Genomic DNA, 144,179 nt, shown 5'->3' with positions numbered 1-144,179 from the left:
GGAGCCGCCGAGAAGACTGAGACGAGGAGCCGCCGAGAAGACGGAGACGAGGAGCCGCCGAGAAGACGGAGACGAGGAGCCGCCGAGAAGACGGAGACGAGGAGCCGCCGAGAAGACTGAGACGAGGAGCCGCCGAGAAGATGGAGACGAGGAGCCGCCGAGAAGACTGAGACGAGGAGCCGCCGAGAAGATGGAGCTGGTGTCTCCTCAGGAATAATAAGCGGCCCGGAGCAGAAGAAGAGAAGTAGAAGATTCCAGAAAAGGAGATCAGGAAGATACAACACAAAAACCAAATGAAGGAGAAAGGAGGGGGCTCAGTGCGGAGGACGAGGGGGCTCAGTGCGGAGGACGAGGGGGCTCAGTGCGGAGGACGAGGGGGCTCAGTGCGGAGGACGAGGGGGCTCAGTGCGGAGGACGAGGGGGCTCAGTGCGGAGGACGAGGGGGCTCAGTGCGGAGGACGAGGGGGCTCAGTGCGGAGGACGAGGGGGCTCAGTGCGGAGGACGAGGGGGCTCAGTGCGGAGGACGAGGGGGCTCAGTGCGGAGGACGAGGGGGCTCAGTGCGGAGGACGAGGGGGCTCAGTGCGGAGGACGAGGGGGCTCAGTGCGGAGGACGAGGGGGCTCAGTGCGGAGGACGAGGGGGCTCAATGCGGAGGACGAGGGGGCTCAGTGCGGAGGACGAGGGGGCTCAGTGCGGAGGATGATGGGAGTAGTAACTCACCTTTTGAGAGCACCTGACCCACTACATAGTAGAAAGGCAGACGATGATGGAGTAGTAGTAACTTCCTAGGGGGGAGAACTAAGATGATGGGAGTAGGAGTAATAGTGCATGTGGCGGATAGTACCTCACCTCCCGGCGCACTATAGGTAATAGTAATTCAGAGAATGATGAGGGAGTAGTAGCAGCACGGGGGGGGGGGGGGGGGCTTGACTTACCTCCTGGGAGCACCAGGCACATTGCGGGTGGAGGAGCAGACAGTCCTGACACGAAGTGACGCTGCGACTGCTGCAAACACTCACACCTGAGGAGAGAGCAAAATGTTAGGAGGAAACTACAGGACTGGGGGTGACCCGAACCCCAAACCCCCTGACCACCACCACAGACACGTCCACTGTAAACTATCCGCTGGACATTATAAGGCCCAACTAGTCCAATATAATCACCGCTATAATGGTCAGCAGAAGAGATGCAAACTGCAGCCCCCACAGGACCGGAGATTATAACACCCAGGACAATATACAGGGGGTGACACCCGGCTATTATATCCAGTACAGGGGATGACACCCGGCTATTATATCCAGTACAGGGGATGACACCCGGCTATTATATCCAGTACAGGGATGGCACCCGGCTATTATATCCAGTACAGGGGGTGACACCCGGCTATTATATCCAGTACAGGAGGTGACACCCGGCTATAATATCCAGTACAGGGATGGCACCCGGCTATTATATCCAGTACAGGGATGGCACCCGGCTATTATATCCAGTACAGGGGGTGACACCCGGCTATTATATCCAGTACAGGGGGTGACACCCGGCTATAATATCCAGTACAGGGGGTGACACCCGGCTATAATATCCAGTACAGGGGGTGACACCACACCCAACTATAATATCCAGTACAGGGGTGACACCCGGCTATAATATCCAGTACAGGGGGTGACACCCAACTATAATATCCAGTACAGGGGGTGACACCCGGCTATAATATCCAGTACAGGGGGTGACACCCGGCTATAATATCCAGTACAGGGGGTGACACCCGGCTATAATATCCAGTACAGGGGGTGACACCCGGCTATAATATCCAGTACAGGGGGTGACACCCGGCTATAATATCCAGTACAGGGGGTGACACCCGGCTATAATATCCAGTACAGGGATGGCACCCGGCTATAATATCCAGTACAGGGATGGCACCCGGCTATAATATCCAGTACAGGGGGTGACACCCGGCTATAATATCCAGTACAGGGGGTGACACCCGGCTATAATATCCAGTACAGGGGGTGACACCCGGCTATAATATCCAGTACAGGAGGTGACACCCGGCTATAATATCCAGTACAGGGGATGACACCCGGCTATAATATCCAGTACAGGAGGTGACACCCGGCTATAATATCCAGTACAGGGGATGACACCCGGCTATAATATCCAGTACAGGGGATGACACCCGGCTATAATATCCAGTACAGGAGGTGACACCCGGCTATAATATCCAGTACAGGAGGTGACACCCGGCTATAATATCCAGTACAGGAGGTGACACCCGGCTATAATATCCAGTACAGGAGGTGACACCCGGCTATAATATCCAGTACAGGAGGTGACACCCGGCTATAATATCCAGTACAGGGGATGACACCCGGCTATAATATCCAGCACAGGAGGTGACACCCGGCTATAATATCCAGTACAGGGGATGACACCCGGCTATAATATCCAGTACAGGGGGTGACGCCCGGCTATAATATCCAGTACAGGGGGTGACGCCCGGCTATAATATCCAGTACAGGGGGTGACACCCGGCTATAATATCCAGTACAGGGGGTGACACCCGGCTATAATATCCAGTACAGGGATGGCACCCGGCTATAATATCCAGTACAGGGATGGCACCCGGCTATAATATCCAGTACAGGGATGGCACCCGGCTATAATATCCAGTAGATGGCACCCGGCTATAATATCCAGTACAGGGATGACACCCGGCTATAATATCCAGTAAATGGCACCCGGCTATAATATCCAGTACAGGGATGGCACCCGGCTATAATATCCAGTAGATGGCACCCGGCTATAATATCCAGTAGATGGCACCCGGCTATAATATCCAGTAGATGGCACCCGGCTATAATATCCAGTAGATGGCACCCGGCTATAATATCCAGTACAGGGGGTGACACCCGGCTATAATATCCAGTACAGGGGGTGACACCCGGCTATAATATCCAGTACAGGGATGGCACCCGGCTATAATATCCAGTAGATGGCACCCGGCTATAATATCCAGTACAGGGATGGCACCCGGCTATAATATCCAGTAGATGGCACCCGGCTATAATATCCAGTACAGGGATGACACCCGGCTATAATATCCAGTAAATGGCACCCGGCTATAATATCCAGTACAGGGATGGCACCCGGCTATAATATCCAGTAGATGGCACCCGGCTATAATATCCAGTAGATGGCACCCGGCTATAATATCCAGTAGATGGCACCCGGCTATAATATCCAGTAGATGGCACCCGGCTATAATATCCAGTAGATGGCACCCGGCTATAATATCCAGTACAGGGGGTGACACCCGGCTATAATATCCAGAAGATCCAAACATAGGAGCAGCACTGTGTCAATAGCCAGAAACGGTTGGTGCTAGCTTCAAAGTATCAAGGAGTGACGAGCTCCTCATGCATATATCCAAGAAAAAGAGACTGGAAGCAGCACTCAGCAAAAAAATGCTTCCATGGAGGAAGTGAAACGTTGCTGTGTTGGGTGAATAAATTCACATTTTTTTGCTGAGTGCTGCTTCCAGTCTCTTTTTCTCGGCTATAATATCCAGTACAGGGATGGCACCCGGCTATAATATCCAGTAGATGGCACCCGGCTATAATATCCAGTACAGGGATGGCACCCGGCTATAATATCCAGTAGATGGCACCCGGCTATAATATCCAGTACAGGGATGGCACCCGGCTATAATATCCAGTAGATGGCACCCGGCTATTATCACTATATTACAGGTCCTGGCAATTATAAGTCTCCGCAGCTCCATCCTTTATAACGTTATTCTCTCACAGACTGAACTCATCTGAACTCCCGGAGAACTTCTCCCCCCGCCCCGGGGCCCCTCAGCCTCTCACCCACGGGTGTATACGGGGCGCAGCAGAGCAGCAGGGCGCAGAGCAGCAGTATCCGGGTCATGGTGTCTTCCACACGTTGCTCACAGGCCGCGACTCCCCCGGGACAAGGACATAAGAACCGGAGACTCAGAGTCCGCCGCCCGGGCCGCCAGTGGGAGCGCTGGAGCCGAGAGCCCGCCCACCAGAGACAAACCACGCCCACTCATTCGGGAGATACTCCTCCTCCTCCTGAGACACGCCTCTTTAGCTTTTTCGGCTTGGAGGACCACCACGTACTGGCTGAACTGTTAACCCCCTGCTGCCCGGCCATAGCTGAAGAATTTCCGGAAGCTGCTCCACTTGCTAGAGTCGTCAGTCACCGGGAGATGTGAACCGCCGTCATCCTGCAGCGGAGGGATCGCTTATTATCATCACGTCTCTCTGTTTACACACCAGGATCATCTGCCGACCAAATATTGTACTTTTTTTAAACGATGCGACCAGCCGATGAACTAATTGGCGGGTGTAATAGGACCTTAAGATCTTCGCTTGCGGCCAATGAATAGAAATACAATTTAGCAGTTTAGATCATATTGTAACCCCCTCCTGCTGACACAGCTAATGGTTTGTTACAATGTATCAGCGCAGGTAAGATCCATCCTTTGGGGATCCAGGACAGAAGAGAGATTTGTGCTGCTGCTGTATTTAGCTCCCAGAGAATTGTCTACACTGATACATTGTAGCAAACCCTCAGCTTAGTTGGAAGGGATTGTCGGAGATTACATTTCATTGTTTTGATTTTAATTGTTCCAGTGATCGCTGTAAACCTGACAAGACCTGGACGTGTAATATCCCATCATGCCCCAGGACAGAGCTCAGGTGTCATCTTACTCTGGGAGGAGCTTTCTCCTGGGCTCAACCAGCCTGTATATCATGTGTGAGAGGTTGTCACAGCCCCACCCCCTGTTACTGACATCACTGATATATAATTACACTGTGATCAGACATGAGATCCACACATCTTATATACAGTAACAGCTATTCATCTATTACTACTGACAACCAGCCTGTATATCATGTGTGAGAGGTTGTCACAGCCCCGCCCCCTGTTACTGACATCACTGGTATAATATAATTACATTGTGATCAGACATGAGATCCACACATCTTATATACAGTAACAGCTATTCATCTATTACTACTGACAACCAGCCTGTATATCCTGTGTGAGAGGTTGTCACAGCCCCGCCCCCTGTTACTGACATCACTGATATATAATATAATTACACTGTGATCAGACATGAGATCCACACATCTTATATACAGTAACAGCTATTCATCTATTACTACTGACAACCAGCCTGTATATCATGTGTGAGAGGTTGTCACAGCTCCGCCCCCTGTTACTGACATCACTGATATATAATATAATTACATTGTGATCAGACATGAGATCCACACATCTTATATACAGTGACAGCTATTCATCTATTACTACTGACAACCAGCCTGTATATTATGTGTGAGAAGTTGTCACAGCCCCGCCCCCTGTTACTGACATCACTGATATATAATATAATTACATTGTGAACAGACATGAGATCCACACATCTTATATACAGTAACAGCTATTCATCTATTACTACTGACAACCAGCCTGTATATCATGTGTGAGAGGTTGTCACAGCCCCACCCCCTGTTACTGACATCACTGGTATAATATAATGACATTGTGAACAGACATGAGATCCACACATCTTATATACAGTCACAGCTATTCATCTATTACTACTGACAACCAGCCTGTATATCATGTGTGAGAGGTTGTCACAGCTCCGCCCCCTGTTACTGACATCACTGATATATAAAATATAATTACATGTGATCAGACATGAGATCCACACATCTTATATACAGTAACAGCTATTCATCTATTACTACTGACAACCAGCCTGTATATCATGTGTGAGAGGTTGTCACAGCTCCGCCCCCTGTTACTGACATCACTGATATATAATATAATTACATGTGATCAGACATGAGATCCACACATCTTATATACAGTAACAGCTATTCATCTATTACTACTGACAACCAGCCTGTATATCATCTGTGAGAGGTTGTCACAGCCCCGCCCCCTGTTACTGACATCACTGATATATAATATAATTACACTGTGATCAGACATGAGATCCACACATCTTATATACAGTAACAGCTATTCATCTATTACTACTGACAACCAGCCTGTATATCATGTGTGAGAGGTTGTCACAGCCCCGCCCCCTGTTACTGACATCACTGATATATAATATAATTACATGTGATCAGACATGAGATCCACACATCTTATATACAGTAACAGCTATTCATCTATTACTACTGACAACCAGCCTGTATATCATGTGTGAGAGGTTGTCACAGCTCCGCCCCCTGTTACTGACATCACTGATATATAATATAATTACACTGTGATCAGACATGAGATCCACACATCTTATATACAGTCACAGCTATTCATCTATTACCACTGACAACCAGCCTGTATATCATGTGTGAGAGGTTGTCACAGCCCCGCCCTCTGTTACTGACATCACTGATATATAATATAATTACACTGTGATCAGACATGAGATCCACACATCTTATATACAGTAACAGCTATTCATCTATTACTACTGACAACCAGCCTGTATATCATGTGTGAGAGGTTGTCACAGCCCCGCCCCCTGTTACTGACATCACTGATATATAATATAATTACACTGTGATCAGACATGAGATCCACACATCTTATATACAGTAACAGCTATTCATCTATTACTACTGACAACCAGCCTGTATACCATGTGTGAGAGGTTGTCACAGCTCCGCCCCCTGTTACTGACATCACTGATATATAATATAATTACATTGTGATCAGACATGAGATCCACACATCTTATATACAGTAACAGCTATTCATCTATTACTACTGACAACCAGCCTGTATACCATGTGTGAGAGGTTGTCACAGCTCCGCCCCCTGTTACTGACATCACTGATATATAATATAATTACACTGTGATCAGACATGAGATCCACACATCTTATATACAGTAACAGCTATTCATCTATTACTACTGACAACCAGCCTGTATATCATGTGTGAGAGGTTGTCACAGCCCCGCCCCCTGTTACTGACATCACTGATATATAATATAATTACATTGTGATCAGACATGAGATCCACACATCTTATATACAGTGACAGCTATTCATCTATTACTACTGACAACCAGCCTGTATACCATGTGTGAGAGGTTGTCACAGCTCCGCCCCCTGTTACTGACATCACTGATATATAATATAATTACACTGTGATCAGACATGAGATCCACACATCTTATATACAGTAACAGCTATTCATCTATTACTACTGACAACCAGCCTGTATAATCATGTGTGAGAGGTTGTCACAGCCCCGCCCCCTGTTACTGACATCACTGATATATAATATAATTACACTGTGATCAGACATGAGATCCACACATCTTATATACAGTGACAGCTATTCATCTATTACTACTGACAACCAGCCTGTATATTATGTGTGAGAGGTTGTCACAGCTCCGCCCCCTGTTACTGACATCACTGATATATAATATAATGACATTGTGATCAGACATGAGATCCACACATCTTATATACAGTCACAGCTATTCATCTATTACTACTGACAACCAGCCTGTATATCATGTGTGAGAGGTTGTCACAGCTCCACCCCCTGTTACTGACATCACTGATATATAATATAATTACATGTGATCAGACATGAGATCCTCACATCTTAATATATACAGTCACAGCTATTCATCTATTACTACTGACAACCAGCCTGTATATCATGTGTGAGAGGTTGTCACAGCCCCGCCCCCTGTTACTGACATCACTGATATATAATATAATTACATGTGATCAGACATGAGATCCTCACATCTTAATATATACAGTCACAGCTATTCATCTATTACTACTGACAACCAGCCTGTATATCATGTGTGAGAGGTTGTCACAGCCCCGCCCCCTGTTACTGACATCACTGATATATAATATAATTACACTGTAATCAGACATGAGATCCACACATCTTATATACAGTGACAGCTATTCATCTATTACTACTGACCACAAGCCTGTATATCATGTGTGAGAGGTTGTCACAGCCCCGCCTCCTGTTACTGACATCACTGATATATAATATAATTACACTGTGATCAGACATGAGATCCACACATCTTATATACAGTAACAGCTATTCATCTATTACTACTGACAACCAGCCTGTATATCATGTGTGAGAGGTTGTCACAGCCCCGCCTCCTGTTACTGACATCACTGATATATAATATAATTACACTGTGATCAGACATGAGATCCACAGGATCTTATATACAGTAACAGCTATTCATCTATTACTACTGACAACCAGCCTGTATATCATGTGTGAGAGGTTGTCACAGCCCCGCCTCCTGTTACTGACATCACTGATATATAATATAATTACACTGTGATCAGACATGAGATCCACACATCTTATATACAGTAACAGCTATTCATCTATTACTACTGACAACCAGCCTGTATATCATGTGTGAGAGGTTGTCACAGCCCCGCCCCCTGTTACTGACATCACTGATATATAATATAATTACACTGTGATCAGACATGAGATCCACACATCTTATATACAGTCACAGCTATTCATCTATTACTACTGACAACCAGCCTGTATATCATGTGTGAGAGGTTGTCACAGCCCCGCCCCCTGTTACTGACATCACTGATATATAATTACACTGTGATCAGACATGAGATCCACACATCTTATATACAGTAACAGCTATTCATCTATTACTACTGACAACCAGCCTGTATATCATGTGTGAGAGGTTGTCACAGCCCCGCCCCCTGTTACTGACATCACTGATATATAATATAATTACATTGTGATCAGACATGAGATCCACACATCTTATATACAGTAACAGCTATTCATCTATTACTACTGACAACCAGCCTGTATATCATGTGTGAGAGGTTGTCACAGCCCCGCCCCCTGTTACTGACATCACTGATATATAATTACACTGTGATCAGACATGAGATCCACACATCTTATATACAGTAACAGCTATTCATCTATTACTACTGACAACCAGCCTGTATATCATGTGTGAGAGGTTGTCACAGCCCCGCCCCCTGTTACATCACTGATATATAATATAATTACACTGTGATCAGACATGAGATCCACACATCTTATATACAGTGACAGCTATTCATCTATTACTACTGACAACCAGCCTGTATATTATGTGTGAGAGGTTGTCACAGCTCCGCCCCCTGTTACTGACATCACTGATATATAATATAATTACATTGTGATCAGACATGAGATCCACACATCTTATATACAGTAACAGCTATTCATCTATTACTACTGACAACCAGCCTGTATATCATGTGTGAGAGGTTGTCACAGCTCCGCCCCCTGTTACTGACATCACTGATATATAATATAATGACATGTGATGAGACATGAGATCCACACATCTTATATACAGTAACAGCTATTACTCTATTACTACTGACAACCGGCCTGTATATCATGTGTGAGAGGTTGTCACAGCCCCGCCCCCTGTTACTGACATCACTGATATATAATTACACTGTGATCAGACATGAGATCCACACATCTTATATACAGTAACAGCTATTCATCTATTACTACTGACAACCAGCCTGTATATCATGTGTGAGAGGTTGTCACAGCCCCGCCCCCTGTTACTGACATCACTGATATATAATATAATTACATTGTGATCAGACATGAGATCCACACATCTTATATACAGTCACAGCTATTCATCTATTACTACTGACAACCAGCCTGTATATCATGTGTGAGAGGTTGTCACAGCTCCGCCCCCTGTTACTGACATCACTGATATATAATATAATTACACTGTGATCGGACATGAGATCCACACATCTTATATACAGTCACAGCTATTCATCTATTACTACTGACAACCAGCCTGTATATCATCTGTGAGAGGTTGTCACAGCCCCGCCCCCTGTTACTGACATCACTGATATATAATATAATTACACTGTGATCAGACATGAGATCCACACATCTTATATATAGTAACAGCTATTCATCTATTACTACTGACAACCAGCCTGTATAATCATGTGTGAGAGGTTGTCACAGCCCCGCCCCCTGTTACTGACATCACTGATATATAATATAATGACATTGTGATCAGACATGAGATCCACACATCTTATATACAGTCACAGCTATTCATCTATTACTACTGACAACCAGCTTGTATATCATGTGTGAGAGGTTGTCACAGCCCCGCCTCCTGTTACTGACATCACTGATATATAATATAATTACACTGTGATCAGACATGAGATCCACACATCTTATATACAGTAACAGCTATTCATCTATTACTACTGACAACCAGCCTGTATAATCATGTGTGAGAGGTTGTCACAGCCCCGCCCCCTGTTACTGACATCACTGATATATAATATAATTACACTGTGATCAGACATGAGATCCACACATCTTATATACAGTGACAGCTATTCATCTATTACTACTGACAACCAGCCTGTATATTATGTGTGAGAGGTTGTCACAGCTCCGCCCCCTGTTACTGACATCACTGATATATAATATAATGAGATTGTGATCAGACATGAGATCCACACATCTTATATACAGTCACAGCTATTCATCTATTACTACTGACAACCAGCCTGTATATCATGTGTGAGAGGTTGTCACAGCTCCACCCCCTGTTACTGACATCACTGATATATAATATAATTACATGTGATCAGACATGAGATCCTCACATCTTATATAGAGTCACAGCTATTCATCTATTACTACTGACAACCAGCCTGTATATCATGTGTGAGAGGTTGTCACAGCCCCGCCCCCTGTTACTGACATCACTGATATATAATATAATTACACTGTGATCAGACATGAGATCCACACATCTTATATACAGTGACAGCTATTTATCTATTACTACTGACAACCAGCCTGTATATTATGTGTGAGAGGTTGTCACAGCTCCGCCCCCTGTTACTGACATCACTGATATATAATATAATGACATTGTGATCAGACATGAGATCCACACATCTTATATACAGTAACATCTATTCATCTATTACTACTGACAACCAGCCTGTATATCATGTGTGAGAGGTTGTCACAGCCCCGCCCCCTGTTACTGACATCACTGATATATAATATAATTACATTGTGATCAGACATGAGATCCTCACATCTTATATACAGTCACAGCTATTCATCTATTACTACTGACAACCAGCCTGTATATCATGTGTGAGAGGTTGTCACAGCCCCGCCCCCTGTTACTGACATCACTGATATATAATATAATTACATTGTGATCAGACATGAGATCCACACATCTTATATACAGTAACAGCTATTCATCTATTACTACTGACAACCAGCCTGTATATCATGTGTGAGAGGTTGTCACAGCTCCGCCCCCTGTTACTGACATCACTGATATATAATATAATTACATGTGATCAGACATGAGATCCACACATCTTATATACAGTAACAGCTATTACTCTATTACTACTGACAACCGGCCTATATATCATGTGTGAGAGGTTGTCACAGCCCCGCCCCCTGTTACTGACATCACTGATATATAATTACACTGTGATCAGACATGAGATCCACACATAACAGCTATTCATCTATTACTACTGACAACCAGCCTGTATATCATGTGTGAGAGGTTGTCACAGCCCCGCCCCCTGTTACATCACTGATATATAATATAATTACACTGTGATCAGACATGAGATCCACACATCTTATATACAGTAACAGCTATTCATCTATTACTACTGACAACCAGCCTGTATATCATGTGTGAGAGGTTGTCACAGCCCCGCCCCCTGTTACTGACATCACTGATATATAATATAATTACATGTGATCAGACATGAGATCCACACATCTTATATACAGTCACAGCTATTCATCTATTACTACTGACAACCAGCCTGTATATCATGTGTGAGAGGTTGTCACAGCCCCGCCCCCTGTTACTGACATCACTGATATATAATATAATTACATTGTGATCAGACATGAGATCCACACATCTTATATACAGTAACAGCTATTCATCTATTACTACTGACAACCAGCCTGTATAATCATGTGTGAGAGGTTGTCACAGCCCCGCCCCCTGTTACTGACATCACTGATATATAATATAATTACACTGTGATCAGACATGAGATCCACACATCTTATATACAGTGACAGCTATTCATCTATTACTACTGACAACCAGCCTGTATATTATGTGTGAGAGGTTGTCACAGCTCCGCCCCCTGTTACTGACATCACTGATATATAATATAATGACATTGTGATCAGACATGAGATCCACACATCTTATATACAGTCACAGCTATTCATCTATTACTACTGACAACCAGCCTGTATATCATGTGTGAGAGGTTGTCACAGCTCCACCCCCTGTTACTGACATCACTGATATATAATATAATTACATGTGATCAGACATGAGATCCTCACATCTTATATACAGTCACAGCTATTCATCTATTACTACTGACAACCAGCCTGTATATCATGTGTGAGAGGTTGTCACAGCCCCGCCCCCTGTTACTGACATCACTGATATATAATATAATTACACTGTGATCAGACATGAGATCCACACATCTTATATACAGTGACAGCTATTCATCTATTACTACTGACAACCAGCCTGTATATTATGTGTGAGAGGTTGTCACAGCTCCGCCCCCTGTTACTGACATCACTGATATATAATATAATGACATTGTGATCAGACATGAGATCCTCACATCTTATATACAGTCACAGCTATTCATCTATTACTACTGACAACCAGCCTGTATATCATGTGTGAGAGGTTGTCACAGCCCCGCCCCCTGTTACTGACATCACTGATATATAATTACACTGTGATCAGACATGAGATCCACACATCTTATATACAGTAACAGCTATTCATCTATTACTACTGACAACCAGCCTGTATATCATGTGTGAGAGGTTGTCACAGCCCCGCCCCCTGTTACTGACATCACTGATATATAATATAATTACATTGTGATCAGACATGAGATCCACACATCTTATATACAGTAACAGCTATTCATCTATTACTACTGACAACCAGCCTGTATATCATGTGTGAGAGGTTGTCACAGCCCCGCCCCCTGTTACTGACATCACTGATATATAATTACACTGTGATCAGACATGAGATCCACACATCTTATATACAGTAACAGCTATTCATCTATTACTACTGACAACCAGCCTGTATATCATGTGTGAGAGGTTGTCACAGCCCCGCCCCCTGTTACATCACTGATATATAATATAATTACACTGTGATCAGACATGAGATCCACACATCTTATATACAGTGACAGCTATTCATCTATTACTACTGACAACCAGCCTGTATATTATGTGTGAGAGGTTGTCACAGCTCCGCCCCCTGTTACTGACATCACTGATATATAATATAATTACATTGTGATCAGACATGAGATCCACACATCTTATATACAGTAACAGCTATTCATCTATTACTACTGACAACCAGCCTGTATATCATGTGTGAGAGGTTGTCACAGCTCCGCCCCCTGTTACTGACATCACTGATATATAATATAATGACATGTGATGAGACATGAGATCCACACATCTTATATACAGTAACAGCTATTACTCTATTACTACTGACAACCGGCCTGTATATCATGTGTGAGAGGTTGTCACAGCCCCGCCCCCTGTTACTGACATCACTGATATATAATTACACTGTGATCAGACATGAGATCCACACATCTTATATACAGTAACAGCTATTCATCTATTACTACTGACAACCAGCCTGTATATCATGTGTGAGAGGTTGTCACAGCCCCGCCCCCTGTTACTGACATCACTGATATATAATATAATTACATTGTGATCAGACATGAGATCCACACATCTTATATACAGTCACAGCTATTCATCTATTACTACTGACAACCAGCCTGTATATCATGTGTGAGAGGTTGTCACAGCTCCGCCCCCTGTTACTGACATCACTGATATATAATATAATTACACTGTGATCGGACATGAGATCCACACATCTTATATACAGTCACAGCTATTCATCTATTACTACTGACAACCAGCCTGTATATCATCTGTGAGAGGTTGTCACAGCCCCGCCCCCTGTTACTGACATCACTGATATATAATATAATTACACTGTGATCAGACATGAGATCCACACATCTTATATATAGTAACAGCTATTCATCTATTACTACTGACAACCAGCTTGTATATCATGTGTGAGAGGTTGTCACAGCCCCGCCTCCTGTTACTGACATCACTGATATATAATATAATTACACTGTGATCAGACATGAGATCCACACATCTTATATACAGTAACAGCTATTCATCTATTACTACTGACAACCAGCCTGTATAATCATGTGTGAGAGGTTGTCACAGCCCCGCCCCCTGTTACTGACATCACTGATATATAATATAATTACACTGTGATCAGACATGAGATCCACACATCTTATATACAGTGACAGCTATTCATCTATTACTACTGACAACCAGCCTGTATATTATGTGTGAGAGGTTGTCACAGCTCCGCCCCCTGTTACTGACATCACTGATATATAATATAATGAGATTGTGATCAGACATGAGATCCACACATCTTATATACAGTCACAGCTATTCATCTATTACTACTGACAACCAGCCTGTATATCATGTGTGAGAGGTTGTCACAGCTCCACCCCCTGTTACTGACATCACTGATATATAATATAATTACATGTGATCAGACATGAGATCCTCACATCTTATATAGAGTCACAGCTATTCATCTATTACTACTGACAACCAGCCTGTATATCATGTGTGAGAGGTTGTCACAGCCCCGCCCCCTGTTACTGACATCACTGATATATAATATAATTACACTGTGATCAGACATGAGATCCACACATCTTATATACAGTGACAGCTATTTATCTATTACTACTGACAACCAGCCTGTATATTATGTGTGAGAGGTTGTCACAGCTCCGCCCCCTGTTACTGACATCACTGATATATAATATAATGACATTGTGATCAGACATGAGATCCACACATCTTATATACAGTAACATCTATTCATCTATTACTACTGACAACCAGCCTGTATATCATGTGTGAGAGGTTGTCACAGCCCCGCCCCCTGTTACTGACATCACTGATATATAATATAATTACATTGTGATCAGACATGAGATCCTCACATCTTATATACAGTCACAGCTATTCATCTATTACTACTGACAACCAGCCTGTATATCATGTGTGAGAGGTTGTCACAGCCCCGCCCCCTGTTACTGACATCACTGATATATAATTACACTGTGATTAGACATGAGATCCACACATCTTATATACAGTAACAGCTATTCATCTATTACTACTGACAACCAGCCTGTATATCATGTGTGAGAGGTTGTCACAGCCCCGCCCCCTGTTACTGACATCACTGATATATAATATAATTACATTGTGATCAGACATGAGATCCACACATCTTATATACAGTAACAGCTATTCATCTATTACTACTGACAACCAGCCTGTATATCATGTGTGAGAGGTTGTCACAGCTCCGCCCCCTGTTACTGACATCACTGATATATAATATAATTACATGTGATCAGACATGAGATCCACACATCTTATATACAGTAACAGCTATTACTCTATTACTACTGACAACCGGCCTGTATATCATGTGTGAGAGGTTGTCACAGCCCCGCCCCCTGTTACTGACATCACTGATATATAATTACACTGTGATCAGACATGAGATCCACACATAACAGCTATTCATCTATTACTACTGACAACCAGCCTGTATATCATGTGTGAGAGGTTGTCACAGCCCCGCCCCCTGTTACATCACTGATATATAATATAATTACACTGTGATCAGACATGAGATCCACACATCTTATATACAGTAACAGCTATTCATCTATTACTACTGACAACCAGCCTGTATATCATGTGTGAGAGGTTGTCACAGCCCCGCCCCCTGTTACTGACATCACTGATATATAATATAATTACATGTGATCAGACATGAGATCCACACATCTTATATACAGTCACAGCTATTCATCTATTACTACTGACAACCAGCCTGTATATCATGTGTGAGAGGTTGTCACAGCCCCGCCCCCTGTTACTGACATCACTGATATATAATATAATTACATTGTGATCAGACATGAGATCCACACATCTTATATACAGTAACAGCTATTCATCTATTACTACTGACAACCAGCCTGTATAATCATGTGTGAGAGGTTGTCACAGCCCCGCCCCCTGTTACTGACATCACTGATATATAATATAATTACACTGTGATCAGACATGAGATCCACACATCTTATATACAGTGACAGCTATTCATCTATTACTACTGACAACCAGCCTGTATATTATGTGTGAGAGGTTGTCACAGCTCCGCCCCCTGTTACTGACATCACTGATATATAATATAATGACATTGTGATCAGACATGAGATCCACACATCTTATATACAGTCACAGCTATTCATCTATTACTACTGACAACCAGCCTGTATATCATGTGTGAGAGGTTGTCACAGCTCCACCCCCTGTTACTGACATCACTGATATATAATATAATTACATGTGATCAGACATGAGATCCTCACATCTTATATACAGTCACAGCTATTCATCTATTACTACTGACAACCAGCCTGTATATCATGTGTGAGAGGTTGTCACAGCCCCGCCCCCTGTTACTGACATCACTGATATATAATATAATTACACTGTGATCAGACATGAGATCCACACATCTTATATACAGTGACAGCTATTCATCTATTACTACTGACAACCAGCCTGTATATTATGTGTGAGAGGTTGTCACAGCTCCGCCCCCTGTTACTGACATCACTGATATATAATATAATGACATTGTGATCAGACATGAGATCCTCACATCTTATATACAGTCACAGCTATTCATCTATTACTACTGACAACCAGCCTGTATATCATGTGTGAGAGGTTGTCACAGCCCCGCCCCCTGTTACTGACATCACTGATATATAATTACACTGTGATCAGACATGAGATCCACACATCTTATATACAGTAACAGCTATTCATCTATTACTACTGACAACCAGCCTGTATATCATGTGTGAGAGGTTGTCACAGCCCCGCCCCCTGTTACTGACATCACTGATATATAATATAATTACATTGTGATCAGACATGAGATCCACACATCTTATATACAGTAACAGCTATTCATCTATTACTACTGACAACCAGCCTGTATATCATGTGTGAGAGGTTGTCACAGCCCCGCCCCCTGTTACTGACATCACTGATATATAATTACACTGTGATCAGACATGAGATCCACACATCTTATATACAGTAACAGCTATTCATCTATTACTACTGACAACCAGCCTGTATATCATGTGTGAGAGGTTGTCACAGCCCCGCCCCCTGTTACATCACTGATATATAATATAATTACACTGTGATCAGACATGAGATCCACACATCTTATATACAGTGACAGCTATTCATCTATTACTACTGACAACCAGCCTGTATATTATGTGTGAGAGGTTGTCACAGCTCCGCCCCCTGTTACTGACATCACTGATATATAATATAATTACATTGTGATCAGACATGAGATCCACACATCTTATATACAGTAACAGCTATTCATCTATTACTACTGACAACCAGCCTGTATATCATGTGTGAGAGGTTGTCACAGCTCCGCCCCCTGTTACTGACATCACTGATATATAATATAATGACATGTGATGAGACATGAGATCCACACATCTTATATACAGTAACAGCTATTCATCTATCACCACTGACAACCAGCCTGTATATCATGTGTGAGAGGTTGTCACAGCCCCGCCCCCTGTTACTGACATCACTGATATATAATATAATTACATTGTGATCAGACATGAGATCCACACATCTTATATACAGTAACAGCTATTCATCTATTACTACTGACAACCAGCCTGTATATCATGTGTGAGAGGTTGTCACAGCTCCGCCCCCTGTTACTGACATCACTGATATATAATATAATTACATGTGATCAGACATGAGATCCACACATCTTATATACAGTAACAGCTATTACTCTATTACTACTGACAACCGGCCTGTATATCATGTGTGAGAGGTTGTCACAGCCCCGCCCCCTGTTACTGACATCACTGATATATAATTACACTGTGATCAGACATGAGATCCACACATCTTATATACAGTAACAGCTATTCATCTATTACTACTGACAACCAGCCTGTATATCATGTGTGAGAGGTTGTCACAGCCCCGCCCCCTGTTACTGACATCACTGATATATAATATAATTACATTGTGATCAGACATGAGATCCACACATCTTATATACAGTCACAGCTATTCATCTATTACTACTGACAACCAGCCTGTATATCATGTGTGAGAGGTTGTCACAGCTCCGCCCCCTGTTACTGACATCACTGATATATAATATAATTACACTGTGATCGGACATGAGATCCACACATCTTATATACAGTCACAGCTATTCATCTATTACTACTGACAACCAGCCTGTATATCATCTGTGAGAGGTTGTCACAGCCCCGCCCCCTGTTACTGACATCACTGATATATAATATAATTACACTGTGATCAGACATGAGATCCACACATCTTATATATAGTAACAGCTATTCATCTATTACTACTGACAACCAGCTTGTATATCATGTGTGAGAGGTTGTCACAGCCCCGCCTCCTGTTACTGACATCACTGATATATAATATAATTACACTGTGATCAGACATGAGATCCACACATCTTATATACAGTAACAGCTATTCATCTATTACTACTGACAACCAGCCTGTATAATCATGTGTGAGAGGTTGTCACAGCCCCGCCCCCTGTTACTGACATCACTGATATATAATATAATTACACTGTGATCAGACATGAGATCCACACATCTTATATACAGTGACAGCTATTCATCTATTACTACTGACAACCAGCCTGTATATTATGTGTGAGAGGTTGTCACAGCTCCGCCCCCTGTTACTGACATCACTGATATATAATATAATGACATTGTGATCAGACATGAGATCCACACATCTTATATACAGTCACAGCTATTCATCTATTACTACTGACAACCAGCCTGTATATCATGTGTGAGAGGTTGTCACAGCCCCGCCCCCTGTTACTGACATCACTGATATATAATATAATTACATGTGATCAGACATGAGATCCTCACATCTTATATAGAGTCACAGCTATTCATCTATTACTACTGACAACCAGCCTGTATATCATGTGTGAGAGGTTGTCACAGCCCCGCCCCCTGTTACTGACATCACTGATATATAATATAATTACACTGTGATCAGACATGAGATCCACACATCTTATATACAGTGACAGCTATTCATCTATTACTACTGACAACCAGCCTGTATATTATGTGTGAGAGGTTGTCACAGCTCCGCCCCCTGTTACTGACATCACTGATATATAATATAATGACATTGTGATCAGACATGAGATCCTCACATCTTATATACAGTCACAGCTATTCATCTATTACTACTGACAACCAGCCTGTATATCATGTGTGAGAGGTTGTCACAGCTCCGCCCCCGGTTACTGACATCACCTCATCGATATATGTCGCCTATTGGACGGCTGGTCCCTATTCCTTGCAGTCACGTGTAGGGATAAACAGACGCTGACACAATGTTACAATTTATTTTTATATAATAACAAACAAGAAACATCCGTTTTATAAGTTGGACAGGAAGCTGCGCAGCTGATATTACACACGTGCTGTTGTCCTCTGTTATCAGCCATTATTCTTAGTCAGACAGAAAGTTAACCTGTTCATCATAGAAAGAATTTCCTCCAATCACAGGAATATTATCAGTATTTTCGCAGGTTGTCGCCGCATCCTCATCCCGCCCGCCATCGTCCTTTAACCCTATAAGTCCCAGTGTTGTGTCTTCACGATCATCTTAAAATAAATTACAGAGCAATAAAAAAAAAAAAAAAAAGAAAAAAAGTGCTTCTAGTTCTAGTAAAACGCGTTCTGCGGGTGAAGTCCGGGCGTCCCGCGAGGGCAGTGACGGCGCCAGCGTCGGTCGGGGGAGGGGTCATTGCCGGTCACGCCTCATTATCATTTCTTCTCATTGTACCCGCCAATAAGCTCAGAGCGTTCAGAATACAGAATAACACCGGCTCAACGGCGCCACCCGGGGGCGGCTCGCTAATAACTCCGGTCTTTTCTGGCCATTTCATACCATGGATTCTGCAAGGGAAAAAGACAACGTTCATTCAGCTCCACCTCAATGTCTAGAGGGGGACACAGGAGGGGGTCTGGGGGGAGACAGGAGGGGGTCTGGGGGGAGACAGGAGGGGGTCTGTGGGAGAGAGGAGGGGGGTCTGGGGGGAGACAGGAGGGGGGTCTGTGGGGGGAGACAGGAGGGGGTCTGGGGGGGGAGACAGGAGGGGGTCTGGGGGGGGAGACAGGAGGGGGTCTGGGGGGAGACAGGAGGGGGTCTTGGGGGAGACAGGAGGGGGTCTGTGGGGGGAGACAGGAGGGGGTCTGTGGGGGGAGACAGGAGGGGGTCTGTGGGGGGAGACAGGAGGGGGTCTGTGGGGGACAGGAGGGGGTCTGTGGGGGGAGACAGGAGGGGATCTCGGGGGGGACACAGGAGGGGGTCTGGGGGGGGAGAAGACAGGAGGGGGTCTGGGGGGGAGAAGACAGGAGGGGGTCTGGGGGGAGACAGGAGGGGGTCTGGGGGGAGACAGGAGGGGGTCTGGGGGGAGAGGAGGGGGTCTGGGGGGAGACAGGAGGGGGTCTGGGGGGGAGAGGAGGGGGGTCTGGGGGGAGACAGGAGGGGGGTCTGGGGGGAGACAGGAGGGGGTCTGTGGGGAGACAGGAGGGGGTCTGGGGGGAGACAGGAGGGGGTCTGTGGGGGGAGACAGGAGGGGGTCTGTGGGGGGAGACAGGAGGGGGTCTGTGGGGAGACAGGAGGGGGTCTGGGGGGAGACAGGAGGGGGTCTGTGGGGAGAGACAGGAGGGGGTCTGTGGGGGGAGACAGGAGGGGGTCTGTGGGGGACAGGAGGGGGTCTGTTTGGGGAGACAGGATGGGGTCTGTGGGGGGAGACAGGATGGGGTCTGTGGGGGGACACAGGAGGGGGTCTGTGGGGGGACACAGGAGGGGGTCTGTGGGGGGACACAGGAGGGGGTCTGTGGGGGGACACAGGAGGGGGTCTGTGGGGGGACACAGGAGGGGATCTTGGGGGGGACACAGGAGGGGGTCTCGGGGGGGACACAGGAGGGGGTCTCGGGGGGGACACAGGAGGGGGTCTGGGGGGGAGAAGACAGGAGGGGGTCTGGGGGGGGAGAAGACAGGAGGGGGTCTGGGGGGAGACAGGAGGGGGGTCTGGGGGGAGACAGGAGGGGGGTCTGGGGGGAGACAGGAGGGGGGTCTGGGGGGAGACAGGAGGGGGTCTGTGGGGGGAGACAGGAGGGGGTCTGTGGGGAGACAGGAGGGGGTCTGTGGGGAGACAGGAGGGGGTCTGGGGGGGAGACAGGAGGGGGTCTGGGGGGAGACAGGAGGGGGTCTGGGGGGAGACAGGAGGGGGTCTGTGGGGGGAGACAGGAGGGGGTCTGTGGGGGGAGACAGGAGGGGGTCTGTGGGGGGAGACAGGAGGGGGTCTGGGGGGGGAGACAGGAGGGGGTCTGGGGGGACACAGGAGGGGGTCTGTGGGGGGAGAAGACAGGAGGGGGTCTGTGGGGGGAGACAGGACAGGAGGGGCTCTGGGGGGGAGACAGGACAGGAGGGGCTCTGGGGGGGAGACAGGACAGGAGGGGCTCTGGGGGGGAGACACGACAGGAGGGGGTCCAGGAGGGGTCTGTGGGGGACAGGAGGGGCTCTGGGGGGAGACAGGAGGGGCTCTGGGGGGGAGACAGGAGGGGCTCTGGGGGGGAGACAGGAGGGGCTCTGGGGGGGAGACAGGAGGGGCTCTGGGGGGGAGACAGGAGGGGCTCTGGGGGGGACAGGAGGGGCTCTGGGGGGGGAGACAGGAGGGGCTCTGGGGGGGAGACAGGAGGGGCTCTGGGGGGGGAGACAGGAGGGGCTCTGGGGGGAGACAGAAGGGGCTCTGGGGGGAGACAGGAGGGGCTCTGGGGGGAGACGAGGGATCCGCTCATTCTCCGCCGCGCCGGACGCACCTCATCGTAGTCCCGTTTGGGAAAGTTGCGGGTAAACTCCTCGTTCCCCTCGTATACACTGGCGGCCTTGTTCACCTCACCCGGGTCGGACTTTGCTTGAACTTTGGGGAAAAGTCGCCCGGGGGCGGGGCTGTTTTCTGCCGGCGTCTTCTCGTCTTTCTCGATCAGCGTCGTCCGGTCGCCATGTTTCTTTCCTTTCTTGGAGCTGCCAGGAAATTATTCAGTCAGAAATATAGAAATCCAACCGTAAACAGGACGGCGGCGTCGACCGCCAGCGGGGGAGGGGAGCGGCAGCGGTCACATGACTATGTAAATAAATCCCGCTATAACGAGTGTTGTACATTATACAGGACGTGGGTGGGGGTCATGCCGGAGAACCCCTCACCTACAGTCTGCGCCCAATATCTCGTCCTCGCAGGTCTGAGGGGGCAGGGCTGATAAACATCGGAATACCTGGAGCGGTCACGAAGGTCTCACCTGATGGAAACGCCGATCACCGCACCCAGCAGAACGAGCACGGCCGCGCCCAGCACTGCGCCAACGATCACCAGGATCAGCAGATAATCTGGAGGAAGAAAGAAGGCGGACAAGAGCGCAATGATGGGGGAGAAGTACAGGGAAAGTGTTCTCTACTGGTCACCCCCAAACATATGACATCCACAGTGCCCCCATAACAGAGACATCCACAGTGTTCCCCATAACAGAGACAGCCACAGTGTCCCCATAACAGAGACATCCACAGTGTTCCCCATAACAGAGACAGCCACAGTGTCCCCATAACAGAGACATCCACAGTGTCCCCATAACAGAGACATCCACAGTGTCCCCATAACAGAGACATCCACAGTGCCCCCATAACAGACAGCCACAGTGCCCCCATAACAGAGACAGCCACAGTGCCCCCATAACAGAGACATCCACAGTGTCCCCATAACAGAGACATCCACAGTGCCCCCATAAGAGACAGCCACAGTGCCCCCATAACAGAGACAGCCACAGTGCCCCCATAACAGAGACAGCCACAGTGCCCCCATAACAGAGACATCCACTGTGCCCCCATAACAGAGACATCCACTGTGCCCCCATAACAGAGACATCCACTGTGCCCCCATAACAGAGAAAGCCAGTTTCCCCATAACAGAGAAAGCCACAGTGTCCCCCATAACAGAGACATCCACAGTGCCCCCATAACAGAGACATCCATAGTGCCCCCATAACAGAGACATCCACAGTGCCCCCATAACAGAGACATCCACAGTGCTCCCCCATAACAGAGACATCCACAGTGCTCCCCCATAACAGAGACATCCACAGTGCTCCCCCATAACAGAGACATCCACAGTGCTCCCCCATAACAGAGACATCCACAGTGCTCCCCCATAACAGAGACATCCACAGTGCTCCCCCATAACAGAGACATCCACAGTGCTCCCCCATAACAGAGACATCCACAGTGCTCCCCCATAACAGAGACATCCACAGTGCTCCCCATAACAGAGACAGCCACAGTGCCCCCATAACAGAGACATCCACAGTGCTCCCCCATAACAGAGACATCCAGAGTGCTCCCATAACAGAGACATCCACAGTGCCCCCATAACAGAGACATCCACAGTGCTCCCCCATAACAGAGACATCCACAGTACTCCCCCATAACAGAGACATCCACAGTGCTCCCCCATAACAGAGACATCCACAGTGCTCCCCCATAACAGAGACATCCACAGTGCCCCCATAACAGAGACATCCACAGTGCTCCCCATAACAGAGACAGCCACAGTGTCCCCCATAACAGAGACATCCACAGTGCCCCCATAACAGAGACATCCACAGTGCCCCCATAACAGAGACAGCCACAGTGTCCCCCATAACAGAGACATCCACAGTGCCCCCATAACAGAGACATCCACAGTGCTCCCCCATAACAGAGACAGAATGCTGTCATATCGTTGCCCCCCCCCCCCAGGTGTCTGTTGGTTGCCCCTTGGCCAGTATTAGTCCCCGGCAGATACTCACTGTCCTCACATTCCCCTCCCGAGTATCCGAACTCACATCTGCAAGAAAATCAGCCGGAGAAACATCAATGAGCTGTTGTGTTACTTTGTTGCATTGCGTCACGTTGTTGCATTGTGTTGCATTGTGTTACTTTGCGTCAGGACTCACTTGTCACATTTGCCCCGTTGCTCTTGTACCCCGGGAGGCCGGTGCATTGTGATACGTTGTTGCATTGTGTTACTTTGTGTTACGGTGTTGCATTGTGTTACGTTGTTGCATTGTGTTACGTTGTTGCATTGTGTTACGTTGTGTTACGTTGTTGCATTGTGTTACGGTGTTGCATTGTGTTACGTTGTTGCATTGTGTTACGTTGTTGCATTGTGTTACGGTGTTGCATTGTGTTACGTTGTTGCATTGTGTTACGTTGTTGCGTATGTCAGGACTCACTTGTCACATTTGCCCCCGTTGCTCTTGTTTCCCCCGGGAGGCAGGTGCATTGTGTTACGTTGTTGCATTGTGTTACTTTGTGTTACGTTGTTGCATTGTGTTACTTTGTGTTACAGTGTTATTGTGTTACGTTGTTGCATTGTGTTACTTTGTGTTACGTTGTTGCATTGTGTTACTTTGTGTTACAGTGTTATTGTGTTACGTTGTTGCATTGTGTTACGTTGTTGCATTGTGTTACTTTGTTGCATTGTGTTACTTTGTTGCATTGTGTAACTTTGTGTTGCGTTGTGTAACTTTGTGTTACGTTGTGTAACTTTGTGTTACGTTGTTGCATTATTTTACTTCGTGTTACGGTGTTGCATTGTGTTACGTTGTTGCATTGTGTTGCTTTGTGTTGTGTATGTCAGGACTCACTTGTCACATTTGCCCCCGTTGCTCTTGTACCCCGGGAGGCTGGTGCATTGTGTTACTTTGTTGCATTGTGTTACTTTGTGTTACTTTATTGCATTGTGTTACTTTGTTGCATTGTGTTACGTTGTTGCATTGTGTTACGTTGTTGCATTGTGTTACTTTGTTGCATTGTGTTACTTTGTTGCATTGTGTTACTTTGTTGCATTGTGTTACTTTGTTGCATTGTGTTACTTTGCTGCATTGTGTTACTTTGTGTTGCATTGTGTTATTTTCTGTTACGTTGTTGCATTGTTTTACTTTGTGTTACGGTGTTGCATTGTGTTACGGTGTTGCATTGTGTTACTTTGTGTTACGGTGTTGCATTGTGTTACTTTGTGTCACGTTGTTGCATTGTGTTTCGTTGTTGCATTGTGTTACTTTGTGTTATGTTGTTGCATTGTGTTACTTTGTGTTACGTTGTTGCATTGTGTTACGTTGTTGCATTGTTTTACTTTGTGTTACGGTGTTGCATTGTGTTACGTTGTTGCATTGTGTTACTTTGTGTTACGGTGTTGCTTTGTGTTACGTTGTTGCATTGTGTTATGGTGTTGCATTGTGTTACGGTGTTGCATTGTTTTACTTTGTGTTACGGTGTTGCATTGTGTTACGTTGTTGCATTGTGTTACTTTGTGTCACGTTGTTGCATTGTGTTTCGTTGTTGCATTGTGTTGCTTTGTGTTGTGTATTTCAGGACTCACGTGTCACATTTGTCCCCGTTGCTCTTGTACCCCGGGAGGCAGGTGCATTGTGTTACGTTGTTGCATTGTGTTACTTTGTGTTACGGTGTTGCTTTGTGTTGGGTATGTCAGGACTCACGTGTCACATTTGTCCCCGTTGCTCTTGTACCCCGGGAGGCAGGTGCATTGTGTTACGTTGTTGCATTGTGTTACTTTGTGTTACGGTGTTGCATTGTGTTGTGTATGTCAGGACTCACGTGTCACATTTGTCCCCGTTGCTCTTGTACCCCGGGAGGCAGGTGCATTGTGTTACGTTGTTGCATTGTGTTACTTTGTGTTACGGTGTTGCATTGTGTTGTGTATGTCAGGACTCACGTGTCACATTTGTCCCCGTTGCTCTTGTACCCCGGGAGGCAGGTGCATTGTGTTACTTTGTGTTACGGTGTTACTTTGTGTCACGTTGTTGCATTGTGTTTCGTTGTTGCATTGTGTTGCTTTGTGTTGGGTATGTCAGGACTCACGTGTCACATTTGTCCCCGTTGCTCTTGTACCCCGGCAGGCAGGTGCATTGTGTTACTTTGTTGCATTGTGTTACTTTGTTGCATTGTGTTACTTTGTGTTTCGTTGTTGCATTGTGTTACTTTGTGTTGCGTTGTTGCATTGTGTTACGTTGTTGCATTGTGTTACTTTGTGTTACGTTGTTGCATTGTGTTACATTGTGTTACGTTGTTGCATTGTGTTACGTTGTTGCATTGTGTTACGTTGTTGCATTGTGTTACTTTGTGTTACGGTGTTGCTTTGTGTTACATTGTGTTACGTTGTTGCATTGTGTTACGTTGTTGCATTGTGTTACGTTGTGTTACGTTGTTGCATTGTGTTACTTTGTGTTACGGTGTTGCATTGTGTTACTTTGTGTTACGGTGTTGCATTGTGTTGGGTATGTCAGGACTCACGTGTCACATTTGTCCCCGTTGCTCTTGTACCCCGGCAGGCAGGTGCATTGTGTTACTTTGTGTTACGTTGTTGCATTGTGTTACGGTGTTGCACTGTGTTACTTTGTGTTACGTATGTCAGGACTCACGTGTCACATTTGTCCCCGTTGCTCTTGTACCCCGGCAGGCAGGTGCATTGTGTTACTTTGTGTTACGTTGTTGCATTGTGTTACGGTGTTGCACTGTGTTACTTTGTGTTACGTATGTCAGGACTCACGTGTCACATTTGTCCCCGTTGCTCTTGTACCCCGGCAGGCAGGTGCATTGCGGTCCAGCCTTTGACTCCAGTTTGCAGTAATGCCCGTCAGTCGGGGAACATTCGGGGCCACAAACTGAAAGACAGAACAAGAATTCACTGACGATCCCGGACGTGTCACCACATGAGCCCCCGCCCTGGGCATGAGGTCTCCGGGGTCCAGCTCATGACGGACACGACAGCTGGCACAGGGGCGGCCACCCAGCTTTCCTGAGCTCTGAATGGCATAACCTGGCAGATTTTCCTGAAGTCCAGGAACGCTGGGTGACAACCGCGGCAGGAGCTGTAATGGCGGCCACATTGGTAGTCACCCAGCGTGGGGCGAGTCAGGGGCAGGTGGGGCGAGTCAGCGGCAGGTGGGGCGAGTCAGGGGCAGGTGGGGCGAGTCAGGGGCAGGTGGGGCGAGTCAGGGGCAGGTGGGGCGAGTCAGGGGCAGGTGGGGCGAGTCAGGGGCAGGTGGGGCGAGTCAGGGGCAGGTGGGGTCTCACCTCCGCAGGTGGTCACGACGTGTTGTGCTGGCGAGGGATATTTCCCCTCCTTACAGGAGCACGTGGCCCCCTGCTCGTCCGGCGTCGCTACGCATTGCGTGGTTTCTGCGTCGCAGTAGAATCCATCACAGATGTTTTTACCTGCCGGAGATGACGGTTACTACACAATCTGCAAGCGGCGAACATTTCTGTCACGCACAATGTAACGAGTAATCCCTTATACTCCAGTCACATCCAGAGCTGCAGTCACTGTTCTACTGTTATCCAGTCACATCCAGAGCTGCAGTCACTGTTCTGTTACATTATGCGTTATACTCCAGTCACATCCAGAGCTGCAGTCACTGTTCTACTGTTACATCATGCCGTATACTCCAGTCACATCCAGAGCTGCAGTTACTGTTCTGTTACATCATGCCATATACTCCAGTCACATCCAGAGCTGCAGTCACTGTTCTGCTGTTACATCATGCCTTATACTCCAGTCACATCCAGAGCTGCAGTCACAATTCTGCTATCACTTCAAGTCTTTATACTACAATCACATCCAGAGCTGCAGTTACAGTTCTGTAACTATGTCATGTCTTATACTCCAGTCACATCCACAGCTTAGCAGAACGCCCATAATGCACTGTGAGCGATGTAACGTTTGTTCCACCTCATATGTACAGTGCCTGGCGGTAAGACTACACCTCCCACAATGCACTACAGCAGAGTATGCTCTGTATAGATTCCAAACCAGTATAGGCAGCAGCAGGTGGGGGTGCGAGGTCTCGTAACCGAAGAACTAACGGGAAAGAAAAGCATAATAATTGTGAATGCAGCTCTGGATGTTACTGCAGTATAAGGAATAATGTAGCTCAGACACAGACCCTCAAAAAATTAGCAGGAAAGAAGCAGATATTACTGGAGTCATGATAGAACAATAGACGTGTAAATACAGCTCTGGATGTGACTGGAGTAGAGGGAGATGTTCTGGGGGGGAGGAGGGGTCTTATGGCCGCCTGCGCTGTATACGGGACACTCACTTTTATATTCTCCCGGTATTCCTGCGTTGTCCTTTATCGCTTTGGTTACATCTTCTGCGCTCGTCGCCCCCGGGGTGAATAAATGTTCCACTTTGGCGGTAATGACCCCGGGGCTTCGTCCGCTTCTTGTTTGAGATTTGGAAGGAGTTAAACTAAAAGAAAAATACAAAAGTATAAATAAGTGATGGGGTGTCGGGGGAAGGGTATCTGAGAGGGGGCAATGCCAGGGGTGCTGGGTGTCAGGGGGCAATGCCAGGGGGGCTGGGTGTCAGGGGGCAATGCCAGGGGGGCTGGGTGTCAGGGGGCAATGCCAGGGGTGCTGGGTGTCAGGGGGCTATGCCAGGGGTGCTGGGTGTCAGGGGGCAATGCCAGGGGTGCTGGGTGTCAGGGGGCAATGCCAGGGGTGCTGGGTGTCAGGGGGCAATGCCAGGGGTGCTGGGTGTCAGGGGGCAATGCCAGGGCAGCAAACTGAATATATGCTCCAAGGGAAGGAAAGTCTAGATACAACAGGTGTCGGGAGGAGGGTATCAGGGCAGGAGTCCAGGGTTGTCAGGTATCTGGGGGCAGTGGTCTGGGGGGGATGGTTATCCACACGCTCAACGTCCACGCTGCGCCCTCACCGTCCACGCTGCGCCCTCACCGTCCACGCTGCGCCCTCACCGTCCACGCTCCGCCCTCACCGTCCACGCTCCGCCCTCACCGTCCACGCTCCGCCCTCACCGTCCACGCTCCGCCCTCACCGTCCACGCTCCGCCCTCACCGTCCACGCTCCGCCCTCACCGTCCACGCTCCGCCCTCACCGTCCACACAGCACTCACCTCATTAGCACTATGTTAGTGCCCACATACCCGGGGAGACCGGACAGCGACACCTCAGACTGCGGAGAGAAGAGCGCGTCCCGTTACTCGTCAGTGAGGATTTATTATTCTGATGTCACTAACAATCGTCAATGTCCCATATTATTCCAACCTGAAGCCCCCCCATCCCCAAAGGGGCATTATTACTGTGTGGGGGCTAAAAGGTGGCGCTAGTACTGTGCCGTGCACTATTACCGTCTGGCGCACAATATCAGGCATCGTCAGTTTTGGGGCGCCATCTATCCGGCTCCGTCTGTGTGGCGGTTTTTATCTCTGAAGTACAGTTTCGGGGGGCTCTGTGACAGCAGGTGCAGAAATAGACGGGGCAGAAACAACCACAGAATTGGGGGTAGCAGCGGGATGGGAAGTTTGTGTAGAGGTGGGAAATAGGTGGGGGGCTGCCGGAAAGCAAAGAGCCAAGATATCTGGGTAGTAAATCTGCAGACGAGTTGTGGTGGGGACAAGTCATCATGGCGGTCTGAGCCAAAAGGAAAAAGTGAACGACTCCCGTAAGTCAACGGATATAACTGCACTGTAATCACTTATAACGTCTGCAGAGCGCCGGTGCAGGACCGGCATCTAACACCATATGGTCACTGGGTGGCGGCAATACTGGTCTCTGTACGGGGGTATTATTCAGTAACAGTATGGAGGTATTATTCAGTAACAGTATGGGGTATTATTCAATAACAGTATGGAGGTATTATTCAGTAACAGTGTGGAGGTATTATTCAGTAACAGTATGGGGGTATTATTCAGTAACAGTATGGGGGCATTATTCAGTAACAGTATGGGGGTATTATTCAGTCACTATGTGGTTATGGTGTGGTGGTATTATTCAGTAACAGTATGGGGGTATTATTCAGTAACAGTATGGGGGTATTATTCAGTAATAGTATGGGGGTATTATTCAGTAACAGTATGGAGGTATTATTCAGTAATAGTATGGGGGTATTATTCAGTCACTATGTGGTTATGGTGTGGAGGTATTATTCAGTAACAGTATGGGGGTATTATTCAGTAACAGTATGGGGGTATTATTCAGTAACAGTATGGTGGTATTATTCAGTAACAGTATGGAGGTATTATTCAGTAACAGTATGGAGGTATTATTCAGTAACAGTATGGTGGTATTATTCAGTAACAGTATGGAGGTATTATTCAGTAACAGTATGGGGGTATTATTCAGTGACAGTATGGGGGTATTATTCAGTAACAGTATGGGGTATTATTCGGTAACAGTATGGTGGTATTATTCAGTAACAGTATGGGGGTATTATTCAGTAACAGTATGGGGTATTATTCAGTAACAGTATGGGGTATTATTCAGTAACAGTATGGGGGTATTATTCAGTAACAGTATGGGGTATTATTCAGTAACAGTATGGGGTATTATTCAGTAACAGTATGGGGTATTATTCAGTAACAGTATGGGGTATTATTCAGTAACAGTATGGGGGTATTATTCAGTAACAGTATGGGGGTATTATTCAGTAACAGTATGGGGGTATTATTCAGTAACAGTATGGGGGTATTATTCAGTAACAGTATGGGGGTATTATTCAGTACAGTATGGGGGTATTATTCAGTAACAGTATGGGGGTATTATTCAGTAACAGTATGGGGGCATTATTCAGTCACTATGTGGTTATGGTGTGGCGGTATTATTCAGTAACAGTATGGGGGTATTATTCAGTCACTATGTGGTTATGGTGTGGAGGTATTATTCAGTAACAGTATGGGGGTATTATTCAGTAACAGTAGGGGGGTATTATTCAGTAACAGTAGGGGGGTATTATTCAGTAACAGTAGGGGGGTATTATTCAGTAACAGTATGGGGTATTATTCAGTAACAGTATGGGGGTATTATTCAGTAACAGTATGGAGGTATTATTCAGTAACAGTATGGAGGTATTAATCAGTAACAGTATGGTGGTATTATTCAGTAACAGTATGGAGGTATTATTCAGTAACAGTATGGTGGTATTATTCAGTAACAGTATGGGGGTATTATTCAGTAACAGTATGGGGTATTATTCAGTAACAGTATGGGGTATTATTCAGTAACAGTATGGGGTATTATTCAGTAACAGTATGGTGGTATTATTCAGTAACAGTATGGGGGTATTATTCAGTAACAGTATGGGGTATTATTCAGTAACAGTATGGGGTATTATTCAGTAACAGTATGGGGGTATTATTCAGTCACTATGTGGTTATGGTGTGGGGATATTATTCAGTAACAGTATGGGGTATTATTCAGTAACAGTATGGGGTATTATTCAGTAACAGTATGGGGTATTATTCAGTAACAGTATGGGGTATTATTCAGTAACAGTATGGGGTATTATTCAGTAACAGTATGGGGTATTATTCAGTAACAGTATGGGGGTATTATTCAGTAACAGTATGGGGGTATTATTCAGTAACAGTATGGTGGTATTATTCAGTAACAGTATGGGGGTATTATTCAGTAACAGTATGGGGGTATTATTCAGTAACAGTATGGGGATATTATTCAGTCACTATGTGGTTATGGTGTGGCGGTATTATTCAGTAACAGTATGGGGGTATTATTCAGTCACTATGTGGTTATGGTGTGGAGGTATTATTCAGTAACAGTATGGGGGTATTATTCAGTAACAGTAGGGGGGTATTATTCAGTAACAGTATGGGGTATTATTCAGTAACAGTATGGGGTATTATTCAGTAACAGTATGGGGGTATTATTCAGTAACAGTATGGGGGTATTATTCAGTAACAGTATGGGGGTATTATTCAGTAACAGTATGGGGGTATTATTCAGTACAGTATGGAGGTATTATTCAGTAACAGTATGGGGGTATTATTCAGTCACTGTGGTTATGGTGTGGTGATATTATTCAGTAACAGTATGGGGGTATTATTCAGTAACAGTAGGGGGGCATTATTCAGTAACAGTATGGGGGTATTATTCAGTAACAGTAGGGGGGTATTATTCAGTAACAGTAGGGGGGTATTATTCAGTAACAGTAGGGGGGTATTATTCAGTAACAGTAGGGGGGTATTATTCAGTAACAGTAGGGGGGTATTATTCAGTAACAGTAGGGGGGTATTATTCAGTAACAGTAGGGGGGTATTATTCAGTAACAGTAGGGGGGTATTATTCAGTAACAGTAGGGGGGTATTATTCAGTAACAGTAGGGGGGTATTATTCAGTAACAGTATGGGGTATTATTCAGTAACAGTATGGGGTATTATTCAGTAACAGTATGGGGTAATATTCAGTAACAGTATGGGGGTATTATTCAGTAACAGTATGGGGGTATTATTCAGTAACAGTATGGGGGTATTATTCAGTAACAGTATGGGGGTATTATTCAGTAACAGTATGGGGGTATTATTCAGTAACAGTATGGGGGTATTATTCAGTAACAGTATGGGGGTATTATTCAGTAACAGTATGGGGGTATTATTCAGTAACAGTATGGGGTATTATTCAGTCACTATGTGGTTATGGTGTGCTGATATTATTCAGTAACAGTATGGGGGTATTATTCAGTCACTATGTGGTTATGGTGTGGGGGTATTATTCAGTAACAGTATGGGGGTATTATTCAGTAACAGTAGGGGGTATTATTCAGTAACAGTATGGGGGTATTATTCAGTAACAGTATAGGGGTATTATTCAATAACAGTATGGGGGTATTATTCAGTAACAGTATGGGGGTATTATTCAGTAACAGTATAGGGGTATTATTCAATAACAGTATGGGGTATTATTCAGTAACAGTATGGGGTATTATTCAGTAACAGTATGGGGTATTATTCAGTAACAGTATGGGGGTATTATTCAGTAACAGTATGGGGTATTATTCAGTAACAGTATGGGGTATTATTCAGTAACAGTATGGGGGTATTATTCAGTAACAGTATAGGGGTATTATTCAATAACAGTATGGAGGTATTATTCAGTAACAGTATGGTGGTATTATTCAATAACAGTATGGAGGTATTATTCAGTAACAGTATGGGGGTATTATTCAGTAACAGTATACGGGTATTATTCAATAACAGTATGGGGGTATTATTCAATAACAGTATGGGGGTATTATTCAGTAACAGTATGGGGTATTATTCAGTAACAGTATGGGGTATTATTCAGTAACAGTATGGGGGTATTATTCAGTAACAGTATGGAGGTATTATTCAATAACAGTATGGAGGTATTATTCAGTAACACTATGGGGGTATTATTCAGTAACACTATGGGGGTATTATTCAATAACAGTATGGGGGTATTATTCAGTAACAGTATGGGGTATTATTCAGTAACAGTATGGGGGCATTATTCAGTAACAGTATGGGGGCATTATTCAGTAACAGTATGGGGGTATTATTCAGTAACAGTATGGGGTATTATTCAGTAACAGTATGGGGGTATTATTCAATAACAGTATGGGGTATTATTCAGTAACAGTATGGGGGCATTATTCAGTAACAGTATGGGGGCATTATTCAGTAACAGTATGGGGGCATTATTCAGTAACAGTATGGTGGTATTATTCAGTAACAGTATGGGGGTATTATTCAGTAACAGTATGGGGGTATTATTCAGTAACAGTATGGAGGTATTATTCAGTAACAGTATGGTGGTATTATTCAATAACAGTATGGAGGTATTATTCAGTAACAGTATGGGGGTATTATTCAGTAACAGTATAGGGGTATTATTCAATAACAGTATGGGGGTATTATTCAATAACAGTATGGGGGTATTATTCAGTAACAGTATGGGGGTATTATTCAGTAACAGTATGGGGTATTATTCAGTAACAGTATGGGGGTATTATTCAGTAACAGTATGGAGGTATTATTCAATAACAGTATGGAGGTATTATTCAGTAACAGTATGGAGGTATTATTCAGTAACAGTATGGGGGTATTATTCAGTAACACTATGGGGGTATTATTCAATAACAGTATGGGGGTATTATTCAGTAACAGTATGGGGTATTATTCAGTAACAGTATGGGGGCATTATTCAGTAACAGTATGGGGGCATTATTCAGTAACAGTATGGGGGTATTATTCAGTAACAGTATGGGGTATTATTCAGTAACAGTATGGGGGTATTATTCAATAACAGTATGGGGGTATTATTCAGTAACAGTATGGGGTATTATTCAGTAACAGTATGGGGGCATTATTCAGTAACAGTATGGGGGCATTATTCAGTAACAGTATGGTGGTATTATTCAGTAACAGTATGGGGGTATTATTCAGTAACAGTATGGGGTATTATTCAGTAACAGTATGGGGTATTATTCAGTAACAGTATGGGGGTATTATTCAGTAACAGTATGGGGGCATTATTCAGTAACAGTATGGGGGTATTATTCAGTAACAGTATGGGGGTATTATTCAGTAACAGTATGGGGGTATTATTCAGTAACAGTATGGGGGTATTATTCAGTAACAGTATGGGGGTATTATTCAGTAACAGTATGGGGTATTATTCAGTAACAGTATGGGGGTATTATTCAGTAACAGTATGGGGGCATTATTCAGTAACAGTATGGGGGCATTATTCAGTAACAGTATGGGGGTATTATTCAGTAACAGTATGGGGGTATTATTCAGTAACAGTATGGGGGTATTATTCAGTAACAGTATGGGGGCATTATTCAGTGACAGTATGGGTGCATTATTCAGTGACAGTATGGAGGTATTATTCAGTAACAGTATGGTGGTATTAGTCAGTCACTATGTGGTTATGGTGTGGTGGTATAATTCAGTAACAGTATGGGGGTATTATTCAGTCACTATGTGGTTATGGTGTGGAGGTATTATTCAGTAACAGTATGGGGGTATTATTCAGTAACAGTATGGGGGTATTATTCAGTAACAGTATGGAGGTATTATTCAGTAACAGTATGGGGGTATTATTCAGTAACACTATGGGGGTATTATTCAGTAACACTATGGGGGTATTATTCAGTAACAGTATGGAGGTATTATTCAGTACAGTATGGGGGTATTATTCAGTAACACTATGGGGGTATTATTCAATAACAGTATGGGGGTATTATTCAGTAACAGTATGGGGTATTATTCAGTAACATTATGGGGGTATTATTCAGTAACATTATGGGGGTATTATTCAGTAACATTATGGGGGTATTATTCAGTGACAGTATGGGGGTATTATTCAGTGACAGTATGGGGGCATTATTCAGTGACAGTATGGAGGTATTCAGTAACAGTATGGAGGTATTATTCAGTAACAGTATGGGGTATTATTCAGTAACAGTATGGAGGTATTATTCAGTAACAGTATGGGGGTATTATTCAGTAACAGTATGGGGTATTATTCAGTAACAGTATGGGGGTATTATTCAGTAACAGTATGGGGGTATTATTCAGTCACTATGTGGTTATGGTGTGGCGGTATTATTCAGTAACAGTATGGCGGTATTATTCAGTCACTATGTGGTTATGGTGTGGGGGTATTATTCAGTAACAGTATGGGGGTATTATTCAGTAACAGTATGGGGGTATTATTCAGTAACAGTATGGGGGTATTATTCAGTAACAGTATGGGGGTATTATTCAGTAACTGTATGGGGGTATTATTCAGTGACAGTATGGAGGTATTATTCAGTAACAGTATGGGGTATTATTCAGTAACTGTATGGGGGTATTATTCAGTAACAGTATGGGGGTATTATTCAGTGACAGTATGGGGGTATTATTCAGTAACTGTATGGGGGTATTATTCAGTAACTGTATGGGGGTATTATTCAGTGACAGTATGGAGGTATTATTCAGTAACAGTATGGGGTATTATTCAGTAACTGTATGGGGGTATTATTCAGTAACTGTATGGGGGTATTATTCAGTGACAGTATGGGGGTATTATTCAGTAACAGTATGGGGGTATTATTCAGTAACTGTATGGGGGTATTATTCAGTGACAGTATGGAGGTATTATTCAGTAACAGTATGGAGGTATTATTCAGTAACTGTATGGGGGTATTATTCAGTGACAGTATGGGGGTATTATTCAGTAACAGTATGGGGGTATTATTCAGTAACAGTATGGGGGTATTATTCAGTAACTGTATGGGGGTATTATTCAGTAACTGTATGGGGGTATTATTCAGTGACAGTATGGGGGCATTATTCAGTAACAGTATGGGGGTATTATTCAGTAACAGTATGGGGGCATTATTCAGTAACAGTATGGGGGTATTATTCAGTAACAGTATGGGGTATTATTCAGTAACAGTAGGGGGTATTATTCAGTAACAGTATGGGGGTATTATTCAGTAACAGTATGGGGGTATTATTCAGTAACAGTATGGGGGCATTATTCAGTAACAGTATGGAGGTATTATTCAGTAACAGTATGGGGTATTATTCAGTAACTGTATGGGGGTATTATTCAGTAACAGTATGGAGGTATTATACAGTCACTATGTGGTTATAGTATGGAGGTATTATTCAGTAACAGTATGGAGGTATTATTCAGTAACAGTACGGGGGTATTATTCAGTACAGTATGGAGGTATGATCAGACATGAGATCCACACATCTTATATACAGTAACATCTATTACTACTGACAACCAGCCCGTATATCATGTGTGAGAGGTTGTCACAGCCCCGCCCCCTGTTACTGACATCACTGATATATAATATAATTACATGTGATCAGACATGAGATCCACACATCTTATATACAGTAACAGCTATTCATCTATTACTACTGACAACCAGCCTGTATATCATGTGTGAGAGGTTGTCACAGCTCCGCCCCCTGTTACTGACATCACTGATATATAATATAATTACACTGTGATCAGACATGAGATCCACACATCTTATATACAGTAACAGCTATTCATCTATTACTACTGACAACCAGCCTGTATACCATGTGTGAGAGGTTGTCACAGCTCCGCCCCCTGTACTGACATCACTGATATATAATATAATTACACTGTAATCAGACATGAGATCCACACATCTTATATACAGTGACAGCTATTCATCTATTACTACTGACACCAGCCTGTATATCATGTGTGAGAGGTTGTCACAGCTCCGCCCCCTGTTACTGACATCACTGATATATAATATAATTACACTGTGATCAGACATGAGATCCACACATCTTATATACAGTCACAGCTATTCATCTATTACTACTGACAACCAGCCTGTATATCATGTGTGAGAGATTGTCACAGCCCCGCCTCCTGTTACTGACATCACTGATATATAATATAATTACACTGTGATCAGACATGAGATCCACACATCTTATATACAGTAACAGCTATTCATCTATTACTACTGACAACCAGCCTGTATATCATGTGTGAGAGGTTGTCACAGCCCCGCCCCCTGTTACTGACATCACTGATATATAATATAATTACATGTGATCAGACATGAGATCCACACATCTTATATACAGTCACAGCTATTCATCTATTACTACTGACAACCAGCCCATATATCATGTGTGAGAGGTTGTCACAGCTCCGCCCCGTTACTGACATCACTGATATATAATATAATTACATGTGATCAGACATGAGATCCACACATCTTATATACAGTAACAGCTATTCATCTATTACTACTGACAACCAGCCTGTATATCATGTGTGAGAGGTTGTCACAGCCCCGCCCCCTGTTACTGACATCACTGATATATAATATAATTACATGTGATCAGACATGAGATCCACACATCTTATATACAGTAACAGCTATTCATCTATTACTACTGACAACCAGCCTGTATATCATGTGTGAGAGGTTGTCACAGCTCCGCCCCCTGTTACTGACATCACTGATATATAATATAATTACACTGTGATCAGACATGAGATCCACACATCTTATATACAGTAACAGCTATTCATCTATTACTACTGACAACCAGCCTGTATATCATGTGTGAGAGGTTGTCACAGCCCCGCCCCCTGTTACTGACATCACTGATATATAATATAATTACATTGTGATCAGACATGAGATCCACACATCTTATATACAGTAACAGCTATTCATCTATTACTACTGACAACCAGCCTGTATATTATGTGTGAGAGGTTGTCACAGCCCCGCCCCCTGTTACTGACATCACTGATATATAATATAATTACATTGTGATCAGACATGAGATCCACACATCTTATATACAGTCACAGCTATTCATCTATTACTACTGACAACCAGCCTGCATATCATGTGTGAGAGGTTGTCACAGCCCCGCCCCCTGTTACTGACATCACTATCAGGAGGTTTTGGGTGGAGTTGCACTTTATCTGTGGCGTTCTCACCTGATTCATTAATTCTTTATATAGTGTTGTGTAAACTTGTGATCCTGGTGCAGAATCAAAATTTTCTACATTTATTGTGAATTCACCAAAGAAGCTTTGACCTAAATGAGAAGAACATCAATTACAATTACGTATATATTATTACATATAGATCACGTATAGATTATTACAAATAGATCCTGAAATCTGCAGCCTGTGGCTCTCCAGCTGGTGTGGAACTACAACTCCCAGCATGCTCTTTTAGCTGCTGTCAGTTTATGAGGGCATGCTGGGAGGTGGCGAGCCGCAGGTGCCCCCATTGTCCTGTCTCACCTCCTCGGCACCCCCTGCTGGTTGTGTTGTAGTGATAGTTGAGGGGGCACTGACACACGTAGGTCTGGTAGAGCTGGAAGCAGCGGGTGCCGTTCCCACAGACGCCAGGGGAGCAGGATACCGGTTCTGTGGAGAGATGAATATACATAACAGTGATGTCACAGCCGGAGATTATATGGATATTACAGGCTTACGGTTACGCGGCAGAGATCCCGGGCTCACAGACTATTTCCGATAAAGAGAAAATGGAACAACTTGTATGATTTTGCTTTCTTTATATTAAAGGAACGGTGCAGTCCTATGTAAATAACGCTCCATCACTGCAAAATAAAAAACTCATCTACTTAATAGACTTTCTGCTCACCATTTTCCAGATCTCTGCTTTCTGTCAGTGATTGGGAACATTCTTGTTTATATCCAAAGGCTGAAACCCTAATCCTGGTCTAATACTAATCACAGGTGAGGGTTTGTTACAATGTATAAGGACAGACAATCCTCTATGAGGTGAACACCCTGGACTCCAGGCTGATACATCTTACCTGCACTGATACATTGCAACAAACTATCAGTACAGGGGACAGATCAAGGCTGACATTAGATGGGGGGGACTAGGCTAATGCAAAGGGTCCCCCTCCCTCCCCCGCTACAGATCTCGGGAAGTGCAGTAGACAGTCAGCCCAGGACTCGGGGGTGACCAGGACATAATGACCTCCGCTTGGGCCTCTCTTCGCGCTGACATGACTGGCCTATCAGAGGAGTCGAGGCCCCGCCCCCTGCAGACCTGGCTAGTGGCATCACCTTCTTTTCCTGCCCTGCGAGTAGTCGGACCGGACAAGAGGGGGAGGGAGACTGCAGAGGATCGAACACAAGAAGCTTCCTGTCCTGTGATAACTCAACGACCAAACTACAGCTGTAGAGGAGGTGAGTCTATGTATGATGTAATGGGTGTGTGTATGATGTATATATATATGTGTGTGTACTGTATATGTGTATGATGTATATACATGTGTGTGTACTGTATATGTAGTGTGTGTATATATGTAGTGTGTGTATATATGTAGTGTTTGTACAAATGTGTGTATAATGTATGTAATATGTGTGTGTACTGTATATGTAGTGTGTGTGTATATGTGTAGTGTTTGTACAAATGTGTGTATGATGTATGTAATGTAGTTGTGAATATGTAATGTCTATATACTATATATGTGTAAAGTTACTGTATATAACTAACACGCACGATCCTGGTAGTTCCCGGTCTGACTCTGGACTCCAGGATCGCCGGGCCGTATAGTTACCCTCCTGGCTCCTCTGCTGTTTCGGCTCGGGCGCCGCTGCTCTGTGTCCTGACGCTGTCCGGTGTACATTGGCGACACAACAGAACAGCGGTGGCCGGAGATAATGAGAAGCCGGGAGGTCAGTGCGCAGCAGCAGTATATGAAGTATAATGAGATGTGCTGTGTATAGGCGGTCCTCACCTGTGTGACGGTTCATGTATACAGGACCTTTATAAATCACTGATCGCCGGGTAGAAAGGAGCGGCATCGGTGAGGCGCAAACAATAGCGCCGCTTCATTTGGACAACCACTCCGCTCCCCTCTACCCGGCGATCAGTGTTTTATAAAGGTCCTGTATACATGAAACGGGGAGTCATGGGTCTTCGTCCTAGAAAACTGTGTCGGTCCCAGAGGTGGGGTCCGCATCTATCTGACATTTATGGCACGTCCTGTGGATGGTAATACCCCCTAAACACGCGTTCCGCCTCCGTAGTGGAATTCTCTTATCTGCCGCTGCTCTACAAACCAAAACGAATACTTGACTAATGTTTATCTCACAGAGAACTGTAACTAAGAATATTTCTTTTCACAGACAGAAATCAGAGGTCTTGTAAGCTGGAAGGAACGAGTCCCTATAAGGCTCTGTTCACATCTGCGTTCTAAGCGGAAACCACGATGCAGTGTTGGATCTGCAGCACGACAGACCCCGATGGTGCGCGGCGGACCCCAATGACTTATAATGGGGTCTGTTGGATTCCGTCGTGATTTGTTGTATTGACCGGAAGAACAGAGCTGCGTGCTGCGTGCTGCGCTATTCTTCCCATCAAATATGGCGGAATCTTCTGACGAACCTTTCACTCCTCCAGGGTGAAGCTTTCCTGACCAGGCACAGGGGGGGATAGAAAAATGGCGGCCAGTGCTGAGGATATAAGAGGGGGACACACGAAACACCTCCGGCTCCTGCCACTTACCGGCTGTAGTGGGGGGGTCTGCGGTCACCGCGCTCGTCTCTGGGGTGGTGTCACCGGTTGTTTCCGTGTTTGGTGTTCCTGCTTCTGTCGTTTCTGTCTTCGCTGTTGCCGTTATTAACGTTTCCGTCTTTGGCGTGACTGTAATATTTGCACTCGCTGCATTTGTATGGTTTGTGAGCAGCGTCACAGCCGCAGAAGTCGCCACGCCCGGTTTGATCGTGGTTTCCTTAGTAGCCTCTGTCACATTAATCGTCGTGGTCTGCGCCGCTGCCCATATGGAAAAAAAGATCCGATTATTAATAACATTAAGACTAAGGGTGAGGAGGATGGGGATGGTGAGGAGGGTGGGGATGGTGAGGAGGATGGGGATGGTGAGGAGGATGGGGATAGTGAGGAGGATGGGGATGGTGAGGAGGATGGGGATGTGAGGAGGATGGGGATGTGAGGATGATGGTGAGGAGGATGGGGACGGTGAGGAGGATGGGGACGGTGAGGAGGATGGGGACGGTGAGGAGGATGGGGACGGTGAGGAGGATGGGGACGGTGAGGAGGATGGGGACGGTGGGGACGGTGAGGAGGATGGGGACGGTGAGGAGGATGGGGACGGTGGGGACGGTGAGGAGGATGGGGACGGTGAGGAGGATGGGGACGGTGAGGAGGATGGGGACGGTGAGGAGGATGGGGACGGTGAGGAGGATGGGGACGGTGGGGACGGTGAGGAGGATGGGGACGGTGAGGAGGATGGGGACGGTGAGGAGGATGGGGACGGTGAGGAGGATGGGGACGGTGAGGAGGATGGGGACGGTGAGGATGGTGAGGAGGATGGGGATGGTGAGGATGATGAGGATGGTGAGGAGGGTGGGGATGGTGAGGAGGATGGGGACGGTGAGGAGGATGGGGACGGTGAGGAGGATGGGGACGGTGAGGAGGATGAGGACGGTGAGGAGGATGGGGACGGTGAGGAGGATGAGGACGGTGAGGAGGGTGGGGACGGTGAGGAGGGTGGGGACGGTGAGGAGGATGGGGACGGTGAGGAGGATGAGGACGGTGAGGAGGGTGGGGAGGGTGAGGAGGGTGGGGATGGTGAGGAGGATGGGGATGGTGAGGAGGATGGGGATGGTGAGGAGGGTGGGGATGGTGGGGATGGTGAGGAGGGTGGGGATGGTGAGGAGGATGGGGATGGTGAGGAGGATGGGGATGGTGAGGAGGGTGGGGATGGTGAGGAGGGTGGGGATGGTGAGGAGGATGGGGATGGTGAGGAGGATGGGGATGGTGAGGAGGGTGGGGATGGTGAGGAGGGTGGGGATGGTGAGGAGGGTGGGGATGGTGAGGATGGTGGGGATGGTGAGGAGGATGGGGATGGTGGGGATGGTGAGGAGGATGGGGATGGTGAGGAGGATGGGGATGGTGAGGAGGATGGGGATGGTGAGGAGGATGGGGATGGTGAGGAGGGTGGGGATGGTGAGGAGGATGGGGATGGTGAGGAGGATGGGGATGGTGAGGAGGATGGGGATGGTGAGGAGGATGGGGATGGTGAGGAGGATGGGGATGGTGAGGATGATGGTCAGGGGGATGGGGATGGTGAGGAGGATGGGGATGGTGAGGAGGATGGGGATGGGGAGGATGATGGGGATTGTCCCAGCCGTACAGATGTAGATTTTAATAAACACTAGACTTCCTTTAATCTGGCGTTTAATAGTTCAGAAGATCTGATAATCTGGCACATGGATCCCACTCAGAACTGCAAAATAATCTCCCAGATCTGAAGACTGAGAACCAATCACGAGACGCTTCAGACTGAGTGACGATTCAGTAATCCAGAATATTTGATACGATGGGAATCAGGTGCTGAGTATATGGAGGATGATGGGAGTCAGGTGCTGAGTATACAGAGGATGATGGGAGTCAGGTGCTGAGTATATGGAGGATGATGGGAGTCAGGTGCTGAGTATACGGAGGATGATGGGAGTAAGGTGCTGAGTATATGGAGGATGATGGGAGTCAGGTGCTGAGTATATGGAGGATGATGGGAGTCAGGTGCTGAGTATATGGAGGATGATGGGAGTCAGGTGCTGAGTATACGGAGGATGATGGGAGTCAGGTACGGAGTATACGGAGGATGATGGGAGTCAGGTACGGAGGACGATGGGAGTCAGGTGCTGAGTATATGGAGGATGATGGGAGTCAGGTGCTGAGTATATGGAGGATGATGGGAGTCAGGTGCTGAGTATATGGAGGATGATGGGAGTCAGGTGCTGAGTATATGGAGGATGATGGGAGTCAGGTGCTGAGTATACGGAGGATGATGGGAGTCAGGTGCTGAGTATACGGGGGACGATGGGAGTCAGGTGCTGAGTATATGGAGGATGATGGGAGTCAGGTACGGAGGACGATGGGAGTCAGGTGCTGAGTATATGGAGGATGATGGGAGTCAGGTGCTGAGTATACGGAGGATGATGGGAGTCAGGTGCTGAGTATACGGAGGACGATGGGAGTCAGGTGCTGAGTATACGGAGGACGATGGGAGTCAGGTGCTGAGTATACGGAGGACGATGGGAGTCAGGTGCTGAGTATACGGAGGACGATGGGAGTCAGGTGCTGAGTATACGGAGGACGATGGGAGTCAGGTGCTGAGTATACGGAGGACGATGGGAGTCAGGTGCTGAGTATACGGAGGACGATGGGAGTCAGGTGCTGAGTATACGGAGGACGATGGGAGTCAGGTGCTGATTATATGGAGGATGATGGGAGTCTGGTACGGAGGACGATGGGAGTCAGGTGCTGAGTATACGGAGGACGATGGGAGTCAGGTGCTGAGTATACGGAGGACGATGGGAGTCAGGTGCTGATTATATGGAGGATGATGGGAGTCTGGTACGGAGGACGATGGGAGTCAGGTGCTGAGTATACGGGGGACGATGGGAGTCAGGTGCTGAGTATACGGAGGATGATGGGAGTCAGGTACGGAGGACGATGGGAGTCAGGTGCTTAGTATATGGAGGATGATGGGAGTCTGGTACGGAGGACGATGGGAGTCAGGTGCTGAGTATACGGGGGACGATGGGAGTCAGGTGCTGAGTATACGGAGGACGATGGGAGTCGGGTGCTGAGTATACGGAGGATGATGGGAGTCGGGTGCTGAGTATACGGAGGATGATGGGAGTCGGGTGCTGAGTATACGGAGTATGATGGGAGTCGGGTGCTGAGTATACGGAGGATGATGGGAGTCAGGTGCTGAGTATACGGAGGATGATGGGAGTCAGGTGCTGAGTATATGGAGGATGATGGGAGTCAGGTGCTGAGTATACGGAGGATGATGGGAGTCAGGTACGGAGTATACGGAGGATGATGGGAGTCAGGTACGGAGGACGATGGGAGTCAGGTGCTGAGTATACGGAGGACGATGGGAGTCAGGTGCTGAGTATACGGAGGACGATGGGAGTCAGGTGCTGAGTATACGGAGGACGATGGGAGTCAGGTGCTGAGTATACGGAGGACGATGGGAGTCAGGTGCTGATTATATGGAGGATGATGGGAGTCTGGTACGGAGGACGATGGGAGTCAGGTGCTGAGTATACGGAGGACGATGGGAGTCAGGTGCTGAGTATACGGAGGACGATGGGAGTCAGGTGCTGATTATATGGAGGATGATGGGAGTCTGGTACGGAGGACGATGGGAGTCAGGTGCTGAGTATATGGAGGATGATGGGAGTCTGGTACGGAGGACGATGGGAGTCAGGTGCTGATTATATGGAGGATGATGGGAGTCTGGTACGGAGGACGATGGGAGTCAGGTGCTGAGTATACGGGGGACGATGGGAGTCAGGTGCTGAGTATATGGAGGATGATGGGAGTCAGGTACGGAGGACGATGGGAGTCAGGTGCTTAGTATATGGAGGATGATGGGAGTCTGGTACGGAGGACGATGGGAGTCAGGTGCTGATTATATGGAGGATGATGGGAGTCTGGTACGGAGGACGATGGGAGTCAGGTGCTGAGTATACGGGGGACGATGGGAGTCAGGTGCTGAGTATATGGAGGACGATGGGAGTCAGGTGCTTAGTATATGGAGGATGATGGGAGTCTGGTACGGAGGACGATGGGAGTCAGGTGCTGAGTATACGGGGGACGATGGGAGTCAGGTGCTGAGTATATGGAGGATGATGGGAGTCAGGTGCTGAGTATATGGAGGATGATGGGAGTCAGGTGCTGAGTATACGGAGGATGATGGGAGTCAGGTGCTGAGTATACGGAGGATGATGGGAGTCAGGTGCTGAGTATACGGAGGACGATGGGAGTCAGGTGCTGAGTATACGGAGGACGATGGGAGTCAGGTGCTGAGTATATGGAGGATGATGGGAGTCAGGCGCTGAGTGTACGGAGGACGATGGGAGTCGGGTGCTGAGTATACGGAGGACGATGGGAGTCGGGTGCTGAGTATACGGAGGACGATGGGAGTCGGGTGCTGAGTATACGGAGGATGATGGGAGTCGGGTGCTGAGTATACGGAGGATGATGGGAGTCGGGTGCTGAGTATACGGAGGATGATGGGAGTCGGGTGCTGAGTATACGGAGGATGATGGGAGTCGGGTGCTGAGTATACGGAGGATGATGGGAGTCGGGTGCTGAGTATACGGGGGATGATGGGAGTCAGGTGCTGAGTATACGGAGGATGATGGGAGTCAGGTGCTGAGTATATGGAGGATGATGGGAGTCAGGTGCTGAGTATACGGAGGATGATGGGAGTCAGGTACGGAGTATACGGAGGATGATGGGAGTCAGGTACGGAGGACGATGGGAGTCAGGTGCTGAGTATACGGAGGACGATGGGAGTCAGGTGCTGAGTATACGGAGGACGATGGGAGTCAGGTGCTGAGTATACGGAGGACGATGGGAGTCAGGTGCTGAGTATACGGAGGACGATGGGAGTCGGGTGCTGAGTATATGGAGGATGATGGGAGTCAGGTACGGAGGACGATGGGAGTCAGGTGCTTAGTATATGGAGGATGATGGGAGTCTGGTACGGAGGACGATGCGAGTCAGGTGCTGAGTATACGGGGGACGATGGGAGTCAGGTGCTGAGTATATGGAGGATGATGGGAGTCAGGTGCTGAGTATATGGAGGATGATGGGAGTCAGGTGCTGAGTATACGGAGGATGATGGGAGTCAGGTGCTGAGTATACGGAGGATGATGGGAGTCGGGTGCTGAGTATACGGAGGATGATGGGAGTCGGGTGCTGAGTATACGGAGGACGATGCGAGTCAGGTGCTGAGTATACGGGGGACGATGGGAGTCAGGTGCTGAGTATATGGAGGATGATGGGAGTCAGGTGCTGAGTATACGGAGGATGATGGGAGTCAGGTGCTGAGTATACGGAGGATGATGGGAGTCGGGTGCTGAGTATACGGAGGATGATGGGAGTCGGGTGCTGAGTATACGGAGGATGATGGGAGTCGGGTGCTGAGTATACGGGGGATGATGGGAGTCAGGTGCTGAGTATACGGAGGATGATGGGAGTCAGGTGCTGAGTATACGGAGGATGATGGGAGTCAGGTGCTGAGTATATGGAGGATGATGGGAGTCAGGTGCGGAGTATTTGGCAGTAGTCGGTTTATTACACTTTATACTACAGACACAATCGCTGGTGACGCGGCGGATCTTCTCACCTCGGACCTCTTGTTGACTTCATCCTGTTCATCATGAGTGCAGCGGCGCCATAAAGATATGAATTGACGTCACGGTTTGCGATCATTGACCCCTGAGACGGCCGCCATGTATCTTGTTGTGATAATAAGGATGTGTGCACACAGTGTTTTCAGGCGTATTTTGGGGCGTTTACACTTCGAAAAACGCCTCAGAAATCAGAAGCCGAACGCCTACCGTACAAACATCTGCCCATTGATTTCAATGGGAAAGACGGCGTTCTGTTCCGACAGGCAAAAACGGCCGTAAAAAACGCAGCGAAAAACGTGAGTTTGATTAAAAAACTTCTGAAAATCAGGAGCTGCTTTCCCTTGAATACCACTCCGTATTTTCAGACATTTTTTATTTTGTGTGTGCACACGACCTATCACGACTACTCGGAGTAAGGCTCTGTTCACACGCAGTGAGCAAAAACGTCTGAAAATACGGATCTTCAAGGGAAAACCGCTCCTGATTTTCAGACTTTTTTAAAGCAACCTGTGTATTTCGCAGCGTTTTTCACGTAAAAAACGCCCCATCGGAGCAGATCGCCGTATTTCCCATTGAAATCAATGGGCAGATGTTTGGAGGCGTTCTGGTTCCGATTTTTCAGCTGTTTTTCGGGACATTTACGGCCTGGAAAACACTACGCGTGCACATACCCGAATAGTGACATAAACGCTCCTGCACCTAATAACCCCTCACATATAATGTACAGCGATGGTAAATCCTTCATTATACCTGACCAATTCACATCCGGAGCTGCGCTCACAATTCTCAGGGTGCGTGCACACGACCAATTTTCAAGCATAATGGAGGCGTTTTACGCCTGGAATTACGCCTGAAAAGACGGCTCCATCTGCCCTTTGCTTGCAATGGGTCTTACGATGTTCTGTGCCGACGAGCTGTCATTTTACATTTCGCTGTCAAAAGACGGCGCGCAAAATTACGCCCGCGTCAAAGTAGTGCAGGACATTTCTTGTGACGTTTTTGGAGCCGTTTTCTCATAGACTCCAACGAAAACAGCTCCAAAAACAGCCGTAAAAAACGCAGCGAAATACGTGAGTTGCTCAAAAAACGTCTGAAAATCAGGAGCGGTTTACCCTTGAAGCTCCGTATTTTCAGACATTTTTAATTTTGTGTGCACATGCCCGAAGTCTCCAATTATATCAGGTGCTGCATTCCCAGATCTAATACTCCATTCCCATCCAGAGCTGCAGTCACAATTTTAAATCTTCGTTCACATCCAGAGCTGCAGTTACGGTTGTAGTTTCCTATATCCTTGCTGCCCCCTGCTGGTTGAGTGTCTGTATAGCGCATGCTTTGCAGCGGTGCATTGAGGGAGATGTAGTGTTTACACCAAGCACTGTATATAAAGGTCTACACAGCTCAGCAGAGTGCAGGGTATTCTAGGATCTGGGGTGATGACAGCAAGCAGCATTGTGAATGCAGCTCTGGATGTGTGTGGAGTATAGGAAATAGTGAAGTGGTAGTACTGCTGTTACAGGAGACTGATCATCATTATCCCTCAGCTACATGGGCTACTATAGTATGTGCCCCCCCCGCTGCCTCGTGACCCCTGCCCGTAACACCACTCATAATATTTCGGCTCTACTTCTCTTACCTCCTTGTCCTGGGATCAGAAAAATCAGACAAAAGACTACAACTCCCCTCATGTCTCCTGCGTGCGATGCCACCGAGTCCTGAGTGCCCGGAGGCCGCGCCGAGGCTTCTATACCGGTCCAGAGGTCACTCCTGACGTCAGCCGCTAATTATCCTCCAGTTGATTATTAATGGTGGGACGGACACCTCAAGCACAAGAAACGTGACACCGTAAAGCTGCGTTCACATCTGCGTCTCCGATCCGGTCCAAAATCCCGGACAAATGACGGACACCCAACGAAACCCGGTAAAGTCAATGGGTTACATGGGCGCCGTTGGTGTCCATCATGCAAGAGATTCGGCGCTTCCTACGATGGAGCAGAACAACAGAAACACTGAGCGCAGATGTGGACGAGGCCCAACCGCCAGGCCGCCGCACTCTGCGCAGTCACCGCCAGGCCGCCGCACTCTGCGCAGTCACCGCCAGGCCGCCGCACTCTGCGCAGTCACCGCCAGGCCGCCGCACTCTGCGCAGTCACCGCCAGGCCGCCGCACTCTGCGCAGTCACCGCTAGGCCGCCGCACTCTGCGCAGTCACCGCCAGGCCGCCGCACTCTGCGCAGTCACCGCCAGGCCGCCGCACTCAGCGCAGTCACCGCCCGGCCGCCGCACTCTGCGCTGTCACCGCCCGGCCGCCGCACTCTGCGCTGTCACCGCCCGGCCGCCGCACTCTGCGCTGTCACCGCCCGGCCGCCGCACTCTGCGCTGTCACCGCCCGGCCGCCGCACTCTGCGCTGTCACCGCCCGCACTCTGCGCAGTCACCGCCAGGCTGTCGCACTCTGCGCAGTCACCGCCCGCACTCTGCGCAGTCACCGCCAGGCTGCCGCACTCTGCGCAGTCACCGCCAGGCCGCCGCACTCAGCGCAGTCACCGCCAGGCCGCCGCACTCTGCGCAGTCACCGCCCGGCCGCCGCACTCTGCGCAGTCACCGCCCGGCCGCCGCACTCTGCGCAGTCACCGCCAGGCCGCCGCACTCTGCGCAGTCACCGCCAGGCCGCCGCACTCTGCGCAGTCACCGCCAGGCCGCCGCACTCTGCGCAGTCACCGCCAGGCCGCCGCACTCTGCGCAGTCACCGCTAGGCCGCCGCACTCTGCGCAGTCACCGCCAGGCCGCCGCACTCAGCGCAGTCACCGCCCGGCCGCCGCACTCTGCGCTGTCACCGCCCGGCCGCCGCACTCTGCGCTGTCACCGCCCGGCCGCCGCACTCTGCGCTGTCACCGCCCGGCCGCCGCACTCTGCGCTGTCACCGCCCGGCCGCCGCACTCTGCGCTGTCACCGCCCGGCCGCCGCACTCTGCGCTGTCACCGCCCGCACTCTGCGCAGTCACCGCCAGGCTGTCGCACTCTGCGCAGTCACCGCCCGCACTCTGCGCAGTCACCGCCAGGCTGCCGCACTCTGCGCAGTCACCGCCAGGCCGCCGCACTCAGCGCAGTCACCGCCAGGCCGCCGCACTCTGCGCAGTCACCGCCCGGCCGCCGCACTCTGCGCAGTCACCGCCCGGCCGCCGCACTCTGCGCAGTCACCGCCAGGCCGCCGCACTCTGCGCAGTCACCGCCAGGCCGCCGCACTCTGCGCAGTCACCGCCAGGCCGCCGCACTCTGCGCAGTCACCGCCAGGCCGCCGCACTCTGCGCAGTCACCGCCAGGCCGCCGCACTCTGCGCAGTCACCGCCAGGCCGCCGCACTCTGCGCAGTCACCGCCAGGCCGCCGCACTCTGCGCAGTCACCGCCAGGCCGCCGCACTCTGCGCAGTCACCGCCAGGCCGCCGCACTCTGCGCAGTCACCGCCAGGCTGTCGCACTCTGCGCAGTCACCGCCCGCACTCTGCGCAGTCACCGCCCGGCCGCCGCACTCTGCGCAGTCACCGCCAGGCCGTCGCACTCTGCGCAGTCACCGCCTGGCCGCCGCACTCACAATGAAACCGGACAGGACCGCGTGCAGCGTAGATTACGCTATAATGGTTATCATCACACGTTCCCACAGATCAGACATTACGGGGTTAACGTCAGCGGATGATGCGATGCAGCGTCAGATGAGACTTTGTTCCTCGCGCTCCGATAACGATCTTTATAGATGTCATTAATGTGCAGGAAATGAGCGCGACTTGTATAATGTCCCGGGAGAGGGAACGGCTGCACTTCATGTTCTGGTATCTACAAGGAACACGATGGGGGTTGTAGTTCATTTTATGTCACATAATAAACCTCAGATCCTGCAAATGACTTAAGTTGAACATTTTTAGGTGACGTCACTGATCCCAATATCTGCACGTTCCTGTCATGAGTGCGCCACCCCTCCCCCAGCCGGTCCCTCCGGGAACCAATCGTGACTATTGGGTGTGACTGTGGACATAAAAATCCTATCATGTCCTCGTTTATATACGGGGCTTGTTATATACGGGACTTGTTATAGACGGGGCTTGTTATAGACGGGACTTGTTATATACGGGACATGTTATAGACGTGGCTTGTTATAGACGGGGCTTGTTATAGACGGAGCTTGTTATATACAGGGCTTGTTATATACTGGACTTGTTATATACGGGACTTGTTATATACGGGGCTTGTTATATACTGGACTTGTTATATACGGGACTTGTTATAGACGGGACTTGTTATAGACGGGACTTGTTATATATCGGACTTGTTATATACGGGACTTGTTATATACGGGGCTTGTTATATACGGGGCTTGTTATATACGGGGCTTGTTATATACGGGGCTTGTTATATACGGGACTTGTTATATACGGGGCTTGTTATATACGGGGCTTGTTATAGACGGGACTTGTTATAGACGGGACTTGTTATATACTGGACTTGTTATATACGGGACTTGTTATATACGGGACTTGTTATATGCGGGGCTTGTTATAGACGAGGCTTGTTATAGACGGGACTTGTTATAGACGGGACTTGTTATATACGGGGCTTGTTATATACGGGACTTGTTATATACGGGACTTGTTATATACGGGGCTTGTTATATACGAGGCTTGTTATAGACGGGACTTGTTATAGACGGGACTTGTTATATACTGGACTTGTTATATACGGGACTTGTTATATACGGGGCTTGTTATATACTGGACTTGTTATATACGGGGCTTGTTATATACGGGACTTGTTATAGACGGGACTTGTTATATATCGGACTTGTTATAGACGGGGCTTGTTATAGACGGGGCTTGTTATATACGGGGCTTGTTATATACGGGGCTTGTTATAGACGGGACTTGTTATAGACGGGACTTGTTATAGACGGGACTTGTTATAGACGGGACTTGTTATAGACGGGGCTTGTTATAGACGGGGCTTGTTATAGACGGGGCTTGTTATATACGGGACTTGTTATAGACGGGACTTGTTATAGACGGGGCTTGTTATAGACGGGGCTTGTTATAGACGGGACATGTTATAGACGGGACTTGTTATATACGGGACATGTTATATACGGGGCTTGTTATATACGGGACTTGTTATAGACGGGACATGTTATATACGGGACTTGTTATATACGGGACATGTTATATACGGGGCTTGTTATATACGGGACTTGTTATATACGGGACATGTTATATACGGGGCTTGTTATATACGGGGCTTGTTATATACGGGGCTTGTTATATATCAGACTTGTTATATATCGGACTTGTTATAGACGGGGCTTGTTATATACGGGACTTGTTATAGACGGGACTTGTTATAGACGGGACTTGTTATATACGGGACTTGTTATAGACGGGACTTGTTATAGACGGGGCTTGTTATAGACGGGGCTTGTTATAGACGGGACTTGTTATAGACGGGGCTTGTTATAGACGGGGCTTGTTATAGACGGGGCTTGTTATAGACGGGGCTTGTTATATATCGGACTTGTTATATAGCGGACTTGTTATATACGGGACTTGTTATATACGGGACTTGTTATATACGGGACTTGTTATATACGGGGCTTGTTATATACGGGACTTGTTATATACGGGACTTGTTATATACGGGACTTGTTATATACGGGACTTGTTATATATCGGACTTGTTATATATCGGACTTGTTATATACGGGACTTGTTATAAACGGGACTTGTTATATACGGGGCTTGTTATATACGGGGCTTGTTGTTATATACGGGACTTGTTATATACGGGGCTTGTTATAGACGGGGCTTGTTATAGACGGGGCTTGTTATAGACGGGGCTTGTTATAGACGGGGCTTGTTATAGACGGGGCTTGTTATAGACGGGACTTGTTATAGACGGGGCTTGTTATATATCGGACTTGTTATATAGCGGACTTGTTATATACGGGACTTGTTATATACGGGACTTGTTATATACGGGACTTGTTATATACGGGGCTTGTTATATACGGGGCTTGTTATATACGGGACTTGTTATATACGGGACTTGTTATATACGGGACTTGTTATATACGGGACTTGTTATATATCGGACTTGTTATATATCGGACTTGTTATATACGGGACTTGTTATAAACGGGACTTGTTATATACGGGGCTTGTTGTTATATACGGGACTTGTTATATACGGGGCTTGTTATATACGGGACTTGTTATATACGGGGCTTGTTTTAGACGGGACTTGTTATAGACGGGACTTGTTATAGACGGGACTTGTTATAGACGGGACTTGTTATAGACGGGACTTGTTATAGACGGGACTTGTTATAGACGGGGCTTGTTATAGACGGGGCTTGTTATATACGGGGCTTGTTATATACGGGGCTTGTTATATACGGGGCTTGTTATAGACGGGGCTTGTTTTAGACGGGACTTGTTATAGACGGGACTTGTTATAGACGGGGCTTGTTATAGACGGGGCTTGTTATAGACGGGGCTTGTTATAGACGGGACTTGTTATAGACGGGGCTTGTTTTAGACGGGGCTTGTTATAGACGGGGCTTGTTATAGACGGGGCTTGTTATAGACGGGGCTTGTTATAGACGGGGCTTGTTATATACGGGACTTGTTATATACGGGACTTGTTATATACGGGGCTTGTTATATACGAGGCTTGTTATAGACGGGACTTGTTATAGACGGGACTTGTTATATACGGGACTTGTTATATACGGGGCTTGTTATATACTGGACTTGTTATATACGGGGCTTGTTATATACGGGACTTGTTATAGACGGGACTTGTTATATATCGGACTTGTTATATACGGGACTTGTTATATACGGGGCTTGTTATATACGGGGCTTGTTATATACGGGGCTTGTTATATACGGGACTTGTTATATACGGGACTTGTTATATACGGGACTTGTTATATACGGAGCTTGTTATATACGGGGCTTGTTATAGACGGGACATGTTATAGACGGGGCTTGTTATATACGGGGCTTGTTATATACGGGGCTTGTTATAGACGGGGCTTGTTATAGACGGGGCTTGTTATATATCGGACTTGTTATAGACGGGACTTGTTATAGACGGGGCTTGTTATAGACGGGGCTTGTTATAGACGGGACTTGTTATAGACGGGACTTGTTATAGACGGGGCTTGTTATAGACGGGGCTTGTTATATACGGGGCTTGTTATAGACGGGACTTGTTATAGACGGGACTTGTTATAGACGGGACTTGTTATAGACGGGACTTGTTATAGACGGGACTTGTTACAGACGGGACTTGTTATAGACGGGACTTGTTATAGACGGGGCTTGTTATAGACGGGGCTTGTTATAGACGGGACTTGTTATAGACGGGACTTGTTATAGACGGGGCTTGTTATAGACGGGGCTTGTTATAGACGGGGCTTGTTATATACGGGGCTTGTTATAGACGGGGCTTGTTATAGACGGGGCTTGTTATATACGGGGCTTGTTATAGACGGGACTTGTTATAGACGGGGCTTGTTATAGACGGGACTTGTTATAGACGGGACTTGTTATAGACGGGACTTGTTATAGACGGGACTTGTTATAGACGGGGCTTGTTATAGACGGGGCTTGTTATAGACGGGGCTTGTTATATACGGGGCTTGTTATAGACGGGACTTGTTATAGACGGGGCTTGTTATAGACGGGGCTTGTTATATATCGGACTTGTTATAGACGGGACTTGTTATAGACGGGGCTTGTTATAGACGGGGCTTGTTATAGACGGGGCTTGTTATAGACGGGACTTGTTATAGACGGGGCTTGTTATAGACGGGGCTTGTTATAGACGGGGCTTGTTATATACGGGGCTTGTTATAGACGGGGCTTGTTATATACGGGGCTTGTTATATACGGGACTTGTTATAGACGGGACTTGTTATAGACGGGACTTGTTATATACGGGACTTGTTATAGACGGGACTTGTTATAGACGGGACTTGTTATAGACGGGGCTTGTTATAGACGGGACTTGTTATAGACGGGACTTGTTATAGACGGGACATGTTATAGACGGGACATGTTATAGACGGGACATGTTATATACGGGACTTGTTATATACGGGACATGTTATATACGGGGCTTGTTATATACGGGGCTTGTTATATACGGGACTTGTTATATACGGGACATGTTATATACGGGGCTTGTTATATACGGGGCTTGTTATATACGGGGCTTGTTATATATCGGACTTGTTATATATCGGACTTGTTATAGACGGGGCTTGTTATATACGGGACTTGTTATAGACGGGACTTGTTATATACGGGACTTGTTATATACGGGACTTGTTATATACGGGGCTTGTTATATACGGGACTTGTTATATACGGGACTTGTTATATACGGGACTTGTTATATACGGGACTTGTTATATACGGGACTTGTTATATACGGGACTTGTTATATACGGGACTTGTTATATACGGGACTTGTTATATATCGGACTTGTTATATACGGGACTTGTTATAAACGGGACTTGTTATATACGGGACTTGTTATATACGGGACTTGTTATAGACGGGGCTTGTTATATATCGGACTTGTTATAGACGGGACTTGTTATAGACGGGGCTTGTTATAGACGGGGCTTGTTATAGACGGGGCTTGTTATAGACGGGACTTGTTATAGACGGGGCTTGTTATAGACGGGGCTTGTTATATACGGGGCTTGTTATAGACGGGGCTTGTTATATACGGGGCTTGTTATATACGGGACTTGTTATAGACGGGACTTGTTATAGACGGGACTTGTTATATACGGGACTTGTTATATACGGGACTTGTTATAGACGGGACTTGTTATAGACGGGACTTGTTATAGACGGGACTTGTTATAGACGGGGCTTGTTATAGACGGGGCTTGTTATATACGGGGCTTGTTATATACGGGGCTTGTTATATACGGGACTTGTTATATACGGGACTTGTTATATACGGGACTTGTTATATACGGGACTTGTTATATACGGGACTTGTTATATACGGGACTTGTTATATACGGGACTTGTTATATACGGGACTTGTTATATACGGGACTTGTTATATATCGGACTTGTTATATACGGGACTTGTTATAAACGGGACTTGTTATATACGGGACTTGTTATATACGGGACTTGTTATATACGGGACTTGTTATATACGGGGCTTGTTATATACGGGGCTTGTTGTTATATACGGGACTTGTTATATACGGGGCTTGTTATATACGGGGCTTGTTATATACGGGGCTTGTTTTAGACGGGGCTTGTTATAGACGGGACTTGTTATAGACGGGACTTGTTATAGACGGGACTTGTTATAGACGGGACTTGTTATAGACGGGACTTGTTATAGACGGGACTTGTTATAGACGGGGCTTGTTATAGACGGGGCTTGTTATAGACGGGGCTTGTTATATACGGGGCTTGTTATATACGGGGCTTGTTATAGACGGGGCTTGTTATAGACGGGGCTTGTTTTAGACGGGACTTGTTATAGACGGGGCTTGTTATAGACGGGGCTTGTTATAGACGGGGCTTGTTATAGACGGGACTTGTTATAGACGGGACTTGTTATATACGGGGCTTGTTTTAGACGGGGCTTGTTATAGACGGGGCTTGTTATAGACGGGGCTTGTTATAGACGGGGCTTGTTATAGACGGGGCTTGTTATAGACGGGACTTGTTATAGACGGGACTTGTTATAGACGGGGCTTGTTATAGACGGGGCTTGTTATATACGGGGCTTGTTATATACGGGGCTTGTTTTAGACGGGGCTTGTTTTAGACGGGGCTTGTTATAGACGGGGCTTGTTATAGACGGGGCTTGTTATAGACGGGACTTGTTATAGACGGGACTTGTTATAGACGGGGCTTGTTATAGACGGGGCTTGTTATAAACGGGACTTGTTACAAACGGGACTTGTTATAAACGGGACTTGTTATAAACGGGACTTGTTATAAACGGGGCTTGTTGTCATATACGGGGCTTGTTATATACGGGGCTTGTTATATACGGGGCTTGTTATATACGGGGCTTGTTATATACGGGGCTTGTTATATACGGGGCTTGTTATATACGGGGCTTGTTATATACGGGGCTTGTTATATACGGGGCTTGTTATATACGGGGCTTGTTGTCATATACGGGGCTTGTTGTCATATACGGGGCTTGTTGTCATATACGGGGCTTGTTATAGACGGGACATGTTATAGACGGGGCTTGTTATAGACGGGGCTTGTTATAGACGGGGCTTGTTATAGACGGTGCTTGTTATAGACGGGGCTTGTTATAGACGGGGCTTGTTATAGACGGGGCTTGTTATAGACGGGACTTGTTATAGACGGGACTTGTTATAGACGGGACTTGTTATAGACGGGGCTTGTTATAGACGGGACTTGTTATAGACGGTACTTGTTATAGACGGTACTTGTTATAGACGGGACTTGTTATATACGGGACTTGTTATAGACGGGGCTTGTTATAGACGGGACTTGTTATAGACGGGACTTGGCTTGTTATATACGGGGCTTGTTATAGACGGGGCTTGTTATAGACGGGACTTGTTATAGACGGGGCTTGTTATAGACGGGGCTTGTTATAGACGGGGCTTGTTATAGACGGGGCTTGTTATAGACGGGGCTTGTTATAGACGGGACTTGGCTTGTTATATACGGGGCTTGTTATAGACGGGGCTTGTTATAGACGGGACTTGTTATAGACGGGGCTTGTTATAGACGGTGCTTGTTATAGACGGTGCTTGTTATATACGGGGCTTGTTATAGACGGGGCTTGTTATAGACGGGGCTTGTTATAGACGGGGCTTGTTATAGACGGGGCTTGTTATAGACGGGGCTTGTTATAGACGGGACTTGTTATAGACGGGACTTGTTATAGACGGGGCTTGTTATATACGGGGCTTGTTACAGACGGGGCTTGTTACAGACGGGACTTGTTACAGACGGGAATTGTTACATACGGTGCTTGTTACAAACGGGGCTTGTTACATACGGGACTTGTTACATACGGGACTTGTTACATACGGGACTTGTTACAAACGGGACTTGTTACAAACGGGACTTGTTACATACGGGGCTTGTTACAGACGGGGCTTGTTACAGACGGGACTTGTTACATACGGGACTTGTTACATGCGGGACTTGTTACAAACGGGACTTGTTACAAACGGGGCTTGTTGCATACGGGGCTTGTTGCATACGGGGCTTGTTACAGACGGGGCTTGTTACAGACGGGACTTGTTACATGCGGGACTTGTTACATGCCGGACTTGTTACATGCGGGACTTGTTACATGCGGGACTTGTTACATGCGGGACTTGTTACAAGAGGGACTTGTTACATACGGGACTTGTTACATACGGGACTTGTTACAAACGGGACTTGTTACAAACGGGACTTGTTACAAACGGGACTTGTTACAAACGGGACTTGTTACAAACGGGACTTGTTACAAACGGGACTTGTTACAAACGGGACTTGTTATAAACGGGACTTGTTATAAACGGGACTTGTTGTCATATACGGGGCTTGTTATATACGGGGCTTGTTATATACGGGGCTTGTTGTCATATACGGGGCTTGTTATATACGGGCCTTTTATATATACGGGGCTTGTTATAGACGGGGCTTGTTATATACGGGCCTTTTATATATACGGGGCTTGTTATAGACGGGGCTTGTTATAGACGGGGCTTGTTATAGACGGGGCTTGTTATAGACGCGGCTTGTTATAGACGGGGCTTGTTATAGACGGGGCTTGTTATAGACGGGGCTTGTTATATACGGGGCTTGTTATATACGGGGCTTGTTATATAAGGGGCTTGTTATATACGGGGCTTGTTATACACGGGGCTTGTTATACACGGGACTTGTTATATACGGGACATGTTATAAACGGGACATGTTATATACGGGACATGTTATAGACGGGACATGTTATAGACGGGGCTTGTTATAGACGGGGCTTGTTATAGACGGGACTTGTTATAGACGGGACTTGTTATATACGGGACTTGTTATATACGGGGCTTGTTATATACGGGGCTTGTTATATACGGGGCTTGTTATATACGGGGCTTGTTATATACGGGACATGTTATATACGGGACATGTTATATACGGGGCTTGTTATATACGGGGCTTGTTATATACGGGACTTGTTATAGACGGGACTTGTTATAGACGGGACTTGTTATAAACGGGACTTGTTATAAACGGGACTTGTTATATACGGGACTTGTTATATACGGGACTTGTTATATACGGGACTTGTTATATACGGGACTTGTTATATACGGGACTTGTTATATACGGGACTTGTTATATACGGGACTTGTTATATACGGGACTTGTTATAGACGGGACTTGTTATAGACGGGACTTGTTATAGACGGGACTTGTTATAGACGGGACTTGTTATAGACGGGACTTGTTATAGACGGGACTTGTTATAGACGGGACTTGTTATAGACGGGACTTGTTATATACGGGACTTGTTATATACGGGACTTGTTATATACGGGACTTGTTATATACGGGACTTGTTATATACGGGACTTGTTATAGACGGGACTTGTTATAGACGGGACTTGTTATAGACGGGACTTGTTATAGACGGGACTTGTTATAGACGGGACTTGTTATAGACGGGACTTGTTATAGACGGGACTTGTTATAGACGGGACTTGTTATAGACGGGACTTGTTATAGACGGGACTTGTTATAGACGGGACTTGTTATAGACGGGACTTGTTATAGACGGGACTTGGCTTGTTATAGACGGGGCTTGTTATAGACGGGGCTTGTTATAGACGGGGCTTGTTATAGACGGGGCTTGTTATAGACGGGACTTGTTATAGACGGGACTTGTTATAGACGGGACTTGTTATAGACGGGACTTGTTATAGACGGAACTTGTTATAGACGGGGCTTGTTATAGACGGGGCTTGTTATAGACGGGGCTTGTTATAGACGGGGCTTGTTATAGACGGGGCTTGTTATAGACGGGGCTTGTTATAGACGGGGCTTGTTATAGACGGGGCTTGTTATAGACGGGGCTTGTTACAAGCGGGACTTGTTACATACGGGACTTGTTACATACGGGACTTGTTACATACGGGACTTGTTACAAACGGGACTTGTTACAAACGGGACTTGTTACAAACGGGACTTGTTACAAACGGGACTTGTTATAAACGGGGCTTGTTGTCATATACGGGGCTTGTTGTCATATACGGGGCTTGTTGTCATATACGGGGCTTGTTGTCATATACGGGGCTTGTTGTCATATACGGGGCTTGTTGTCATATACGGGGCTTGTTGTCATATACGGGGCTTGTTATATACGGGGCTTGTTATATACGGGGCTTGTTATATACGGGGCTTGTTATATACGGGACATGTTATAGACGGGGCATGTTATAGACGGGGCTTGTTATAGACGGGGCTTGTTATAGACGGGACATGTTATAGACGGGACATGTTATAGACGGGACATGTTATAGACGGGACTTGTTATAAACGGGACTTGTTATAAACGGGACTTGTTATAAACGGGACTTGTTATAAACGGGACTTGTTATAAACGGGACTTGTTATAAACGGGACTTGTTATAAACGGGACTTGTTATAAACGGGACTTGTTATAAACGGGACTTGTTATAAACGGGACTTGTTATAAACGGGACTTGTTATAAACGGGACTTGTTGTCATATACGGGGCTTGTTGTCATATACGGGGCTTGTTATATACGGGGCTTGTTATATACGGGGCTTGTTATATACGGGGCTTGTTATATATCGGACTTGTTATAAACGGGACTTGTTATAAACGGGACTTGTTGTCATATACGGGGCTTGTTATATACGGGGCTTGTTATATACGGGGCTTGTTATATACGGGGCTTGTTATATACGGGGCTTGTTATATACGGGGCTTGTTATATACGGGGCTTGTTATATACGGGGCTTGTTATATACGGGGCTTGTTATATACGGGGCTTGTTGTCATATACGGGGCTTGTTATAGACGGGGCTTGTTATAGACGGGGCTTGTTATAGACGGGGCTTGTTATAGACGGGGCTTGTTATAGACGGGGCTTGTTATAGACGGGGCTTGTTGTCATATACGGGGCTTGTTATAAACGGGGCTTGTTGTCATATACGGGGCTTGTTATATACGGGGCTTGTTATAGACGGGGCTTGTTATAGACCGGGCTTGTTATATACCGGGCTTGTTATATACGGGACATGTTATATACGGCGCTTGTTATATACGGGGCTTGTTATATACTTGGCTTGTTACAGACGGGGCTTGTTACAGACGGGGCTTGTTACAGACGGGGCTTGTTACAGACGGGGCTTGTTACAGACGGGACTTGTTACAGACGGGACTTGTTACAAACGGGACTTGTTACAAACGGGACTTGTTACAAACGGGACTTGTTACAAACGGGACTAGTTACAAACGGGGCTTGTTACATACGGGGCTTGTTGTCATATACGGGGCTTGTTGTCATATACGGGGCTTGTTGTCATATACGGGGCTTGTTGTCATATACGGGGCTTGTTGTCATATACGGGGCTTGTTGTCATATACGGGGCTTGTTGTCATATACGGGGCTTGTCATAGACGGGGCTTGTCATAGACGGGGCTTGTCATAGACGGGACATGTTATAGACGGGACATGTTATAGACGGGACATGTTATAGACGGGACATGTTATAGACGGGACATGTTATAGACGGGGCTTGTTACAGACGGGGCTTGTTACAGACGGGGCTTGTTACAGACGGGGCTTGTTACAGACGGGGCTTGTTACATACGGGGCTTGTTACATACGGGGCTTGTTACATACGGGGCTTGTTACATACGGGGCTTGTTACAGACGGGACTTGTTACAGACGGGACTTGTTACAGACGGGACTTGTTACAGACGGGACTTGTTACAGACGGGACTTGTTACAGACGGGACTTGTTACAGACGGGACTTGTTACAGACGGGACTTGTTACAGACGGGACTTGTTACAAACGGGACTTGTTACAAACGGGACTTGTTACATACGGGACTTGTTACATACGGGACTTGTTACATACGGGACTTGTTACATACGGGACTTGTTACATACGGGACTTGTTACATACGGGACTTGTTACATACGGGACTTGTTACATACGGGACTTGTTACATACGGGACTTGTTACATACGGGACTTGTTACATACGGGACTTGTTACATACGGGACTTGTTACAGACGGGACTTGTTACAGACGGGGCTTGTTACAGACGGGGCTTGTTACAGACGGGGCTTGTTATAGACGGGGCTTGTTATAGACGGGACTTGTTATAGACGGGACTTGGCTTGTTATAGACGGGACTTGTTATAGACGGGACTTGTTATAGACGGGACTTGTTATAGACGGGACTTGTTATAGACGGGACTTGGCTTGTTATAGACGGGGCTTGTTATAGACGGGGCTTGTTATAGACGAGGCTTGTTATAGACGGGGCTTGTTGTCATATACGGGGCTTGTTGTCATATACGGGGCTTGTTGTCATATACGGGGCTTGTTATATACGGGGCTTGTTATATATCGGACTTGTTATAAACGGGACTTGTTATAAACGGGACTTGTTATATACGGAGCTTGTTATAGACGGGCCATGTTATAGACGGGCCATGTTATAGACGGGCCATGTTATAGACGGGGCTTGTTATATACGGGGCTTGTTATATACGGGGCTTGTTATATACGGGGCTTGTTATATACGGGGCTTGTTATATACGGGACTTGTTATATACGGGACATGTTATATACGGGGCATGTTATATACGGGGCTTGTTATAGACGGGACTTGTTATAGACGGGACTTGTTATATATCGGACTTGTTATATACGGGACTTGTTATATACGGGACTTGTTATATACGGGACTTGTTATATACGGGACTTGTTATATACGGGACTTGTTATATACGGGACTTGTTATATACGGGACTTGTTATATACCGGACTTGGCTTGTTACAGACGGGGCTTGTTACAGACGGGGCTTGTTACAGACGGGGCTTGTTACAGACGGGGCTTGTTACAGACGGGGCTTGTTACAGACGGGGCTTGTTACAGACGGGGCTTGTTACAGACGGGGCTTGTTACAGACGGGGCTTGTTACAGACGGGGCTTGTTACAGACGGGGCTTGTTACAGACGGGGCTTGTTACAGACGGGGCTTGTTACAGACGGGGCTTGTTACAGACGGGGCTTGTTACAGACGGGGCTTGTTACAGACGGGACTTGTTACATACGGGACTTGTTACATACGGGACTTGTTATATACGGGACTTGGCTTGTTATAGACGGGGCTTGTTATAGACGGGACTTGTTATAGACGGGGCTTGTTATAGACGGGGCTTGTTATAGACGGGGCTTGTTATAGACGGGGCTTGTTATAGACGGGACTTGTTATAGACGGGACTTGTTATATACGGGGCTTGTTTTAGACGGGGCTTGTTATAGACGGGGCTTGTTATAGACGGGGCTTGTTATAGACGGGGCTTGTTATAGACGGGGCTTGTTATAGACGGGGCTTGTTATAGACGGGGCTTGTTATAGACGGGGCTTGTTATAGACGGGACATGTTATAGACGGGACTTGTTATATACGGGACTTGTTATAAATGGGACATGTTATATACGAGGCTTGATATAGACGGGGCTTGTTATAGACGGGGCTTGTTATAGACGGGGCTTGTTATAGACGGGGCTTGTTATAAACGGGGCTTGTTATAAACGGGACTTGTTATAAACGGGACTTGTTATAAACGGGACTTGTTATAAACGGGACTTGTTATAAACGGGACTTGTTATAAACGGGACTTGTTATAAACGGGGCTTGTTATAGACGGGACTTGGCTTGTTATAGACGGGACTTGTTATAGACGGGGCTTGTTATAGACGGGGCTTGTTATAGACGGGGCTTGTTATAGACGGGGCTTGTTACAGACGGGGCTTGTTACAGACGGGACTTGTTACATGCGGGACTTGTTACATGCGGGACTTGTTACATGCGGGACTTGTTACAAGCGGGACTTGTTACATACGGGGCTTGTTACATACGGGGCTTGTTACATACGGGGCTTGTTACATACGGGGCTTGTTACATACGGGGCTTGTTACATACGGGGCTTGTTACATACGGGGCTTGTTACAGACGGGACATGTTACAGACGGGGCTTGTTACAGACGGGGCTTGTTACAGACGGGGCTTGTTACAGACGGGGCTTGTTACAGACGGGGCTTGTTACAGACGGGGCTTGTTACAGACGGGGCTTGTTACAGACGGGGCTTGTTACAGACGGGGCTTGTTACAGACGGGGCTTGTTACAGACGGGGCTTGTTACAGACGGGACTTGTTACAGACGGGACTTGTTACAGACGGGACTTGTTACAGACGGGACTTGTTACAGACGGGACTTGTTACAGACGGGACTTGTTACAGACGGGACTTGTTACAGACGGGACTTGTTACAGACGGGACTTGTTACAGACGGGACTTGTTACAGACGGGACTTGTTACAGACGGGACTTGTTACATACGGGACTTGTTACAGACGGGACTTGTTACAGACGGGACTTGTTACAGACGGGACTTGTTACAGACGGGACTTGTTACAGACGGGACTTGTTACAGACGGGACTTGTTACAGACGGGACTTGTTACAGACGGGACTTGGCTTGTTATAGACGGGGCTTGTTATAGACGGGACTTGTTATAGACGGGACTTGTTATAGACGGGACTTGTTATAGACGGGACTTGTTATAGACGGGACTTGTTATAGACGGGACTTGTTATAGACGGGACTTGTTATATACGGGACTTGTTATATACGGGACTTGGCTTGTTATAGACGGGGCTTGTTATAGACGGGGCTTGTTATAGACGGGGCTTGTTATAGACGGGGCTTGTTATAGACGGGACTTGTTATAGACGGGACTTGGCTTGTTATAGACGGGACTTGTTATAGACGGGACTTGGCTTGTTATAGACGGGGCTTGTTATAGACGGGGCTTGTTATAGACGGGACTTGTTATAAACGGGACTTGTTATATACGGGACTTGTTATATACGGGACTTGTTATATACGGGACTTGTTATATACGGGACTTGTTATATACGGGACTTGTTATATACGGGACTTGTTATATACGGGACTTGTTATATACGGGACTTGTTATATACGGGACTTGTTATATACGGGACTTGTTATATACGGGACTTGTTATATACGGGACTTGTTATATACGGGACTTGTTATATACGGGACTTGTTATATACGGGACTTGGCTTGTTATAGACGGGGCTTGTTATAGACGGGGCTTGTTATAGACGGGGCTTGTTATAGACGGGGCTTGTTATAGACGGGGCTTGTTATAGACGGGGCTTGTTATAGACGGGGCTTGTTATAGACGGGGCTTGTTATAGACGGGGCTTGTTATAGACGGGGCTTGTTATAGACGGGGCTTGTTATAGACGGGGCTTGTTATAGACGGGGCTTGTTATAGACGGGGCTTGTTATAGACGGGGCTTGTTATAGACGGGGCTTGTTATAGACGGGGCTTGTTATAGACGGGACTTGTTATAGACGGGACTTGTTATAGACGGGACTTGGCTTGTTATAGACGGGGCTTGTTATAGACGGGACTTGTTATATACGGGGCTTGTTATATACGGGGCTTGTTATATACGGGGCTTGTTATATATACGGGACTTGTTATATACGGGACTTGTTATATATACGGGACTTGTTATATATACGGGACTTGTTATATACGGGACTTGTTATATACGGGGCTTGTTGTTATATACGGGCTTGTTATATACGGGACTTGTTATATACGGGGCTTGTTATATACGGGGCTTGTTATATACGGGGCTTGTTATAGACGGGACATGTTATAGACGGGACATGTTATAGACGGGACTTGTTATAGACGGGGCTTGTTATAGACGGGGCTTGTTATAGACGGGGCTTGTTAGACGGGGTTTGTTATAGACGGGGCTTGTTATAGACGGGACATGTTATAGACGGGACATGTTATAGACGGGGCTTGTTATAGACGGGGTTTGTTATATATACGGGACTTGTTATATATACGGGACTTGTTATATACCGGACTTGTTATATACGGGGCTTGTTATATACGGGACATGTTATATACGGGGCTTGTTATATACGGGGCTTGTTATAGACGGGGCTTGTTATAGGCGGGCTTGTTATATACGGGACTTGTTATATACGGGACTTGTTATATACGGGACTTGTTATATACGGGACTTGTTATATACGGGACTTGTTATATACGGGACTTGTTATATACGGGACTTGTTATAGACGGGACTTGTTATAGACGGGACTTGTTATAGACGGGACTTGGCTTGTTATAGACGGGGCTTGTTATATACGGGACTTGTTATAGACGGGACTTGTTATAGACGGGACTTGTTATAGACGGGACTTGTTATAGACGGGACTTGTTATAGACGGGACTTGTTATATACGGGACTTGGCTTGTTATAGACGGGGCTTGTTATAGACGGGGCTTGTTATAGACGGGGCTTGTTATAGACGGGGCTTGTTATAGACGGGGCTTGTTATAGACGGGACTTGTTATAGACGGGACTTGGCTTGTTATAGACGGGACTTGTTATAGACGGGACTTGGCTTGTTATAGACGGGGCTTGTTATAGACGGGGCTTGTTATAGACGGGGCTTGTTATAGACGGGGCTTGTTATAGACGGGGCTTGTTATAGACGGGACTTGTTATAGACGGGACTTGTTATAGACGGGACTTGTTATATACGGGACATGTTATATACGGGACATGTTATATACGGGACATGTTATATACGGGCCATGTTATAGACGGGGCTTGTTATAGACGGGGCTTGTTATAGACGGGGCTTGTTATAGACGGGGCTTGTTATAGACGGGACTTGTTATATACGGGACTTGTTATAGACGGGACTTGGCTTGTTATAGACGGGGCTTGTTATAGACGGGACTTGTTATAGACGGGACTTGTTATAGACGGGACTTGTTATAGACGGGACTTGTTATAGACGGGACTTGTTATATACGGGACTTGTTATATACGGGACTTGGCTTGTTATAGACGGGGCTTGTTATAGACGGGGCTTGTTATAGACGGGGCTTGTTATAGACGGGGCTTGTTATAGACGGGACTTGTTATAGACGGGACTTGGCTTGTTATAGACGGGACTTGTTATAGACGGGACTTGGCTTGTTATAGACGGGGCTTGTTATAGACGGGGCTTGTTATAGACGGGGCTTGTTATAGACGGGGCTTGTTATAGACGGGGCTTGTTCTAGACGGGGCTTGTTCTAGACGGGGCTTGTTCTAGACGGGACTTGTTATAGACGGGACTTGTTATAGACGGGACATGTTATATACGGGACATGTTATATACGGGACATGTTATATACGGGACATGTTATAGACGGGCCATGTTATAGACGGGCCATGTTATAGACGGGGCTTGTTATAGACGGGGCTTGTTATAGACGGGGCTTGTTATAGACGGGGCTTGTTATAGACGGGGCTTGTTATAGACGGGGCTTGTTATAGACGGGACTTGTTATAGACGGGACTTGTTATAGACGGGACTTGGCTTGTTATAGACGGGGCTTGTTATAGACGGGACTTGTTATATACGGGGCTTGTTATATACGGGGCTTGTTATATATACGGGACTTGTTATATACGGGACTTGTTATATACGGGACTTGTTATATACGGGGCTTGTTGTTATATACGGGCTTGTTATATACGGGACTTGTTATATACGGGGCTTGTTATATACGGGGCTTGTTATATACGGGGCTTGTTATAGACGGGACATGTTATAGACGGGACATGTTATAGACGGGACATGTTATAGACGGGACATGTTATAGACGGGGCTTGTTATAGACGGGGCTTGTTATAGACGGGGCTTGTTATAGACGGGGCTTGTTAGACGGGGTTTGTTATAGACGGGACATGTTATAGACGGGACATGTTATAGACGGGACATGTTATAGACGGGGCTTGTTATAGACGGGGTTTGTTATATATACGGGACTTGTTATATATACGGGACTTGTTATATATACGGGACTTGTTATATACCGGACTTGTTATATACGGGGCTTGTTATATACGGGACATGTTATATACGGGGCTTGTTATATACGGGGCTTGTTATAGACGGGGCTTGTTATAGGCGGGCTTGTTATATACTGGGCTTGTTATATACTGGGCTTGTTATATACGGGGCTTGTTATATACGGGGCTTGTTATATACGGGGCTTGTTATATACGGGGCTTGTTATATACGGGGCTTGTTACAGACGGGACTTGTTACAGACGGGACTTGTTACAGACGGGACTTGTTACAGACGGGACTTGTTACAGACGGGGCTTGTTACAGACGGGGCTTGTTACAGACGGGGCTTGTTATAGACGGGGCTTGTTATAGACGGGGCTTGTTATAGACGGGGCTTGTTATAGACGGGGCTTGTTATAGACGGGGCTTGTTATAGACGGGGCTTGTTATAGACGGGGCTTGTTATAGACGGGGCTTGTTATAGACGGGGCTTGTTATAGACGGGGCTTGTTATAGACGGGGCTTGTTATAGACGGGGCTTGTTATAGACGGGGCTTGTTATATACGGGGCTTGTTATAGACGGGGCTTGTTATAGACGGGGCTTGTTATAGACGGGACTTGTTATAGACGGGACTTGTTATAGACGGGACTTGTTATAGACGGGACTTGGCTTGTTATAGACGGGACTTGTTATAGACGGGGCTTGTTATATACGGGGCTTGTTATATATACGGGACTTGTTATATATACGGGACTTGTTATATATACGGGACTTGTTATATATACGGGACTTGTTATATACGGGACTTGTTATATACGGGGCTTGTTGTTATATACGGGCTTGTTATATACGGGACTTGTTATATACGGGACTTGTTATAGACGGGACTTGTTATAGACGGGACTTGGCTTGTTATAGACGGGGCTTGTTATAGACGGGACTTGTTATAGACGGGACTTGTTATAGACGGGACTTGTTATAGACGGGACTTGTTATAGACGGGACTTGTTATATACGGGACTTGTTATAGACGGGGCTTGTTATAGACGGGGCTTGTTATAGACGGGGCTTGTTATAGACGGGGCTTGTTATAGACGGGGCTTGTTATAGACGGGGCTTGTTATAGACGGGGCTTGTTATAGACGGGGCTTGTTATAGACGGGACTTGTTATAGACGGGACTTGGCTTGTTATAGACGGGACTTGTTATAGACGGGACTTGGCTTGTTATAGACGGGGCTTGTTATAGACGGGGCTTGTTATAGACGGGGCTTGTTATAGACGGGGCTTGTTATAGACGGGGCTTGTTATAGACGGGGCTTGTTATAGACGGGGCTTGTTATAGACGGGACTTGTTATAGACGGGACTTGTTATAGACGGGACATGTTATATACGGGACATGTTATATACGGGCCATGTTATAGACGGGCCATGTTATAGACGGGGCTTGTTATAGACGGGGCTTGTTATAGACGGGGCTTGTTATAGACGGGGCTTGTTATAGACGGGGCTTGTTATATACGGGACTTGTTATATACGGGACTTGTTATATACGGGGCTTGTTATATACGGGGCTTGTTATATACGGGGCTTGTTATATACGGGGCTTGTATATACGGGACATGTTATATACGGGACATGTTATATACGGGGCATGTTATATACGGGGCATGTTATAGACGGGGCTTGTTATAGACGGGACTTGTTATAAACGGGACTTGTTATAGACGGGACTTGTTATATACGGGACTTGTTATATACGGGACTTGTTATATACGGGACTTGTTATATACGGGACTTGTTATATACGGGACTTGTTATATACGGGACTTGTTATATACGGGACTTGTTATATACGGGACTTGTTATATACGGGACTTGTTATATACGGGACTTGTTATATACGGGACTTGTTATATACGGGACTTGTTATATACGGGACTTGGCTTGTTATAGACGGGGCTTGTTATAGACGGGGCTTGTTATAGACGGGGCTTGTTATAGACGGGGCTTGTTATAGACGGGGCTTGTTATAGACGGGGCTTGTTATAGACGGGGCTTGTTATAGACGGGGCTTGTTATATACCGGACTTGTTATATACGGGGCTTGTTATATACGGGACATGTTATATACGGGGCTTGTTATATACGGGGCTTGTTATATACGGGGCTTGTTATAGACGGGGCTTGTTATAGGCGGGCTTGTTATATACTGGGCTTGTTATATACTGGGCTTGTTATATACGGGGCTTGTTATATACGGGGCTTGTTATATACGGGGCTTGTTATATACGGGGCTTGTTATATACGGGGCTTGTTATATACGGGGCTTGTTATATACGGGGCTTGTTATATACGGGGCTTGTTATATACGGGACATGTTATATACGGGACTTGTTATATACGGGGCTTGTTATAGACGGGGCTTGTTATAGACGGGGCTTGTTATAGACGGGGCTTGTTATAGACGGGGCTTGTTATAGACGGGGCTTGTTATATACGGGGCTTGTTATATACGGGGCTTGTTATATACGGGGCTTGTTATATACGGGGCTTGTTATATACGGGGCTTGTTATATACGGGGCTTGTTATATATCGAACTTGTTATAGACGGGACTTGTTATAGACGGGACTTGTTATATACGGGGCTTGTTATATACGGGACATGTTATATACGGGACTTGTTATATACGGGGCTTGTTATAGACGGGGCTTGTTATAGACGGGACTTGTTATAGACGGGACTTGTTATAGACGGGACTTGTTATAGACGGGACTTGTTATAGACGGGACTTGTTATAGACGGGACTTGTTATATACGGGACTTGTTATAGACGGGACTTGTTATAGACGGGACTTGTTATATACGGGGCTTGTTATATACGGGGCTTGTTATATACGGGGCTTGTTATATACGGGGCTTGTTATATACGGGGCTTGTTATATATCGAACTTGTTATAGACGGGACTTGTTATAGACGGGACTTGTTATATACGGGGCTTGTTATATACGGGACATGTTATATACGGGACTTGTTATATACGGGGCTTGTTATAGACGGGGCTTGTTATAGACGGGACTTGTTATAGACGGGACTTGTTATAGACGGGACTTGTTATAGACGGGACTTGTTATAGACGGGACTTGTTATAGACGGGACTTGTTATATACGGGACTTGTTATAGACGGGACTTGTTATAGACGGGACTTGTTATATACGGGGCTTGTTATAGACGGGGCTTGTTATAGACGGGGCTTGTTATAGACGGGGCTTGTTATAGACGGGGCTTGTTATAGACGGGGCTTGTTATAGACGGGGCTTGTTATAGACGGGGCTTGTTATAGACGGGGCTTGTTATAGACGGGGCTTGTTATATACGGGGCTTGTTATAGACGGGGCTTGTTATAGACGGGGCTTGTTATAGACGGGACTTGTTATAGACGGGACTTGTTATAGACGGGACTTGGCTTGTTATAGACGGGGCTTGTTATAGACGGGGCTTGTTATAGACGGGGCTTGTTATATACGGGGCTTGTTATATATACGGGACTTGTTATATATACGGGACTTGTTATATATACGGGACTTGTTATATATACGGGACTTGTTATATACGGGACTTGTTATATACGGGGCTTGTTGTTATATACGGGCTTGTTATATACGGGACTTGTTATATACGGGACTTGTTATATACGGGACTTGTTATAGACGGGACTTGTTATAGACGGGACGGGGCTTGTTATAGACGGGGCTTGTTATAGACGGGACTTGTTATAGACGGGACTTGTTATAGACGGGACTTGTTATAGACGGGACTTGTTATAGACGGGACTTGTTATAGACGGGACTTGTTATATACGGGACTTGTTATAGACGGGGCTTGTTATAGACGGGGCTTGTTATAGACGGGGCTTGTTATAGACGGGGCTTGTTATAGACGGGGCTTGTTATAGACGGGGCTTGTTATAGACGGGGCTTGTTATAGACGGGACTTGTTATAGACGGGACTTGGCTTGTTATAGACGGGACTTGTTATAGACGGGACTTGGCTTGTTATAGACGGGGCTTGTTATAGACGGGGCTTGTTATAGACGGGGCTTGTTATAGACGGGGCTTGTTATAGACGGGGCTTGTTATAGACGGGGCTTGTTATAGACGGGGCTTGTTATAGACGGGGCTTGTTATAGACGGGGCTTGTTATAGACGGGGCTTGTTATAGACGGGACTTGTTATAGACGGGACTTGTTATAGACGGGACATGTTATATACGGGACATGTTATATACGGGCCATGTTATAGACGGGCCATGTTATAGACGGGGCTTGTTATAGACGGGGCTTGTTATAGACGGGGCTTGTTATAGACGGGGCTTGTTATATACGGGACTTGTTATATACGGGACTTGTTATATACGGGGCTTGTTATATACGGGGCTTGTTATATACGGGGCTTGTTATATACGGGGCTTGTATATACGGGACATGTTATATACGGGACATGTTATATACGGGGCATGTTATATACGGGGCTTGTTATAGACGGGGCTTGTTATAGACGGGACTTGTTATAAACGGGACTTGTTATAGACAGGACTTGTTATATACGGGACTTGTTATATACGGGACTTGTTATATACGGGACTTGTTATATACGGGACTTGTTATATACGGGACTTGTTATATACGGGACTTGTTATATACGGGACTTGTTATATACGGGACTTGTTATATACGGGACTTGTTATATACGGGACTTGTTATATACGGGACTTGTTATATACGGGACTTGTTATATACGGGACTTGGCTTGTTATAGACGGGGCTTGTTATAGACGGGGCTTGTTATAGACGGGGCTTGTTATAGACGGGGCTTGTTATAGACGGGGCTTGTTATAGACGGGGCTTGTTATATACCGGACTTGTTATATACGGGGCTTGTTATATACGGGACATGTTATATACGGGCTTGTTATATACGGGGCTTGTTATATACGGGGCTTGTTATAGACGGGGCTTGTTATAGGCGGGCTTGTTATATACTGGGCTTGTTATATACTGGGCTTGTTATATACGGGGCTTGTTGTATACGGGGCTTGTTATATACGGGGCTTGTTATATACGGGGCTTGTTATATACGGGGCTTGTTATATACGGGGCTTGTTATATACGGGGCTTGTTATATACGGGACATGTTATATACGGGACTTGTTATATACGGGGCTTGTTATAGACGGGGCTTGTTATAGACGGGGCTTGTTATAGACGGGGCTTGTTATAGACGGGGCTTGTTATAGACGGGGCTTGTTATATACGGGGCTTGTTATATACGGGGCTTGTTATATACGGGGCTTGTTATATACGGGGCTTGTTATATACGGGGCTTGTTATATACGGGGCTTGTTATATATCGAACTTGTTATAGACGGGACTTGTTATAGACGGGACTTGTTATATACGTGGCTTGTTATATACGGGGCTTGTTATATACGGGACATGTTATATACGGGACTTGTTATATACGGGGCTTGTTATAGACGGGGCTTGTTATAGACGGGGCTTGTTATAGACGGGACTTGTTATAGACGGGACTTGTTATAGACGGGACTTGTTATAGACGGGACTTGTTATAGACGGGACTTGTTATAGACGGGACTTGTTATAGACGGGACTTGTTATAGACGGGACTTGTTATAGACGGGACTTGTTATAGACGGGACTTGTTATAGACGGGACTTGTTATAGACGGGACTTGTTATAGACGGGACTTGTTATAGACGGGACTTGTTATAGACGGGACTTGTTATAGACGGGACTTGTTATAGACTGGGCTTGTTATAGACGGGGCTTGTTATAGACGGGGCTTGTTATAGACGGGGCTTGTTATAGACGGGGCTTGTTATAGACGGGGCTTGTTATAGACGGGGCTTGTTATAGACGGGGCTTGTTATAGACGGGGCTTGTTATAGACGGGGCTTGTTATAGACGGGGCTTGTTATAGACGGGGCTTGTTATAGACGGGGCTTGTTATATATCGGGCTTGTTATATATACGGGACTTGTTATATATCGGGCTTGTTATATATACGGGACTTGTTATATAACGGACTTGTTACATACGGGACATGTTACAGACGGGACATGTTACAGACGGGACATGTTACAGACGGGACATGTTACAGACGGGACATGTTACAGACGGGACATGTTACAGACGGGACATGTTACAGACGGGACTTGTTACAGACGGGGCTTGTTACAGACGGGGCTTGTTACAGACGGGACTCGTTACATACGGGACTCGTTACATACGGGACTCGTTACATACGGGACTCGTTACAGACGGGGCTCGTTACAGACGGGACTCGTTACATACGGGACTCGTTACATACGGGACTCGTTACATACGGGACTCGTTACATACGGGACTCGTTACATACGGGACTCGTTACATACGGGAATCGTTACATACGGGACATGTTACATACGGGACATGTTACATACGGGACATGTTACATACGGGACATGTTACATACGGGACATGTTACATACGGGACATGTTACATACGGGACTTGTTACAAACGGGACTTGTTACAAACGGGACTTGTTACATACGGGACTTGTTACAGACGGGGCTTGTTACAGACGGGGCTTGTTACAGACGGGGCTTGTTACAGACGGGGCTTGTTGTAACATACGGGACTTGTTGTAACATACGGGACTTGTTGTAACATACGGGACTTGTTGTAACATACGGGACTTGTTGTAACATACGGGACTTGTTGTAACATACGGGACTTGTTGTAACATACGGGACTTGTTGTAACATACGGGACTTGTTGTAACATACGGGACTTGTTGTAACATACGGGACTTGTTATATACTGGGCTTGTTGTTACATACGGGACTTGTTATTACATACGGGACTTGTTATTACATACGGGACTTGTCATATACGGGACTTGTTGTTACATACAGGACTTCTCTAGAGCTGCACCTGCTCTCTCTCCTTCTCACTGTCCAATCACTTTATCAGGTGACGTCCGCAGTGATTTCCTTTTTTCCTGGTGAGGTCCCCAGTAGTTGATCGGGGGGCGTCCTGCTCTGAGACCCCTAATCTCCGCTGCTATTGTCGGGGGTTTGTTCCGGCCTCAGGAAGCGCGCGCGGCCTCCATGCAGGTAAATGAGCGCGCGGCCCCTGTAACCTCCGTACATCATGGGGCAGGTCAAGGGTTTATAAAGGGGAACTCTCCTCGACACCCCCGTGTGGACCTGAAGCTTCATCGTTCTGTAGACCGTTAATAATATTGGCGTTTCATACGACCGGCTGAAAAAAAAAGCTACGTTGCAGTGAATTGCGTGAAATGTATTAAAATTTGCACATCCGTTATGAGAAGCTGTCGATTTCCAACAAATATTGCGCCATTTTCTGACTTTCACTTCAATAAATTTGTCTGAAGTTATGGAGACCGCGCCCCCTCCACTGTGACCGCGTTCACGGTTTCCACATTTTGGCGAGTTCTGCATTTAAAATGAATTTTTTTTGCACTATTTTAGCGCACGCGATGATTTGCGAAAATTTTGGGAACTTTACGCCAAAAACTGGCAAATACATTGATGGCTGTGGGCCTTTGTGTTTCTCACCATTGTCAAAATCCCTGCTTGTTGTCAGTGAACGGGAATATCTTTGTTTACATCCAGATCATGAATACCCGTTCTATTTTAACACTTCTCACAGCTGAGGGTTTGTTACAATTTTATGCAATATAGACAATGTTGCTGCAGAATTTACTTTGTCCCTTAACTATAACCTGGATGCCAGACTAATAATCTAAATGGTCAAAAGTGTCACCTGTGTGTGCGCTCGCGGGACATCCCGTTCCACAACCCTGCGTGTTAATAGGAAGCCCCCCCCCCCTTTTGCGGGTATAACAGCCCCAACTCCTCAGGGAAAGCTTTCCACAAGATTTTGGGGTGTCTGTGGGAGTTTGTGCACACTTTTTTGAGGTTCGGCGCTGAGGTTGGGGGAGCTCTGGATGGGGTTGAGGTCCGGACTCGTTCTTCCACCCCTCCCCCCAGGTCTTTATGGAGGTCTCTGTGGACTGGGGCGCAGTCATTCTTGAACAGGAAAGTACCCCAAACTGTTACCCCACTAGTGGGCAGCTACAATTGTTTGGCCCCATGACACGACTGTGCGGAGCTGCTTTTGCCGTCAGTATAGGGCCCATTATGTCCTAGGGGCCAATGCACATGACCATGGTTTCCACATCTCTTGCGTTGGTCGGAGCCCGGACCTCAAAACCATCAGACGCGTCATTTTTTGGGCCACCTTTACTGTCCGGGCTCGTTACCTCCGCATCTTGTGTGTGTGTACGCTCCGTGATCACGGGCCCCGCACACCTCTACGGTCGCGTGCATGAGGCCTGACATGTCTTTGTATGCTGTAACATTAACCCTTCACTGGAACTAAGTGTCCGAACCCTGAAAAATGCCCCCAGCCCATTCCCCCTCCTCCTGATGTTACAGTAGTCGCTGTGTATTTCGGTAGGTAACGTTCTCCTCGCATCTGCCAAACCCAGATCCCTCCATCAGACTGCCAGATAGTGAGCCGTCATTCATCCCTCCAGGGAACACGCTGAGTCCAGTGATGACGTGCTTTACACCACTCCAGCTGCTGCTTGGCATTGTGCATGGTGATCTTAGGCCATGAAGCTCTGGGCGCACGGTTCTGGTGTCACTTCCTGAGGCGGCGTGGAGCTCTGTAGTCCGTGATCCAACAGAGGACAGGCGATTATGACACTCCACGCGTGGCGCCGCTCTCGGGTGTCCATGGTCTACCACTTGCTGAGCTGTTGCTACTCCCAGACACTTCCACTGCCGGGGGCGAATTCAGGTGGGGGCTAAACGTACCAGCTTTTGTTTTCTTTAAATTGGCTGTTACCTATTGGATTAACCCTATAGATAACGGCCGATCATACTCCCCTCTCCCAGCTCTTGGGTTCTGATGCTGTGCAGCGTGAGGAGGGGAGTATATAGAGGGGTCTAATTATTAAAGGGGGATAGTCTGGATAAGTTTTGGGGTCCGGTCTGGGGTCTGAAATAAAGGGGTATTTTCAATTTAGACGTTTATGCCATATTCATAGGATATACCATAAACGTCTGATAGATGAGGGTCTCCGCTCTAAGTCCAATTGAAAAGATTGATTTGCCTACCGGCAAAAAAGCCCTGTTTTCCAACTATCAGAATAGAAAATAATAAAGTGTTTATTTGATTTTTGCGACAAAGACAAACTACATATACGTAAAAACAAGGTCCATTGCTGACTGCAATCAGCACAGTGCAAAGTATAAGGAGCCTAGAGCTAACGGCTGCAGCACGTTGCACCCAGCTCACAATTAGATTCTAGGAGTCAGCAGGACAAGTATTTAAAATAGAAATGGAAGCCCCCCCGACGTTTCGCTACGATGTAGCGTCTTCAGGGGTATCGGGGCTACTCCGCTCTAAGTCCCGCACCGATATAGAGAACGGGGGTCACCCAACGACCGTTTCTCCTGGTGCGGCGGGGACTGTTGTATGGAAGGTACAGAAACAGCTGAGCAGCGTAACAAATATTGAAAAGAATGGGAAGAGCCGCGCGGCCCGGAGCATCTATCAGACATTTCTCATATCCTGTAAGTAGGGAACAACCCTGTCATTTAGTGGCTTGGTCCGGGGTCTGAATGTGCGTTGCTATACAGGACGGGGATGGCTGCAGAAGAGAAGAGCCAACGATGTCTCAGCAGGAAACTCTGTAGTGCTCAGGAGAAGTCGTCCATGGAGGTCTGGACCGGATGGAGAAGAAAAGGAAAGAGAACGTCTACAATCAGAAATGTCACCTGTGAGTCACATCATGTAATAGTTCTGTTTTCTGCTGTTGTCTTCTCAGTGCTGTATTCTCTTGAATGGTCTGCAGGGTGAGAATACTCTGCATAGCGCTGTGTAGACCTGGTGGCTGACCACTGTATGGCGGTTATATTGCTGCTCGTAATGTATTAGCGTACACTTGTCCTTGATTTATGCACCTGTTTGCAGTGGGTATGACTGAAACGCCTGAACTCAATATTAGGAGGGGGTAACCGTTACATACTTTTGGGCATAGAGAGTAAATTATAGCTAGGACAAGAGAGAGATTATTGCTACAGTTGTGTTTAGCTCACAGAGGATTGTCCACACCGATACATTGTAACAATCAGCTCTGTAAACAGGACGTTTTCAGCCTCTAGATGTAAGCAATAATATTTCCATTCACTGAAAGCAAGCAGATATATCGAACATAATGTATACTAAAAAATTAGCAGAACTTTATACAACGATGAAGCATTGTTTACAGAAGGCCACGTGACAGGCAGTGAGACTGCAGTGTCTAGAGCTCCCTGTACCCTCATTACATCCTCCTGTCACTTCCTTGTGAGCAGGTAAAGCCCCAATAATATCAGGAAGTTAAGCAGTTACTAGCCACAGGTGACCTAAAGTCGTCATTAACCCTTGTGATGCATCCAGAGGTTCAGTCCATTAGCTGCTGACTGGTATAACGGCCGGCTCTTGCTGCTGCTGTCTGATATAACTGCCGGCTCTTGCTGCTGATGACTGATATAACGGCCGGCTCTTGCTGCTGCTGACTGGTATAACGGCCGGCTCTTGCTGCTGCTGTCTGATATAACGGCCGGCTCTTGCTGCTGCTGACTGGTATAACTGCCGGCTCTTGCTGCTGCTGCTGACTGATATAACTGCCGGCTCTTGCTGCTGCTGACTGATATAACGGCCGTCTCTTGCTGCTGCTGACTGATATAACTGCCGACTCTTGCTGCTGCTGACTGATATAACGGCCGGCTCTTGCTGTCTGATATAACGGCCGGCTCTTGCTGCTGCTGTCTGATATAACGGCCGGCTCTTGCTGCTGCTGTCTGATATAACGGCCGGCTCTTGCTGCTGCTGACTGATATAACAGCCGGCTCTTGCTGCTGCTGACTGATATAACGGCCGGCTCTTGCTGCTGCTGACTGGTAACGGCCGGCTCTTGCTGCTGCTGACTGGTAACGGCCGGCTCTTGCTGCTGCTGACTGGTAACGGCCGGCTCTTGCTGCTGCTGACTGGTAACGGCCGGCTCTTGCTGCTGCTGACTGGTAACGGCCGGCTCTTGGTGCTGCTGACTGGTAACGGCCGGCTCTTGCTGCTGCTGACTGGTAACGGCCGGCTCTTGCTGCTGCTGACTGGTAATGGCCGGCTCTTGCTGCTGCTGACTGGTAACGGCCGGCTCTTGCTGCTGCTGACTGGTATAGTGGATCATGCATAGGGTGCACACATGAATGTCCTATTTTTCAATGTTTTTACATCATGAGATCGGCTCATATATATATTTTATTATAAAGCCTTGTCTTACCATAACATAGAGCTTGTTAACCTAGCGCCATAATGGCTGACATGAGAATGGCGCACACAGGATTCACAGACCTGTCTATATAATTTTAGCGGTGGCCGGTGACTGTCACTCATAGGCTCCGAAATTGCTGCCACTTCCCGTTACACTAAGAAGAGTCACTCTGGAGCACAAACTGCAGCTCTGACAAGTGAAATACTGAGCGAGGAACAGGAGGACGCGGCGGTATCACTTCTTGTGTGATAATAATTCTGTAAATCTTTTACATCCGCCTGAGAGTTAACTGCGCTGTACTGATGTCTTATTCCATGTGCAGTACCAGATCCCTCCCATAGGGGGCAGCATGGGATAATCCGCTAATGCAGCTGCACCGCCCTCATCTGATTGTATTCACCCCCCCAGAAATGAGACAAGTGAAGCGCGGGAAATAATGACGTTCGGGTTTATTCATCTTCATCGGTTCGGAGTCTGACTACAACGCCAGCCCCATCACCGTACAAAAAGGATCCGAACACTACAAACGGACAAGGACGATGGTCATCTATACAGGTAGTGGCCCCTCGTGGGTGGTGCCGGGGGAGGGGCTAATACAGTGGTTTAACTGGCCACAGATGTGGATACATAGGTCACCTGACCAGATGATGGCGGCACCGGTGTTTAACTATTGAATTGCGAAGTAGAATGGACGCGGCTGCTTGTAGGATACATACAGGCTACGGTATAAATACGGCGAACGTCACCAGCGGCGGCACGGCCCAGAGCTGCTGGAGATCACGGGATTAGTTTACAGCTTGTGTAGAAAAATAAAATGTTACATTAAATAATTCCCCTCCTCCATTACAGGGTCGGGGGAGGGACCGATCTGAACCCCCAAAACTTGTGCTGGAGAAAACCAGTCAGAGGGGACACGGCCTGCGTGTAAAGAGAGGACACTGCGCAGCACCATCCGCACCATCACCGCCTCCATCCGCACCACCACCGCCGCCATCCGCACCACCGCCGCCATCCGCACCACCACCGCCGCCGCCATCCGCACCACCACCATCCGCACCACCACCATCCGCACCACCACCACCGCCGCCATCCGCACCACCACCGCCATCCGGTGCTGAGCAGCTTTATAAAAGTACATGTATTATACTCCAGTCACATCCAGAGCTGCAGTCACAATTCTGTTTTTCTTATAGAACTACAAGATCTGATATCTCACGGTGTCAATTTACAGGATCCTCGTCTGTACAGACCATGGAGGGCTCTGCTGTGTTGTGGGAGATATTGTATAAAGTACTCAGCTCTGGATGTGACTGGAGTATAAGACATGGAGTCACTGCAAAAGTTGGAAGGAATCTGTAAGTATAACTGACATATAAGACACAATAGAACAGTGACTGCAGCTCTGGATGTGACTGGAGTATAATACATGGTGTAACAGAAGAACAGTGACTGCAGCTCTGGATGTGACTGGAGTATAATACATGGTGTAACAGAAGAACAGTGACTGCAGCTCTGGATGTGACTGGAGTATAATACATGGTGTAACAGCAGAACAGTGACTGCAGCTCTGAATGTGACTGGAGTATAAGACATGATGTAACAGAACAGTGACTGCAGCTCTGGATGTGACTGGAGTATGATGTAATGTAGGATCAGCGTGAGAAGTGATTTTCTCATCATTATACGGCGCTTGTGTCTTTTCGTATTGTGCCCCTACACGCGGCGTTGGCCTCGCTTATGTGATGCATTCTTGTAACCCCCCGGGGCGGCGTCCATCGTGTCCAGTGTAACGGATGGCGGCTCCGGTCAGAGACCTGTTATTACTTCTTTCACATCCGCGTCGGGTTCAGACCTTCCCACCGGAGGAAGCCATGAACGGAAACTGACAAGTCCACTGCGCTATTGATTCCGCAAAAAAACGGAAACAAACAGAAACCATTAGCAACACAAGTATTACCAATACGGAAAGGTCTGACGGAACCCGACGCTGGTGTGAACGCGGTCTTAGTTGTGTAGAAAACTTGTGTTTCTACCACAAAATGACTTCAATGTAAAGAGCAAATGAGTGAACACCGCGCTCCCCGACAATGGAAGGATCGGCTGTGTATGACCGCCCCCCCCCCCCCGACAATGGAGGGATCGGCTGCGTATGACAGCCCCCCCCCCCCCCCCCGACAAATGAGGGATCGGCTGTGTATGACTGCCCCCCCCCCCCTCGACAAAGGAGGGATCGGCTGTGTATGACTCCCCCCCCGACGACAATGGAGGGATCGGCTGTGTATGACTGCCCCCCGCCCCCGACAATGGAGGGATAGGCTGTGTATGACTGCCCCCCCCCCCCCTCGACAAAGGAGGGATCGGCTGTGTATGACTGCCCCCCGCCCCCGACAATGGAGGGATTGGCTGTGTATGACCGTCCTATCTGGATACTCCCTGGAAAAGGGGCACCAGATGCCTCATGCCTCACAATCATTCCCTATGTCACAGCGGAGACAGCCGGACCCCCGCATCACGTTGCCTGGACCACAGGAGAACCTTCTGCACGTTGCGTCACGCCGCCGCCATATTGCTACATTGTAACACGGGGGATGATGAGAGTCGTGGTACAGGCCAAATGTCGTCACCAAGCGACCAATCAGATCCTACTATTTCATAAGTTGCTGCTTTTGGGGGACGTGTTCCTCGTATTTGTGGCGGTGGCGCGTGCGCAGCCTTGCGGTCAGCAGCTCCTGGCGGCTTCAGTCACATTTTTCCCACAGAAATTGTCCATAGTCAATAAATTACTGGAAATGATTGTCGCAGGACGTGCGGCGTCCGTTGTTTGCCGACTCTCGCCATCTATCAGCGACTACATTCAGATTATCCAGAACTGCACAGAAAAGGGACCAGAAACTGGCGCAGCCGGCTCACCCAGCGCATCTATCACAACAGCCGCCGTATCCTGACCCCGCGGTCCTGGCGCCGTCCATGGATCTTCCAGAATCAGCCGGATACAACGCTCAACGCCTGCTGCTAAATTACATTAGAGGGAGGTAAGATGGCGGCGGAGAGGCGTGATTCTGGGGTGCTGGGCTCCGGGCGGCCTCCCATCCTTCATCCTAGTCTAGAAGTAGTCCCTCCTCCTGTTCTCCTCGTTAATAAATGATGGGTTGTACTGTCCGGGGTAGATACACGAGTGGCGGGATCCCGGCGGCCCTGTGTACGGGTAAAGTCCGTTCCTCTCAATCTCCGAGTTCCTCAGTGCCGGCTAAAAATACAAAGAGAAGATCAATAATAGTGTAAAACAGGATATTATAGAGAGCAATATACAGGACATTATATAGGGTAATATAGAGGACGTTATATAGGGTCATATACAGGACATTATATAGGGTAATATAGAGGACGTTATATAGGGTCATATACAGGACATTATAGAGGTAATATACAGGCCATTATAGAGAGCAATGCACAGGACATTATAGAGGGTAATATACAGGCCATTATAGAGGTAATATACAGGCCATTATAGAGAGCAATGCACAGGACATTATAGAGGGTAATATACAGGGCATTATAGAGGGTGATATACAGGACATTATAGATGGTACTATACAGGACACTAGAGGGTAATATACAGGACATTATAGAGAGTATTATATAGGGTAATATACAGGACCTTATAGAGAGCAATGCACAGGACATTATATAGGATAATATAGAGGACGTTATATAGGGCAATATAAAGGATATTATATAGGGTTAAAGACAGGACATTATAAAGAGCAGTATACAGGACATTATATAGGATAATATACAGGATATTATATGGGGTAATATAGAGGACATTATACAGGCATTATGTAGGGTAATATACAGGACACTATAGAGGGTAATATACAGGACATTATAGAGAGTATTATATAGGGTAATATACAGGACATTATAGAGGGTAGTATACAGGACACTATAGAGGTTAAGATACAGGACATTATAGGGTAATATAGAGGACACTACACAGAGCAATATACAGGCATTATGTAGGGTAATAATCAGTACATTATATAGGGTAATAATCAGGACATTATATAGGGTAATATACAGGACATTATAGAGGTAATATACAGGACATTATAGAGGGTAGTATACAGGACACTATAGAGGTTAAGATACAGGACATTATAGGGTAATATAGAGGGACACTACACAGAGCAATATACAGGCATTATGTAGGGTAATAATCAGGGCATTATATAGGGTAATATACAGGACATTATAGAGGTAATATACAGGACATTATAGAGGTAATATACAGGACATTATAGAGGGTACAGAAGCTTAGGGTACACATTGAGAGCAGTGATCCGGTTCTGTTGATGCTGCCATTATATAATGGAATGTTCCCCCTCCCCCACTGCTGCCACTCACAGAATAGTAGACGTCCGTCATCTGGAGCAGGTTCTTGGTGCTGCCGTTCTCCTGCATCTCAATAGTCTCTCGCCCCCATTCTGATGATCGCGGAGTTTTCGGATATTCGGCGTAAGGCGACATCTGGAAATCTCCGCTCTTGAAAATGAGTTTACTGATGTCGTGTTTACCCTTCCTAGAAATTGGGGGAACATAAAGTTAATATTGTGTAAATATCAAGTCACCCCTCCCCCGAACTACCAGCCCCTGTGGCTAAATGTGGGGGCGGCCGACACCCAGTCCTGGGTTCACCACCATCACAGACAGGATTCCCTACTGTAAGAGCAGTCACACTATGGAACCTCTACTGTAAGAGCAGTCACACTATGGAACCTCTACTGTAAGATCATTCACACTATGGAACCTCTACTGTAAGAGAAGTCACACTATGGAACCTCTACTGTAAGATCAGTCACACTATGGAACCTCTACTGTAAGAGCAGTCACACTATGGAGCCTCTACTGTAAGAGCAGTCCCACTATGGAACCTCTACTGTAAGAGCAGTCCCACTATGGAACCTCTACTGTAAGAGCAGCCACACTATGGAACCTCTACTGTAAGAGCAGTCACACTATGGAGCCTCTACTGTAAGAGCAGTCACACTATGGAACCTCTACTGTAAGAGCAGTCCCACTATGGAACCTCTACTGTAAGAGCAGTCACACTATGGAGCCTCTACTGTAAGAGCAGTCCCACTATGGAACCTCTACTGTAAGAGCAGTCCCACTATGGAACCTCTACTGTAAGAGCAGCCACACTATGGAACCTCTACTGTAAGAGCGGTCACACTATGGAACCTCTACTGTAAGATCAGTCACACTATGGAACCTCTACTGTAAGAGCAGTCACACTATGGAGCCTCTACTGTAAGAGCAGCCACACTATGGAACCTCTACTGTAAGAGCGGTCACACTATGGAACCTCTACTGTAAGATCAGTCACACTATGGAACCTCTACTGTAAGAGCAGTCACACTATGGAGCCTCTACTGTAAGAGCAGCCACACTATGGAACCTCTACTGTAAGAGCAGTCACACTATGGAACCTCTACTGTAAGAGCAGTCACACTATGGAGCCTCTACTGTAAGATCAGTCACACTATGGAACCTCTACTGTAAGAGCAGTCACACTATGGAACCTCTACTGTAAGAGCAGTCACACTATGGAACCTCTACTGTAAGAGCAGTCACACTATGGAACCTCTACTGTAAGAGCAGTCACACTATGGAACCTCTACTGTAAGAGCAGTCACACTATGGAACCTCTACTGTAAGAGCAGTCACACTATGGAGCCCCTACTGTAAGAGCAGTCACACTATGGAGCCTCTACTGTAAGAGCGGTCACACTATGGAACCTCTACTGTAAGAGCGGTCACACTATGGACCCTCTACTGTAAGAGCAGTCACACTATGGAACCTCTACTGTAAGAGCGGTCACACTATGGAACCTCTACTGTAAGAGCGGTCACACTATGGAACCTCTACTGTAAGAGCAGTCACACTATGGAACCTCTACTGTAAGAGCAGTCACACTATGGAACCTCTACTGTAAGAGCAGTCACACTATGGAACCTCTACTGTAAGAGCGGTCACACTATGGACCCTCTACTGTAAGAGCAGTCACACTATGGAACCTCTACTGTAAGAGCAGTCACACTATGGAGCCTCTACTGTAAGAGCAGTCACACTATGGAGCCTCTACTGTAAGAGCAGTCACACTATGGAACCTCTACTGTAAGAGCAGTCACACTATGGAGCCTCTACTGTAAGAGCGGTCACACTATGGAGCCTCTACTGTAAAAGCGGTCACACTATGGAACCTCTACTGTAAGATCAGTCACACTATGGAACCTCTACTGTAAGAGCGGTCACACTATGGAACCTCTACTGTAAGATCAGTCACACTATGGAACCTCTACTGTAAGATCAGTCACACTATGGAGCCTCTACTGTAAGATCAGTCACACTATGGAACCTCTACTGTAAGAGCAGTCACACTATGGAACCCTCTACTGTAAGAGCAGTCACACTATGGAACCTCTACTGTAAGAGCAGTCACACTATGGAACCTCTACTGTAAGAGCAGTCACACTATGGAACCTCTACTGTAAGAGCAGTCACACTATGGAACCTCTACTGTAAGAGCAGTCACACTATGGAACCTCTGCTGTAAGATCAGTCAAACTATGGAGCCTCTACTGTAAGAGCAGTCACACTATGGAACCTCTACTGTAAGATCAGTCACACTATGGAGCCTCTACTGTAAGAGCAGTCACACTACGGAACCTCTACTGTAAGATCAGTCACACTATGGAACCTCTACTGTAAGATCAGTCACACTATGGAACCTCTACTGTAAGATCAGTCACACTATGGAGCCTCTACTGTAAGAGCAGTCACACTATGGAACCTCTACTGTAAGAGCAGTCACACTATGGAGCCTCTACTGTAAGAGCAGTCACACTATGGAACCTCTACTGTAAGAGCAGTCACACTATGGAGCCTCTACTGTAAGAGCAGTCACACTATGGAGCCTCTACTGTAAGAGCAGTCACACTATGGAACCTCTACTGTAAGAGCGGTCACACTATGGAGCCTCTACTGTAAGAGCGGTCACACTATGGAGCCTCTACTGTAAGAGCGGTCACACTATGGAACCTCTACTGTAAGATCAGTCACACTATGGAACCTCTACTGTAAGAGCGGTCACACTATGGAACCTCTACTGTAAGATCAGTCACACTATGGAACCTCTACTGTAAGATCAGTCACACTATGGAGCCTCTACTGTAAGATCAGTCACACTATGGAACCTCTACTGTAAGAGCAGTCACACTATGGAACCCTCTACTGTAAGAGCAGTCACACTATGGAACCTCTACTGTAAGAGCAGTCACACTATGGAACCTCTACTGTAAGAGCAGTCACACTTTGGAACCTCTACTGTAAGAGCAGTCACACTATGGAACCTCTACTGTAAGAGCAGTCACACTATGGAACTTCTGCTGTAAGATCAGTCAAACTATGGAGCCTCTACTGTAAGAGCAGTCACACTATGGAACCTCTACTGTAAGATCAGTCACACTATGGAGCCTCTACTGTAAGAGCAGTCACACTACGGAACCTCTACTGTAAGATCAGTCACACTATGGAACCTCTACTGTAAGATCAGTCACACTATGGAACCTCTACTGTAAGATCAGTCACACTATGGAGCCTCTACTGTAAGAGCAGTCACACTATGGAACCTCTACTGTAAGAGCAGTCACACTATGGAGCCTCTATTGTAAGATCAGTCACACTATGGAGCCTCTACTGTAAGATCAGTCACACTATGGAGCCTATACTGTAAGAGCAGTCACACTATGGAACCTCTACTGTAAGATCAGTCACACTATGGAACCTCTACTGTAAGAGCAGTCACACTATGGAACCTCTGCTGTAAGATCAGTCAAACTATGGAGCCTCTACTGTAAGAGCAGTCACACTATGGAACCTCTACTGTAAGATCAGTCACACTATGGAGCCTCTACTGTAAGAGCAGTCACACTACGGAACCTCTACTGTAAGAGCAGTCACACTATGGAACCTCTACTGTAAGATCAGTCACACTATGGAACCTCTACTGTAAGATCAGTCACACTATGGAGCCTCTACTGTAAGAGCAGTCACACTATGGAACCTCTACTGTAAGAGCAGTCACACTATGGAGCCTCTACTGTAAGAGCAGTCACACTATGGAACCTCTACTGTAAGAGCAGTCACACTATGGAGCCTCTACTGTAAGAGCAGTCACACTATGGAGCCTCTACTGTAAGAGCAGTCACACTATGGAACCTCTACTGTAAGAGCGGTCACACTATGGAGCCTCTACTGTAAGAGCGGTCACACTATGGAACCTCTACCGTAAGATCAGTCACACTATGGAACCTCTACTGTAAGAGCGGTCACACTATGGAACCTCTACTGTAAGATCAGTCACACTATGGAACCTCTACTGTAAGATCAGTCACACTATGGAGCCTCTACTGTAAGATCAGTCACACTATGGAACCTCTACTGTAAGAGCAGTCACACTATGGAACCCTCTACTGTAAGAGCAGTCACACTATGGAACCTCTACTGTAAGAGCAGTCACACTATGGAACCTCTACTGTAAGAGCAGTCACACTATGGAACCTCTACTGTAAGAGCAGTCACACTATGGAACCTCTACTGTAAGAGCAGTCACACTATGGAACCTCTGCTGTAAGATCAGTCAAACTATGGAGCCTCTACTGTAAGAGCAGTCACACTATGGAACCTCTACTGTAAGATCAGTCACACTATGGAGCCTCTACTGTAAGAGCAGTCACACTACGGAACCTCTACTGTAAGATCAGTCACACTATGGAACCTCTACTGTAAGATCAGTCACACTATGGAACCTCTACTGTAAGATCAGTCACACTATGGAGCCTCTACTGTAAGAGCAGTCACACTATGGAACCTCTACTGTAAGAGCAGTCACACTATGGAGCCTCTATTGTAAGATCAGTCACACTATGGAGCCTCTACTGTAAGATCAGTCACACTATGGAGCCTATACTGTAAGAGCAGTCACACTATGGAACCTCTACTGTAAGATCAGTCACACTATGGAACCTCTACTGTAAGAGCGGTCACACTATGGAACCTCTACTGTAAGATCGGTCACACTATGGAACCTCTACTGTAAGAGCGGTCACACTATGGACCCTCTACTGTAAGAGCAGTCACACTATGGAACCTCTACTGTAAGAGCAGTCACACTATGGAGCCTCTACTGTAAGAGCAGTCACACTATGGAGCCTCTACTGTAAGAGCAGTCACACTATGGACCCTCTACTGTAAGATCGGTCACACTATGGAACCTCTACTGTAAGAGCAGTCACACTATGGAGCCTCTACTGTAAGAGCGGTCACACTATGGAGCCTCTACTGTAAGAGCGGTCACACTATGGAACCTCTACTGTAAGATCAGTCACACTATGGAACCTCTACTGTAAGAGCGGTCACACTATGGAACCTCTACTGTAAGATCAGTCACACTATGGAACCTCTACTGTAAGATCAGTCACACTATGGAGCCTCTACTGTAAGATCAGTCACACTATGGAACCTCTACTGTAAGAGCAGTCACACTATGGAACCCTCTACTGTAAGAGCAGTCACACTATGGAACCTCTACTGTAAGAGCAGTCACACTATGGAACCTCTACTGTAAGAGCAGTCACACTATGGAACCTCTACTGTAAGAGCAGTCACACTATGGAACCTCTACTGTAAGAGCAGTCACACTATGGAACCTCTGCTGTAAGATCAGTCAAACTATGGAGCCTCTACTGTAAGAGCAGTCACACTATGGAACCTCTACTGTAAGATCAGTCACACTATGGAGCCTCTACTGTAAGAGCAGTCACACTACGGAACCTCTACTGTAAGATCAGTCACACTATGGAACCTCTACTGTAAGATCAGTCACACTATGGAACCTCTACTGTAAGATCAGTCACACTATGGAGCCTCTACTGTAAGAGCAGTCACACTATGGAACCTCTACTGTAAGAGCAGTCACACTATGGAGCCTCTACTGTAAGATCAGTCACACTATGGAGCCTCTACTGTAAGAGCAGTCACACTATGGAACCTCTACTGTAAGAGCAGTCACACTATGGAACCTATACTGTAAGATCGGTCACACTATGGAACCTCTACTGTAAGAGCGGTCACACTATGGAACCTCTACTGTAAGAGCGGTCACACTATGGAACCTCCACTGTAAGAGCAGTCACACTATGGAACCTCTACTGTAAGAGCAGTCACACTATGGAACCTCTACTGTAAGATCAGTCACACTATGGAGCCTCTACTGTAAGAGCAGTCACACTATGGAACCTCTACTGTAAGATCAGTCACACTATGGAACCTCTACTGTAAGAGCAGTCACACTATGGAACCTCTACTGTAAGAGCAGTCACACTATGGAACGTCTACTGTAAGATCAGTCACACTATGGAACCTCTACTGTAAGATCAGTCACACTATGGAACCTCTACTGTAAGAGCAGTCACACTATGGAACCTCTACTGTAAGAGCAGTCACACTATGGAACCTCTACTGTAAGATCAGTCACACTATGGAACCTCTACAGTAAGAGCAGTCACACTATGGAACCTCTACTGTAAGAGCAGTCACACTATGGAACCTCTACTGTAAGATCGGTCACACTATGGAACCTCTACTGTAAGAGCGGTCACACTATGGAACCTCCACTGTAAGAGCAGTCACACTATGGAACCTCTACTGTAAGAGCAGTCACACTATGGAACCTCTACTGTAAGATCAGTCACACTATGGAGCCTCTACTGTAAGAGCAGTCACACTATGGAACCTCTACTGTAAGATCAGTCACACTATGGAACCTCTACTGTAAGATCAGTCACACTATGGAACCTCTACTGTAAGAGCAGTCACACTATGGAACCTCTACTGTAAGAGCAGTCACACTATGGAACGTCTACTGTAAGATCAGTCACACTATGGAACCTCTACTGTAAGATCAGTCACACTATGGAACCTCTACTGTAAGAGCAGTCACACTATGGAACCTCTACTGTAAGAGCAGTCACACTATGGAACCTCTACTGTAAGATCAGTCACACTATGGAACCTCTACAGTAAGAGCAGTCACACTATGGAACCTCTACTGTAAGAGCAGTCATACTATGGAACCTCTACTGTAAGATCAGTCACACTATGGAGCCTCTACTGTAAGAGCAGTCACACTATGGAGCCTCTACTGTAAGAGCAGTCACACTATGGAACCTCTACTGTAAGATCAGTCACACTATGGAGCCTCTACTGTAAGATCAGTCACACTATGGAACCTCTACTGTAAGAGCAGTCACACTATGGAACCTCTACTGTAAGAGCAGTCACACTATGGAACCTCTACTGTAAGAGCAGTCACACTATGGAACCTCCACTGTAAGAGCAGTCACACTATGGAACCTCTACTGTAAGAGCGGTCACACTATGGAACCTCTGCTGTAAGATCAGTCACACTATGGAACCTCTACTGTAAGAGCAGTCACACTATGGAACCTCTACTGTAAGAGCAGTCACACTATGGAACCTCTACTGTAAGAGCAGTCACACTATGGAACCTCTACTGTAAGATCAGTCACACTATGGAACCTCTACTGTAAGATCAGTCACACTATGGAGCCTCTACTGTAAGATCAGTCACACTATGGAGCCTCTACTGTAAGAGCAGTCACACTATGGAACCTCTACTGTAAGAGCAGTCACACTATGGAGCCTCTACTGTAAGAGCAGTCACACTATGGAACCTATACTGTAAGAGCAGTCACACTATGGAACCTCTACTGTAAGATCAGTCACACTATGGAACCTCTACTGTAAGATCAGTCACACTATGGAGCCTCTACTGTAAGATCAGTCACACTATGGAGCCTCTACTGTAAGAGCAGTCACACTATGGAGCCTCTACTGTAAGAGCAGTCACACTATGGAACCTCTACTGTAAGAGCAGTCACACTATGGAACCTCTACTGTAAGATCAGTCACACTATGGAGCCTCTACTGTAAGAGCAGTCACACTATGGAACCTCTACTGTAAGAGCAGTCACACTATGGAACCTCTACTGTAAGAGCAGTCACACTATGGAACCTCTACTGTAAGATCAGTCACACTATGGAACCTCTACTGTAAGATCAGTCACACTATGGAGCCTCTACTGTAAGATCAGTCACACTATGGAGCCTCTACTGTAAGAGCAGTCACACTATGGAGCCTCTACTGTAAGATCAGTCACACTATGGAGCCTCTACTGTAAGATCAGTCACACTATGGAGCCTCTACTGTAAGATCAGTCACACTATGGAACCTCTACTGTAAGATCAGTCACACTATGGAACCTCTACTGTAAGATCAGTCACACTATGGAGCCTCTACTGTAAGAGCAGTCACACTATGGAGCCTCTACTGTAAGAGCAGTCACACTATGGAGCCTCTACTGTAAGAGCAGTCACACTATGGAACCTATACTGTAAGAGCAGTCACACTATGGAGCCTCTACTGTAAGAGCAGTCACACTATGGAGTCTCTACTGTAAGAGCAGTCACACTATGGAACCTCTACTGTAAGAGCAGTCACACTATGGAGTCTCTACTGTAAGAGCAGTCACACTATGGAACCTCTACTGTAAGAGCAGTCACACTATGGAGCCTCTACTGTAAGAGCAGTCACACTATGGAGCCTCTACTGTAAGAGCGGTCACACTATGGAGCCTCTACTGTAAGAGCAGTCACACTATGGAACCTCTACTGTAAGAGCAGTCACACTATGGAGTCTCTACTGTAAGAGCAGTCACACTATGGAACCTCTACTGTAAGAGCAGTCACACTATGGAGTCTCTACTGTAAGAGCAGTCACACTATGGAACTCTCTGCCTCAGGATGTTGTGATGGTTGATTCTTGTTCAGGAGGGGCTTTGATGTCTTTCTTGATAAATATAATATTACAGGATATCAGTACTAGATTCTGGAGATGGGATTTATTCTGATTTTCATATTTGGAGTTGGGGAAGAATTTCCCCCTAATGAAGCAATTAGTATCATCCTCATGGGGGAGGGGGGGCTTTATGTTCCTGTGGATCAACACAGTAGATTATAGGTTGGACGTGTCTGTTTTCAACCTTACATATAGTTACATAGTTCGTTACTATATGTAACTATGTTATGAGCGCGGTTACTGGGGAAGTTCTCTGCAAGGTATTAAGAATTATAGAGCAATATTCTGCAGGTTAAAGTGATTTATGGTGAAATGTCAGACGGTGAGAGCACAGACCTGCAACAAGTGACGGTCAACGCAACGACCAGAATGAGGAGGAGTCCTCCGCCGGCTGCCGCGATGATTACGGTGATCAGCTGGTACGCTGCGGGGAAAAATCAAGTCAGTTCAGCTGAAGAAAAAAGGCGGAATCAGAGCAAAGAGCAGAACGTCAGCGCCGCCATGGAGCCGGGCTATACAGTGAAGGAAATAAGTATTTGATCCCTTGCTGATTTTGTAAGTTTGCCCCCTGTCAGTCATGAACAGCCTAGAATTTTTAGGCTAGGTTAATTTTACCAGTGAGAGATAGATTATATAAAAAAAAAATTAAAAAAATCACATTGTCAAAATTATATATATTTATTTGCATTGTGCACAGAGAAATAAGTATTTGATCCCTTTGGCAAACAAGACTTAATACTTGGTGGCAAAACCCTTGTTGGCAAGCACAGCAGTCAGACGTTTTTTGTAGTTGATGATGAGGTTTGCACACATGTTAGATGGAATTTTGGCCACTCCTCTTTGCAGATCATCTGTAAATCATTAAGATTTCGAGGCTGTCGCTTGGCAACTCGGATCTTCAGCTCCCTCCATAAGTTTTCGATGGGATTAAGGTCTGGAGACTGGCTAGGCCACTCCATGACCTTAATGTGCTTCTTTTTGAGCCACTCCTTTGTTGCCTTGGCTGTATGTTTCGGGTCATTGTCGTGCTGGAAGACCCAGCCACGAGCCATTTTTAATGTCCTGGTGGAGGGAAGGAGGTTGTCACTCAGGATTTGACGGTACATGGCTCCATCCATTCTCCCATTGATGCGGTGAAGTAGTCCTGTGCCCTTAGCAGAGAAACACCCCCAAAACATAATGTTTCCACCTCCATGCTTGACAGTGGGGACGGTGTTCTTTGGGTCATAGGCAGCATTTCTCTTCCTCCAAACACGGCGAGTTGAGTTAATGCCAAAGAGCTCAATTTTAGTCTCATCTGACCACAGCACCTTCTCCCAATCACTCTCAGAATCATCCAGATGTTCATTTGCAAACTTCAGATGGGCCTGTACATGTGCCTTCTTGAGCAGGGGGACCTTGCGGGCACTGCAGGATTGTAATGTGTTACCAATGGTTTTCTTGGTGACTGTGGTCCCAGCTGCCTTGAGATCATTAACAAGTTCCGCCCGTGTAGTTTTCGGCTGAGCTCTCACCTTCCTCAGGATCAAGGATACCCCACGAGGTGAGATTTTGCATGGAGCCCCAGATCGATGTGGATTGACAGTCATTTTGTATGTCTTCCATGTTCTTACTATTGCACCAACAGTTGTCTCCTTCTCACCCAGCGTCTTACTTATGGTTTTGTAGCCCATTCCAGCCTTGTGCAGGTCTATGATCTTGTCCCTGACATCCTTAGAAAGCTCTTTGGTCTTGCCCATGTTGTAGAGGTTAGAGTCAGACTGATCATTGAGTCTGTGGACAGGAGTCTTTTATACAGGTGACCATGTAAGAGCTGTCTATAATGCAGGCACCAAGGTGATTTGGAGCAGTAACTGGTCTGGAGGAGGCTGAACTCTTAATGGTTGGTCGGGGGTCACATACTTATTTCTCTGTGCACAATGCAAATAAATATATATCATTTTGACAATGTGATTTTCTGTTTTTTTTATATAATCTATCTCTCACTGGTAAAATTAACCTAGCCTAAAAATTCTAGACTGTTCATATCTTTGACAGCGGGCAAACTTACAAAATCAACAAGGGGTCAAATACTTATTTCCTTCACTGTATATTACGGGGCTGACACCAACACATATATATGTGATGATACTAACTGTATATAGAGGACAGGGTGTATATGTATATTGGGGACAGGGATGTATATGTATAAAGGGGACAGGGGTGTATAATGTATATAGAGGACACGTGTATATATAGTGGATGGGGCATATGTATATAGTGGACATGGGTATATGTATATAGGGGACAAGCGGTATACAGTATGTATATAGGGGACACGTGTGTGTGTATATATAGAGGACGGGGTATATGTATATAGAGGACAGGGGGTATATGTACATACGGGACAGATACTTTGTATTGTTTTCATTGTGCTGTGTATCAGGGTCTCCGGTCATTACACTGAGTGTTGTTATGGAATAAATATATGTATAATGTATCTGGGACCCCAAGGAGTGAAATGTTATGGAAGAGGAACATGTATTAGAATATATTCTGGGAAAGGTAATGGAATGGATATGCAGACATTCTTTAGATAGTAGAAATTGGGGCCCTACAAGGACTTACCAGACACGAAGGAGTCTGTTTGATGTTTAATGTTTAGATGTTTAATGTTTAAATGTTTGATGTTTAATGTTCAAGGTTTGTGTATACAGCCAAGATAAGATAAGGACCAGGCACCAGATCAACAACTAAGAGATAAGAACAATGTACATTGTGACATAGATCACAAGGGAAGAAACCACAAGAATGTAAATGATTAAATGTGTGTCTGCACGTAGTCATGTGATATTTTTACTATATAAACTCTGTGTCTCTGCAAATAAAGTCAGAAGTATTTTGCCTTGAGAAACGTCTCAGTGTATCTGTTACTTCTCCGAGCAGCTCGCCCCCCCCCCCCACCTGATTTGAACCTGCATGGAGATCAAGGCGTAACGTGACTCAAATTGCGATCACAGAAATTGGCGCCCGAACAGGGACTTGACCAGAAGGACGGCACCCCACCCAGGGGATCTCCCGGGACTAGAGTGGCGACCTCCCGGACGAAGGAACGGGCAGACCACAGCTGCAGCAAGGTAAGAAGACTTAATTCTTACAAACTCTGCTCTGCACCTTCCTGTCTGGTAGGTCACCTTCCCGGTAGTACTCCTGAGGAATAGAGGGGCCACATGAGGGTATTTTTAGTGTAAAAATCTGGTCAAGTCTATATGTAATCCTACCCTCAGGATAAAGTGCCTGATCTCCATGACAGTATTTGTATGAATGTTGTAGAAACCCAGTTTTGTGTCACAAATGCATTTTAGAATAAGGAAATTGTTTTTGGAAAAAAAAACTTCCGATAATCCGGCAAATTACCAGAAACATGTGTACATGCTTCAGGTGATTACGGGGATTATGATAGGCTAAATTTTAGCCCGGAAATCGAAAATTTTCTGCAATCCGATAATCCGGCATGTCAAATGAACAGCTTGATTTTACGTTTGCCTTGTTATTTGGATTAGGAATATTTGTCATATTACTCTTATGGTGTGGAGGATATCTCCTTGAGTGGTGTCTCAGACGAGGAAAGTTATAAAAGGACTGTGAAAGGGAAAGATCCTCTGGCCAGAGTGGAAGAAGTATAAGAAGTATCAAGTGGATAAGTAACTGTCGAAAATAGGCAAGAAAGAAATTTGCCTATCAGGAAACTTACCCCTTGAATTACTTAGGGTGTGCCAAAAAAGGCCACCACTTACAGTCACATGAGGAACTTGGTGTTCCTATTAAGGAGTTTCGAGGGGATAAGTAACTGTCTAAAATAGGTTGAAAAAAAAAAAAAAAAAAAAAAAAAATTCACCTATCAGGAAAATTACCCCCTACGTAACTTAGGGTCTGCCCATAGGCGACCACTTATAACTAGGTAAGATGGGGAACTTGGTGTCCCTATTACAAGATGAGCACCCACAAGGACTGACAGCCAAACAGGTAGTGGCGGAAAAAGAGGGAAAGGATGTGACAAAAGGAACGAATCAGTTAATGAAGGCATGTGGAATGGGAAAAGCGGGAAGATTAGATCTGGAAAAATGGAATGAATGTTGTGACACAAAACTTGGATGGTTGAAAGATAAAAAGTTACAGGGGAAAGCAGAAGCATGGAGAAAAGTGTCAGAAGAAGTAGTACGAGGAGGTTTCAGGGAAACAGAATGTAAAGATAAGTTTTACTACACTTGTTATAATGAAGGTGGTAAACAAGGAAACGGAATAGCAAGTAGTCCACCGGGGTATAGGGTAGTCACGACGCAGGGACCAGGGGGATGGACGTGTGGAGTGTGTGGTCAGCAGAATCAAGCATGGAGGGATACTTGTTTTGCATGTGGGGCAGCAAGAACAGGAGAGAAAAATCCCCTAGGGATATATCCAGTAGTACCAAGAATGAGTAGTACAAACCCCTTTGCCCCCTCACCTCAACAAGTACCAGAACCATATAAGCAAACAATAGGATTGGCCCCTGTAGTGTTGGCAGGAATAACCCCAGTAACAGCAGGAGCCGAGGGCTCAACAGATGAAAGAGTAGAAACTAGAGCGTATAGAGAGAAAAGGGAAAAAGAGGAGGCAGAAGAGAAAGAGGAAAGGGAAAGACATCAGCGTAATATGGATCAGGCAGAAGCAGCAAGGAAGCTTCCCGAGTCAAAAGATACGACGCAAGCATTAGAAAACGTGGGAAAAAGGTTACAAGTGTTGACAGACCTATTTGCGGCTGAAGCTGACAAAAATTTCAATAAAGGTAGAGAACATAAATATAAGCCATGGAACCCTAGGGATGCATTGACTTTAGTTCAGAAAGCCCCTGACCCGGAGACAGAGCCTGTCCCTTTCTGGAGATATATAGAACAAATTCAGAAAATGTATTCAGCAACATGGGAAGACTTAGTGCAGCTCATACATACCAAAATGGGAATCTATAGCTCTGCTGTCATGGATGATTTAGATTCCCCGGTAGGAGGGAATTGGGCTCAGACGGAGCCATCAGGACAGGACATGGTAAATCAATTGAAAGAATGGGCAGTGAAAAAGCAGGCAGAGCTAGGACTTAACCTGACAGACCTTACGCAAGAGGAAAGTGAAACAGTGGAGAAATTTTATGCTAGACTTCAGACAAGCTGGAAAAATATGGGATACAGAAGAGATAACCAACTAGATACTAGACTACTGACAAACTGTTTTATAGACGGGCTAAAACGACACATAAAAGACGCATTGTTAGTAGCTAGACCTGAGTACCGAAGTTTGGCCCCAGGAGACCTGTTAAAAATAGCACAAGGTATAGAGCAGGGTCAAAAAGCACAAGGGCAAAGAAAAAAACAAGTTGTTGGTACTGGAGTATACCAGCCTCAGTACCAGCAACAGGAACAGGCACCAAGGCCATTACAGAAAGATATAACTTGCTATAATTGTCGGAAGCAAGGACATGTAGCCAGGTACTGTAGAGGTCCAAAACGCCCACGACAGTTCCCGCAAGCAGCACCTCCGCAGATACAACAACTGCAGTCATACCAAGCATAGGACAGTGGCAATCCCGAGGAAGGGGCAGTAACACAGATACAAGTAGTTTCCTTAGGCCCCGCCCCTACGGTCCCGTTAAAGATAAACGGAGGTCCCTCCATACCCTTCCTTATAGATACGGGAGCAGCCATGACTGTCATCAAAACCCAATTACTTCCGTCCGAGATGTTGTCCCCAGATTATCAAGAATGTGTGGGTGTGGGAGGAGTTGTGGTGAAAAATCAAATAAGTAAACCTGTCACACTCCAGTTTGGACCACACAGCTCGCTCGTTACTAGGTTGGTCACTTGTGATACTACTCCTGCTTGCTTGCTTGGTGCTGACCTGTTACAAAAATTACAGGCCACCATCGAGTATTTGCCAGATGGGACGGTAAAACTATGTGGCCAGCTGAATGAGGAGGAGTTGTGTTTGGTAGCGGCTTGTGACACCAATCCATGGAGTACCTCTATGCAAGCATACGTACAAGCATATACTCCCACAGAGCAAGAACAATGTTTGAAATATGTACCACACAAGTTGTGGTCAAAAAGTCCTACAGATGTAGGCATACTGCCAGTACCCCCGGTAGAGGTCAAACTGAAACCCAATCATCCACTACCTCAAAAGAAACAATACCCCCTCAGTCAAGCCCAATCAGATGCTATAACCAGTAGCATCAGGGACTTCCTACAAGCAGGAGTACTAAGGGAAATAGTGTCCCCATGTAACACTCCCTTATACCCTGTTAAAAAGAAATCAGAAAAAGGCCAACCTACAAAATATAGGATGGTCCAAGACCTGAGGGCAGTAAATGCGGCAACAGTTTTTAACACACCGATAGTGCCAAATCCCCATGTATTATTGGCTCAGATCCCAGCAGCATCTTCGCATTTCACGGTGGTGGATCTGGCAAACGCCTTCTTCTCAGTCCCATTGCACCCAGATAGTCAGTATCTTTTTGCTTTCACACATGAGGGAAAACAGTATGCATGGACTGTTTTGCCCCAGGGAGCACATAACTCTCCAAGTGCCTATACGGCCGCAATGCAGTCGGTACTTGCAGAATGGGTGCCTCCCGAGGAAATAGTATTATTACAGTATGTTGATGATCTACTCCTTTGCTGTCCCTCCCAACAAGAGTGCGCAGAGGCTTCTGTGTCACTCCTCACGTTCCTAGCTAACCATGGCTGCAAAGCATCAAAAGACAAGTTGCAGTTTTGTTGCACACAAGTGGTATTTTTAGGACACTGTGTAGCACAAGGCACGAGGCATCTCACACACAGCAGAGTAGAAACTATTGTACAAATACCAGTTCCAAAATCTTTAAATGCTTTACGTACATTTTTAGGTTTAGTCTCTTACTGCAGACCCTGGATCAGATCAGCATCGATCCTCATGCAGCCCCTGTATGATTGCCTAAAAAGTCAGCCATTCGGACTCACCCCAGAAGCTGAAGAGAATTTTCATAGCCTTAAATTAGTAGTACAAACAGCTCCAGCCCTTGGTACTCCAGACTATGACAAACCCTTCAGGTTGTACTGTACTGAACAAAATGGACATGCCACTGCAGTTCTCACACAAAGTCATGGACCACAGCAGCGCCCGGTAGCATATTATTCAGCTAGACTAGACCCTGTGGCCCGAGGTTCCCCATCATGTGTGAGAGCTATCATTGCTGTAAAGGCAATGTTAGACAAGGCCTCAGATTTGGTCCTAGCATTTCCAGTCCAAGTGTTTGCACCACATGATATTACTGCTATTCTTACTCAAATACAGCCGAAGCATTTGTCAACTGCAAGACATTTGAGATTAACCTGTGCTCTTCTTCTTCCTGAGCAGGTTACTTTACACCGCTGTACTACATTGAACCCAGCTACCTTACTGCCTTTGGAGCAAGGGGGAGAAGACGTAGGTAAAGTATGGTCACAATTTTTGCCTGAAACTGATGAACATGATTGTATGGCCCTTATGGACCAGGAAACAGTGGGGTTCGCACATGTAAAAGATACCCCACTCCAAAACCCAGACCTAATACTCTTTGTGGATGGTTCAAGGTATTGTGTAGAAGGATCTTTTCTTACAGGATATGCAGTAACCACCGAAGATGTAGTCCTAGAAGCAGCCTCCTTACCAGCGTCCCGCTCAGCACAAGAAGCGGAGCTTAAGGCCCTGGCAGCAGCATGCCAACATGCAGAAGGAAAGACAGCAAATATATACACTGACTCTCGATATGCTTTTGGGATTGCACACGATTATGGCCCCATATGGAGGGCAAGACAATTTTTGACCTCTGCAGGTACACCTGTAAAGAATGCAGACTTTGTAAAATACTTGATGGAGACCCTGATGTTACCCACTGAGGTAGCAGTAATAAAGATAAAAGCTCACACTACGGCCAACACACCAGAAGCAAGGGGAAATGCCCTGGCAGACGAAGCGGCAAAGCAAGCAGCACAGAAGCTACCCGTGTTAGCAGCCGTATGTCAGATAAAAGATCCAGAGGAAACAAGACCAGCTGTAAGCCCGGAACTACTGCAAAAACTTCAAGGACAAGCAACAGAAGAGGAAAAAGACAAGTGGACGGCCCAAGGAGCAACGCTACGAAAAGATGGCCTCTGGCAATGCAAGAATAAACTGTGCCTGCCTAAGACAATGTTCCCAATGATGGCCCAAATAACACATGGAGAGACACACCAGTCAAAAACGGCAATGATGGACTTGGTAAACAAGGTGTGGTATGCCCCAGGGTTTAGTGTGATGGCCAGCAGTTTTACACAAGGATGCATGATCTGTGCAACACATAATATTGGAAGAACTGAAAAAGTACCACAGAAGCACACACCCAGACCTATATATCCGTTCCAGAGACTGCAGATAGACTATATTCAACTACCCAAAGTTGGTACCTATGAGTATGTGCTTGTTTGTATTGATCTCTTTTCAGGATGGCCAGAAGCTTTTCCAGTAACCAAAGCTACAGCCGTAGCCACAGCAAAGAAACTGATCAACGAGGTGGTGTGCAGATATGGAGTTCCAGAGGTGATCGAGAGCGACAGAGGAACTCATTTTACGGGTGAAATCATGAACCATGTGTTGTCAGCTCTAGGCATAAGTCAAGCCCTACATACACCATACCATCCACAAAGTAGTGGGAAGGTTGAGAGACTAAATGGGACTCTCAAATTGAAAATCCAAAAAGTAATGGTAGAAACCGGGAAACCATGGACCGAGTGTCTACCATTAGCCTTGTTCTCAGTAAGATACACGCCCACAAAAAGAACAGGTCTCAGCCCATATGAGATCTTATTTGGGTCGGCTCCCAGATTAGGATGTTATTTTCCATAGATGCTCCAAATGCAGTATGGTAGACTAACAGATTATGTATCAACGCTGAACAAACAATTGACCAAGGTGCATGCACAAGTTTTTGCTTCCATTCCAGGTCCTGATTCAGTTGAAGGGACGCATAAGCTAGAACCAGCAGATTGGGTCGTTGTCAAAAGACACGTGAGGAAAAGTCTAGACCCAAGATTTGATGGTCCTTTTCAAGTCCTACTCGTTACAAGCACCTCAGTGAAGCTTGAAGGAAAGACAAGCTGGATTCACGCCAGTCATTGTAAAAAGGTTCTTCAGCCAGAAGAATGAAGATCTTTGCGGTTGTTGCGGCGGTTGTTGCGTGTGCTCTTATACAAAAAGGCAGAACTGCTACTCCTGTACACGTAATCAGTACAGAATCACTGGAACAGTTCAGGAAAGGGTGGGCGAATGCCACAGTGGATAGAAAGCAGGGGAACTACACCTGTAAGGCCAATGACCCGTGTTATACTACAAATGTGACTACAACCGAAGGGACTTGGAGAAAAGGACCACATGGAGGGACTGTGTACCTTCACATAGACAAAACAGCCAACATTAGCATACAAGAAGAGACGGCTGTTGTTTTGTTGTTATGAACCAGATTTACAGTATCTATAGAAATATACAACCAGTAAAAATAGAAACGAAATGATAAATAAGATATATTAAAGATGCAACAAGGAGAGGCTCAACTCTACGATTGTAATAAAAGAGACTGATGGGATGATATTATGTATGAATAATAGCGAAATAAGAAATAGAAGATATTTTGTATTCTTGATAACAATTTTAAGAGATAGTTTTAAGCCACATATAAGAGTCATGTCAGGCAATGGACAGACATTCTGCCCATAGGAAAGAGAAATGATAGGTGGTTATTGTTACAGCCTGAGTATACTGAGTGTACACCTAAATGGTGCGCAGGAAGACTAATAGCATTCAATGTGAAAAATCCTACTCTATTATGCAAATTTATTGTTATGCCAATGGTAATGATTGATCCGGTGACATTATTAGGACCATATTGTATCCTGGAAATGAAAGGAACACACATAGATTCTCAAAATAAGACAAGGAATATAGATTTGTGCCAATTAACAGAGCAAGGATATGTATGTAATGAACAGTCAGGGATATATGAACCCTGTCTAATGCAGCACCAGGATAATGTATGCGCACTCACTATAATCCCAGAAGCTAACCTACAGGTTTATATTGAAGTAGGTCCACAGCATGTATGTTTAATAACTAACGACAAGCAGACCCTTAGCCAGTTCAATCTCATAGGACCATTTTCAGGATGTCTATACAATGTGACGCATTTGACTTGGGGGAACCAAACTATAGTGTTCCTGCCTACTTTAGAAGAAATAATGTCCACTGTATGGGTACCTGAACCTTTGCCCTATGGAAATTTTAGTTTGCCACTGGAAGAGTTAAAACAAGTGTTACAAAAGTCTAAAGACGTAAAGAAATTGATAGCAGCCCATAATGTAACTCTAAGTAAAGTGAAAGTATTGGCTACAATAGCAGCTAGGGAAGTAATAAATTTATCGTCAGCAATAAAAGATGCCAGTGCCCATCACTGGTATGACATATTTACAGGATTTTCCCCCACTGCCACTAAGATACTGCATGTGTTATTCCAACCCTTGATATGTTTCATAATATTGTTTATATTGCTTACATGTTTCAATTGTTATGCATTTTGCAAAATAAGGGAAGCATTCAATCAGAGGCCTATACATTATGATGAAAGAATGTTGTGAGATTACCCCACCTACATACCTGTGTGAATCAAGTGAAGAAATGGATCGAAGCCTTGCTATCAGGAGATAGAAGTAGCATTGGAATTTAGGTGTTGGTAAAATCACAAAAGGAGGGATTGTTATGGAATAAATATATGTATAATGTATCTGGGACCCCAAGGAGTGAAATGTTATGGAAGAGGAACATGTATTAGAATATATTCTGGGAAAGGTAATGGAATGGATATGCAGACATTCTTTAGATAGTAGAAATTGGGGCCCTACAAGGACTTACCAGACACGAAGGAGTCTGTTTGATGTTTAATGTTTAGATGTTTAATGTTTAAATGTTTGATGTTTAATGTTCAAGGTTTGTGTATACAGCCAAGATAAGATAAGGACCAGGCACCAGATCAACAACTAAGAGATAAGAACAATGTACATTGTGACATAGATCACAAGGGAAGAAACCACAAGAATGTAAATGATTAAATGTGTGTCTGCACGTAGTCATGTGATATTTTTACTATATAAACTCTGTGTCTCTGCAAATAAAGTCAGAAGTATTTTGCCTTGAGAAACGTCTCAGTGTATCTGTTACTTCTCCGAGCAGCTCGCCCCCCCCCCCCACCTGATTTGAACCTGCATGGAGATCAAGGCGTAACGTGACTCAAATTGCGATCACAGTGTCCACCATGTGTCGCTCTTGCAGCAGGGAGAGAACAGTATATTTTGGACGGGCCCCGCTCTGTGTCTCCATGTTACACCCTGACGGCCGCCCTGTAATGCAGGGAACATACAACCAATCACATGTATGACCTAGTCCCGGGCTGATCTCAGGGTGAGGTAATGGCTTTACTCCTCTTTTCTCATAGTAAATATTCTTTTCCTGTCAGCTGCAGCATCCCACCCTCCCTCCAGGGACCCCGACTCCACGCTGACCTGGCACTGTCCCCCACTATCCAGCGTGACACTCCCCATATGTCAAAGTAATGGAGGCGTAAGAAGTAAGGACACCCCCATGATAGCACTGCCAATATGTATCCATGTACAACACCCCAACATATATCACCGCTATACAACACCCCAATATATATCACCGCTATACAACACCCCAATATATATCACCGCTATACAACACCCCAATATATATCACCGCTATACAACACCCCAATATATATCACCGCTATACAACACCCCAACATATATCACCGCTATACAACACCCCAACATATATCACCGCTATACAACACCCCAATATATATCACCGCTATACAACACCCCAACATATATCACCGCTATACAACACCCCAACATATATCACCGCTATACAACACCCCAACATATATCACCGCTATACAACACCCCAATATATATCACCGCTATACAACACCCCAATGTATATCACCGCTATACAACACCCCAATATATATCACCGCTATACAACACCCCAATATATATCACCGCTATAACACACCCCAACATATATCACCGCTATACAACACCCCAACATATATCACCGCTATACAACACCCCAACATATATCACCGCTATACAACACCCCAACATATATCACCGCTATACAACACCCCAATATATATCACCGCTATACAACACCCCAATATATATCACCGCTATACAACACCCCAACATATATCACCGCTATACAACACCCCAATGTATATCACCGCTATACAACACCCCAATATATATCACCGCTATACAACACCCCAATATATATCACCGCTATACAACACCCCAACATATATCACCGCTATACAACACCCCAACATATATCACCGCTATACAACACCCCAACATATATCACCGCTATACAACACCCCAACATATATCACCGCTATACAACACCCCAATATATATCACCGCTATACAACACCCCAATGTATATCACCGCTATACAACACCCCAATATATATCACCGCTATACAACACCCCAATATATATCACCGCTATAACACACCCCAATATATATCACCGCTATACAACACCCCAACATATATCACCGCTATACAACACCCCAATATATATCACCGCTATACAACACCCCAACATATATCACCGCTATACAACACCCCAACATATATCACCGCTATACAACACCCCAATGTATATCACCGCTATACAACACCCCAATATATATCACCGCTATACAACACCCCAATATATATCACTGCTATACAACACCCCAACATATATCACCGCTATACAACACCCCAACATATATCACCGCTATACAACACCCCAACATATATCACCGCTATAACACACCCCAATATATATCACCGCTATACAACACCCCAACATATATCACCGCTATACAACACCCCAATGTATATCACCGCTATACAACACCCCAATATATATCACCGCTATACAACACCCCAATATATATCACCGCTATAACACACCCCAATATATATCACCGCTATACAACACCCCAACATATATCACCGCTATACAACACCCCAATATATATCACCGCTATACAACACCCCAACATATATCACCGCTATACAACACCCCAACATATATCACCGCTATACAACACCCCAATGTATATCACCGCTATACAACACCCCAATATATATCACCGCTATACAACACCCCAATATATATCACTGCTATACAACACCCCAACATATATCACCGCTATACAACACCCCAACATATATCACCGCTATACAACACCCAAATATATATCACCGCTATACAACACCCCAATATATATCACCGCTATAACACACCCCAATATATATCACCGCTATACAACACCCCAACATATATCACCGCTATACAACACCCCAACATATATCACCGCTATACAACACCCCAATATATATCACCGCTATACAACACCCCAACATATATCACCGCTATACAACACCCCAACATATATCACCGCTATACAACACCCCAATATATATCACCGCTATACAACACCCCAACATATATCACCGCTATACAACACCCCAACATATATCACCGCTATACAACACCCCAATATATATCACCGCTATACAACACCCCAATATATATCACCGCTATACAACACCCCAATATATATCACCGCTATACAACACCCCAATGTATATCACCGCTATACAACACCCCAATATATATCACCGCTATACAACACCCCAACATATATCACCGCTATACAACACCCCAACATATATCACCGCTATACAACACCCCAACATATATCACCGCTATACAACACCCCAACATATATCACCGCTATACGACACCCCAATATATATCACCGCTATACAACACCCCAACATATATCACCGCTATACAACACCCCAACATATATCACCGCTATACAACACCCCAATATATATCACCGCTATACAACACCCCAACATATATCACCGCTATACAACACCCCAACATATATCACCGCTATACAACACCCCAACATATATCACCGCTATACGACACCCCAATATATATCACCGCTATACAACACCCCAACATATATCACCGCTATACAACACCCCAATATATATCACCGCTATACAACACCCCAACATATATCACCGCTATACAACACCCCAACATATATCACCGCTATACAACACCCCAACATATATCACCGCTATACGACACCCCAACATATATCACCGCTATACAACACCCCAATATATATCACCGCTATACAACACCCCAATATATATCACCGCTATACAACACCCCAATATATATCACCGCTATACAACACCCCAACATATATCACCGCTATACAACACCCCAATATATATCACCGCTATACAACACCCCAATATATATCACCGCTATACGACACCCCAATATATATCACCGCTATACAACACCCCAACATATATCACCGCTATACAACACCCCAACATATAGCACCGCTATACAACACCCCAATATATATCACCGCTATACAACACCCCAATGTATATCACCGCTATACAACACCCCAATATATATCACCGCTATACAACACCCCAACATATATCACCGCTATACAACACCCCAACATATATCACCGCTATACAACACCCCAACATATATCACCGCTATACAACACCCCAACATATATCACCGCTATACGACACCCCAATATATATCACCGCTATACAACACCCCAACATATATCACCGCTATACAACACCCCAACATATATCACCGCTATACAACACCCCAATATATATCACCGCTATACAACACCCCAACATATATCACCGCTATACAACACCCCAACATATATCACCGCTATACAACACCCCAACATATATCACCGCTATACGACACCCCAATATATATCACCGCTATACAACACCCCAACATATATCACCGCTATACAACACCCCAATATATATCACCGCTATACAACACCCCAACATATATCACCGCTATACAACACCCCAACATATATCACCGCTATACAACACCCCAACATATATCACCGCTATACGACACCCCAATATATCTCTCTTATACACTCTGTGGTGCAGCTACTGGACAGGTCAGGTTTCACGCAGCCAGGGGGCAGGTGCAGCAGGGAGTCGGGGGAGGAGGGGGGGGGCAGGTGCAGCAGGGAGTCGGGGGAGGAGGGGGGGGGGCAGGTGCAGCAGGGAGTCGGGGAAGGAGGGGCAGGTGCAGCAGGGAGTCGGGGGAGGAGGGGCAGGTGCAGCAGGGAGTCGGGGGAGGAGGGGGGGGGCAGGTGCAGCAGGGAGTCGGGGGAGGAGGGGCAGGTGCAGCAGGGAGTCGGGGGAGGAGGGGGGGGCAGGTGCAGCAGGGAGTCGGGGGAGGAGGGGGGGGGCAGGTGCAGCAGGGAGTCGGGGGAGGAGGGGCAGGTGCAGCAGGGAGTCGGGGGAGGAGGGGGGGGGGGGCAGGTGCAGCAGGGAGTCGGGGGAGGAGGGGGGGGGGCAGGTGCAGCAGGGAGTCGGGGGAGGCAGGTGTAGGGAGGGTTTCCTCTGCTGTTGCTTGGGTGTAACGCCCGGATTAGGGCGTGGTTTGTTGGAGTGTGAGGGAGACGGGCGGCTTCCGCTCCATACTGACAGGCCGTGTCTTGGGCTCTTTATATCAGGTGTATATTATTCACACAGCGCCCCCAGTCTGCGGTAGACGGCATTGCCGGCCTGTGGAGTCGGAGGTTCTGGTAAGAACACGTTTGTTGTGAGGGGCTGGGCGGGAGGCCCTTCACCCCGATGGCCGGGGCCGCTGTATGTTTCGTTACAGGCTGGACGGCCTAGGCTTTATTTTGCACAATTTTGTTGTAACACTGCTTGCTGTGTTGAAGACAATGAAGCTGCGGCTGGTGTAAACCCTTATCCAATGTGTTGGAGAGAACTTTCTATGGGGGCCGATCATCTCACCCCGGAGGTGGCGGGCCCGTGTGTGTCCCCCCCCCCCCCAGGCTGTCACAACCCCAATATATATAATATTACTGCTATATGACCCCCAATATATATAATATTACTGCTATATGACCCCCAATATATATAATATTACTGCTATATGACCCCCAATATCCTCACGCACATCCCTCTATTGCACCCACTGAGGGCGTCAGACTTACGGTTCGAGCAGTTAAATCCTCCGAGGCCAAAGGGACATCTGGAAAACAAAATAAATAATGGAACTTCGTGCCCGAAAACCCCCCACACCCCCGTTCTCACCCCCGAGCGCAGAATAAACCGGTTAACCAATCAGATTTCAGTTTTTATTGAACCTGGCAGATTACAAATGAAATCTGCGATGTGATTGGCTGCTACAATGGACACCCCCGCTGACCTCAGTATCGACCACTGTCAGCAGTTCTGTTCACGTCTCCTCCATTAAAGGGCCGGTGTCCAGTCCCCCGTAAATTAAGACCAATCATCATATAATGGAAAATTCACCTCTCTCATACACTTTGTACATTCTCATCATTTTCAAGATCTCTGCTTGCTATCAATGAATGGGAATATTCTTATATACATTCAGAGAAAAACCTGTACTGACCTAATACAGCTGAGGGTTTGTGACAATGTATCAGTGCAGGTAAAATGTATCCGTTTGGACAATGATCACGCTTCATTGACAAAAAACCCCTATAATACCCTATTATGATGCACTGATCACATGACACACGTGAAGCCTCAGACCTCATGTTCCCGCGCGCGGCCCCCTCCTCACCTCACGCAGGCCTCGTTCTCCAGTTTGTAGCCATCGTCACAGGCTGAGAAAAGAAAACGGAAACAAATCAGTCAAGATGAATCCCCCGAAACCGGAGCCACAAAATCAGCGGCTGCTCCACCACAAACACCGGCACCATCTTTACACCCCTCATGCTGGCACCTCGGGGACCCCCAAAAACAGCAGCAAACAGACCAGTACATTAAATGTAAATTATCAGCCAAGAACCAGAGAAAGTGAACACAAGAAACCGCACCGCAGTGTCTATAACAGGGGTACCCGGGGGGGACGGGGACGGGACACATTTTAGGGTCTCACCTCGACATGAATGATCTGTTTTGCTGTATTTGAAGTATCCCGGCTTACACCGACAAAACGCAACACCAGCGGGATCCGCGCACTCCGCCGTCTCATTGTCACATCCAGGACTCCTCACATTACACAGGCTGAGGGCTGCAAAGTAAGGTAAGAACCTGGTTATATGTGGTATATACTGTACAGTACTGTATATAACATCCCCTACATAATACACCGGGTACAGGCCGCCTGCTCCATATATAACATCACCTACATAATACACCGGGTACAGGCCGCCTGCTCCATATATAACATCCCCTACATAATACACCGGGTACAGGCCGCCTGCTCCATATATAACATCCCCTACATAATACACCGGGTACAGGCCGCCTGCTCCATATATAACATCACCTACATAATACACCGGGTACAGGCCGCCTGCTCCATGTATAACATCCCCTACATAATACACCGGGTACAGGCCGCCTGCTCCATATATAACATCCCCTACATAATACACCGGGTACAGGCCGCCTGCTCCATATATAACATCCCCTACATAATACACCGGGTACAGGCCGCCTGCTCCATATATAACATCCCCTACATAATACACCGGGAACAGGCCGCCTGCTCCATATATAACATCACCTACATAATACACCGGGTACAGGCCGCCTGCTCCATGTATAACATCCCCTACATAATACACCGGGTACAGGCCGCCTGCTCCATATATAACATCACCTACATAATACACCGGGTACAGGCCGCCTGCTCCATGTATAACATCCCCTACATAATACACCGGGTACAGGCCGCCTGCTCCATATATAACATCCCCTACATAATACACCGGGTACAGGCCGCCTGCTCCATATATAACATCCCCTACATAATACACCGGGTACAGGCCGCCTGCTCCATATATAACATCACCTACATAATACACCGGGTACAGGCCGCCTGCTCCATATATAACATCCCCTACATAATACACCGGGTACAGGCCGCCTGCTCCATATATAACATCACCTACATAATACACCGGGTACAGGCCGCCTGCTCCATATATAACATCACCTACATAATACACCGGGTACAGGCCGCCTGCTCCATATATAACATCCCCTACATAATACACCGGGTACAGGCCGCCTGCTCCATATATAACATCCCCTACATAATACACCGGGTACAGGCCGCCTGCTCCATATATAACATCACCTACATAATACACCGGGTACAGGCCGCCTGCTCCATATATAACATCCCCTACATAATACACCGGGTACAGGCCGCCTGCTCCATATATAACATCACCTACATAATACACCGGGTACAGGCCGCCTGCTCCATATATAACATCCCCTACATAATACACCGGGTACAGGCCGCCTGCTCCATATATAACATCACCTACATAATACACCGGGTACAGGCCGCCTGCTCCATATATAACATCCCCTACATAATACACCGGGTACAGGCCGCCTGCTCCATATATAACATCCCCTACATAATACACCGGGTACAGGCCGCCTGCTCCATATATGACATCACCTACATAATACACCGGGTACAGGCCGCCTGCTCCATATATAACAACACCTACATAATACACCGGGTACAGGCCGCCTGCTCCATATATAACATCCCCTACATAATACACCGGGTACAGGCCGCCTGCTCCATATATGACATCCCCTACATAATACACCGGGTACAAGCCGCCTGCTCCATGTATGACATCACCTACATAATACACCGGGTACAGGCCGCCTGCTCCATGTATAACATCACCTACATAATACACCGGGTACAGGCCGCCTGCTCCATATATGACATCACCTACATAATACACCGGGTACAGGCCGCCTGCTCCATATATAACATCACCTACATAATACACCGGGTACAGGCCGCCTGCTCCATATATAACATCACCTACATAATACACCGGGTACAGGCCGCCTGCTCCATATATAACATCACCTACATAATACACCGGGTACAGGCCGCCTGCTCCATATATAACATCCCCTACATAATACACCGGGTACAAGCCGCCTGCTCCATGTATGACATCACCTACATAATACACCGGGTACAGGCCGCCTGCTCCATATATAACATCCCCTACATAATACACCGGGTACAGGCCGCCTGCTCCATATATAACATCACCTACATAATACACCGGGTACAGGCCGCCTGCTCCATATATAACATCCCCTACATAATACACCGGGTACAGGCCGCCTGCTCCATATATGACATCACCTACATAATACACCGGGTACAGGCCGCCTGCTCCATATATAACATCACCTACATAATACACCGGGTACAGGCCGCCTGCTCCATATATAACATCTCCTACATAATACACCGGGTACAGGCCGCCTGCTCCATATATAACATCACCTACATAATACACCGGGTACAAGCCGCCTGCTCCATATATAACATCCCCTACATAATACACCGGGTACAGGCCGCCTGCTCCATATATAACATCCCCTACATAATACACCGGGTACAGGCCGCCTGCTCCATATATAACATCCCCTACATAATACACCGGGTACAGGCCGCCTGCTCCATATATAACATCACCTACATAATACACCGGGTACAGGCCGCCTGCTCCATATATAACATCCCCTACATAATACACCGGGTACAGGCCGCCTGCTCCATGTATAACATCACCTACATAATACACCGGGTACAGGCCGCCTGCTCCATGTATAACATCACCTACATAATACACCGGGTACAGGCCGCCTGCTCCATATATAACATCACCTACATAATACACCGGGTACAGGCCGCCTGCTCCATATATAACATCCCCTACATAATACACCGGGTACAGGCCGCCTGCTCCATATATAACATCCCCTACATAATACACCGGGTACAGGCCGCCTGCTCCATGTATAACATCACCTACATAATACACCGGGTACAGGCCGCCGGCTCCATGTATAACATCCCCCATATAATGCACATTACCCCGTATGCGATGCTGGAGGTGCAGTACCAGCTGACAGGACGTGGGGCGCTCTGGTGACGTCTCACACACTTTGGCGTAGCTCTGCAGACTGCGTGACAGATCGAACATCGTCACATTGGACTCCAGAGAGAAGAAATTCTGAACGATGAGGTTGTTACTATTGGTGTGACTGGGAATAAAGAGAAGACAAGAGAATGTCACATATAATGGCGTCTCCATCATAGAACCTCCCACAATCCTCCACTGCTGTGGAGTATAATAAAGTATGACATCATCAGTGGGCGGTGTGACATCATCAGTGGGCAGTATGACATCATCAGTGGGCAGTATGACATCATCAGTGGGCGGTATGACATCATCGGTGGGCGGTATGACATAATCAGTGGGCGGTATGACATCATCAGTGGGCGGTATGACATCATCAGTGGGCGGTATGACATCATCAGTGGGCAGTATGACATCATCAGTGGGAGGTATGACATCAGTGGGCAGTATGACCTCATTATGTCGCTCAGGTGAGGTTGTGCGCCGCTTACCTGTCACTGGTGACTGTAGACTGGTAATAACCGGAAATGATGGAGAACGAGGAATTCAGCTACGACAAGAAGATTACAGTTAGCGTCCCCTATAGACCAGATTAACCCTCTATTGTCCGTTATCGCTAATTGAAGTGATTCTTCATGACTTATTATTACCCCCTTCCCCCATAGATTGGCCAATTTGCATAACCGCACCCACACAAGATGGCCGCCCTCCCACTCACTACGTGCGCTATGTCCGCCTTGATCCGGTCTAATCTGCCGTCTTTCACATCCGCGCCGTCCAGGAAGCTCCAGGGGATCTCAATGTGTCCAATGAACGTCCTCACTGAAAGACACAAATCACCTGGACTGTGAACGAGACGACGGCGGGGACGAATATTTAAGGGAAACGCCACTATCTGCACTAATGCTGGGCTCTAGTCACACTTGCAAAAATTATATTTTTTTTTTTTACATTTTAATGTATCTGCTTAGTACAGTAAAACATAGTGTAACCCCGTGTTAGCCAGAAACAATATGCAATGTTAAATACCTTTGTGTCAAAAAAGACAGAAGTATAATAGGTGTGATCCCTTTATTGGCTGACCATAAAACTTCTATCTGCGGCTTTCAGAGCACAGAGGCCCCTTCTTCAGGCAGTTCATTTGTAATTCTCCTGAAGAAGGGGCCTGTGTGCTCTGAAAGCCGCAGATAGAAGTTTTAGGGTTAACCAATAAAGGGATCACACCTATTATACTTCTGTCTTTTTTGACACAAAAGGTATTTAACATTTCATAATGTATCTGCTGGTAAGACGGAGAGTTCTACCACACAAAGTAGTCACTAATTACCATCCCCCACACGTCTACTTTACATTGGCAGCGTTTTTTGAACATCCTTTTATTTTTCTAGGACGTTACGAGGATCAGAACTTTAGCAGAAATTTCTCGTATTTTCAAGAAAATTTCAAAAGGCCGTAATTACCGGGGCCAGGTCAGATGTGAAGCGGCTTTGAGGGGCTTAGCGCCTGTTCACATCACCGTTACCCTCCCCTTAAGGGGTTAACCTGACGGAAACCTCAGCGGAAACGATGTGAACAGACCCTTATATATTAGAAACCCCCATAAATCCCCCTATTTTGAAAACTTCACCCCTCAAAGTATTCAAAACAGAATTCATGTTAACCCTTTAGGTGTTTCACAGGAATTAAAGCAAAGTGGAGGTGAAATTTACAAATTAATTTTTTTTTCTGAAATTCATTTGTAATAAAAATTTTCTGTACCACCCGAGAAATGCAACTCAATATTTATTGCCCGGATTCTGCAGTTTTTAGAAATATCCCACATGTGGCCCTAGTGCAGTAATGGACTGAAGCACCGGCCTCCGAAGCAAAGGAGCACCTGGGGGATATTAGGGATATATTTCAGGCACCATGTCCGGCTTGAAGAGGTTTGCTGGTGCCAAAACAGTCGAACCCCCCAAAAGTGACCCCATTTTGGAAACTACCCCTAGAAAGATTCCCTGAGGGGTGTATAGTTAGCATTTTGACCCCAAAATTATTTTGCAGAATTTATTGGAATTAGTCTGTGAAGATGAAAATCGACTTTTTTTCTGCAAGAACATAGAATTTTTTCATTTTTACAAGGAATAAAGAAGAAAAAGCCCCCCAACATTTGTAAAGCATCTTCTCCTGATTACGGCAATACCCCATATGTGGTCATAAACTGCTTTGGACCCACGGCGGGGCTCAGAAGGGAAGGAGCGCCATTTGGAGCGCCGATTTTGCTGGATTGTTTTTCGGTGCCGTGTCGCATTTGCAACGCCCTGGAGGGACCAAAAGAGTGGGAACCCCCGAAAAGTGACCCCATTTGGGAAACTACACCCCTTAAGGAATCTATCTGGGGGTATAGGGAGCATTTTGACCCCACGGGTTTATTGTAGAGTTTAGTGGATTAGGCCGTGAAAATGAACATCAACATTTTTGTCCACTAAAATGTTGAATTTTTAAATTTTTATAAGGGATAAAAGAGAAAAAGCCGCCAACATCTGTAACGCGAGTGCGGCGATACCCCTCGTGGTCAGAAATGGTTTTTATTAGAGAATAATTAAAAGCTATTTTTCCCTTTGCACCGAAACACGTTTTATGAGAAATTAAACGACTTTGCAATAAATCTTAATGAGACATTTCCTATTGTTTGGTTTCTACAGCGCTCGTGCAGATCTATGTGTCTCCATGGTAACAGACAACAAATAACCCCGATGTAGTCGGATCCCGCAGTCAGACTCTCTTCCATCTGTCCCCTACTTCTCACTAGAATACATGCGGGTGGTAAGGAAGAAGTAGGGGGCTGATGGAAGAGAGTCTGATGCGGGATCCGACTACACCGGGGTTATTTGTTGTCTGTTACCATGGAAACACATAGATCTGCATAGGAGCTGTTGACACTAAGCAATAGGACATTTCTATTTTAGATGCATTGGGACAATAAAACATTTGGTTGTAGATTTATCATGTGAAATGTTGTCCAAATTAGGTGCCGCAGGTATCTGGAGGTGAGCGGGTGACGGGTGCCTGAAAGTCATGGGTGGTCACCAGCAGTGTCAGGGCCACTTCATTTCGGAGCCTCTGTGATCTCTACCATGTACCCCCCTCCCATCCCCCGCTCCATTAGTCGCTGTATTTACTTTCTTCCTTTTTTCCCCCTGGAGACATTACCGGGATACAAATCATTGCAAAAACTCCATTTATTAAGTGGCGGGTAACTCACCGAGGACGCAGCCAGCGCCCATCTCCAGGAGGTACCCGAGCGGGCACTGGCAGCTGAAGGAGCCCTTAGAATTGATGCATGTGCTCAGCGCTGGGCAGGGGCTGGAGAGACATTCATCCACATCTGGAGACAATGAGAATATAATGTACAGTGAGGTCTGATGTATACCCAGAGCGGGATCACCCCTGGGGCCAGAGCTCGCTGTGGTGTCGTCACCATGTATCACCAGCTCACATACGCAGACCATTTTTGTAATCGGGATCATGATACAGAAATCTGTGACCTGTACATGGCGGCTTTCTTCCTAAAACAGCGCCACACTTGTCCACAGGTTGTGTGTGGTACTGCAGTTCGGCCCAATTTCCTTCAATGGAGCCGAGCTGCAGTACCAGACACAGCCTATGGACCGGGGTGGCGCTGGTTCTGGAATAGAGTAGCCAGGTTTTGCTGATCCTGGACAAGCCCTTTACACTGGGGGATGAAGGGTCATTGCTGATGGGTTCTCATGGGTCACACGCGCTCTCCTGCCAACACCCCAAAGTCTCACCTGTGCTGCAGAGGTCACCGGTCCAAGCTGCGGGACAATCACATCTGTAGCTTCTCCAATCCCCACGTTCCACACAGAGACCCCCGTTGTGGCAAGGACTGGGGGAGCAGAGACTCGCTGGGAATGGAAGAGAGTGGGTAAAGACAAGGACACGAGGGAGCCCAGAAGATGGAGGTAACGCAGCGCACGTCTCACCTGCCGCGGTGGGGGGACTGGTGGCGGCCGCGGAGCTCACAGGCGGTGCGGTGCTCGGAGGGGGAGGAAGGATCTTCTTGCCTGTGGTGCTGCCTGCGGTGTCCGGCCTTGGAGTCTCTGTGTTGAGGTCCATTCGGGGGGTTCCCTCGGGCGCGACCTTCATGTTGGGGTCACCAGTGGTCGGTGTTGAGCTTCCAGGTCCCGTTGTCCTATGATGCGGCTTCTCCGGCGTGGTGTAATGCGGTGATGGAGTCAGCGGGATGTTGGTGGATGTTGTAGAAGGAACATGATCTGCGCTCTGGGTTGAGGCTCCGATGAGACGCGTTCCCTCCGTGGACCGCCACGTTGTCGCTGTTTGCGTTTCCTCTGTTGGTTTGGATGTTACTTCTGGGATTGTTGTTGTCTCATCATACGATCTCCTCTCAGTGGTCACAAGGACGGTCTCGGGAGTGACGGCTGGTGACGTGTTGTTGGCGGTCTCGGCAGGCGGTGATGTAGAGGGAAACGTCTCGTTCTTCTCTCCTGGAGTTGATTCTGTAATGAGGGGCAGCGATGAGGACGGTGACCCCGGGGTGGAGGACGGGGCTCCCGCGGGGGGAGAAATCTCGGGGGTATCAGTCTTTGGTGACGGTGAAACTGAGGAGCGGGCTGCGGAGACTAATGTGGAAGAGACGGGGGGCGATGAGGAGAGCGCTGACGGCGTCTGGTGGGACTGCGGTGTTACGTCTCGGGGAGGTGATGAAGATGTCGCACTAGTGGTGGCAGCCAACGACCGCCCAGAAGATGAGGACTCCACACCGGGCAATGAGGCGTCAGAGGGCGACAGATCCATGGATGAATTGTTAGAGGGGATGCCCGTAGTCTTCGGGTCGCTGGTTGTGTTGGGCACAGTAACGGGGACACTGGTGAATGGGAACGTAGAATTGGACATGTGAGAGGTGGGGGACGGGTACGTGGTCACCACATATGACGGGGTCTGGAGCGGGTAGGTCCCGGGCACTGATGCTCCAGACTGGGAGGACGTATTCCTGCCCTCATCATCCTCGGTGGAGTTCCTATTATCCGCCGCTGTGGTCAGTGAGTGCTGGGTGATATTCGCGGTGTTGCCGGATTTTTGGCCCCCGGTGTTTGTTGGATAGGTGTTGGGAATCTCCGTTATGTCGGAGAAGTTGCTGGTGACGGATAAGAGGGTCCTGTCGCCTCCTCGGGGGGTGGAGATGTGCGTCGTGTCCATGTGCGGCGTCCTCTTGTTCAGGTGTCTCTGTGTCGCTGATTTCTCGGTGACTCCGGGAACTGCAAGAAGAAAATAGAAACCGAGATGTAATTGTGTGATAGAGATGAAGGGGATCCTGCCTCCGGCACCAAGTCATGAACAGAATGCCAAAAGAACAGTGAAGACCGACACATAGACAGAGTAAGGCCGTGTTCACACGATTAACAAAATATGTCTGATAATACGGAGCTTCAAGGGAAACAGCTCCTGATATTCAGTTTGAGCAACTCGCGTTTTTCACAGCGTTTTAGACGGCCGTTTTGGAGCTGTTTTCAATGGAGTCAATGAGAAAACGGCTCCAAAAACGTCCCAAAAGTGTCCCGCATATAATGTATATAAGTGTCCCGCATATAATGTATATAAGTGTCCCGCATGTAATGTATATAAGTGTCCCGCATATAATGTATATAAGTGTCCCGCATATAATGTATATAAGTGTCCCGCATATAATGTATATAAGTGTCCCGCATATAATGTATATAAGTGTCCTGCATATAATGTATATAAGTGTCCTGCATATAATGTATATAAGTGTCCCGCATATAATGTATATAAGTGTCCCGCATATAATGTATATAAGTGTCCCGCATGTAATGTATATAAGTGTCCCGCATGTAATGTATATAAGTGTCCCGCATATAATGTATATAAGTGTCCCGCATATAATGTATATATGTGTCCCGCATATAATGTATATAAGTGTCCCGCATATAATGTATATAAGTGTCCCGCATGTAATGTATATAAGTGTCCCGCATGTAATGTATATAAGTGTCCCGCATGTAATGTATATAAGTGTCCCGCATATAATGTATATAAGTGTCCCGCATATAATGTATATAAGTGTCCGGCATATAATGTATATAAGTGTCCCGCATATAATGTATAGAAGTGTCCCGCATGTAATGTATATAAGTGTCCCGCATGTAATGTATATAAGTGTCCCGCATATAATGTATATAAGTGTCCCGCATATAATGTATATAAGTGTCCCGCATATAATGTATATAAGTGTCCCGCATATAATGTATATAAGTGTCCCGCATATAATGTATATAAGTGTCCCGCATGTAATGTATATAAGTGTCCCGCATATAATGTATATAAGTGTCCCGCATATAATGTATATAAGTGTCCCGCATATAATGTATATAAGTGTCCCGCATATAATGTATATAAGTGTCCCGCATATAATGTATATAAGTGTCCCGCATATAATGTATATAAGTGTCCCGCATATAATGTATATAAGTGTCCCGCATGTAATGTATATAAGTGTCCCGCATATAATGTATATAAGTGTCCCGCATATAATGTATATAAGTGTCCCGCATATAATGTATATAAGTGTCCCGCATGTAATGTATATAAGTGTCCCGCATATAATGTATATAAGTGTCCCGCATATAATGTATATAAGTGTCCCGCATATAATGTATATAAGTGTCCCGCATGTAATGTATATAAGTGTCCCGCATGTAATGTATATAAGTGTCCCGCATATAATGTATATAAGTGTCCCGCATATAATGTATATAAGTGTCCCGCATATAATGTATATAAGTGTCCCGCATATAATGTATATAAGTGTCCCGCATATAATGTATATAAGTGTCCCGCATATAATGTATATAAGTGTCCCGCATATAACGTATATAAGTGTCCCGCATATAACGTATATAAGTGTCCCGCATATAACGTATATAAGCGTCCCGCATATAACGTATATAAGCGTCCCGCATATAACGTATAGAAGCGTCCCGCATATAACGTATAGAAGCGTCCCGCATATAACGTATAGAAGCGTCCCGCATATAACGTATATAAGCGTCCCGCATATAACGTATACAAGCGTCCCGCATATAACGTATACAAGCGTCCCGCATATAACGTATACAAGCGTCCCGCATATCACGTATACAAGCGTCCCGCATATAACGTATACAAGCGTCCCGCATATAACGTATACAAGCGTCCCGCATATAACGTATACAAGCGTCCCGCATATAACGTATACAAGCGTCCCGCATATAACGTATACAAGCGTCCCGCATATAACGTATCAAAGCGTCCCGCATATAACGTATACAAGCGTCCCGCATATACCGTATACAAGCGTCCCGCATATAACGTATACAAGCGTCCCGCATATAATGTATATAAGTGTCCCGCATATAATGTATATAAGTGTCCCGCATATAATGTATATAAGTGTCCCGCATATAATGTATATAAGTGTCCCGCATATAATGTATATAAGTGTCCCGCATATAATGTATATAAGTGTCCCGCATATAACGTATATAAGTGTCCCGCATATAACGTATATAAGCGTCCCGCATATAACGTATATAAGCGTCCCGCATATAACGTATATAAGCGTCCCGCATATAACGTATAGAAGCGTCCCGCATATAACGTATAGAAGCGTCCCGCATATAACGTATAGAAGCGTCCCGCATATAACGTATATAAGCGTCCCGCATATAACGTATACAAGCGTCCCGCATATAACGTATACAAGCGTCCCGCATATAACGTATACAAGCGTCCCGCATATCACGTATACAAGCGTCCCGCATATAACGTATACAAGCGTCCCGCATATAACGTATACAAGCGTCCCGCATATAACGTATACAAGCGTCCCGCATATAACGTATACAAGCGTCCCGCATATAACGTATACAAGCGTCCCGCATATAACGTATCAAAGCGTCCCGCATATAACGTATACAAGCGTCCCGCATATACCGTATACAAGCGTCCCGCATATAACGTATACAAGCGTCCCGCGCGTAACGCATACAAGCGTCCCGCGCGTAACGCATAGAAGCGTCCCGCGCGTAACGCATAGAAGCGTCCCGCGCGTAACGCATAGAAGCGTCCCGCGCGTAACGCATAGAAGCGTCCCGCGCGTAACGCATAGAAGCGCCCCGCGCGTAACGCATAGAAGCGCCCCGCGCGTAACGCATAGAAGCGCCCCGCGCGTAACGCATAGAAGCGCCCCGCGCGTAACGCATAGAAGCGCCCCGCGCGTAACGCATAGAAGCGCCCCGCGCGTAACGCATAGAAGCGCCCCGCGCGTAACGCATAGAAGCGCCCCGCGCGTAACGCATAGAAGCGCCCCGCGCGTAACGCATAGAAGCGCCCCGCGCGTAACGCATAGAAGCGCCCCGCGCGTAACGCATAGAAGCGCCCCGCGCGTAACGCATAGAAGCGCCCCGCACTTCTTTTGACGAGGCTGTAATTTTGCGCGCCGTCTTTTGACCGCTCGTCTGCACAGAACATCGTAAGACACATTACATGCAATAGGCAGATGTTTGCGACGTATTGGAGCCGTTTTTTCAGGCATAAAACGCCCCCATTACGCCTGAGACGAGGTCGTGCGCTCCCTGACAATGCAAAGATGTAGATCCATAGGCCATTAGGAGGATCCAGAGCCTGTGGGGGTTCACGGCCCCCCATGCCCGGTGGCACCGATATCAGGGGGAGGAAACAGAAACCGGATCATAAGTCGCACCAAACAGAACCGGCAGCACCAGAAATAGGAAACCAGGACGGGCGCCGGCGAATAACGATCCATGGACTCATTTATTTATTTTTGGTGCTGTCACTTGAGGGGCAGATATTTAGTTTCTTCCTGACTTTTGACTCCTGTCTTCTACTTTCCACCCTGCACTGAGATTAGATTGTGAGCTCCTGGGTCAGGGATGATGGGAGTGATACATTGTATGTGAGATTAGAATGTTAGCTCCTGGGTCAGGGATGATGGGAGTGATACATTGTATGTGAGATTAGATTGTGAGCTTCTGGGTCAGAGATGATGGGAGTGATACATTGTATGTGAGATTAGATTGTGAGCTTCTGGGTCAGAGATGATGGGAGTGATACATTGTATGTGAGATTAGATTGTGAGCTCCTGGGGTCGGGGATGATGGGAGTGATACATTGTATGTGAGATTAGAATGTTAGCTCCTGGGTCAGGGATGATGGGAGTGATACATTGTATGTGAGATTAGATTGTGAGCTTCTGGGGTCGGGGATGATGGGAGTGATACATTGTATGTGAGATTAGAATGTTAGCTCCTGGGGTCGGGGATGATGGGAGTGATACATTGTATGTGAGATTAGAATGTGAGCTCCTGGGGTCGGGGATGATGGGAGTGATACATTGCATGTGAGATTAGATTGTGAGCTCCTGGGTCAGGGATGATGGGAGTGATACATTGTATGTGAGATTAGATTGTGAGCTCCTGGGTCAGGGATGATGGGAGTGATACATTGTGTGTGAGATTAGAATGTTAGCTCCTGGGTCAGGGATGATGGGAGTGATACATTGTATGTGAGATTAGAATGTTAGCTCCTGGGGTCGGGGATGATGGGAGTGATACATTGTATGTGAGATTAGATTGTGAGCTCCTGGGTCAGGGATGATGGGAGTGATACATTGTATGTGAGATTAGAATGTTAGCTCCTGGGGTCGGGGATGATGGGAGTGATACATTGTATGTGAGATTAGAATGTGAGCTCCTGGGGTCAGGGATGATGGGAGTGATACATTGTATGTGAGATTAGATTGTGAGCTCCTGGGTCAGGGATGATGGGAGTGATACATTGTATGTGAGATTAGAATGTGAGCTCCTGGGGTCGGGGATTATGGGAGTGATACATTGTATGTGAGATTAGAATGTGAGCTCCTGGGTCAGGGATGATGGGAGTGATACATTGTATGTGAGATTAGATTGTGAGCTCCTGGGGTCGGGGATGATGGGAGTGATACATTGTATGTGAGATTAGAATGTTAGCTCCTGGGGTCGGGGATGATGGGAGTGATACATTGTATGTGAGATTAGATTGTGAGCTCCTGGGTCAGGGATGATGGGAGTGATACATTGTATGTGAGATTAGAATGTTAGCTCCTGGGGTCGGGGATGATGGGAGTGATACATTGTATGTGAGATTAGAATGTGAGCTCCTGGGGTCAGGGATGATGGGAGTGATACATTGTATGTGAGATTAGATTGTGAGCTCCTGGGTCAGGGATGATGGGAGTGATACATTGTATGTGAGATTAGAATGTGAGCTCCTGGGGTCGGGGATGATGGGAGTGATACATTGCATGTGAGATTAGATTGTGAGCTCCTGGGTCAGGGATGATGGGAGTGATACATTGTATGTGAGATTAGATTGTGAGCTCCTGGGTCAGGGATGATGGGAGTGATACATTGTATGTGAGATTAGAATGTTAGCTCCTGGGGTCGGGGATGATGGGAGTGATACATTGTATGTGAGATTAGATTGTGAGCTCCTGGGTCAGGGATGATGGGAGTGATACATTGTATGTGAGATTAGAATGTTAGCTCCTGGGGTCGGGGATGATGGGAGTGATACATTGTGAGATTAGATTGTGAGCTCCTGGGTCAGGGATGATGGGAGTGATACATTGTATGTGAGATTAGATTGTGAGCTCCTGGGTCAGGGATGATGGGAGTGATACATTGTATGTGAGATTAGAATGTGAGCTCCTGGGGTCGGGGATGATGGGAGTGATACATTGCATGTGAGATTAGATTGTGAGCTCCTGGGTAAGGGATGATGGGAGTGATACATTGTATGTGAGATTAGATTGTGAGCTCCTGGGTCAGGGATGATGGGAGTGATACATTGTATGTGAGATTAGAATGTTAGCTCCTGGGGTCGGGGATGATGGGAGTGATACATTGTATGTGAGATTAGATTGTGAGCTCCTGGGTCAGGGATGATGGGAGTGATACATTGTATGTGAGATTAGATTGTGAGCTCCTGGGGTCGGGGATGATGGGAGTGATACATTGTGTGTGAGATTAGATTGTGAGCTCCTGGGTCAGGGATGATGGGAGTGATACATTGTATGTGAGATTAGATTGTGAGCTCCTGGGGTCAGGGATGATGGGAGTGATACATTGTATGTGAGATTAGATTGTGAGCTCCTGGGTCAGGGATGATGGGAGTGATACATTGTATGTGAGATTAGAATGTGAGCTCCTGGGTCAGGGATGATGGGAGTGATACATTGTATGTGAGATTAGATTGTGAGCTCCTGGGGTCGGGGATGATGGGAGTGATACATTGTATGTGAGATTAGAATGTTAGCTCCTGGGGTCGGGGATGATGGGAGTGATACATTGTATGTGAGATTAGATTGTGAGCTCCTGGGGTCGGGGATAATGGGAGTGATACATTGTGTGTGAGATTAGATTATGAGCTCCTGGGGTCAGGGATGATGGGAGTGATACATTGTATGTGAGATTAGATTGTGAGCTCCTGGGGTCGGGGATGATGGGAGTGATACATTGTATGTGAGATTAGATTGTGAGCTCCTGGGGTCGGGGATGATGGGAGTGATACATTGTATGTGAGATTAGAATGTTAGCTCCTGGGGTCGGGGATGATGGGAGTGATGCATTGTATGTGAGATTAGATTGTGAGCTCCTGGGGTCAGGGATGATGGGAGTGATACATTGTGTGTGAGATTGGGAGATTAGATTGTGAGCTCCTGGGGTCGGGGATGATGGGAGTGATACATTGTGTGTGAGATTGGGAGATTAGATTGTGAGCTCCTGGGGTCGGGGATGATGGGAGTGATACATTGTATGTGAGATTAGAATGTTAGCTCCTGGGGTCAGGGATGATGGGAGTGATACATTGTATGTGAGATTAGATTGTGAGCTCCTGGGTCAGGGATGATGGGAGTGATACATTGTATGTGAGATTAGAATGTGAGCTCCTGGGGTCGGGGATGATGGGAGTGATACATTGTATGTGAGATTAGAATGTGAGCTCCTGGTGTCGGGGATGATGGGAGTGATACATTGTATGTGAGATTAGATTGTGAGCTCCTGGGGTCAGGGATGATGGGAGTGATACATTGTATGTGAGATTAGAATGTTAGCTCCTGGGGTCGGGGATGATGGGAGTGATACATTGTATGTGAGATTAGAATGTTAGCTCCTGGGGTCGGGGATGATGGGAGTGATACATTGTATGTGAGATTAGAATGTTAGCTCCTGGGGTCAGGGATGATGGGAGTGATACATTGTATGTGAGATTAGAATGTGAGCTCCTGGGTCGGGGATGATGGGAGTGATACATTGTATGTGAGATTAGAATGTTAGCTCCTGGGGTCAGGGATGATGGGAGTGATACATTTTCATGGTCTGATGATTGATTCTCCTTTCTGCAGTAATTCTGATATTAGGACGGGGGTCTCTATAATAATGGGACGGTACAATGTGCAGTCGGATGGGGCAGTGGGTATGAAGCTGGGGGCATTGAGGGGTTAATCCTCGGCCGGGCTGTCGCCCTCTATTAATACACTGGATTCCGCACATACTGGGTGTTACCAGGAAATACCAGAGCAAATCTCCTGTCTCTGCACTTACAGCTCAGCCTGATAACAGCTCCAAGTCCCCATCATCTGTCAGATGGCACATCACAGCGCCCCCTCCTGGCAGCGAGGGTGTAATGCTGCAGGATAAAACTGAAGAACACTGCAACTGCAGACTGACGGGGGAGCAGGATTGTTAAACATGTGAATCGTCATAATCAGTTAAACTGACAGTAAGCAGAGATCTTGAAAAATGATGAAGAAATGAAACACAATGGGGGAATTTCTGGAGTAGAAAAGCCGCAAAGGGCCCAAGAGTGGATATTTGGATTGAACATTGTGACTTTTGCATTTTAAGCCGCCCTCGCCACTTTTGGGTAAATGGGCGTGGCTTAACAAAAGAGGTGGGGCCACTGCAGCCTAACAAAGATCTTATCATTTACAGCAGCCCCGAACCTGCCCCCAGAGGTCGCCGCCGCCTCTTCCCCGACCCGTACGACAATAAAAAAATGTTAAAAAAAAACAGTTTACTGCGCTCACCGCTCCGATCTTCAGCATAATGCGGAGGGGACCCGGAGAGAAGGGGCGCGGCGAGGCGGGTAGACATTTTTTATGTCAGATGCGGGGGGATTGGATGGTGAGCGGCCGCGGTCATTACATCACAATTGTGATGTACCGAAAAATAACTAAAAAATGGCGTTCACCTTTTAATAAATGTGTCGCATCTTACGCCAGTGAATTGTAATATTAATAGTGGATGAAACGCCGGTCCTAATAAATCTCAACCAATAATACAGAAAACTGGACACCGGCCCTTTAAAGTGATCGCCTGGTAATCGCATATTACTGAAGACCCGCCCTCTCACCCTCAGGAAACCACTGATTGGCTTGAAAAGTGCAGAATATAAATCATTTATGTAAATATTTCCACTCTGGGCGGAGTTTAGTAGTCACATGACATTGTGCACCTGACAACTGACTCCCATGTAGGATCGGTAATTACCAAGTGGCTGACACCTATTTACTTCTGTGGGAAAATATGTGTCATAGAGATAACAGCCAGGAGTTGTCCTGGGGGAGGGGCTGAAACACGCTATGGGAGGAGCAAAGATGTGGAGACTGAAGGACGAGCGTTCACTGATGACTGGAGGGTTCCTGACTTCTCACGATTTGCGCATCATGATGACGATGATTGATAATGATGAATATGATGACGATGATTGATGATAATGATGATAATGATTGATAATGATGACGATTGATGATAATGTTGATGATAATGATGATGATTGATGACGATGATTGATGATAATGACGATGACCGATGATGATTGATGTTGATGATGATGATTGATGATAATGATGATGATTGATGATAATGATTGATGATGATAATGATAATGACGATGATTGATGATAATGATGATGATGATTGATGTTGATGATGATGATTGATGTTGATGATGATGATTGATGTTGATGATGATGATTGATGATAATGATGATGATGATTGATAATGATTGATGATAATGTTGATGATTGATGTTGATGATGATGACGATGATTGATGATGATGATGATTGATGATGATAATGATGACGATGATTGATGATTCGCTGACGATGATTGATGATGATGATTGATGATGACGATGATTGATGATGATTGATGATGATGATGATGATTGATGATGATTGATGATAATGATGACGATGATTGATGATGATGATTGATGATGATTGATGATTCGCTGACGATGATTGATGATGATGATTGATGATTGACGATGATTGATGATGATTGATGATTGATGATGATTGATGATAATGATGACGATGATTGATGATGATGATGATTGATGATGATTGATGATAATGATGACGATGATTGATGATGACGATGATTGATGATGATTGATGATAATGATGACGATGATTGATGATGACGATGATTGATGATGATTGATGATAATGATTGATGATGATAATGATGACGATGATTGATGATGATGATGACGATGATTGATGATGATGATGATTGATGATGATTGATGATAATGATGACGATGATTGATGATGATGATGATGATTGATGATGATTGATGATAATGATTGATGATGATAATGATGATGATGACGATGATTGATGATGATTGATGATAATGATTGATGATGATAATGATGACGATGATTGATGATGATGATGATGATGATTGATGATGATTCAATAGTTTTTTTTATTGAACAGTTTTGTAAAATAACAACAATACAATCACAGTAATTATTAGACAAACATTGGCCCGTGTTCAAACCCACATTACATGACTGTCCTGATGACGAAACTCCTACAGAATATAAAGCAAATAAATGCAATCGTATCAAAATAGTAACTATCATTGACATCACATTACTTGTAGACTGATGATGATTGATGATGATTGATGATGATGATTGATGATTGATGACGATGATTGATGATGATTGATGATGATTGATGATATTGATGATGACTGATGATGATTGATGACGATGATTGATGATAATTGATGATGATTGATTTATGATGATGATGATGATGATGATGTTGGGGGTCATAACAAGATGACACTTTGGGATCACAGAAGCCGCTCAGATTCAGTTTGGAGACGGGGGATGGGATGTTTTCCCAGTAATGAGTCAGTAAATTGGAGTTTTCCTTCTATCATTAGACGAGGCCGCGGTGACTGAGCGAGGGGAGAAGATCGGTGGTGTCATGTAATATTATATGTATCCAGCAGAGACGTAGCAGCGGCTCAATGTGATATAATGTGATGTAGCCCTGTATCCAAATAATGTAATATTGTAATCTGTGTAACATTGTATCCGTGTATCTAAGCTGTGTAACGTTGTACCCGTGTATCTAAGCTGTGTAACGTTGTACCCGTGTATCTAAGCTGCGTAACGTTGTACCCGTGTATCTAAGCTGCGTAACGTTGTACCCGTGTATCTAAGCTGCGTAACGTTGTATCCGTGTATCTAAGCTGCGTAACATTGTATCCGTGTATCTAAGCTGCGTAACATTGTATCCGTGTATCTAAGCTGCGTAACGTTGTACCCGTGTATCTAAGCTGCGTAACGTTGTACCCGTGTATCTAAGCTGCGTAACGTTGTACCCGTGTATCTAAGCTGCGTAACATTGTACCCGTGTATCTAAGCTGCGTAACATTGTACCCGTGTATCTAAGCTGCATAACATTGTACCCGTGTATCTAAGCTGCGTAACATTGTACCCGTGTATCTAAGCTGCATAACATTGTACCCGTGTATCTAAGCTGCGTAACATTGTACCTGTGTATCTAAGCTGTGTAACATTGTATCTGTGTGATGAGACTTTAGACCCGTGTGACCATTTTTTTGCCCCCCGCCAGGTCAGTAAATGGGTCGGTCCGGACAATGCGCTGCGCACAGACAATGGAGAAGCAGCGATTCCGTTACATAAAGCGTCTTTTTGGCTGGTCGCGGCGTCATGGATCCCTGAGAGGCGCCATTGTTATACGCAGGGACGATCGCCTCACGTACAAGACATGGACCTGACTTTCCCAGCTCGGCCGCACAATGGCTGCTTTGTCCTGGATGGTAACGGGACATCGATATCCTCAGGATTCTCACACAAGACATAATGACCCCTCCCCCGACCGCGCCGGACACGACAGGTGCCGCCTGATCTGTGCCCATAAAGATATCGCACTTTCCATACCAACCTGTACTGGCAACGTGGCGCAAAGAGACGGCGAAATCGCACCCGTTACATCGCGGGCATTAACCGGACACACGGCTCCAGGCGAGAGGGACAAGCGGCGCACAGACCAGCGGGAGGGACGAGCGGCGCACAGATCAGCGGGAGGGACGAGCGGCGCACAGACCAGCGGGAGGGACGAGCGGCGTACAGACCAGCGGGAGGGACGAGCGGCGCACAGACCAGCGGGAGGGACGAGCGGCGTACAGACCAGCGGGAGGGACGAGCGGCGTACAGACCAGCGGGAGGGACGAGTGGCCCACAGATCAGCGGGAGGGACGAGCGGCGCACAGACCAGCGGGAGGGACGAGCGGCGCACAGACCAGCGGGAGGGACGAGCGGCGCACAGACCAGCGGGAGGGACGAGCGGCGCACAGACCAGCGGGAGGGACGAGCGGCGCACAGACCAGCGGGAGGGACGAGCGGCGCACAGACCAGCGGGAGGGACGAGCGGCGCACAGATCAGCGGGCGGGACGAGCGGCGCACAGACCAGCGGGAGGGACGAGCGGCGCACAGACCAGCGGGAGGGACGAGCGGCGCACAGATCAGCGGGAGGGACGAGCGGCGCACAGACCAGCGGGAGGGACGAGCGGCGCACAGATCAGCGGGAGGGACGAGCGACGCACAGACCAGCGGGCGGGACGAGCGGCGCACAGACCAGCGGGAGGGACGAGCGGCGCACAGACCAGCGGGAGGGACGAGCGGCGCACAGACCAGCGGGAGGGACGGGGGGCAATTCTCAGTATCTGTATTATTCTGTGTGTATATATATATACACTGCACAGTACAACTTCTCTTGCCCGCTCCGGGGGCCACAGTCGCTCTTTTCTCGGTTGCATATACAGCTTCTATTTTCGTCCTCATGTTGTGTCTGGATTATGGCGGTCGGTGACTGAGCAGCAGGTTTGGCGCTTCCTCCCACGTACACACGAGTCAGGGCTGGTTAATGTCACCCGTCGCCCACCCCCGACGCTGCTGTGACAGGTGCAGAACGCAGTTATCAGTGGCGTTTAATCCAGGTGGTGGCGCTGAAGGAGTTAATGCCGGGTCATGTAAGAGGATTAAGCGGCATCCGTGGGCGGCCGGGGGTAAGAGCGCAGACGTCTGCCAGGGGCTCAGCGTCCAGGACAGGTGGAGCCGGATTATGAAACACTGGGGCGAGAGTGACAGTGACGGCGATCCGTAACCAGGAGCAACATGGCCGCCTTATATGTAACCGGAGCCGACAGCGGCAAATCCAAGTGTCAGCTGCTGCGCCACATCTGACAGAACTTATTATGGAAGCCGAGCAGGAGAACATCCCGCCCACGGCGCCGTACACGCCGGCAGCGCACATTTCACGCTCCGTGGTTTTCTACACATGCGGAATCTTTCAAAGAAATGTTTAAATCGTCATTTGCGGAAGTTCCGTATTTTCTAGCACGCGACGCAGAATATTCGGAGCGGCCGTGATCACGTGACTGGAAACACAGATTCATCTGATGATCTGCAGTCTGCGTGAGCGGGAAACGGCCGCCATGTTGGAGTGAGACGCTGCCCATAGCCGGTCTGAGACGGATCGTGACCCCCCCCTTTTAGCCTGGTTGCCCCCTCATCCTCGTGTCGTTATAATGTTTATACATCAGGAAGTCGCTCATCGACTCTTCTGTCCCGTATACTCCAGCTCCGGCGCCATCATATATAAATAGAGAGGGAGGGGCAGGAAACAGGGGCCCCGGGGACACAGGTAATTCTTGTTATTGTACATTATTCTGCATGTGCCCGCCGCATCCTGCTCAATACCCCAAGGTGGGCACCAGACAAATTCTTGACAGGACAGGTGAGGCAGTACTGCGCAGACGCAGGACAGGTGAGGTAGTACTGCGCAGACGCGGGACAGGTGAGGTAGTACTGCGCAGACGCGGGACAGGTGAGGTAGTACTGCGCAGACGCAGGACAGGTGAGGTAGTACTGCGCAGACGCGGGACAGGTGAGGTAGTACTGCGCAGACGCGGGACAGGTGAGGTAGTACTGCGCAGACGCGGGACAGGTGAGGTAGTACTGCGCAGACGCAGGACAGGTGAGGTAGTACTGCGCAGACGCGGGACAGGTGAGGTAGTACTGCGCAGACGCGGGACAGGCGAGGTAGTACTGCGCAGACGCGGGACAGGTGAGGTAGTACTGCGCAGACGCGGGACAGGCGAGGTAGTACTGCGCAGACGCGGGCAGGTGAGGTAGTACTGCGCAGACGCGGGACAGGCGAGGTAGTACTGCGCAGACGCGGGACAGGTGAGGTAGTACTGCGCAGACGCGGGACAGGTGAGGTAGTACTGCGCAGACGCGGGACAGGTGAGGTAGTACTGCGCAGACGCGGACAGGTGAGGTAGTACTGCGCAGACGCGGGACAGGTAAGGTAGTACTGCGCAGACGCGGGACAGGTAAGGTAGTACTGCGCAGACACGGGCAGGTGAGGTAGTACTGCGCAGACGCAGGCAGGTGAGGTAGTACTGCGCAGACTGATGTGCGGAGCAGTGATATCATCAGTCATACACAGGGAGCAGTGACGTCATCAGTCATACACAGGGACAGGCTCTGTCAGCAGAATATGGGCACTGTTTATGGCAGCCTGTTAAAGTTGTAATCTGCTGCTCCCCAAACACCAAGCTTCATCTGAACACGGAAAGTCTCAGTCTAGACAAGATCAGGCCCTTTACCCTTCAATGACCACAGACAGTCACATTGCCCATCGGCCCAGAGGAGCCATACTGGCCACATGCATGACCTCATAGACGTGTGATGTCACCTCATCCTGTAGCCACGCCCCCACAATGCTTCCTGACTATTGTTACTCCGCATCCTGTCGGCCTCGCTGTTCCTGGTGCTTTATCCTCTATAAATTATTAGAATTATAAAAATATGAGAGGACCGAGAGTTTATATAGAACCGGGGCCCTGAGTACAGATCTGACCGGGGCCACAACTGCCCGCAGTCTCCGTGTTTATCACTTGTTCTCACAGGTTCCCCCACAGCTGAAATACTAAGAGAATAAAGGCCCATTAGACATCATTGATCATTGATCGGCGCTGGTTTGCTCCTGTCACGCGGAGCTGTGGATGGGGATCAGCGCTCGTTACTCAGATCCCTCGTCCCCATACATTATCATCATGTCGGCGGCGCGGCTCCTGTTCACACACCAAGATGCGCCGCCGACAACCAGAATATTTCACTTTATTAATACGATACGACCGGCAGGTGATTGAGCGTTTCCTCGTTGATCTGGTGATCGCTGATCTGTTTACACAGAGAAATTACCGGCAACGAGCGCTCTGTGATCTAATGATCTGCCCGATAATCGCCCCGTGTAAAAGGGTCTCAACTAAACCAAGTGTTTGTGTGTGAGATGGAGATTAGATTGTGAGCTCCTGGGGTCAGGGATGATGGGAGTGATACATTGTGTGTGAGATAGGTAGATTAGATTGTGAGCTCCTGGGGACGGATGATGGGAGTGATACATTGTGTGTGAGATAGGGAGATTAGATTGTGAGCTCCTGGGGACGGATGATGGGAGTGATACTTTGTGCGTGAGATAGGGAGATTAGATTGTGAGCTCCTGGGGACGGATGATGGGAGTGATACATTGTGTGTGAGATAGGGAGATTAGATTGTGAGCTCCTGGGGACGGATGATGGGAGTGATACATTGTGTGTGAGATAGGGAGATTAGATTGTGAGCTCCTGGGGACGGATGATGGGAGTGATACTTTGTGCGTGAGATAGGTAGATTAGATTGTGAGCTCCTGGGGTCAGGGATGATGGGAGTGATACATTGTACGTGAGACGTAGATTAGATTGTGAGCTCCGGGGGACGGATGATGGGAGTGATACATTGTGTGTGAGACGGAGATTAGGTTGTGAATTCCTGGGGTCATGGTTGATGGCAGATATTCTATAGCACGGTATATACTTTCTATTGAGGATTATTGCCGGTCAGTGAGGAGAAGGAGCTCATCCCTGACATCTAGAATTGTGTCCGGTAGGACAGTGCAATATAGTATAAAGAAACAGTAATATATAGCATAGGTCCTATATATGTCATGCAGTATTGTATAGTATAGGTCCTATATATGTCATGCAGAATTGTATAGTATAGGTCCTATATATGTAATGCTGTATTGTATAGTATAGGTCCTATATATATGTCATGCTGTATTGTATAGTATAGGTCCTATATATATGTCATGCTGTATTGTATAGTATAGGTCCTATATATATGTCATGCAGTATTGTATGGTATAGGTCCTATATATGTCATGCAGTATTGTATAGTATAGGTCCTATATATATGTCATGCTGTATTGTATAGTATAGGTCCTATATATGTCATGCTGTATTGTATAGTATAGGTCCTATATATGTCATGCTGTATTATACAGTATAGGTCCTATATATGTCATGCTGTATTGTACAGTACAGGTCCTATATATGTCATGCAGTATTGTATAGTACAGGTCCTATATATGTCATGTTGCATTATATAGTATAGGTACTATATATGTCATGCTGTATTATACAGTACAGGTCCTATATATGTCATGCTGTATTATACAGTACAGGTCCTATATATGTCATGCAGTATTGTATAGTACAGGTCCTATATATGTCATTCTGTATTATACAGTATAGGTCCTATATATGTCATGCAGTATTGTATAGTATAGGTCCTATATGTCATGTTGTATTATATAGTATAGGTCCTATATATGCCATGCTGTATTATATAGTATAGGTACTATATGTCATGCTGTATTATACAGTACAGGTCCTATATATGTCATTCTGTATTATATAGTATAGGTCCTATATATGTCATGCAGTATTGTATAGTATAGGTCCTATATATGCCATGTTGTATTATATAGTATAGGTCCTATATATGTCATGCAGTATTGTATAGTATAGGTCCTATATATATGTCATGCTGTATTGTATAGTATAGGTCCTATATATGTCATGCAGTATTGTATAGTATAGGTCCTATATATATGTCATGCTGTATTGTATAGCATAGGTCCTATATATGTCATGCTGTATTATACAGTACAGGTCCTATATATGTCATGCAGTATTGTATAGTATAGGTCCTATATATGTCATGCAGTATTGTATAGTATAGGTCCTATATATGTCATGCAGTATTGTATAGTATAGGTCCTATATATATGTCATGCTGTATTGTATAGTATAGGTCCTATATATATGTCATGCTGTATTGTATAGTATAGGTCCTATATATATGTCATGCAGTATTGTATGGTATAGGTCCTATATATGTCATGCAGTATTGTATAGTATAGGTCCTATATATATGTCATGCTGTATTGTATAGTATAGGTCCTATATATGTCATGCTGTATTATACAGTATAGGTCCTATATATGTCATGCTGTATTGTACAGTACAGGTCCTATATATGTCATGCAGTATTGTACAGTACAGGTCCTATATATGTCATGTTGCATTATATAGTATAGGTACTATATATGTCATGCTGTATTATACAGTACAGGTCCTATATATGTCATTCTGTATTATACAGTATAGGTCCTATATATGTCATGCAGTATTGTATAGTATAGGTCCTATATATGTCATGTTGTATTATATAGTATAGGTACTATATATGTCATGCTGTATTATACAGTACAGGTCCTATATATGTCATGCTGTATTATATAGTATAGGTCCTATATATGTCATGCAGTATTGTATAGTATAGGTCCTATATATGTCATACTGTATTGTATAGTATAGGTCCTATATGTCATGCAGTATTGTATAGTATAGGTCCTATATATGTCATGCAGTATTGTATAGTATAGGTCCTATATATGTCATGCTGTATTATACAGTATAGGTCCTATATATATGTCATGCTGTATTGTATAGTATAGGTCCTATATATGTCATGCTGTATTATACAGTATAGGTCCTATATATGTCATGCTGTATTGTACAGTACAGGTCCTATATATGTCATGCAATATAGTATAAGTCCTATATATGTCATGATGAACAGGAGAAATATACGAGGCACTCACCGCAGTGGCAATAGAAAGGATTTATTTGAACAGATCTCGGTCAATGATGATGTGAACGATTGTATTATATATTGTATTATATAGCATATGTCCTATATATGTCATGCAATATAGTATAGGTCCTATATATATGTCATGCTGTATTATATAGTATAGGTCCTATATGTCATGTTGTATTATATAGTATAGGTCCTATATATGCCATGCTGTATTATATAGTATAGGTCCTATATGTCATGTTGTATTATATAGTATAGGTCCTATATATGCCATGCTGTATTATATAGTATAGGTCCTATATGTCATGTTGTATTATATAGCATAGGTCCTATATATGTCATGCTGTATTATATAGTATAGGTCCTATATGTCATGTTGTATTATATAGCATAGGTCCTATATATGTCATGTTGTATTATATAGTATAGGTCCTATATGTCATGTTGTATTATATAGCATAGGTCCTATATGTCATGCTGTATTATATAGTATAGGTCCTATATGTCATGTTGCATTATATAGTATAGATACTATATATGTCATGCTGTATTATACAGTATAGGTCCTATACATGTCATGCAGTATTGTATAGTATAGGTACTATATATGTCATACAGTGTTGTATAGTATAGGTCCTATATATGTCATGCAGTATTATACAGTATAGGTCCTATATATATGTCATGCTGTATTGTATAGTATAGGTCCTATATATGTCATGCTGTATTGTACAGTACAGGTCCTATATATGTCATGATGAACAGGAGAAATATACGAGGCACTCACCGCAGTGGCAATAGAAAGGATTTATTTGAACAGATCTCGGTCAATGATGATGTGAAGGATTGTATTATATATTGTATTATATAGCATATGTCCTATATATGTCATGCAATATAGTATAGGTCCTATATATATGTCATGCTGTATTATATAGTATAGGTCCTATATATATGCCATGCTGTATTATATAGTATAGGTCCTATATGTCATGTTGTATTATATAGCATAGGTCCTATATATGTCATGCTGTATTATATAGTATAGGTCCTATATGTCATGTTGTATTATATAGCATAGGTCCTATATATGTCATGCTGTATTATATAGTATAGGTCCTATATGTCATGTTGTATTATATAGCATAAGTCCTATATATGTCATGTTGTATTATATAGTATAGGTCCTATATGTCATGTTGTATTATATAGTATAGGTCCTATATATGTCATGCTGTATTATATAGTATAGGTCCTATATATGTCATGCTGTATTATATAGTATGGGTCCTATATGTCATGCTGTATTATATAGTATAGGTCCTATATGTCATGCTGTATTATATAGTATAGGTCCTATATGTCATGCTGTATTATATAGTATAGGTCCTATATGTCATGCTGTATTATATAGTATAGGTCCTATATGTCATGCAGTATTGTATAGTATAGGTCCTATATATGCCATGCTGTATTATATAGTATAGGTCCTATATATGTCATGTTGTATTATATAGAATAGGTCCTATATATGTCATGCTGTATTGTATAGTATAGGTCCTATATATGTCATGTTGTATTATATAGAATAGGTCCTATATATGTCATGCTGTATTATATAGTATAGGTCCTATATATGTCATGTTGTATTATATAGAATAGGTCCTATATATGTCATGCTGTATTGTATAGTATAGGTCCTATATATGTCATGCAGTATTATATAGTATAGGTCCTATATATGTCATGTTGTATTATATAGAATAGGTCCTATATATGTCATGCTGTATTATATAGTATAGGTCCTATATATGTCATGTTGTATTATATAGAATAGGTCCTATATATGTCATGCTGTATTATATAGTATAGGTCCTATATATGTCATGCTGTATTATATAGTATAGGTCCTATATATGTCATGTTGTATTATATAGAATAGGTCCTATATATGTCATGCTGTATTATATAGTATAGGTCCTATATATGTCATGTTGTATTATATAGTATAGGTCCTATATATGCCATGCTGTATTATATAGTATAGGTCCTATATATGTCATGTTGTATTATATAGAATAGGTCCTATATATGTCATGCAGTATTGTATAGTATAGGTCCTATATATGTCATGCAGTATTATATAGTATAGGTCCTATATATGTCATGTTGTATTATATAGAATAGGTCCTATATATGTCATGCTGTATTATATAGTATAGGTCCTATATATGTCATGTTGTATTATATAGAATAGGTCCTATATATGTCATGCTGTATTATATAGTATAGGTCCTATATATGTCATGCTGTATTATATAGTATAGGTTCTCACATATATATAGGACAGTATAGCACAGTATAGTTTTGTATGCTTTAGTTTATAGGTTCTGCCGTACATTATTTGGAGAGCACTCACCTGAACTTGTCTGTGTAATCTCCATCCCCTTCCAGTCCGGTTCTGATCTATAATATATGTGAGGTCCCAGGTGACGTTCTGTTTGTCCCGGTTCTACAAGCGTCCAGATCTTTCCTGTATCAGTACTAAATGATGGACTGTCAGTTCTGTTGGGTTCTGATGTGGGGTTAAGGTCAGTTCTGTTGGGTTCTGATGTGGGGTTAGGGTCAGTTCTGTTGGGTTCGGATGTGGGGTTAGGGTCAGCTCTGTTTGGTTCTGATGAGGGTCCGGTGTCAGATCTGTTGGGTTCTGATGGGGGCCCGGTGTCAGTTCTGTTGGGTTCTGATGTGGGGTTAGGGTCAGTTCTGTTTGGTTCTGATGAGGGTCCGGTGTCAGATCTGTTGGGTTCTGATGGGGGTCCGGTGTCAGATCTGTTGGGTTCTGATGGGGGTCCGGCGTCAGTTCTGTTGGGTTCTGATGTTGGGTTAGTGTCAGTTCTGTTGGGTACTGATGAGGGTCCGGTGTCCGTTCTATTGGGTTCTGATGGGGGTCCGGTGTCAGTTCTGTTGGGTTCTGATGGGGGTCCGGTGTCAGTTCTATTGGGTTCTGATGAGGATCCGGTGTCAGTTCTGTTGGGTTCTGATGAGGATCCGGTGTCAGTTCTGTTGGGTACTGATGGGGGTCCGGTGTCAGTTCTGTTGGGTACTGATGGGGGTCCGGTGTCAGTTCTGTTGGGATCGGTTGAGGTCCGGGGGGGATCTCTCACTTGGATCTCTTTGGGATCTGCAAAAGAAAGTTCTGAAGATCCGAGTCCATGGTGTTCCGTCATTAACCCTTCCCTCCCTGCAGAGGCGTCTTGTGGAGGCGCGGGGGTCCCGGCTGCGGTGCTGGTCCCCGGTTCTGGTCCCCATGTCAGTCTATGCGGGCGGCTATCTGCAGGCGGACTCCGGCTCATGTGTCCGGGCGTCCCAGGCGTGGACCATTCACTCTCCGGACGAGCTAAAGCAGAGCGGGCGGTGCCCAGGAGCAGAACAGCCCGGAGCAGCAGCCGGGGGCCGGGGAGCATCATGCAGGAGCGGCCGCAGAGGACGAGGAGCTCCCCGGAGCGGGCTCACAAGCCAGGGGCAGCCGGGGAGACAGCAGCATGGAGCGGTCACTGAGAGCAGACTGACCGGGGAGGGCGGAGAGAGGGACGGAGGGAGCAAGAGCCGGCCCACCGCGGGGACAGAGCCGCCCCCAACACATCCATCTATAGGGGACACAGAGAGGACAGAGCCTTCCCCAACACATCCATCTATAGGGGACACAGAGAGGACAGAGCCACCCCACAACACATCCATCTATAGGGGACACAGAGAGGACAGAGCCACCCCCAACACATCCATCTATAGGGGACACAGAGAGGACAGAGGCACCCCACAACACATCCATCTATAGGGGACACAGAGAGGACAGAGCCACCCCCCCAACAATCCATCTATAGGGGACACTGAGGGGACAGAGCCGCCCCAAACATCCATCTATAGGGGACACCACGGGGACAGAGCCGCCCCAACACATCCATCTATAGGGGACACCGAGGGGACAGAGCCGCCCCAACACATCCATCTATAGGGGACACCGAGGGGACAGAGCTGCCCCAACACATCCATCTATAGGGGACACTGCCGCCCCAACACATCCATCTATAGGGGACACCGAGGGTACAGAGCCGCCCCAACACATCCATCTATAGGGGACACCGAGGGGACATAGCCGCCCCAACACATCCATCTATAGGGGACATAGCCGCCCAAAACACATCCATCTATAGGGGACGCCGAGGGGACAGCCATTCCAAACACAGCTATCTATAGTGGACATCAGGGTATATAGTCACCCCCACACAGCCACCCATAGGGGATATTGAAGGGACAGAACCATCGTAACAGCTATAGGGGACACCAGACAGCCACCCCAACACATCCCTCTATAGGGGACAGAGCTGCCCCAACACATCCATCTATAGGGAACAGCGCCGCCTCAACACATCCATCTATAGGGGACACTGTGGGGACAGAGCGGGCCCAACACATTCATCTATAGGCGACACAGACAACACATCCATCTATAGGGGACACCAAGGGACAGAGCCGTCCCAACACACCCATCTATAGGAGACACCCCGGGGGTACTGAGCCGCCCCACAACACATCCATCTATAGGGGACACCAAGGGACAGAGCCGCTCCAACACATCCATCTATAGGAGACACCGCAGGGACAGAGCCGCCCTGACACATCCATCTATAGGGGACACCACAGGGACAGAGACGCCTCAGCCACATCCATCTATAGGGAACACCGCGGGACAGAACCGCTCCAACACATCCATCTATAGGGGACACAGAGAGGACAGAGCCACCCCAACACATCCATCTATAGGAGACACCGCAGGGACAGAGACACCCTGACACATCCATCTAAAGGGGACACAGAGAGGACAGAGCCGCCCCACCACATCCATCTATAGGGGACACAGAGAGGACAGAGCCGCCCCAACACATCCATCTATAGGGGACACCGAGGGGACAGAGCCACCCCAACACATCCATCTATAGGAGACACCGCAGAGACAGAGCCGCCCTGACACATCTATCTATAGGGGACACCACAGGGATAGAGACGCCTCGGACACATCCATCTATAGGGGACACCGCGGGACAGAACCGCTCCAACACATCTCTAGGTGACACTGAGGAGACAGCCATCCCAAACACAGCTATCTATAGTGGACAGCAGGGGATATAGTCAACCCCAACACAGCCACCTATAGGGGACATTGAAGGAACAGAACCACCCTAACAGCTATCTACAAGGGACACCAGAAGGACAGAGCCGTCCCAACACAGCCATCAATAAGAAACAGCCACCACCATCTATAGGTGACACCAAGGGGACAGGGCCGCTCCAATACACAGAATAATCTATAGGGGTTACCAGGGAGCGGCTTTCAATACACAGCTATCTAAATAGGACATCATTCAGTCGCCCGCTCTAGTGATTTGCACCCCAAAAAAATACAATGGGTGAAACAATTTCATCATGAATCACTGAAATTTTCCAACAGGGAATCACAAACAGATCAAATAGATTGGACAGATCACAAAGGATCAGATGAGCCGCTCGTTTTCCCATTTTTATGATGAATGGTCCGTATAGCACGAATCCATCAGTAGCGGCACGGGTTATGGCGCCTCTTATCATCGCTTTATAAATGAGTGACAACTGCAGCTTCTGCCTCTGCACACCCCATAGCAGCAGGCAGGAGCGGCTGTACACCTGACAGCAGCTCCTCTCCATTCAGTGACTGCGGGCGGTACCAGGGTATATGAATTCCCTGATCTATAGGGAGCGATTAGTGGCACAGCTGCTGCATCTCCTCTATCTACACCAGTGGTCAGCACAAGAACTTTTAGGTTCTGTTCACACGCAGCAGATCTCCCGGCATCTATTCACATACAGGAGGCAGAAGAGGAGCCGTGGCGCCGGCCATCAGCGTCCGGCAGCCGCTCCGCGGACACAGGCTGCGGTAAATGGCGCCTGCACGGTGACGACCTCTATAGGGGAGGATTATCAATGAGGTGCTCGCCGTCAAACCGGAGTCAAATTCTTATTATTTTTATTATTTTCATCAAGCTCGTACTACAAGTAGCGGCTATGCGGCGGTATTCTGGCGTACAGGGATCGCGCTGCTAGAACGGTGCCGCGATATCTACACGCCGGAATATCGCACTTTGGCAAAACGAAAATAATAAAAAGAATAAGAACTTGACTCGTTTGTTGTTGATCTCGCTGGGTCCCTCCTCGTGCGCCCACCGAACCTCCGCCGTCTATAGGGGAGGATGGCGGTCACAGGTTTCCATCCACCGTCACTGATCCGCCATCGCACGCTTTATATAGGACGGCGGTCACTGATCTGCGTCTTGTTTGCCTGGAACCCGCAGAACATTCCAGACTCTGCAGAATCCGTGTAAAAGGTTTTTTCCTGACATTCTGCTGCTGGGTGGAACCGTCGTCCCAGGAAGGGAGGAATCAACACAACAATCGAATGAACAATCGGCCGGCGCTCAGCAGACGCAGCGTTACGGGGGCGGCGCGGACACGGCCGGCGGACCGACCTCTGCTCTACAGGAGATTATAGCAGGAAAATCCATCAGGAATGAACGATAATAATCAGCAGGGAGGAGGGACAGCCGGGCGACAGCCGGGCGACAGCCACTACGGCCGACAGTACAGATACCAGGTCTCCAGACTCAGCTTTCCAGACTCCTGAATGGCAATATTGCCGGGTTCTAGAGCATTAGGGGAGCGGGTGATGTGCCGCCATAAACAGGCAAATATCATGACATCATAAAGTGACAGCGCGGAGGCAGCAGTAATGTCAGAGGTCGTCACTCAGCTTGTCAGGCTGGTCTGTGACTCGGGAAAGCTGGGTGACCAGATCCGTTGTAGCCGTAATGGCGGCCATATTGGTTGTCACCCAGCTTTCCCTGAAGCAGATGTAACTAATTATAGGCTGAACTGATGTTTTTCTGGGGATTTTCTTCAAATAGGGAAATGAGTAAAATGAAGGGTCTCCGGACGACTCCTGCCGGGGGAAGAAGGGTCCGCGCGGTTCAGGGCGCAGTCACACGCGGCAGATTTTCTGACTGTCGATGTTTCTGCAGCCGGTGCCGGGAATTAGATCAATAAAACCGATTTACAGTCCCAGAAAATTTCTGCAACAAAACCTGCCGCGTGTGACTGCGCCCCTACCGCCGTGCGCCAATAGAAGTGAACGGAGACCAAGGCGGTCGCATGACCGGTCCGAGCCGCGCCGCTTAGATCACACTGTTATATATGATCGTTGTTCTTCTGGTTTATTTAAAGGGCCGGTGTCCAGTCCTCTGTAAATGAAGATTTCTATTGTATAAGAAAACATTCCTCAACTTGAAAACCCATCCAGACCTAAGATTTCTCACAGCTGAGGGTTTGTTACAATTGTATCCAGTCCAGGAAACCCTCGTGAGCTCAACACATTTACAGCACAAATCTCTTTATGTCCCAAGTCTGTTATTTTACCTGCACTGATACAATGTAGCAAACTCCGGCCAGGACATTTGTGCTGCTGCTGTATCTGGGCTGGATACATTGTAACAAATTCTCAGCTGTAATAAATATTAGGCTACATCCACAGGACAGTGAAAAAAATGGCCATTAAAAACGGAACTGTCGGTATCTCACGGCCGTTTTGCATCAGTGTCTCTAAATTTTCATTTCCCGCCGTGTATCGTTATCATGGCCGTAAAAATAAAAAAAAAGATAGATTTAATGTCAGGATTTCTTGTTCCAAACCCTGAAAACACCGCAATGTCCCTGTAGATGGTGCCCACATATAAAGTGCCAGAGATAGTGCCACAGTGCCCACGTAGATAGCACTACACCCCCCCCCCCTGTAGATCCCGCTCTGGCCGGGTATTCCACTCCTACAGGGAGCTTCAGCAGCGCTATCTACAGGGGGCCCGTGGCACCACCGTCCATATATAGACAGTGACGTCAAGGGCTTCACAAGACAGGACTCCCCGACCAGAGATCTTGCGTTTCCCCGGCCGGGGACTCCATAGTGGAAATCCCTCACTTCAGTGTCTATATATGGACAGTGACATCAGGGGCTTCCCCGGCCCAAAGTAGCGCTGTATTTGGGAAGTCCTCGGCCAGGACCAGTTTTTACCGGCCGTTACAAGGATTGATTCCTGAAAAACGTCCGTTAAAAACTGTTCCATCGAATTCTAAGGGAGACGTCGGGCCGTGAAAACATGTCCTATTTTTCGGTGGGCAGTATTCACAGACCGCTAAAAAAACGGCAAAATACACCGATAGAACCTCATTGTTCTGAGAACGGCCGTGTAACAGTTGTTAAAAAAAAAACGCGCTGTGAACGGAGCCTCCGGGCATGTGCAGCGTTTTTGGAGCTGTTTTTCCATTGGACACGATGAAAAACGCCTAAAAAAAAGCTTCAAAATAGTTTACAGCTTCAGAACGCCCGTCAGAGGGTGAATTCCCATGAAAGCAGCTCCGTCATTTTCAGCCGTTTTTTATTGTATGTGTGAACATCGCCTTAGGTCAGGGAAGGGTTTCAGCTTCTGGATGTGAACAAGAATGTTCCCATCCACTGACAGCAAGCAGAGATCTCGAATGGTGATGTATTAAAAAACAAAGTCTATTAGGGAGTTGCAGAACTTTTCATTATAC

General features: G+C 46.3%; 3 protein-coding genes and 1 long non-coding RNA gene across 4 annotated transcripts in view; 1 reads left to right on the top strand and 3 right to left on the bottom strand.

Moving 5' to 3' along the window:
• Positions 1–4,092, bottom strand: part of ITGB5 (integrin subunit beta 5) — a 21,280-nt gene extending 17,188 nt beyond the window's left edge. Inside the window, exons 1-2 of the mRNA XM_075831022.1 lie at positions 3,874–4,092; positions 937–1,022 (exon numbers count right to left, since the gene is read on the bottom strand). Of these exons, the coding sequence (XP_075687137.1) occupies positions 937–1,022; positions 3,874–3,934 (147 nt within the window). The 5' untranslated portion in view covers positions 3,935–4,092. The remainder of the gene's footprint in view (positions 1–936; positions 1,023–3,873) is intronic.
• A 15,832-nt stretch (positions 4,093–19,924) lies between these two features.
• On the bottom strand, positions 19,925–48,865 carry MUC13 (mucin 13, cell surface associated). Its single transcript, XM_075831039.1, has 12 exons — positions 48,782–48,865; positions 41,474–41,740; positions 39,229–39,354; positions 38,917–39,017; positions 29,541–29,599; positions 28,723–28,874; positions 27,698–27,838; positions 27,171–27,285; positions 24,409–24,446; positions 22,870–22,957; positions 22,393–22,597; positions 19,925–20,460 (listed from the first exon to the last, which is right to left on the bottom strand). The coding sequence occupies exons 1-12, from the start codon at positions 48,831–48,833 to the stop codon at positions 20,419–20,421; spliced, it is 1,386 nt and encodes a 461-aa protein (XP_075687154.1). The 5' UTR covers positions 48,834–48,865; the 3' UTR covers positions 19,925–20,418.
• Positions 48,866–82,179: 33,314 nt separating this feature from the next.
• On the bottom strand, positions 82,180–139,052 carry HEG1 (heart development protein with EGF like domains 1). Its single transcript, XM_075829012.1, has 13 exons — positions 137,929–139,052; positions 117,018–118,310; positions 116,823–116,939; positions 116,276–116,398; positions 113,750–113,853; positions 113,523–113,581; positions 112,986–113,155; positions 109,983–110,117; positions 109,665–109,707; positions 109,066–109,103; positions 93,157–93,244; positions 84,224–84,398; positions 82,180–83,063 (listed from the first exon to the last, which is right to left on the bottom strand). The coding sequence occupies exons 1-13, from the start codon at positions 138,974–138,976 to the stop codon at positions 82,920–82,922; spliced, it is 3,537 nt and encodes a 1,178-aa protein (XP_075685127.1). The 5' UTR covers positions 138,977–139,052; the 3' UTR covers positions 82,180–82,919.
• Positions 95,711–104,071, top strand: LOC142655175 (uncharacterized). Its single transcript, XR_012849443.1, has 2 exons — positions 95,711–95,936; positions 101,828–104,071. It is a non-coding gene; the product is annotated as an uncharacterized LOC142655175 (long non-coding RNA).
• Positions 139,053–144,179: the final 5,127 nt, after the last annotated feature.

The sequence above is a fragment of the Rhinoderma darwinii genome, chromosome 6, assembly GCF_050947455.1.
Source record: "Rhinoderma darwinii isolate aRhiDar2 chromosome 6, aRhiDar2.hap1, whole genome shotgun sequence".
Classification (NCBI taxonomy): Eukaryota; Metazoa; Chordata; class Amphibia; order Anura; family Rhinodermatidae; genus Rhinoderma; species Rhinoderma darwinii.
This window is presented reverse-complemented; position numbering and strand designations above follow the sequence as displayed.

What these genes read in the sequence shown, in the direction of transcription:
- MUC13 (XM_075831039.1), bottom strand. Translation starts at nt 48,833, where the DNA reads ATGAGGGGAGTTGTAGTCTTTTGTCTGATTTTTCTGATCCCAGGACAA. An exon ending in CGTCGTGACCACCTGCGGAG is followed by an intron (nt 27,286 to 27,697) that starts GTGAGACCCCAC and finishes TCTGTCTTTCAG; the next exon opens with TTTGTGGCCCCGAATGTTCC. An exon ending in AACGGGGACAAATGTGACAC is followed by an intron (nt 24,447 to 27,170) that starts GTGAGTCCTGAC and finishes ATTTTCTTGCAG; the next exon opens with ATGTGAGTTCGGATACTCGG.
- HEG1 (XM_075829012.1), bottom strand. Translation starts at nt 138,976, where the DNA reads ATGATGCTCCCCGGCCCCCGGCTGCTGCTCCGGGCTGTTCTGCTCCTG. An exon ending in GATTACACAGACAAGTTCAG is followed by an intron (nt 118,311 to 137,928) that starts GTGAGTGCTCTC and finishes TTCTTCTTGCAG; the next exon opens with TTCCCGGAGTCACCGAGAAA. An exon ending in GAGAACGAGGCCTGCGTGAG is followed by an intron (nt 109,104 to 109,664) that starts GTGAGGAGGGGG and finishes TTTGTTTTCCAG; the next exon opens with ATGTCCCTTTGGCCTCGGAG.